General features: G+C 43.0%; 1 protein-coding gene across 1 annotated transcript; it reads right to left on the reverse strand.

The window, feature by feature from the left end:
* Window positions 1–12,071: 12,071 nt before the first annotated feature.
* Window positions 12,072–79,502, reverse strand: LOC120019949 (RNA-binding Raly-like protein). The gene is made up of 8 exons (XM_038963360.1): window positions 79,247–79,502; window positions 43,704–43,782; window positions 43,272–43,319; window positions 42,967–43,163; window positions 42,480–42,605; window positions 42,240–42,376; window positions 12,545–12,788; window positions 12,072–12,424 (listed from the first exon to the last, which is right to left on the reverse strand). Exons 1-8 carry the CDS (start codon window positions 79,500–79,502, stop codon window positions 12,072–12,074), a joined length of 1,440 nt encoding a protein of 479 aa, XP_038819288.1.
* Between the last annotated feature and the right edge of the window lie 64,677 nt (window positions 79,503–144,179).

The following is a 144,179-nucleotide window of genomic DNA, read 5'->3' on the forward strand; positions in this document are numbered from 1 at the left end:
ACATAGGTGAAATCACTGGGCATCTCTCAATCACCATACTCTATGGAACAACACTCTGGGACATATACACCAAACTCATCCATGGGCTGAGGCTTGCAGAGGGATGTGAGGAAGAAGACATTGACAGTCTTTCTACTGTCACACAGTTAAGCACCGAGGTGTTGATCAGGAGAACCCAGTTGAAGTTTATGTTGAATAACCATATGTCTTTAAGGGATTGGTATAACTTTTACTATGGGGCAACATGTATGGGTTAACAACAATTGCGTGATATGTGCAGGAGGACTATGTTATACAGTAATGTTTCACAAATATATTGAATAAAGGCAAAAGACACCATTGATTTGGTTTATTCATTTCAAGAAAAAGTACACTCTAGCTGTAACATTGTATAATATCTTACAGAGTATGTTATGAAAAGAGTTCACTATTCATATCCATAGCCTTGTGCTGAGAATATCGAACCCTCTTGTGTCCTTCGATCCTACTCCATCCTTGTCATTGTCTCCCCTCACATTAGGGGGAAGGTCGTGGCACAAAAGTTACATTCCTAGCCCCTCTCATGTAGTCAATCAACTCTCCTATGGTGTAGAAGTGTAGATTGGTGTTACGCACGCCTCTGAGAAGAGGGAACGCAACTCCCTGCTACAACTCAACTCTCTGAAGTGCAAGAGGTATGGACTGTAGGTGCGAGTAAGGATGACACAAAAGCAGAATTTACCGTTTACTAGAATTTATTTTCTTACACGGTAATATGGGGAAAAGGGGCTGGACGGAACCAAAGCAAAGAAAGTAAATATCAAAGTTCCCCCTCTCCTATCTAACCTGCCTACCCACTTAACTTACCTAACTTAGCACCACCTGGTGCCCTAACCAAAATACAGGGGGTGGTCCGCCCAGGTCTTACCTAGTGTGCCTAGACAGTAAATATACTACGGGTATATGTATGCCCTCGGGCCTCTTGCCTAAGCACTCCCAAAGTGCCTTCTCCTTCCCCCCTGGGAACAAATGAAACAGAGTAATTATTAATGATTTCACAAACACTCACAAACACAGGACATAGAAAAACTGCTACCAACAACAACAGTACATACCACACTTTCTGATACACAACCCACACTATATCACAATCTAATTTTTCTCTCTCTCAATCTCCAAATCTCTACTCCTTATCTCATCTCTCTCCTCTCCTCTCCTCTCTCTCCAATCTCCTTCCCCCCTGGGAACAAATGAAACAGAACAATCCAAACAATTTCAATAATCAAAACACTGCGTCCTATTGACACACAAAAGACATAACCAATCAACCAATACAGGTCACACTAATCATCTCCCTCTGAGAACAACCAATACAGTATATCACCCTCAGCCTCCTCTCTCAGCAATGATCTCCCAGTTATGATCTCCTCTCCCCCTCCTCCTGAACAGAACTGGCTTTTTTATAGCTTCAGGAGTCTAATTGGATACAGCTGCATCTTGACGAGGGGGCGGGGTCAGCTCTCTAATCATCCATTAGCCATTGAGTCGACCAATCAGCTGGTTGGGGAGTTCAGGAATTTCTCCTGAAACACACACTCAAATACAAATCACAACACAGAAACTGGGGAACGTAACACGCCCACCACAAAAATTGCAAACATAGTTTGTAATAACAAAACCCAACGCTTCCCCAGTTAGTAAACCCGTGATAGAGCGTCAGCAACCACATTCGCCGAGCCCTTCACATAGGCTATCTGTACATTATATCTAGTAAAACTTGTTACCTGACCTGGTTTTCAGCAATGGACCTACACAATCAACTATCACTCTTTCAAATGGTTCCCCCACCACAGGAATCGGGCAGAGCGGTGCTCTAGGAACTGTTTGATTCACTTTCCCAGTGAGTTGACATACGTGACATGTTTTACAAAATTGGACCACATCAGACTTCAAACCTGGCCAAAAAAAATGACGAAGGACCCGGTTATAAGTCTTTGTGATCCCCAAATGTCCAGACCACGCCTGGTCATGGGCGAGTGACAGCACCTGCTGTCGGAACGGTGTAGGAACAACCACTTGACACACTTCACTCCAGTCATTAACGGTGTCATGAGCTGCCCATTTACGCATCAAAACTCCTGCTTCCATAAAGTAGGCAGTCTCTTTAGTTTTAGCTTCCTCAATGGAAATTACCGAAGCAAAACACTTACGAAGACTGGCGTCTCCTTTTTGACATTCAATCACCTTCTCAGGGGTGACAGACAAAAGAATGTCATGTAATTGGGGCGCGATTTCGCAGTCCCCTGCCTTAGTTTTTTCAGGAGTAAAAACTGTCGGCCTTGCAGAAGGAATACTCGGTGCATTGTCTTCTACGTCAACATTCTCAAAAATGGAACTAGCCAAATCCATCACATCTCCAATCTTGCGAGATTGTGCCCTCGTTAACACACAAGCAGGAAAAACATGTGGAAATGCTTGAACCAATTTCTCATCTGTAGTTCTGATTTCTGGGTTGTCTACTACCTCTAACACAGGAGTAACGTTACCACCAGCAATATCATTCCCTAGTAGCAATGTGACTCCTTTTACTGGCAGTGTAGACACTACACCAACACGGAAACATCCTGATACCAAGTCTGACACTAAGTGGACCCAGTGTAGTGGTACAGGTACTGTTTTTGTCTCTATGCCCTGTAATATAACATGTGAGCCACAATATGTTTCAGGAGACCAGGGTAAAGCATCAGTAATGATTACTGACTGTGCCGCCCCAGTGTCTCGTAAGATTTTAATTGGCTTTTGATCAGCTTGTTCTCCAGTTAAGGAAACACAACCGGTAGAGATAAACGGAGCATAAACAGGATCCGGTTTCTCAAATGCTGAACCAATACCTCGGACCAACGGACGAGCCAAAGACTTGACTAAACCCAAACTTTTCCTTTTTGGGGACAGTGACTGGGACTGTTTCGGTTTATTTTTCAAAACTGGGCAGTCCGCAATCACGTGACCCTTTTGGTGACAGTAAAAACATTCACGGATCTCATGAAAAGGCTTGTCAGAGGAAAAGCGACCTGAATGAGGCACTGATGACGTAATCAGTCTACCTTCAAAACGAGGTGCACCAAAGACAGTCTTGTGTGTCAAAGCGTACTCATCTGCCAACACTGCTGCCTGGGCCAATGTCACCACTTTCTGTTCATTTAAATGAACTACAATTCTATCAGGGAGGTTGCTTTTAAAATCCTCCAACAGCATCAACTCCCGAATATCAGCAAAGGTGTTAGCTTTGCTGGCTGAACACCATCGATTAAACAGAGACTCTTTGTCCCTAGCAAACTCAACAAAAGTACGGTGAGAGGGTTTCTTGTGGTTCCTGAAGCGCTGTCTATAAGCTTCAGGCACCAACTCATACGCCCGCAACACGGTAGTTTTAACTGTTTCGTAATGTAAACTGTCTTCCAGCGAGAGAGCAGCTACTACTTCCTGGGCTTTCCCAGACAATTTACATTGTAACAGGAGCGGCCAAACCTCAAGTGGCCAATGCAGCGCAGCGGCCACACGCTCAAACGCAGAGAAATAGGAATCAACTTCCGACTCTCGGAATGGTGGGACTAAAGCGATATTTTTACTTACATCAAAGTGGGCTTGATGATGAGCAGCTTTTGGAGTCGTACCGGAGCCAGCTTCTAGCTCCAGTTGTCGGATCCTCACCTCCTTGTCGGCTTCTATTTTCCTAATTTCAAGATCAAAATGCATTTGTCTCTCTTTATCTTTTTGCTCCATTTCTAACCGGGCCAGCCTCACCTTTAGCCTAGCGGTCCCGTCTGAACGACCTGAAGCAGAAGATAAAGGATCGAATCGAGGCAATGTAAAGGGGGTACGAGCAACCCCTTCCTCTGCCCTGTCCTCCGACTTGGCATCGGAAAGTCTACCCGTCTCCTCTCCTTTCAATGAGAGAATTCTTTCTCTTACTAATCCCTCCCTGACTAGCACCAAAAGCTCAGCCTTTAGGACTTTCTCAGGGATAACAAATCCATAATGGTCAGCTATAGCTAAAAGGTCTACTTTTCGAAACCTCAACAAACAATCAATAGAGGGCGCTTCAATGAACTTGGAGATGGCTGAGGCAGCCATCTTGTACACAACAATATACTGAACACACAAACTTCACAAGTCATCCAAACTCACAACCTACCATCACACCTCAATCACTAACCACAGAGAGCTCAGTGCAGCAGGGTCCGGTGGGTTTAATGGAATCCCGGATGAGCCCCCATTATGTTACGCACGCCTCTGAGAAGAGGGAACGCAACTCCCTGCTACAACTCAACTCTCTGAAGTGCAAGAGGTATGGACTGTAGGTGCGAGTAAGGATGACACAAAAGCAGAATTTACCGTTTACTAGAATTTATTTTCTTACACGGTAATATGGGGAAAAGGGGCTGGACGGAACCAAAGCAAAGAAAGTAAATATCAAAGTTCCCCCTCTCCTATCTAACCTGCCTACCCACTTAACTTACCTAACTTAGCACCACCTGGTGCCCTAACCAAAATACAGGGGGTGGTCCGCCCAGGTCTTACCTAGTGTGCCTAGACAGTAAATATACTACGGGTATATGTATGCCCTCGGGCCTCTTGCCTAAGCACTCCCAAAGTGCCTTCTCCTTCCCCCCTGGGAACAAATGAAACAGAGTAATTATTAATGATTTCACAAACACTCACAAACACAGGACATAGAAAAACTGCTACCAACAACAACAGTACATACCACACTTTCTGATACACAACCCACACTATATCACAATCTAATTTTTCTCTCTCTCAATCTCCAAATCTCTACTCCTTATCTCATCTCTCTCCTCTCCTCTCCTCTCTCTCCAATCTCCTTCCCCCCTGGGAACAAATGAAACAGAACAATCCAAACAATTTCAATAATCAAAACACTGCGTCCTATTGACACACAAAAGACATAACCAATCAACCAATACAGGTCACACTAATCATCTCCCTCTGAGAACAACCAATACAGTATATCACCCTCAGCCTCCTCTCTCAGCAATGATCTCCCAGTTATGATCTCCTCTCCCCCTCCTCCTGAACAGAACTGGCTTTTTTATAGCTTCAGGAGTCTAATTGGATACAGCTGCATCTTGACGAGGGGGCGGGGTCAGCTCTCTAATCATCCATTAGCCATTGAGTCGACCAATCAGCTGGTTGGGGAGTTCAGGAATTTCTCCTGAAACACACACTCAAATACAAATCACAACACAGAAACTGGGGAACGTAACAATTGGTCCCACATCGAAAGCCAGACCCATGGAACATGATTTTGTATACCTTTCCTTTCCCTGTTACAATGTCAAAGAGGTATCCAGAGCGGTGTTCATCCATGTAACATACTGCAGCAGCAGGGTTGAAGTTTTCACTTTGCATACTCTTTAGACTGTTTAACAAGGCAGTGTGCTCACTTGACCCTGGGGACCTACCATTTGGCGACTGCCCAAGAGACAGTCCCCACCATGCACTCTTTAGTAACTGTATCATAGTATGCATCTCTTCCACTACACGTATGCAAGTCCCCTTGCTTTGACCACCAGGTATGGCTCTAGGTCTAGCCATCAGGTACCCTCCTGGGTAATTTGCAATCATGTCTTCTATAATTTTTGCTGGTTGACTGTATTCCCACTCTAGGAAGTCGGTGCATTTGTAACGGCCTCCAGTGACATATATGGCGAATGAGATAATGTCACAATCCCCTGTCTTCATCATACATGAACACACTCCTCCGGGCTCCGCTGCACGGTAGTCCGCTATGGCAAAAGCTCCCACCTTCACCTCGGGTCTATTGAGGAAAGATATCATTTGTTCCTCAGATACGGAACCCCACCAGTGGTCACCCAGTGACTCTACAAATGAAAGCCATGATCTGTCCAATAGAGGCCAGTTTCCATAGGTCACTTCCATCCCAGTCATTTCGAATACACACTTGATATTTCTTCCCCAGTGCTGAGAGAGGCAAACTGTTAACAGATCCTAAGAACAGACCTTGCTATTTAACTGCCTCCCTGTAATGCTCGGTTGGGTAAACACAGAGAGTTGGACAGCACAGAAACAGTTGGACGAGTGCCCAGAGCTGGATAAACAAATAGAGCCGTTGCCTAGGTGAAGGGAAGATAAACAGACAGGGCTGGAGAAAGTAAGCCTGTGTGTACAGCACAGACAAGGTTGGATGAGCCTGTGTGGACAGCATAGACAAGGTTGGATGAGTGCCCAGGTGACGGGAAGATAAACAGACAGGGATGGAGAAAGTAAGCCTGTGTGGACAGCACAGACAAGGTTGGATGAGCCTGTGTGTACAGCACAGACAAGGTTGGATGAGCCTGTGTGGACAGCATAGACAAGGTTGGATGAGTGCCCAGGTGACGGGAAGATAAACAGACAGGGATGGAGAAAGTAAGCCTGTGTGGACAGCACAGACAAGGTTGGATGAGCATGTGTGGACAGCACAGACAAGGTTGGATGAGTGCCCAGGGCTGGATAAACAAGTAGAGCTGTTGCCTAGGTGACGGGAAGATAAACAGACAGGGTTGGAGAAAGTAAGCCTGTGTGGACAGCACAGAAACAGTTGGACGAGTGCCCAAGGTCTGGATAAACAAGTAGAGACTTGCCCAGGTGGTGGGGAGATACACAAGACAGGGCTGGAGAAAGTAAGCCTGTGTGGACACAACAGCCACCTAAAGATGAGTGGTAGACGAGTAGCTAAACACCCTAGCTTGGATGAATGGATAATGTGTGGATTTAGAGACAAGGTTGGATGAGTGCCCAGGGCTGGATAAACAAGTAGAGACTTGCCCAGGTGGTGGGAAGATACACAAGACAGGGCTGGAGAAAGTAAGCCTGTGTGGACACAACAGCCACTGTATGATGAGTGGTAGATGAGTAGCTAAACACCTTAGCTTGGATGAATGGATAATGTGTGGATTTAGAGACAAGGTTGGATGCACGCAAGTGGTTGAGTAACAGGCCAAGGATGAATAACCAAGGCATTGTGGCATGAATGGAGCCCTTTTGGATAGCACAGACACGGTTGGATGAAGCAGTACCGGGTGGATAGCCCAGCTATAATGACTTTGTGAAACATGTGTAGTTGCAACGGTACTGCTCTTTGTAATGTATGTGAATAAAAAGAACAAGGCTCTGACATGACTGGTGATACACTTTATTGATTGCATGTCAAAACAATGATATGTAATGTATATTACATTGACACATATACTGTCACAAATATTAATTGAGATGTACAGTAATACAATGGTCATGGCCTATACCTCTGGTCATACGGGCTAGTCTGTATGGAACGTTTGAGACTGGGTAGGCCTCCACTTGTCTCCACTGGTCCCCTCCTTCTCCCTCCTGTTACATCCATCTTGCTCATGCACAGGTCCTGTGTTGTAGAAAGGGGTCTTGGTACAAAGGAAACCTTTACAACCGTTGTCATATGGTCCAGCAAACTTGTCATTGAGTTAAAGTGTATATCTGTATCAAGCACAAACCCAGACTTATCAAACGTGACCTTGTATGGTTGTCCTTTTGCTGTTACAATTTCGAAGAGGTATCCATATTCCTCTTCATCCATGTAACAGATCGCTGCAGCTGGCTTGGGGTATTCATCTTCCATCTTTTTTAGGTCCTGTATAACTTCAATGTGATTTGATGACATTGGGGAACTGCCCGTCGAATGTCCCCACCATGCACCCTCTAGTAGCTGTATCATTTCACGCATCCCTTCCACTACACATTTGCCAGACCAATTGTTCTGTTCATCAGGTATGTCTCTTGGTCTAGCCATCAAGTAACCGCTTGGGACTGCTTTAAGCACATCGGTTATTAGCTGAACAGGGTCACCTCTGTCCCAGTCTAGGAACTCAGTGCATTTGTAATAGCCTTGGGTGACGTGTATATCAAATGGGATGAGAGTATTGTCAGTGCTCTTCACCATACAGGAACACACTCCTCCCTGCATGTCACCAAAGTAGGCCGTGATGGCAATAGCTCCTACAGTAACTTCGGGTCTATTTAGGGATGACATTAGCTGCTCTTTAGAGACGGAGCCCCACCACCTCTCACCCAGCCATTCTACCAGTGGAAGCCAGGATCTGTTCAATAGAGGCCAGTTGCCATATTTCCTTTGCTTAGCGACACGGAGTGAGTCGAATTGTCTTCTCCCCATATAGGCCATCTTCCAACCACTTACCTATTTTGCTATATATATGTAATTGGTATCATAGTTCTTGTGATTCAGCCATTGTAAGTAGTAGGAAAAGTGGAACCATACCCCAAAGCCGCACACTCTCACCAACCCCAGGAAAGGGCCTTATGTTTTCTAACTGTTGTTGCTAGAGACGTGGCTAGTTGCTCATCGTGATTATGATCACATGCAGCCTTACGAACAGCTTTCACCTCTGTACAACCACACCTAACCCGTAACTTAACCCACTCATGAAAAGGTGTTTAACTGTGACACCTACTGCAACTGTCGCATTTAACAGCTAATCATGGACCTATATCTCCTTACCTCAGGCAATTGTGCATTTCCGACCTCTAATCATGTCAGAGGAGAGTGGTATAGAAACTGACAATAGCGAGCTGAGCCTGGTAGGATAGACGCATGTTATATCATACTCTATAGACACCTCTTTCATAGACCATACTCATCACAGGCATTTAACTTGTACTGATTCTAACACTCGTCTCTATTCCACAGGTATCTACCATAATCCTGACCCGTTCTGTAGGTACTCGGTTTGATGTCCTTTCATTCACTGTTGTAAAGTATACCATGTATAAGTGATACATTTCCCATGTCTTTAATACACATTCAGGAGAGTGATTACATACTATCGTCTGACGATGAGGGACCTAGGAACCTTGTCTTGGAACAAGCTCCTCCACTGTTGCCCCCAGAAGTCGTCAACCGGCCTCAACCTCACCTAGCATTACCTCCTCTTCCCCAGTTGAACAATGCAGAAGATGAAATGGTAGATATGGTAGTGTATACTGTGATGACACTTTTGCTTGTGTGTATGACTTGTTGGTAATGTGGTTATGTCTCTTTCGCTCAAGTATATGGCCGATGATGAGGATGGAGCTGATGCGGATGGAGATGATGAGGATGGAGATGACTAGGTTGCAATGTGTTGAGATCTAACTACACTGAACCCATTTTATTCATTTTTGAGCTGCCACTATGTCCTACTTTTGGTATGGATGTATGTAAATGTTATGTACTCTGTAAATAAATGTGACCTGGTATTCTTGCTCAGGATATTATTGTCTTTATTCACAGAAGGATATGGACATTGAATAATACACCACAAGCACTTTGTAATGGCACATTTACCAAGCGATATGACAGTGATTACATATGCTCTCCACCTATATCTTTCCTACTCTAGACATTGTGTCTGGCATCTGTGACACCTGGGTGACGTTCCAGGCCTTCATCCCCAAAGATGTGGTTCTTTGGTCGGGCTACAAAGGTTGCATCTTCAAGGCAGCAGATGCGGGAAAGAATAGATGTGATATATGGAAAGTGTACACCTGTCCCAATCGTAAACCCCAAGTTATCAAACGTCACCTTGAATCTCTTTCCCTTGGCAGTTACAATATCAAACAGGTATCCCAAACTGTCCTCATTCATATAATGGATTGCGGCAGCTGGGTTGGTGTGCTTGTTTGTCCTCATTCGTAGAAGCTCTATCACTTTACCATGTGGTGGGGACATTTCCAAACTGAGGAATGCAGCTCCCCACCATGAGCCTTTTATCAGCTTTACAATATAACGCAGCTCGTCCACAATTTGTGTCATAGCAAAGTATTTGGGGTTATGAGCCATCCACCTGGGTCTACGTAGCAAGTGTCCTTCTCCCAGTTTACGCACCAGAACTTTCATAATGTCAATAGGAGTTGAAAATAGACCTTGTACCATATCGGTACAGATGTACCTGCCTCGACTAATAACAACAGTAAAGGTCATGACTGAATCCTGTGTCTTCACCATAATCGAACACACTCCTCCTTGCATGCCACCGAAGTGTGCTGCGACGACAATGTCCCCTTTGCGACTGTTAGATGTATCCATGAATGTGATAATCTGCTCTTTAGAGACTGATCCCCACCAGCGCTCCCCCAGCCATTCTAGGAAGGAATGCCATGATGTGTTCAGTATAGACCAACTAAGCATGCTTTCCATCGAATGTTGCTTTCTCGAATCTTCCACAGCTGGAATCGAGTCGTGACCATCTTCACAGTAAACCTGTACCTCGCCACCCTCTTCGCTGTAGCCTTCGTTGCTGTCCACCACCTCGCCATCGTCAACCTCTTCATCGTACACGTCTTCACAGTCCACCACCTCGTCGTCGTAAACCTCTTCATCGTACACGTCGTCACAGTCCACCACCTCGTCATCATCGACTTCTTCACATTCCACGACAGCGCCGGTGTCAACCTCTTCACCATAGACCTCTTCACAGTAGACCACCTCTTCGTCGTCAACCTGTTCACTGTAGAGCTGTTCACTGTCGACGTCTTGGGTGTGGACCTCGTAGTCTGACTCCTCGGAATCGTAAATGTCGTAGTCCACAAGACTATCGGTTGAACGGGGACTGGTTTCAGCCTCTTGGTCTCTGGTATCCTCCATGTCAGCACCGGGAGTATCTCGGTTATGGGTATAGTCCTCTTGACAATTGTCCTGATAATCATCACACATCCAATCCTCGTAGTCACCTGCCATGTCCGCTCCCGAACTGCTTTCGGAATCAGATGATTTGGAGCCTGAGGACCTAACTGCTTGTGGTATATGGCTGTTCCCAATCTCATAACCCTGGCAGTAACCGTAACAAGACTGAGTCTGAGGCCTCTTGACACAAACGACTGTCTCGTAATGGTTCCGACTATTCTCCAAATATATGCCCTGCTTAGACACCTCTAAACCATTAGATCTGTATTCAATCCAACGGTTGGTATAGTATGTATATATGCTTACCCCCAACATGTCTGCAGCTGCTTGAATCTCCACTTCGGTCGCCCAACTACCTAAACAATTCATGTTGGACTCCGTAATGTACTCTGACACTGAACGGTAACACACTCTCAGGATGGTCCTATACATATGTTGTTTGCTCTGTAGCTGCTGCACCACCGCATTTCGAATTGGCTCATGGTACTCCTCTGTACCACATAGTGCTTCACTGACCGCTCTGAAGAAACAATTTCCGTCACCTTTTATTTTCACATTCTTACACGGAGCACCTAACACACCAGACGCAGTATGACTGAGAGACCTCTTCTTGCACTGCACCTTCAGCCTAGTGCACAGCAACTGGGCATCTTCAACTGTAACAGGGTTGAACTGCAGCTCTCTGCATGTGCTGCCACTAACAAAGTCAATGTCTGAGTCGTCGCTACTGTCATTCTCCTTTGCTGTATTACAATATCTGAGTGTATAGAAAGACTCTGATTTCCCATGTGCCATTATACACTCTGTTCTGCTTCTTGAGAGACGTCAGTATAGTCATTAATATATCGCTTTGGCCCCTATTGTCAAAGACCCACAGTTCTGCAGACTGAGTCATGATAGGGCGGGCCTAAGGAAAGCGTCATCAATCACACAGAGCTTAACAGAAGCCACAGGAGCCTATAAGGCTTCCATGCTTGCTGACTGAGTAATGATAGGGCGGACCTAAGGAAAGCGTCATCAAACACACAGAGCTTGACAGAAGCCACAGGAGCCTATAATGGCTGCCATGCTTGCTGACTGAGTCATGATAGGGCGGACCTAAGGAAAGCGTCATCAAACACACAGAGCTTGACAGAAGCCACAGGAGCCTACAAGGCTTCCAGGCTTGCTCACTGTGAGGGCTTGGGCTTGGGTAGCCATGTTATAGTTTATAATGCTGTTGAATGCAAGTAAAAAATAAAGTATGCTCAGACAAGCAACTGTCAAGTGTTACCACTGTACTTTATTGATAAAAGAGGTCCACATCACCATAGTACCAAATGAATACAATATAACATTTCAACTGTTAGGATAATTACATCTCCCCCATACTTTCTCGGAGCAGTGTCAGATTCAGTGACACCGATGACAAGTCCATCATCCTCACACCTTCAGTCTTCAGTACACTGAGACCCAGGGAATGTAGTCTGGCACCAGTGTTCACGTTGTATCCGGTACAGTCCACAGGACAGGCTGCGTAGTAAGGCCGATCTACCACGGCTGTTCCGGGACCATCCATGTCTCTTCCAGATGCACAGTTCACCAAGATCTGTGCACCTGCCTTGTATTGTGATCCACTGGGTATTAGAGACTGAGTAGACGTTGTCTTCCAGTTAAACACCACAGAGAACACTGAGACGTCAGGCTTTCCTTTTCCGTAGTAGCTCACTAGAGTGATAGGCAGACATTTACCATCAAGTTTATACACTTGGTATGGTTTCATCAATGTCACCCGGTAAGTAACGTTCCAGGTGTCAAATTGCCTACAAATGTTCCTGTAGCAATAACCTTTCTCTACCTCAATGAGGTCAGGCATAGAGTTGTCATCCGAACCACCTTGGATAGAGCGGGCCACTCTAGATCTCCCTTGTAATCCGGGTCTGTCAAACTCAGGGACTCCGTTCACAACCCCATTTTCTCCGTCAAACTCAGGTCCCCCATCCATACCACGATATTCTCCGTCAAGGTCAAGTCCCCCATCCACACCCAGGTAGTCTTCTTCAAGCACATGTCCATCACTGATTACACTGTGCTTTTCGTACAGATGCATACATAGAGACAAGTGGATTGTTGCAACGAAGATGAACAGGTTACCCATAATAGTCCTACTTGTTATAGCTGATACCTCTTCCCCAGTGTTGATAAATGTAAACTCTTGTAACAACCCAAACTGACTTATAAGTACTTCCCTGTATTAGTACGTTGGCTAGAACATCAAGTGTTGGATAACTGATACGTGGTTTGCTACACTACTGAAAGCTGGATCTATTGTCACAGCCTCCACATTCCACAGACAGGATACAACGTAAAGTTTTGGATAACTGAGAGGTTGTGGTGGACACTCACAGATTCAACATTCCGGGCAAGGGCCCTGTGTGGGAAGTGACAGGCTGTCCCCCCGTACTGCCCTTGGGCCCCGTGTGAGTTTGGGTATTGATTCTAAAAACGCCCCCCCCTCCTGCACTACCTTCCCTTGGTTGTGGATATTGTGCCTTTTGGGTATGGTTGTTGTTACATAACCCTCCCGTTGTCCTCCTATTATGCCTAGCACACAGTGTCCCCCCCGGGTCACCCTGTCCCGTCTTGGCTAAAGGCCCAGTGGGCACAAGTGTGACAGTATGGGTGTGAACAGCCTTTGCAGATGTATTTCTTACACCTGCAGCACGCGGTGTGTGTCTTGGCGTCCTTCTTGGGTGGGCAGAGCTGACACCTCTTCCTCTTACTCGCCTCCAGCCGGGCGGCCGGGGCTGGGTCGGAGGAGGCGGCCGGGCCGACGGCTTGCTCAAGGGCTTGCGGACGAGCCTCGGCGGATACACGCTCGCCCCGTATGACTTTGACAAGTGCTGAGGCGGCTTCGGTGCGGGGGAGACGCTGCCTTCTTTGGATCAAGGGCTTCACGAGCGCCTTTCCGAGCTGCTCCAGGAACACCCTCCTCTTGTTCCGCTTCCCGGGCATCCAGTCGGGGTTGATCTCTCGCCATATGACAAAGGCGTTGTAGGAGGACACGTCGAGGATGTTGTGGAAGATGACCAGGGGCCAGCGGGCGGTCATCCGTCTGCAGCTGTAGGTGCCGACCACCTTGTCTAGGTTGTCCACGCCGCCCTTGTTGCAGTTGTAGTCTAGGATGAGGGCCGGCTTCCGGTCTCGGCGATCGCTAACGTCGGGCTCCGCGTGCCGCGTGCTCAGAAGCAGCACGTTCTTATTTCTCTTTGCCAGGTAGGACACTAGAGTGGCGGTGGGCGTGAAGGCGAACCTGGAGGACGAGACCTGTCTGTCCTTGGACTGGAGCAGCGCGGGAGGGAGCTCGGGCTTGTTCTTTCGCACCGTGCCCACCATGGTGAGGTTCCTCTCGAGGAGCCGCTGCCCGAGTTCGTAGGAGGTGAAGAAATTGTCACACGTGACGTTGTGACCGCCCGGCAGTCCCTCGGTCAGATCGAGGACGACGCGCGCGCCCTGGTTCTTCTCGGGGCCTCCGCCGGCCGCCTTGCCGGTGTACACTTGCATCTTCCAAGCGTAGCTGGACTTGGCGTCGCAGGCCACCCACGACTTGATGCCGTATTTGGCCGGCTTGCTGGGAATGTACTGTCGGAAAGGACAGCGTCCTTTCGGCGAGGGAGAGGGGAGGGAGAGGGGAGGGAGAGGAGAGGGAGAGGAGATTAGCAGCGTCATACACAGATACATAGACTGCCCGTGCTCTCTACGCTACACGTACAAACACAGATACCAGCGTCATCGTTACCAGCTCACCATCGGGGCGCACTGCGTTTACGTTACACGCAGCCGCCTCCGCCGCCCGTGCTACTGCCGATTGCTACTACTGCCGATTGCTACTACTGCCCGTGCTACTACTGCCCGTGCTCCACGTTGCTACTCTTGCCGATTGCTACTACTGCCCGTGCTACTACTGCCCGTGCTCTCTATGCTACACGTACATAGACAGATACATTGACTGCCCGTGCTCTACGCTACACGTACAAACACAGATACATAGACTGCCCGTGCTCTCTACGCCACACGTACATACACAGATACATTGACTGCTACCGCTCTCTATGCACAGATACATAGACTGCCCGTGCTCTCTACGCTACACGTACAAACACAGATACATAGACTGCCCGTGCTCTCTACGCTACGCGTACGTACACAGATGCATAGACGGTACCTCTGAACGGGACCAGTTGTTCGTCCACCGTCACTTCGGGCCCCGGGTTGTAGAGGGCCTGCAGCCGCTCCTCCCACAGGTCCCACACCTCTCTCACGGCCGCCAGTCTGTCGGTGGCGAGTCTCGCGGGTCTCGACTGGCGGTCGTCGAATCGCAGCAGCCTCGAGTACTTGTGAAACGCCTTGAGCGGCATGGTGGCGCGGAACACGGTCCTGCCGCTCTCGGCGTCCCACAGGCTGGCCGCGGCCTCGCCTCGGGACCTGTAGACGCCGGCTAGGATCAGCAGCCCTACGTAGGCGCGCAGGTCGGTGGAGTCCATGGGTCGCCAGCCGTCGCCGTATTTTCTCACCCCCTGCAGATTCGTCATGTCCACGATGATCCTTTCTATCGCCGGTGTGACAAACAGACGGAAGGCGGACGCGATGTCGAGCGCTCGCGACGCGGCGTAGGCCGTGGGGCCCGGCGTCACGGCGGGGCAGGGCGGGCGGATGGCGCGGGGCCGGTCCGGGCCGCGATAGGCCACGGAGGACCATTTGATTTTGCCGTTTTTTGACAGCAACGTCTCCCTTTCTGGCTCTGGCTCTCTGGCTCTGTCTCGCTCTCGCTCTCTGTCTCTGGCTCGCTCTCTGTCTGGCTCTCTGTCTCGCTCTCGGCCAGCGGCCGCGTCTCCCTCTCGCTCTCCCTCCGGCTCTTCCTCCGAAGAGGAGCACGACCGCGAGGCCGAGTCGTCTTCGTAGTCGTCTGCGTCGCGCTCGGGGTTGTATTCCTCACCGTCTTCATCTTCCGAAACGTCCTCCTCTTCGGAATCGCAGTAGTCTTCTTCGTCTTCTTGGTCGACGCTGGAGGATATCTGTTCCAGGACCTGAGCCGCGCTGAAACCGGGACTGCGAGGCGTCGTAGGCGGAGGCAACACGCTCGGCGGGGTCGTATTCCTCGTCGTCGTCCTCGTCGTCGTCCTCATCATCGTCCTCATCTTCTTCTTCTTCTTCTTGTTCTTCTTGTTCTTCTTCTTGTTCTTGTTCTTCTTCTTCCTGACAATATTAGTAGGCTCTCTACGCCCTGCTTACAGTCGTAGGCGGAGGGCTCACGCTCGGCGGGGTCGTATTCCTCCTCGTCGTCGTCCTCGTCCTCGTCCTCTTCTTCTTCTTCTTCTTCTTCTTCTTCTTCTTCTTCTTCTTCTTCTTCTTCTTCTTCTTCTTCCTGACGATATTAGTAGCCTCTCTACGCCCTGCTTACGGTGGCCACGTGAATGGGACGAGGCACGCGAATGGACGAGGCGCGTGGTCGGCCCTGCCTGCTCCTTCGGGCCCTTCGGCCCCTTCGGTCCCATCCGGGACGCTCGGCTGGCCTCCCCGTGTGATAGCACCGAGGTCGTGCACTGAGTTGTTGGGGACAACTGGTCCCTGCCGGGGTCACTCAGACCCGGCCCAGACAGAGGGGAACAACTCCTAACACAGGCCCCGGGTCACTCCGACCCAGCTCAGACAGGGGTAGGAGGGGAGGGTTTACAACATACACCTTGCTAACGCCGCCGGGGTCACTCTGACCCCAGGCCCCCGGGACAGAGGGGAACAACTCATAACGCAGGGCCTACAACAGGGCCCGGGTCACTGTGACCCGGCCCAGACAGGGGTAGGAGGGTTACAACATACACCTTGCTAACGCTGCCAGAGTCTCTCTAACCCACACAGACACTGGGAATCGACTCGTAACGCTGGCCGGGGGTAACTCTGACCCGCCGAGGCAAGGGGAAGGTTGTGTAACAACAGCCATACCCGAAAGGCACAATTTCCACAACCAAGGGAAAGTAGTTTGTAGGGGGGCGTTTTTAGATTCGATATCCAAACTCACACGGGGCCCAAGGGCCCGATGGCGGGGACAGAGGGCCGTATTCGACACAGGCCCTTGCCCGGAATGTTGAGCGTGTCAATTTTGGGGCAGGACCTTTTACTAGTATCCAGCAGGTGGTGGTGTTGGGTCACTGTGACCCCGGCCTGCCAGGGTCTCTCTGACCCACACAGACACGGGGGAAGCGACTGGTAACGCTGCCGAGGGTCACTCTGACCCCTCTGACGTCACTATGACCCCGCCCACACAGGGGCAGGGGCAGGAGGGTTACAACATACACCTTGCTAACGCCGCCGGGGTCACTCTGACCCCTCTGACGTCACTATGACCCCGCCCACACAGGGGCAGGAGGGTTACAACATACACCTTGCTAACGCTGCCGGGGTCACTCCGACCCACACACAGACACGGGCAATCAACTCGGAACTGCCCGGGGTCGCTCTGACCCGCCGAGACAACGGGAGGGTTAAGAACAAGTGTATCTCTAATTCTGTGTAAAACATCCATCTTTCAAAGTTTATGATGAGTATTTCTGTTATTTGACGTGGCTCTCTGCAATGTCTCCGGATATTTTGGAGGCATTTCTGAACATGGCGCCAATGTAAACCGAGGTGTGGATATAAATTTGCACATTATCGAACAAAACATAAATGTATTGTTTTACATGATGTCCTATGAGTGTCAATCGGATGAAGATCAAAGGTTAGTGATTCATTTTCTCTCTATTTCTGCTTTTTGTGACTACTATCTTTTGCTGGGAAAAGGGCTGTTTTTTTCTGTGGCTATGTAATGAGTTGAGTTAGTTTGGTGTGCTTTCCCCGTAAATCCTTTTTGAAATCAGACACTTTGGCTGGATTCACTACACATGTAGCTTTAATTTGGTGTCTTTCATTTGTGATTTCATGAAATAATGATTTTTATAGTAATATGTTTGAATTTGGCGCGCTACATTTTTCTGGCTTTTGGCCAAGTGGGACGCTACCGTCCCACATATCCCAGAGAAGTTATCTTGTTGGGAAAGTGGTCATGTTAAATTTGTAAAAGTACAATTATTGATGCGGTTACTAAAAAAAGCTGTATCGTTGATGATCTTTAAGTTATTGTCTAAGATGTTGGGAAAGGGGTCAAAATGGATAATGTATGAAAAGTTGAATCATGTACAGTGCATAGAGCTTTAGAATGTTGAATAAATCCCATTAGTGGATGAAGATTAACAAAAAAGGACAAAGTGCAATAGTTTTAACACGTATAAAAGTACAAGCCACCTATTCCAGACCGCTCTGTACGTTTTAAAGTTGATGTTGTTTCCAGCTTAAACAGTACCAAAAAAATTGCATGCAAAAAAATATAGGTTTAGAATGGGACTTTTGCTGTGGTAAGCCCCACTAACTACTCCCGGTACTGTAATCGAGTAGCTTTACCAATTAAACATGTTTATTTCCAGTCTGAAGCTAATTTAAGTCTGGTAACTTTGTTGTTAATGCAATTTAAATGTATTGCTTTTCATATTTATTTTTAGAAAGTTTGTTTGACAAATCCTGGGAGGCACAGATGTGCCTTTCTTGCAACAGCAAATAAATAAAAACTTAGTTCCTACAGTACATTTGTTACCTCAACCTTAAAAAGTAATGTAAGCAGCCTTACTATGTCTTAATTTGAACAGTTTAGAGAAATATGGTCGTTTAATTTGTAATTAAAAAGATGACCAATGTATTCTCATACAGTCAGTGGCATCCCACAGGTGGTCTTAGTTGCAAAAACTTCTACAGACAACGTTAACCATTATATTGATGACAAAGGAATTTGGACAAAGTTGCCATTTATCATCAGTGGCATTAAGACAAAGCTTTACTCTGCAACTTTCCCTGATGGGTAATGGCAGTTCCAATTACCCTAATGGTGTAAAGCTGGTGACTCTTGATTAATCGAATGTATTAAAGACTGTGCTAAATGTCTTAGGTATGTTAGAATAACAGCTATACTGACTGTATTAGTCAGTTATCTTACCATTTCAACCAAGGTTAAAACATGTTTAGTCTGTCAACCTTACACCGACAGCTCTGCAAACATTCACTGTTTACATTTTTCCAAACCTAACAAACTTGTGACTTTCAGTGTTGCCAACTCCTCAGTAAGGAAAGTAGCTATTGCCTGTCCTTAAAGTCGCTAAATGAAGTCATCACCTAATTTCCATAATTGGCCATGTGCATGTAATTGTGATGGACGCTGTAGGAGAGAGGAATAACGTTGTGGGACTGACAAAAAGTGAGTAAAAACACCCTAAATATGTTTAGAACTACAAATGAGCAAGCTGCAGAGAGTGGCACACACAGCGAATAAGAACCAGATATTTGAAGCCATACTCCTCCTTGAGCACTTTATGGACCCCATTGCTAATCCCCGTCATAACAGAGGCATTGTCAGTCCCTATCCCCAGGAGTTTCTCTTTTTTAAGACAACACTTTGAGGAAAGTCACAACAACACGGGCTATAGATTTGGTATCTCCTCCCTCCAACTCAAGCCCCAGAAATGTTGATACAATTATCTGCTTGGTGTCACTAAAGTACCTTATCACAACCCCCAGGTACTTACACCCTTGGACTCGTCGAGGAGGAGGCCGAAAAGCTGGTCACCCACATCTTCAACATTTTTTTTTATTGTAAGTATGGTTCTAGAACACCATTAATCATTTTTGCGCACTTTGTCCTGTGCATTTAAGTGGGTAGCAGCAGTGGAGTCTGAGAAAGCAGCTCTACATGCTTGTCCAATGTGATCACATGCCAGCATGGAACAGTGTTCAGCGATAGCTAATGCCATGGTGGCCTCAGCCTTTTTAACCATAAATGGCAGCTTGTTTTGGTTGGCACTGTTATAAGGCCTTGCCTTTGAGTATGTTTTTGAGTTGTCATGTGTTTTTTTACATCACTAAGTTTGGCGTAGAAATCAGCCTTACAATACAGGCAGTATAGTATGCCCGTGTATCATCTCCAATAAACGGCTTCAAACAGCCTTTGAATTCAGGGTTTCATTCCCACTCCTTTCTGTATTTTTGAGTGTACAGTTTAGACTGAGACTTGATGAGCTAGCCAGCTAGCTGTTTAGCTTGTCACAGAGAGGCGCACACACAGTGGACAAGGTGAGTAAGTGACTGAGGCTGTGTGAGTCAAATGCAGTGATTTATTTTAGACAAAAGAACATTTACATCCCGCCCTGAATGTAAGCCAGGGCAGGATCTGACTGCAGCTGGGAGGGACTGCTGCTTTAAGGACTGTGCCGCCTGTGAATGCTTTGGGACGGGGTGGGGCCCACGGCAACACCCGCTGCTCGTTGAGAAGAGTAACAATGATTCATGCTTTCACGTCAGTCTCAATAACAGCAGAAAAAGTCACTACATTTGTCCTTAGTCGATTTTTTTTGAAAATGTGTCTAGAGGAGTCTGGATACTCCCTAAATATAGTGACAGTCACTAAGTTGGCAACACTGGTGACTAGGCTTATAGTTATTGGCTTCTGTAAAATGTACTATGTAATTTGAGGTCTGTTCAGTTCAAGCACGAATGCCTTGACACAAACTCCATGTGCTTACACTTGTTTTTTAGTATTGAATAACATGCAAAACTTGTAAGGAAACTACAGGCCATCAATGATAAAGCTATTCTTCATGGTGCCAGTGAAGTTGACCATCGCCAAATGCATCAGTTTACTATTTCCTTGCACATTTAGGGCTAATTATTGTGCCCTAATTTAATAAAAACCCTGGCTGGTTGTTGATGTCCTAGGTCAGGGCTCTCCAACCCTGTTCTTAGAGTTACCTTCCTGTAGGTTTTTACTCCAACCACAGCTGTCCCTAAACTGGTTCACCTTATCAACCAGCTATTTATTAAATAAAAATGCACTAGATTAGGGTTGGCGTGAACCTACAGGATCTAGGCAATAGATGGCAAAGCACCATACCCGGTAAACCTTTTGGAAATGGCAAGTTCACCTTCATCAATAAACAGTTCACATACAGTTCTGTAAAAGGTTGCGTCAATCGAATCTGGTATCAGGATAAAATGTGATTCAGAGTCACCTAATATACTTTAAGTATATTTATTTAACATAAGCTCAGAATGGTAAATGCAATTTTCGTATATACGGGTCACCATGCAGGGTAAAGCAGGGAACTGACTGAAATAGTACAGACATTTTCTTTTATACTGTGACAGAGGTAAGTTCCCGCTTCTGAGCTGGCCTGTCACAGTAGAGGCTGAGCGTGGTTTAAACTTGCTAGCCTATCATTGGCTCACAGACTGGTCCCAGCCCCCAGGCACTCCCATTGACAGGTGTAGTTGTTGCTGGGCAGATTACCTTCTGGGCCCACACCCTGGATACAGTTATCACACATCTGGCTCCTGTTATTGTCTAACAAAAGACGGTTTGTTCTCGCAACACTATGCTCTGTATGTGTCTCCCACAACTCATGATAACTGCCTATACCCAAGGTTAGCCACAGCCTTCCCGCTAGTCACACCATATGTTGCAAAATGTTACTTCCAGCACACACACACACCCCCATGATAGGCCAAGCATATTTTCAATCCTCAGTTCCAGCAGCTCAAATCTGGGGGGTGGGGGGGCATTGTTATTAGGAAGGACGTCTACCATGGACCGCTAAAATAATGATTATGATCACACTTCAATTGAAATATTACGGGGCAACCTATACATTTGGCAGCCAAGCATGAGTTAGTGTAGCCTATTATCTAGAAATGACGTTGATATATCTTCACGCCTACAATAAAAACCTTCAGGCTTATGTCATGAGTCATTTAAATTTGAAAAAAATGTGGCAGTTCAGAAAAACTAAGCCTGAGTGAATCATCCTCTAATAATGCACATGCTTGGATAATAATTACATCAGTAATGTCTCCAGTAATACCCATTCAAATTGGGCTAGATTGTGCTGCATCATCCAATGGGATCCTTTTAAGGCTGTACACAGAAATATTCTAGTTCCTACACATCTAGGATTAAATTGATGAGTAAATGGGCAGCATCATGCTCATCTCAGTCTTCTAGAACACAAACGTATTCTTTCTAGTAGGTCTCTGCAATAACGAGGTGGTGTGTGCGCACATCTGTTTCAGCGTGTTTTGGGAGTCGAGCAAAAGTCGACTGCTTTCAAATCCAACCACGAGTTGATGCCAGGCACCACTGCCACAAGTGTCTTTTGAGCGCTCATATTTGGGCACATCAGAGCTTCATAGTAGGTAATTAGTGACTACCACACTCAAGTCACCATTTTTGTTACGTTCCCCAACAAGAAACCAAAAAGAGGGAACAAAGTGGTTCTAGGAAGGATTCTGAAGGGTTCTGAAAGACTCATGGGGGTGTCCACTGATAGTTGACTAGCAAAAACTAGGACCCGAAAAACACCCACCATGAGCACTCACTAAACTTGCCCAAGAGGCAAATACGTAAAATAAAAACCCACATGAACATAAAAACGGGAAACAAACCAAAAAGTGAAGAAAAAATAAATAAAGAGCATAAAGGACTGTTTAACATAAGGAGAGCCAACTAAAGGTGTTAACCCTCCACATTTCTCAAATCAACTGGAGCAGTGGCCCAGCCCCTCTTAAATATCCCCAGTGCCAGCACAGGTGAAACAGCTTCTGACTAACGAGATGACAAGCCAGCACAGGTGTAACACATACTAACGAGGTGACACCAATCGGTGCACCTAACACACTAAAGTCCAACCTCGAAATATAAATGGAAAAACCAAAGTCTGTAACACCTCCCATAGAATTTCTAAACCCTGCCTGGTCTGTCAGCCTCTACTTTGACAGGCCAGCTCAGAAGCGGGAACTAACTCTGTCTTAGTATATAAGAAGAACTCTGTATGAATAAGTTAGTTCTCTGTTCTGCCCTGCGAGGTGTTACAGTGAACCCATATATACGAAAATTGCATTTACCATTTCTAGCGATACATTTTCAAAAAATTGACTAATGACAAATCTAGCGACTTTTTCTGGTGTTATTGGAGACTCTGACGTGAAAGCACGTATAGTTCTTACTCTTCTCAACGAGCAGCAGGTGCTGCCGTAGACACCACCCCGTCCCAAAGCACTCACAGGCGGCCCAGTCCTCGCGCAGCAGACCCTCCCAGCTGCAGTCAGCGCAGGAGATGTTCACCCCTCCACGTCCAGACTGCAAATGAATCGCGCATGCGGAAGCCGCCACTGGCTAATCTCGCCCTGGCTTACTTACATTCAGGGTGGGATGTAAATGTAAAAGGTTCTTTTGTCTAAAATAAATCACTGCATTTGACTCACACAGCCTCCAGTCACTTACTCACCTTGTCCACTGTGTGTGCGCCTCTCTGTGACAAGCTAAACATCTAGCTGGCTAGCTCATCATGTCTCAGTCTAAACTGTACACTCAAAAATACAGAAAGGAGTGGGAATCAAACCCTGAATTCAAAGGCTGTTTGAAGCCGTTTATTGGAGATGATACACGGGCATACTATACTGCCTGTATTGATTGTAAGGCTGATTTCTACACCAAACTTAGTGATGTAAAAAAACACACGACAACTCAAAAACATACCTCAAAAGGCAAGGCCTTATAACAGTTCCACCCAAAACAAGCTGCCATTTATGGTCCAAAAAAATTACTCTGCAAAAAAGGCTGGGGCCACCATGGCATTAGCTATCGCAGAACACTGTTCCATGCTGGCATGTGATCACATTGGAGACGCATGTAGAGCTGCTTTCTCCACAGTGCTGCTACCCACTTCAAAATGCACAACCTTATACCCTAGAAACCCACCTGTACGACCCAGATACTAAGGAGAAGTCCCTATCTGTTTTATGGGCCTGCTGTAAGTGGCCTGTATGAAGCCAAAATGCGGTCAGAGGACAAAGTGCACAGCAATGATTAATAGTGTTTGTTCTAGCACAATACTTTCTGGAAGAGTTGATCGCGGATGTGGGTGACCAGCGTTTCAGCCTCCTCCTCGATGAGTCCACGGATTTAAGTGTTTCTAAGTACCTGGGGGTTGTGATAAAGTACTTTAGTGACACCAAGCAGACAATTGTATCAACATTTCTGGGGCTTGTTGAGTTGGAGTGAGGAGATGCCAAATCTATAGCCCGTGCTGTTGTGGCTTTCCTCGAAGTGTTGTCTTAAAAAAGAGAAACTCCTGGGGATAGAGACTGACAATGCCTCTGTTATGACAGGGATTAACAATGGGGTCCATAAAGTGCTGGAGGAGGAGTATGGCCTCAACTATCTGGTTCTTATTCCCTGTGTGTGCCACTCTCTGCAGCTTGCTCATTTACATGGCCAATTATGCAAATTAGGTGATGACGTCGTTTAGCGACTTCTAGCGACTTTTAGGACAGCCAATAGCTACTTTTCTTACTGAGGAGTTGACAACAATGGAACTTCTGCCTGTCCAGGCACCAGTGACGTAGAGGTGACGTAGAGGGGGACATTTGCATGACTTTGGAGGAGCTAAATCTAAAATAAATGAATATATATGCATGTAAATGTAAAAATAAATTAATGTACACGGAAATCAATCAATACATAAACACAATTTGATATAAATGAGTACTTTTGCACCATTTATTCCTGTATTTATTTATTTCCCAATTTATTTACTAATGTCAACTTTTATTTATGTATTCATTTATTTATTTATGTATTTCTTTGTCCCTATGCAAATGACGAGGCTGTCAATCAAACTATGTCACTGTGACCTTACTCCCATTGGTTGATTGGTATCAGAGTACGAAGATCGACTTCACATGCCAGGTTGCTATGACACAGACACTACGCAATATGGCTACACACATGCAAGAGATAACACTTTGAGAGTGTTGGCTAACCTAGCTGAAAATGCTAGTGCTGAATCTGATTATTTACTTTTTTGTGTGGAGTCTCTTGCTGACAATTAGTTCCAGTTAGCTGCATCTACTGACACAGAGGTTGACCCTGTAGTGTTCAGCAATTTGGATGAAGTGTGCCATCGCCTGAATCTTTCAATCCAACATTCAGATGACACCAGAGCAGTTGGACGTCCTGCTCACACACTTAGCCTGTGGATGCTGCAGAAGGTTATTTGTTAGCAGGTTTGTCTGTTCGTGACATTGCAACTCTTTTTGGGGGTTAGTGAAAGAACAGTTTGCCGTCGAATAGCAGAGCATGGGATAAGGTGAGTGCACCTGATATCTTGCGACAACCATCCCCAAAACGAATTGGTGTGTGAATGCGTCTTGAGGTTAAGGGTGACATTAGCTGTTTTGTCTGTACATTTTGTCTGTACGTTTTGTCTGTTTTCCCGAAATCGTGTTTGATATGGAGTTATGGACCCATATGTGTGTTTCAACTTTTCATAACAGGTGTTACAATATTCAGTTTCATCAATTAATACCTTTTTGTAAGGAAGCAACTCCATTTGGTAGTTGTCAGTTAATCTCAGCTTTTAACTATGGCAGGTAACTAAACAGGTCTCCAAGCCATTGTTAAAACCTGCGCCAAAGTCACTGGTGTGCCCCTCCGTATCCAGGCCTCGTTCTACAAGCAAACCCTCATCATCTTGGGGGACATCACCCAATCCTCTCCATTCACAGTTGAACTCATGCCACTGGGGTGGTGCCTGCACTTCATTAAGTGCAGGCTCTACTAACCGCCACAGAGCAACGTTTACGCCAGAGGCCTATTCAACAAGCTGGGACAATGATCAGGATGTATTTGTTACATATTTATTACTAATTCACTCATCATGTCCATTTGCATTACTGTCTTGAAGACTTGGCACTTGTGCAATGTGTAAAGCCACTGTAAAATGTCAGTCTAAGAAAAAAGAACACATCGGATCCATTGATTGAAGAGTGCAGATTATTTTAACTATGTTAGACGGGACCTTTACTATTCCAGTAAACGAAACAATGCAATTTCTTTATTACAGATGGCGATTTGTAGTTCATGGTGGCATTGACGGTTTTAGCCGTCTAATCGTGTACCTCAGCGCCGCCTCAACGGTGCTGAAGAGCTTCCTTGAAGCAGTCAACACCTATGGAGTGACATCACGCGTTAGGTCATGACGAAGGATGAGGAAATGCTCAAGTGGCACTCTTCATGGTGTCCACCAGAGGCCGAAACAGGGAATTCCCATGTCACTGGTAGAAGTACACACAACCAGAGGTATATTATAAGTTTTGTAATAACTGTATATTTTCATACTTCTTCAAATCAACCTTTATTAGCTTAAATGGCCAATTATGTTTGGTTAATTTGCAGGAAAACATGTTTAAGAAGCAAATTAGTTATCAGATTGACATTGTGGGGTTGTGTTATGTTTGAGTTCACATGCTAAATTGAGCTGATTAGTAAACATTCCTATAACTTTTTTTGCATAGAAAGAGTTGTGACTGTTGACAACTGTGGTGGTTTTATGAATAACAATAATGACATTTCTCTTTCCCCCAACTCTTTCTCTCACAATCTTCTGCTTTGTCTCTTTATCCGGGATAGAACAACTGTGGAGGGATATCTTTGGAGGAGTGTTGGACCTCTTCTATACTTCTTTCTGCGACCTGGAGAGGGAGGGTCTACTCAACCTATATGAAGAGATCCACATCTATGCCCTGCACTGGAGCTTTCTTCCACAAATCCAAAAGCACCATGGGTTGCGCACTGAGGGGAATCAGTCACCACTGCCGCTATGGACTCAGAATCAACGTGAGGGATATCATGACCCCCTCCAGGTTTGTACTTCCAACAATGTTAGCAAGTACACTTCTAATGCATAACACAAAATATGTACGTATGAATAAGTATGAATGTAAGCAGCAATCAATGATGAAAATAACAATATAATTAAATTGGTAATCATTATTTTACCACCATTTATTTAACATGATTAGAGATAAATTCCAACTTTTTTTTTACACTGCAAGCAAACACTGTATATTGCCAAATGACCTTGTTGAGTTTTATTGTGCTTGGCATTCCTTTATTATTTGCATAGAAAAGACATGCTCATATTTTACTGTTGAATCTCACATTAGGTTGATATGGAATACGGCTATTGACTGGGGAGGTCCTTATGGTCACCATCATGAAGGAGTCACAGTCCCTGAGGTTCAGCTTCCACGGCCATTGACTGGGGAGGTCCTTATGGTCACCATCATGAAGGAGTCACAGTCCCTGAGGTTCATAGCATGGAAGTGCACACATTGCCAGAGGTTCTTTTTCCAGCGTCTTAAATGTCTATAGTGAGATAGTTGCCATATTATCAGATATAATTGGAGATATTTAAAAGCCCGGGTTTGAGAATTTAATTGATTTTAGTATTCGGATTGGTCAAACTATCTCCAAGAGAATTTCAAGTGCTGATAGATTCCATGTAACAGCAAATGCTGTTTGAGCTGTTTTGGCAGTTCTCACTGAGTCATTCACACTGAGGGCAGGTCGGAGTCTGGGAGTCCCCTATCCGAGGTGCAATTGACTGCAAATAACATGCAATTGACTGATAAGACAAGTGCCATCTATTATGATACAAACAAACTGTGATTTCTGACAAAAAAAGTAAGTTGGCTTTAGCTAAAGAAGGTTATTTACAAAAACAATGGTAATTTGAACAATTGAGTGCCACTCATTCAAACTCATCATTCAACAAGCAAATCACTGTAATAAGAAACTACAGGCTGAACTGTGAGTCACATGGTCCTCTGTAAAATGTGTTGTATATGGCTCATTTAGTTCCAAAGCATTTTACCTCCCAAAAGAATGAGTGAATGTGACGTAAAATCAATCATTGATTGTCTGACAACTTGTCTAGGTTGTATTCATTTGCCGAAGTGCTTTACTTAAGATGCTGTTCTGTGAAAACTGTCATCACCATTTTTGAGTTTGTCTTTGAAAATCGGGATTTTAACGTCCAAAGGACAAAAAGGAAGAAGCATGGTAAACAAACATTACTGATGTTTACTTGTGGAGCCTTTAGAAAAGGGTGTTCAATAACCGCTCAATTCTGTTCTTTAATTCGAAATGGTACAGTTTGCCCTGTCCCCATTGACTGTCTCAGTAAAACTGAGGTGAGAAATGGTCAATAATAAGACATGGCTGCAGTCTTTTACACTAGTAAGCAGACAGACCGTCTGAACAGTTCAACTAAAGAGTATAACGAAAAGTGTCACTTCAACTTCAACTGAATGTATTCTTCATGACTGTTTAAAAAATATATATTTCTGGTGAAGTACGTCTAACTACCAATCATGAGACAAGCAAACTCAAAATACGACCCTCACCACGACCATCATGCACCGTAATGACCATGGTACCGGCACCCCCCTGTATATATATATATATATATATTTTTTTTTTACTGCTGCTCTTTAATTACTTGTTACTTTTATCTCTTATTCTTATCTGTATTTTTTTTTAAACTGCATTGTTGGTTAGGGGCTCATAAGTAAGCATTTCACTAAGGTCTACACCTGTTGTATTTGGCGCATGTGACTAATAAGATTTGATTTGATTGTGGTCCTTTTATTCCTCAGTGTTATCTATGCTATAATATTCTGGGGTCGAACCCTGCAACAGTGTGGATAGGCTTGCCGAAACAGCCAGCTCTCCACAGACCCCCAGAACACAGAGGCAATGGCCATTGAAGCAACTTGTGATTTCAATTTGAGCCAGGCCACGGAACGAGGACATCACATCACAGCGTAGGGAGACAGGGATGGAACGTGACCGGGGGCCTCAAACAGGATCAGGTGCTCCAAACCCCTACAAGACCAACTGAAGCCAGTCACCTTGGTAGGGCACACTAATACATGTAAATGGGCCTCTCCCTTTTCACTCTCTGACTCCTTCACACTAAACTATCCATTTTCTTCATTAAATGTTTGGACTCTGAGGGAAGTTTGTTATAAGGTGTTAGTGGAATGTGCAAGTGGTGTGACCCCACATCTGGCTTCTGTTACAATACATCACGTTTATTCAGTGTCAGGATTCCCTGGGCTAAAGCCCTTATCATTGCCTTGAAACACCACCCTCTCATCAGGAGAGTTCAGGGGTCAAACGGCTGCACTGCCCGTCTACTGTCAGATTTATAACACTGGGGAGGCCTTGAGACATTGCTCACATGTTCATCCCTCAGCGTGTGACAGGAAACACTGACTCCTGGGTGCTGAATTAACCCCTGTTGGCCTTAAATATCCTCCTGGCTCCAAGTTGATAGTCTAAATCTAATCAAATTATGTTAATGCAACAGTATACACAGTTCATTGTAATTACCCGCCATCACATATTCTCAAAGTCCCCAAATAATGTATTCATGATATACTGTATCTTTGTGTATTAATGAACTGTGCCAAAGGCCTTGCTGCATATTTCAATATAAGAAAAGGGAGAGGGCTGAAAAATAAGAGTAATGTCTTATCACTGTCCCACACTGTTTGAACATTTATACAGCGTTAGAGCTATAATTTCCATGTCTTGCAGTACAAGGCAGAGAAGACTTCCTAACTGCGGAGTGCACACAGTCATAATTTGTTGTTTACTCAGAAGGGCTTGTCCTTCCTAAAACTTCATGTTAAATTCAACAGACAGGCTGTTTGAGGTAACTTGGTAATTAAGCAGAAAGTGAGACATAACAAGTCAGAAACATAATGCCTCTTTGAATTTCTAACATTGCTTTGGCTTGGATCTGGCCCCTTACCCATGGGCATGCTACATTTAAATCTCTGTCTGGTTTTTGACTTTTAGTCCACCCAGATTTCCCCTGGCCTCTGTGTTAATTCCTCCAAACAGTTTTGTAGCGTGACCTGTTCAGTTGAATTATACAAGCCCAGAGTACACACAGGCAGTTTGGATGCCCCTGTACTGAACCCTGTACACTATTTAATTTTTTTCCTAATTAATTTCAGCTTTCAGAATCCATCTGTTTTCACTTCATTGCTGCCTCTGGTGTCCTGCTCCTCTCAGACCCAGTTAAAGAAACACCTCCACTTTTTCACCAGATGATGGATCTGTCTATCAGACCTTATGAACACCAATGTCGGTTAATATACATCAGGCGCTTTATTGCAGAAAACGAGAGCACAAAGTGGATCCAGCAGAGCCGCAGGCAGGTGAAGGACGAGTTAAGCTGGAGGAGCGATGGGCCTTTTTTTGTTGTTATCAAGGGCACCTCTAACATTGATTGGCCATTTGAGACACCTTCTCCCTCGGTGTGGTGGAAAACATATTTCAGGGTAAATGCAGTTATATCGAGAGGATATGTTGTAGATATATACAAAATGTTCAAGCATCCGATGAAGCTTCAGTTTTTTTATTTCAGTTTCTTGTATTTCAGTTTTAGAGGGTAACTTGCCTTGCAGTTCACTTTGTAGTGCAGGCATAGAAAAAGTACATAGGAATTGGTCCCGTGTGGCTCAGTTGGTAGAGCATGGCGCTTGCAATGCCAGGGTTGTGGGTTCATTTCCCACGGGGGGACCAGGATGAATATCTATGAACTTTCCGATTTGTAAGTCGCTCTGGATAAGAGCGTCTGCTAAATGACTTAAATGTAAATGTAAATATTGTCACACCCTGCTCTGTTTCACTTGTCTTTGTGGTTGTCTCCACCCCCCTCCAGGTGTCGCACATCTTACCCATTATCCCCTGTGTATTTATACCTGTGTTCTCCGTTTGCCAGTTCGTCTTGTTTGTCAAGTCAACCAGTGTTTTTGTGTCTCAGATCCTGCTGTGCCCAGTCTCACTTTTTCTCGCCCTCCTGGTTTTGACCCTTGCCTTTCCGGACTCTGAGCCCGCCTGCCTGACCACTCTTCCTGCCGACCTGTACCTTTGCCTCACCTCTGGATTATTGACCTCTGCCTACCCTGAGCCTGCCTGCTGTCCAGTACCGTTGCTCCACCTCTGGTTTACTGACCCCTGCCTGCCTTGACCTGTCTATTGCCTGCCCCTGTTGGATTATTAAACCATTGTTAATTCGATGTTGTCTGCATCTGGGTCTTACCTTCATACCTGATAGACATACCACACAATATTCCCTAATACAGTATGTTTCCCACAGTTGGAAAATCCCACCTGGCTTCAAAGGTAAATTGTTTGCCATCTATAAAGAGGATTTGTCAGTCACAATTAGCATTTGTTTCTTTGAGAGGGACCCAGAACACATACTAACTCAATATTTGTCCTCACGTCCTTAATTCATTTATCCAATATAGAAATGAGGCAGTGCATTAATATCACAATTTCCTGGAAACTCCTTTTCAATTTTTAATTTACAACCAGCAATTATTTTCCTCTGCTAGTTTGTGGCCATCAATTTGGATTAGCCAATTACACTGAGCTTCTAAAGGCACATTTTTCTTCTGCTGCTTGACTGCATAGGCACTTCCTTGAGGAAACTTTTCAAGACAGGACTTTTAAATAGGGATAATGGGAGTGGATATGGAGGGTAGGCCTTTGAACTGGCCCCTCAGCTTCAGGTTCCTCCTCCAATAGGATCTAGAATGCAACTGCCTGCAATGCCATTGGGAATTGATGAGGTAGTGAGCACTACCTTTAATCTAGCTCTATCTTTAATCTTTCAAATTGTACAGATTTGATTTTTTTACCGTTAGAATGTAGGATGTAAAATGTAAGCCACTTTATCAATGTGTCTGCATCACTGTATCAATGTTTACTATTCTCTGTGTAAAGTATAACAAACAACAGTAAAAAGCTCTATAAAACATTTATTGAGCTGATATGAACATTGTGTCTTCCTGCAGGGCTTTGAATCAAAACGGACCAAACCCAGAGTAGGATGAGGAGATGCTTGGCATCAGGTCTTTTTCAAAATCCTCATAAGTCACAGTATTTTTCGACAGCTTCAGGGTTAAAAAAGCATGTTGATGACTGTGGAAGGGCACAGTCAGACAGCTTCAGGGTTAAAAAAGCATGTTGATGACTGTGGAAGGGCACAGTCAACAACTGCCACCTCCAGAGATGAAGAAAGGACCTCCCAACCTGCCCAAAATGTCAGCAAACTCTTCAGGACCTCTGATGAACCTACAAAAGATGGGGATGAGGTAGTTGGATGGGCTGTGTACAGGTGCAGTGATCTGTGAGCTGCTCTGACAGCTGGTGCTTAAAGTTAGTGAGGGAGATATGAGTCTCCAACTTTAGTGATTTTTGCAGTTTGTTCCAGTCATTGGCAGCAGAGAACTGGAAGGAAAGGCGGCCAAAGAAGGAATTGGCTTTGGGGGTGACCAGGGAAGTATACCTGCTGGAGCATGTACTACGGGTGGGTGCTGCTATGGTGACCAGTGAGCTGAGATAAGGCGGAGCCAGTGGGTTTGGCGACGAGTATGAAGCGAGAGCCAGCCAACGAGAGCGTACAGATCGCAGTGGTGGGTAGTATATGGGGCTTTGGTGACAAAACGTATGGCACTGTGATAGACTGCATCCATTTTGTTGAGTAGAGTGTTGGAAGCTATTTTGTAAATGACATCGCCGAAGTCAAGGATCGGTAGGATAGTCAGTTTTAATAGGGTATGTTTGGCAGCATGAGTGAAGGATGCGTTGTTGCGAAATAGGAAGCTGATATTAGATTTAATTTTGGATTGGAGATGCTTAATGTGAGTCTGGAAAGAGAGTTTACAGTCTAACCAGACACCTAGGTATTTGTAGTTGTCCACATATTCTCAGATTCTCATATTCTAAGTCAGAACTGTCCAGAGTAGTGATGCTGGACGGGCGGGCAGTTGCGGGCAGTGATCGGTTGAAGAGCATGCATTTAGTTTTACTTGCATTTAAGAGCAGTTGGAGGCCACGGAAGGAGAGTTGTATGGCATTGAACCTCGTATGGAGGTTAGTTAACACAGTGTCCAAAGAAGGGCCGGAAGTATACAGAATGGTGTCGTCTGCGTAGAGGTGGATCAGAGAATCACCAGCAGCAAGAGCGACATCATTGATCTATACAGAGAAGAGAGTCGGCCCTGTGATGACCCTCACACTCTGTCTGCCGTATTCTTTCTTTGCTCTTGTTTTCCTTATTAGGATGTCATTGGGCGGAACCGGGAAGGTCTTCAGCAAAATGGGACACACCTGGGCCCGGATGTGTCCCGGGATAAATACACCTCTTCCCCATTCATTGAGGAGACTCTCCATGCAGACACACTGTTGGATTTTGGTTGTGGCATTTCTGTGGCTGTTTTGTTTGTTTGCTTTGGCACTCTTCAGTATCACATCTATGCACGCAACCAACCACTCACTTACATTACTAACTACACACAGCATTGTTTATTTGTATATAGGTTACCTCAGTTAATAAATATATTTTGTTATTCCTTATCTCCACGTTGTCTCCCGTTTTTGTTACGGGCTTCGAGCCGGTTCGTGACATTCCTTCCAACTGATCAAAGACATTGCACAATTAAAACGGACAATTATTTACAATGTAGTTGAGCAAACAGATTCAAATGCTAAACAAGTTTGTCACAAGGTCAACACACAAAAAGTTAATTTTATAGAAGTTGAATTGCTTGAAGGTTTAGAGGCCATGATTATTTTCATCATTGTGTCAAGATATATAGTACTAAAACACTTGAGTGTCTCTCTTGATCCTAGGTCCTGGCCGAGTTGTGCAGACTCAGGACAGCTAAGCTTTGGAGGAATACGCAGATTTAAAGAGGAGTCCGTAATTTGCTTTCTAATGATCATGATCTTTTCCTCAAAGAAGTTCATGAATTTATTACTGCTGAAGTGAAAGCCATCCTCACTTGGGGAATGCTGCTTTTTAGTTAGCTTTGCAACAGTATCAAAAATACATTTTGGATTGTTCTTATTTTCCTCAATTAAGTTGGAAAAGTAGGATGATCGAGCAGCAGTGAGGGCTCTTCGATACTGCACGATACTGTCTTTCCAAGCTAGTCGGAAGGCTTCCAGTTTGGTGTGGAGCCATTTCCGTTCCAATTTTCTGGAAGCTTGCTTCAGAGCTCGGGTATTTTCTGTATACCAGGGAGCTAGTTTCTTATGACAAATGTTTTTAGTTTTTAGGGGTGCAACTGCATCTAGGGTATTGCGCAAGATTAAATTGAGTTCCTCAGTTAGGTGGTTAACTGATTTTTGTCCTCTGACGTCCTTGGGTAGGCAGAAGGAGTCTGGAAGGGCATCAAGGAATCTTTGTGTTGTCTGAGAATTTATAGCACGACTTTTGATGCTCCTTGGTTGGGGTCTGAGCAGATTATTTGTTGCGATTGCAAACGTAATAAAATGGTGGTCCGATAGTCCAGGATTATGAGGAAAAACATTAGGATCCACAACATTTATGCATGTATACATTATCCATGGGACAAAACTAGGTCCAGAGTATGACTGTAGCAGTGAGTAGGTCCAGAGACATGTTGGACAAAACCCACTGAGTCGATGATGGCTCCAAAAGCCTTTTGGAGTGGGTCTGTGGACTTTTCCATATGAATATTAAAATCACCAAAAATTTGAATATTATCTGCTATGACTACAAGGTCCAATAGGAATTCAAGGAACTCAGTGAGGAACGCTGTATATGGCCCAGGAGGCCTGTAAAGAGTAGCTATAAAAAGTGATTGAGTAGGCTGCATAGATTTCATGACTAGAAGCTCAAAAGACGAAAACGTCATTTTTTTTTTTGTAAATTGAAATTTGCTATCGTAAATGTTAGCAACACCTCCGCCTTTGCGGGATGCACGGGGGATATGGTCACTAGTGTAACCAGGAGGGGAGGCCTCATTTAACACAGTAAATTCATCAGGCTTAAGCCATGTTTCAGTCAGGCCAATTACATCAAGATTATGATCAGTGATTAGTTCATTGACTATAACTGCCTTTGAAGTGAAGGATCTAACATTAAGTAGCCCTATTTTGAGATGTGAGGTATCACGATCTCTTTCAATAATGGCAGGAATGGAGGAGGTCTTTATCCTAGTGGGATTGCTAAGCCCTATTTTGAGATGTGAGGTATCACGATCTCTTTCAATAATGGCAGGAATGGAGGAGGTCTTTATCCTAGTGGGATTGCTAAGGCGAACACTGCCATGTTTAGTTTTGCCCAACCTAGGTCGAGGCAGAGACACAGTCTCAATGGGGATAGCTGAGCTGACTACACTGACTATGCTAGTGGCAGACTCCACTGACTATACTAGTGGCAGACTCCACTAAGCTGGCAGGTTGGCTAACAGCCTGCTGCCTGGCCTGCACCCTATTTCATTGTGGAGCTAGAGGAGTTAGAGCCCTGTCTATGTTGGTAGATAAGATGAGCGCACCCCTCCAGCTAGGATGGAGTCCGTCACTCCTCAGCAGGTCAGGCTTGGTCCTGTTTATGGGTGAGTCCCAGAAAGAGTGCCAATTATCTACAAATTCTATCTTTTGGGAGGGGCAGAAAACAGTTTTCAACCAGCGATTGAGTTGTGAGACTCTGCTGTAGAGCTCATCACTCCCCCTAACTGGGAGGGGGCCAGAGACAATTACTCGATGCCGACACATCTTTCTAGCTGATTTACACGCTGAAGCTATGTTGCGCTTGGTGACCTCTGACTGTTTCATCCTAACATCGTTGGTGCCGACGTGGATAACAATATCTCTATACTCTCTACACTCGCCAGTTTTAGCTTTAGCCAGCACCATCTTCAGATTAGCCTTAACGTCGGTAGCCCTGCCCCCTGGTAAACAGTGTATGATCGCTGGGTGATTCGTTTTAAGTCTAATACTGCGGGTAATGGAGTCGCCAATGACTAGGGTTTTCAATTTGTCAGAGCTAATGGTGGGAAGCTTCGGCGTCTCTGACCCCGTAACGGGAGGAGTAGAGACAAAGAAGACTCAGACTCCGACTCGCTACTTAATGGGGAAAACCGGTTGAAAGTTTCTGTCGGCTGAATGAGCGACACCGGTTGAGCATTCCTACAGCATTTCCCTCCAGAAGCCATGAGAAAGTTGTCCGGCTGCGGTGACTGTGCGGGGGGATTTGTATTACTATCTGTACTTACTGGTGGCACAGATGCTGTTTCATCCTTTCGTACACTGAAATTACCCTTGCCTAACGATTGCGTCTGAAGCTGGGCTTGCAGCACAGCTATCCTCGCCATAAGGCGATCGTTCTCCTGTATATTATGAGTACAGCGACTGCAATTAGAAGGCATCATGTTAATGTTACTACTTAGCTTCGGCTGTTGAAGGTGCTGACGAACCATGTCCAGATAAAGCGTCCAGAGTGAAAAAGTTGAATGAGGGAAAAAAGTTGTGAGGGAAAAACTAAAAAGATAAACGGTAATTAAAAAGTAAAAAGTAAAAACCGTAAAGTTGTCAGCTAGCAAAGTAAGGTTGGCAACAAAACGCACAGCAACACGTCTGCAAGTTCAAGAGGAAGTGGCTCTAATGAGCCAGGTTCACAGCCATTTCAAAAGAATGTGTGCTCTACAAGGCGGCAGAATGGTGACAATACCCAAATCTGTGTACGCAAGACGATTGGTCAAAATAATGACGAGCATTCAAACACGCCTCTTGATCTTGTGTCACACACAGAGACGCAGCAGGAGGGGTACAGAAGGCAGATGTACATTTTAACATGAGATCATGTTGCGCTGCTGCGCCCCTTCACCACGCTGTCTGTGTGGGTGGACCATTTCAGTTTGTCCGTGATGTGTACGCAGAGGATTTTAAAACTCTCCACCCTCTCCACTACTGTCCCGTCAATGTAGATAGGGTGCTGCACCCTCTTCCATCAAATGGAAGTCTCTGCGATAAGGTAACGCAACGAGCCGCTTGTGGATTTGACAGCTGTAAACAGTAGCAACCCGTCATCCAGGGCAACTGTTTTGAGCCCCACATTGTGAGAATGCCGCCGAAGGAGATGGCTGACGTTTTACAATCCCGTAACAAATTGTGCTAAAGTGTACGTTTTTTCACGTTGTTTTGTACATAATGTTTCTGCCACTGTGTCTTATGACCGAAAAGAGCTTCTAGATATCAGGACAGTGATTACTCACCCCATACTGGAGGAATAGTTTTTCTTCAACGAGTCGGACTGGAAGGATTTACTTCAGATGCCCAGGAAGGCCCTCATCCCCAGGAGAAAGAGACGGAGGTATCGTGGACAAAGATCCGGGTGCCTTGTTAGGATCCGTCGCCGAGAGGGTAATCTACCTTTACCATCGGTCCTATTAGCCAATGTACAATCAATCTATAATAAAATAGACGAGCTACGATGACATATATCCTACCAATGGAGATGACTGTGGACTACAGGAAAAGGAAAAGGGCTGCAGTGGAGCAGGTTGAGAACTTCAAGTTCCTTGGTGTCCACATCACCAACAAACTATCATGGTCCAAACACACTAAGACAGTTGTGAAGAGAGCACCACAAAGCCTATTCCCCCTCAGTAGACTGAAAAGATTTGGCATGGATCCTCAGATCCTCAAAAGGTTCTACAGCTGCACCATCGAGAGCATCCTGACTGGTTGCATCACTGCGTGGTACGGAATCTGCTCGGCCTCCGACCGCAAGGCACTACAGAGGGTAGTGCGTACGGCCCAGTATATGACTGGGGCCAAGCTTCCTGCCATCCAGGACCTCTATACCAGGCGGTGTCAGAGGAAGGCCCAAAAATTGTCAAAGACCCCAGCCACCCTAGTCATAGACTGTTCTCTCTGCTACTGCACGGCAAGCGGTACCGAAGCGCCAAGTCTAGGTATAAAAGGCTTCTTAACAGATTCTACCCCCAAGCCATAAGACTCCTGACTAGCCAATCAAAGGGCAACCCAGACCCCGCTTTACGCTGCTGCTACTCTCTGTTTATTATCTATGCATGGTCACTTTAACTCTATCTACATGTACATATCACCTCAATTACCTCGACTAACCGGTACCCCCCGTATATAGTCTCGCTATTGTTATTTTACTGCTGCTGTTTAATTATCTGTTACTCTTATTTTCAATTTTTGTTACTTAACATGTTTTTCTTCTTAACTTCTCAAAGCATTGTTGGTTAAGGGCTTGTAAGGTCTACACCTGCTATATTCGATGCATGTGACAAATAAAATTGGATTCGATTTTTTGCTCTTAAAAAATGAGGGGGTTGCCTGTATTGCATGTTATTTTGGCATTGATACGTGTCACATATTAGTTTGCAAACAATGTAAAAATGGGATTTAAAAAAACATTGAGTTAATAAAGCCTCCATACAAACATGGTATCTTTTTTGCTTTCTTGATTAAGGCAGCTCCAAAATGCAGGTGTTTCAGCCTAGCTCAGTGCTTTCTGTGGTGGTGGGGCAGCCAGCGGAAAATACGGAGAGTACGGGTTGGTAATGTTCTCTAGTTGCGCTGTAATTGGACTCAGTTTTCTGTCACTCATGGGGACACTACGTCTCGGCCAAATCTAAAGGTAGAGCTTGAAAATTCAAGCCCCTTGGGTGCTGACATTTGATTTACATTAGAAGTGCCCATCCAAGAAGGCTCATGGTCATTGGCCACAGATAAAAATGACGTCAAATCACGTTCTATCTACCGTAGCTTTGTATGGACTGATCATGTCAACATCATACTTTCAAAATCTTAGCTAGCAGTCGTCATCATGAGTAAAGTTGACAATCTACTGGCTAATCCTTGCTAATCCTTGTCATTTGAAGAGAAATTCTAGATGAAACATATCGGTGCTCATCGGCCATTGGACATGAACATGGGTTGAGGGAAGCTGGGTGAGAGAATGCCAAGAGTGTGGAAAGATGTCATCAAGACATAGGGTGGCTACTTTGAAGAATGTAACATATATTTTGATTAGTTTAACACTTTTTTTGGTTACTACATGACTCCATTTTTGTTATTTCATAGTTTTGATGTCTTCACTATTATTCGACATTGTAGAAAATAGTAAAAATAAAGAAAAACCCTGGAATGAGTAGGTGTGTCAACTTTTGACTAGTACTGTAGTTTATTAAATAACACACATTTTAGTGCCAATATTAAGCAAATGGCAGAATTTTGAGGTGGTCCACCATTTTCAAACAACATCTGAAAACTGCTCCCTGTGAGACTGTAATTTCTAAAACCTTTTTGTCTTGTCCCCTAACCCATTTCATAGGTGGCCATACAACAGTTGCAACAAATAAATTAAAATTCAAAGTCACAATTCCAACACAAACCATTTCTTCTGAATTTTGCCATTCACGTTTTAGACGATAATACCTTGAAACCAGAACTATTAGTCTGAGAACAATGAGTATGTTTACATGCACACTAATAATTCGATATCAAACTGATCTATGACAGTAGACAGATTATACAATAGTCATGTAACCACCTTACTCTGCTTATCTTAATCGGTGTAAGGTCAAAATAAAAGTAAGCATATGCCGAGAAAAAAAAGAAGGTTTTCTGAGCAATCTTTTCATTTATTAGGACAGGTAACCACCTTAAACGGTGTTCCAGCGGTGTGTTTGATATGCGCATTTTCTAACACCAGCCAAGCGAGCCTCCCTCTTCAGCACAAGTGAAGTGAGTTCGGAGCTACTGAATGTATGCGTAGTAGAAGTAGTTTTCAAATACACACTTTAAATGTCCAAACTCAGAATCAAATATTCTTACTAGAACATTTATTTTGATTGCCGATTTTCGGCATTGATCAGAGTGCCATCAGGTAGCCTGATTTCATATGTGTCCATGTAAACAGGATTATTAGAGAAATCGTTCCTCTTGCAAAGCATGTAAATGTTTTAATTGAACTATTATATTAATCTGACTATCCACAATAATCGCATTATTGTGTGCATGTAAAGCCACACTCAATGAGAGCAACTCTTTTTCACACCCTGCATTAACTCATTTCTTAGATGACTAGAATAAAATACAGTAGTCTGGTAAATGTATTGTATGAAATTAAAGTACAACATTGTAGTACCGCATCAATACGCACACAGTGTTGTGTCTTGATGGGCAAACAAGCACACTGGTCCACGAGTCTTTCTCTCAGAGTCTTTTCCTTTTTTCCATTGATTGGTCATTCAGGTCCTGATGTTCTCTATTGGTTCTTCAAACGACCAATGAGGCTTTATTTTTACCTCCCTGTGAACAAGAAGCATAACAACACACAATAAGATGATTTATATTAATTGTGAACCTTATTGTCATCATTGTCATGATCAGTAATAGCCAAAACAATATGAATTATTATTGTCATTGTCAACATCCTCATCCTAATCAACTGTACGAAAAGCAATGATTGAAACTAGGTTCTTCATAATAGGGAGAACCTTAGAATGGGAGTTTCCCCCAAATATCATATAAAAAAAATCTCTGCTTTCTGCCCCCCAAAAATATTAGACAAATCAGGGGACATTTCAATGTGAACCAGCAGAGGGAAAAAGGGAAGGAGAGATTTTGTCTTTTTGACATGCTCAACAGACATCAGAGATAACTGCTGAAAAACAGCCATTTTACTGCTATAGACACCAAAAATGACAGGCAATTTAGAAAAACTGTGAATTAAACTAGAAGATAATGATTGCCTATTTGGGTTCTTCTCAACTTGAAATAAAGACAAGTAAAACACAGCAATTTCTTATGGAGCCAAATTCCTAGCCTGGTACCAGATCTGTTTGTGCTCTTGCAAGACAGACCATAGGAGTCGGCAAGGCAACACAAACATATCTGGGACCAGGCTAATCCCTGCATTCTATAGACTAATTATATTAAGTCAAACGGGTTGTGGATCTACAGCATAGGTGGCCATTCTTATCCGCAGTGAGCCTGTGTCGGTGCAGGCTTTTGTGCCAACCAAGCCATAACAAACCCGATTTTTAAAAGTCTTGACAGAAGACTATGATTTGCTGATCATTGCTATCAGGTGTCTTACTGCTTGGGTAGGGATGGGTTGTTGGTGAAAGAACAGATCTTTTTAGTGAACCTCAGGAACCGAATTGCATCTGTAAAAAGAGCCGCTCATTTGGCTCTCCTGAGTAAAGACTTGCTGATGTGCCACATTTTAAGTATTTTTACATGTCCCTCCATGCACCCGCTGTGACTTCTAGGAAGATTTTAACCCACTTAACCCCAAAATGTCAAGTTTTCACCATCATTGTGAAGCCCTAGTTGTTTTGTTGCTTTTACAAAGTCATTTCTGTAGATTATTATTTATTTCATGTGATTTCATTTACGTCTGTTCCTCATTTTAAAGTCAACCCTGTTATGTGAACTGAACTCTCATTTTAATATAGTGAAACTATTCCTTTTTCAATATTTTTTTTCTAAAGAAATAGACATAGTGTAAAAGCAGGTGAGCTGCTTCTATTCTTTTTGGACATTTTTCTGGTGTTTTGTGGTGGAAAACTGAGCGGGTCGAGTATAACACGTTAACCATAGATACCGTAGACAGGCTAAATTTTTTTTTAACAATGTGTGTTTTTTTTATAGCTTGCATTCAATTGCCCCTCCCTGTTTCACACAGTAAGCTTCCATTCCCCCTTCAGACAGGGATATATGGCTGATTTTAAAATGAAATCGTCAACCCTGTAGTAAACGTTTTTATTTCACCCCTTGAGATGGAAACATTTTATATTAAGTTGAACATGTGCTCTTTATGACAGAATGTCCAAAATTTTGTGAAATGTACATGTATTTAAATTTGCACCAAGTTTACTCTTCTCAAAAGGTACTGAATTGGTGGAAGGATCCTACTATTGCTTTATGAGCTCCAGACAATGATTATCTGGAGGTAAGTTGTAAAAACATTCCCTGAAGATGCTGATTCCTGAGTCACTGCAGGAACAATAGGTCGTCGGGGAAAAAGCCTCATTCTGGTCCACGCTCAATTTTTGCAATGTTACATTTTTTTGCTATGAAATGTGCTATTTTTAATTTTTTTCATCCAAATAGACATCTCGTTTAGGTGAGCGGAGCCAAAAGATCTGGAATCCCGTCGCTACCGCTTGGCTGGAACAAAAGCCTACACCCACTGGCCCTTACACTGACACTTATAATAAACACTTCTAATTAACTCGTTTAAATTGAACCAAACATGTCACCTGAGTGATAAACTGACCTCTCTCAATTGTCAATGTCTGATAAGTGGTTTTCTATCTGAAAAGAAGAAAAGAACACAGTAAGCAGTGATACTGTTTTAACCATTCAGGATTAGACTCAGCCATTGTATAACAACACACAGTGGTTTACTCATAATGCGGCTTAGGTATCATCCACATAAGGCTCTGGGCAAAAAAAAATTAAGCCTTCAGATGTACGATGACAGACTAACCTCTAACTTGACTTTTTATTTTTTTATTATGTAGTTCTGTCCTTGAGTTGTTCTTGTCTAATGATGTTCTGTATTCTGTCGTTCTGTATTATGTTTCATGTTTTGTGTGGAACCCCAGGAAGAGTAGCTGCTGCTTTTGCAACAGCTAATGGGGGGGATCCTAATAAAATAACAAAAATACCCCTTGGCCTCCTCACCATATCGTTAGTGCCTTCATCGTCAAAGACATCCTCGTTTGCTTCGTCTGTCATCTCTCCCGCCTCCACGTCTCCGGAGAGGTCAGCGGTCTTGGCACGGAGACACTTATACACTCCTCCCTGTTTCCTCTGGGCTGCTGGGGGAAGGGGGGGATGAGAGAGAGAGAGAGAAGATGAGGTCAGGTTAGAGGTTAGTCTGACACTCACAGGACAGGACACACACAGTCTGAACACTCTTACCTGCCTCTGTGCGATGCTGTCTCTCAATCCTCTCCAGACGCCCCAGTAGAGAGTCGATCTTGGTCTTAATCTGGGACAGCTCCTGTTTGATGGTTACCAACTGGTCGGTCTTTACTGGGAATATACAAAAACAGAGACAAATGATGTTTCTTGAAAAGAATATGCTTCTTAACTATGACTTCACCAAAACAGTTCTGTCAAAGAGTAGGAGACAGAGCAGTGCAGAAGGGGGAGAGAGATAGGGGTGAGAGCGGAGGGAGAGGGGAGGACAGAGATAGGGGTGAGAACGGAGGGAGAGGGGAGGACAGAGATAGGGGTGAGAACGGAGGGAGAGGAGGACAGAGAAAGGAGAGGGGGAGGACGGAGCGAGGGGAGGACAGAGGAGCCGAAGACAGAGATAGGACAGAGAGAGGGGAGGATAGAGGGAGAAAGAGTAGGACAGAGGCAGGCAGAGTGACTAGAGTATTAGACATACACATAGGTCCTGCAGCTGAAGACCCAGAAGTGAGAGGTAGAGGCGAGGACGGAGGAAGAGGTCTGGAAGAAGAAAAGGAGTCAGAGCAGGTCCTGACCGGCAAGGAAGATTTGATTCGCCGCAGGGACGGGACCACGACACGAGATCGTTTGGCAGGTATCGGCGATCGGATGGGGGGCTCCACCACGCGTCCATGATACTCAAATAACCTGGGGAGACGAGGCAAAAGTTTTAAGAAGTAGTTAAATAGGTAAAGCGGAGTACATTGTTTTCCAAAGAAAATACTAGAATAGAACAGAGCAGAATAATTTGCATACCTGCTGTAGAAATCCTCTCTGTAATAGTCGTAGTCAAACTCATAGCCACTGTAAAGACAGAAATAGAGATGTACATACAATAAGCCACTGACAAAACAAAAGGGATGTTGATCAGTCCCTGGTATGGTTGGGTGACACTGATTTTGTCCCTACTCAAGGGCTAGTATTAATGAAAGTGGGTTTTAGTGAAAGTGGTTTTATAAATGTAAGTGGGTTTTTAGTGTAAGTGGTTTATTAATGTAAGTGGTTTTAATGAAAGTGGTTCTTCCAAGAAGGAAGTGGCCATAGCTTGTCACTCTCTGGCACAAAAAAAAGGTTTGAGAAACGCTCCTTTAGCCAACTCTATTTATAGAGTAGTACAAAGTGTTTCTATGGTTGTGTCCTGCTCACAGAATGACAATCTATTTCTATGGTCATGCTTATGACCCTGACCTGTAGAGAGAGGAGAGGGGCCTCTTGGAGCCCACCACCTTTGGCCTGTAGGGTCTCGGTTCTCCTGCCATGTTGATGTCTGGAACATAAACACAGCAGCTTCAGGATCACTGTCTGAACACTTCACACAGACCACACACACTTTAAGAATCCATGGCCAACTGTCAGCTAATAACTTTAACTTCTCGCTCTATTCTTAATGTGCACCAGTCTGGCTGTAGACCTTCGACATAACACCGTTTCAGCAGCTGCGCTTGTTTTAGATGATGTGTTAAATTGCTTAGATGATTAAAAATCATTGTGCTGCCCTATTTATAGACCTTTCCAAGGTCTTTCACACTGTTACACACTCTCATTCAAAGGTTGACTGAAATCAGGCTTATTGCAAGTGGTCAGACAGGACAGACACAATGTGTGATTTTTTTGATGGTGTCAAGTCTAAGACCTGTAGCTAGCTAGCTAAACAATAAACCATAATCCCAACTCATGACGTTACTACCCTGCATGAATCTGCAGGTAGCTAACCAACCAGGTTCAATGTTAGTTATTTAACATTAGGCTATATCTAGCAAAGCAAATGGTTCTGAGATACGAATAATATTACTATACTACACAGATCATACAGCTAGCTGACCTAACAGCAGTCAAGCACCCAAACTAAATGGCTAACGTTGGCTAGCTTGCTAGCTACTTCCAGACAAATGAGAGAACAGCTCACTGACCATTTTACTCGCCCTATTGAAATGGATACTTGCATAGTGGATTATTTTGTTACGACGTGTAGCTAGCTAGCTAAACAATGAACCATTATCACAATTTATGACGTTTCTACCCTGCATGAATCTGCAGGTAGCTAACCAACTAGATTCAATGTTAGCTAACCAACCAGCTATAACTAGCAAAGCAAATGGCTCTGAGATATGAATAATGAGCTAGCTAACTTGAAATGAAAAAGTCAAAATTAGAAACGTGTAATATCTGAAAATGTAGCAAGCTAGACTATCTTTTCTGTATACGTGGAATGGACGCTTCTCCCTGTCATGGATGCCATGGTTGACCTTAGTTTGAAGATGTAATCCAGGGACAGGTGTTTTCTCCATCTCCTTAGCTATCATACTCTAATTCCACTGATTTCAAAACTCGGTCCTCCAGAAAGTGGAGAGCAGCACTTATGCAGTGGCAATATACAGTGGCAAGAAAAAGTATGTGAACCCATTGGAATTACTTGGATTTCTGCATAAATTGGTAATACAATTGTATCTGATCTTCATCTAAGTCACAACAATAGACAAACACAGTCTGCTTAAACTAATAACACACAAACAATTTATATGTTTCCATGTCTTTATTGAACACACTGTGTAAACATTCACAGTGCAGGGTGGGAAAAGTATGTGAACTCTTGGATTTAATAACTGGTAGACCCTCCTTTGGCAGAACTTTTTCTGTAGTTGTGGATCAGACCTGCACAACGGTCAGGAGGAATATTGAACCATTCATCTTTACAAAACTGTTTCAGTTCAGCAATATTCTTGGGATGTCTGGTGTGAACCGCTCTTTTGAAGTCATGCCAGAGCATCTCAATCGGGTTGAGGCCAGGACTATGACTGGGCCACTCCAGAAGGCGTATTTTTTTTCTGTTTAAGCAATTCTGTTGATTTACTTCTGTGTTTTGGGTCGTTGTCCTGTTGCATCACCTAACTTCTGTTGAGCTTCATTTGGTGCACAGATAGCCTTACATTCTCCAGCAAAATGTCTTGATAAACTTGGGAATTCATTTTTCCATCGATGATACAAGCAAAGCAGCCCCAAACCATGATCTTTCTCTTTCGCTCTCTCCACCATACTTTACAGTTGGGATTTGACCTGTGATCATCGATTTCCATCCCCAAGCTGCAAAATGAGAGTTGGGCATCTATGGTTTCCTATATGACAGGGAAGCATACTGCAGATTTAGGCTCCAGAGTGGTTGAATGAGGACAGAGGAGTTAAGCTTTTACACAGGGGCATTGTCATGCATAGTAACACATTGGCCAGTGTTGAGGTGGTAATGGAGATGAGGTTTTGATGTTGTTGTGCTTGTGCCTTTATGTTCCTTCCAAACAACTCGACTTTATTTTAATCTGTTCACCGAATATTTAGCCAGTAGCGCTGTGGAACATCCAAGTGCTCTTTTGCAAACTTCAGGCGTGCTGTAATGTTTTTTTTGGACAGCAGTGGCTTCTTCCATGGTGTCCTCCCCATGAACACCATTTTGGTTTAGTGTTTTACGTATCGTAGCCTCGTCAACATAGTTGTTAGCATGTTCCAGAGATTTAGCTGACACTCTGGGATTCTTCTTCACCCGATTGAGCATTCTGTGCTGTGCTCTTGCAGTCATCTTTGCAGGACGGCCACTCCCAGGGAGAGTAGCAACAGTGCTGAACTTTCTCCATTTATATACAATTTGTCTTACCATGGACTGATGAACATCAAGGCTTTTAGAGATACATTTGTAACCCTTTCCAGCTTTATGCAAGTCAACAATTAATCTTAGGTCTTCTGAGATCTCTTTTGTTTCGAGCCATGGTTCACATCAGGTAATGCTTCTTGTGAATAGCAAATTGTGAGTTTTGTAGCAAATTGGAGATGTTGTTTAGAGCTGAGCTGCCCTGCCCTATAAAAAAAACTCACAATCTCATCTCATTGATTGGACTCCAAGTTAGCTGACTCCTGACTCCAGTTATCTTTTGGAGAAGTCATTAGCCGAGGACAGGTATTCCCAAACTGGGGTACGGAAAATAAAAATGTGATTCACATTTTCAAACAGTCCATTTATATTTTCCAACGGGGCTATTCATTTGGGTGAGTTTTTTTTCTTTCTATAAATATCTGGGTTTTTTGATTAACAAGGATTTAATGTTTAAAAAACACTGATGAACTAGTTAAAAAGCTAAGATTTAAAGCGGGCTTCTTTTTTAGAAATAGATCTTGCCTCTCCCGAAACAGCAGAAAGCAGATTGTACAGTCAACTTCCCTGCCAGTTCTTGACTATGGTGACTCAATTTACTAGAATGCAGCAGCCATTTCTCCTAAACCTTTGGATGCCGTCTACCGTAGCGCCCTTCGCTTTATCACTAGGTGACAGTTTTAATACTCATCACTGCGTCCTGTATCAAAAGGTTGGCTGGTCCTCATTAAAGTCCCATAGATCTCTTGATTTCTCCCTTTTTGTTTGCAAAGCCCGACTACACACTCTTCACAACTTACCTAACTTCCTTATTGAAGTATAAAGACATGAGTTACCAAACCAGTTCACAGGGTTAGGGGTTCACTTCCTCGCGTCTCCACTGAATTAGGTAAATCCGCAATTAAGTTTTAATGCGCCTCACTGCTGGAACAATTTGCAGAACTCATTACAATTGGATGATCTGGTGCCTCTGGCAGTTTAGGGTGTTGATTGAAGACCTAGCAGCTAAGGAATGTAACTGTTTTGTATCGATTGCCGTTTTGTTGTACATTGTATTGGTTGTCGTATTGTTGTGATCAGGGCACCCTTGGGAATGACACCCTGGTCTCAATGGGGTTTTCCCTGAATAAATACAGAGTAGTACAACAGATAAGGAAACATCTGCACACACACACTGACAGCACTGACTCACAGCTCATCACCTGTCCCATTCAGAGTGGCAGAACACTGGTCGGGGAGTGAGATGATATCAGTGTTGAAGCGTCTGTCTGTCTGCTCAATCCTATGAGCCCTGAGGGTCTCTCAAGGTAATAGGACAGACAGGCACAAGCACGCACACACACACACACACACACACACACACACACACACACACACACACACACACACACACACACAGCTACATCACAGAGACAGCTACAGTAGATCACACAGTGCCTTTCTTACATTCATACTCTGTGAGGGTCTTGATGAACAACTCATCCATAACATAAAAGACACTCTCCGCTGGACTCCTGCTGAGGTCACTAATGATAGAGTGGCACTCAACAGAGTACGTTCTCCCCTGGACTCCTGTTGAGGTCACTAATGATAGTGGCACTCAACAGAGTACGCTCTCCCCTGGAATCCTGCTGAGGTCACTAATGATAAGAGTGGGACTCTAAGTGAACACTGTGCCGTTCATCCAGGGAACACACAGTACTGTGATTGATGTCAGTCATTATACTAATCATATAACTGTGTGCTTTGGGGTTGTGTAAGAGAGTGTGTGCATATGGTGAGAGACAGAGTGTGTGTGTGAGAGAGTACATGTGGGTGTGTTGTGTGTGTGTGTGCGCAAGACAAGGTACACACACATGAATAATGTGTTGCTAAGCAATGGCCACGACTTAAGAACATGCATATAAATACAATTTGAATTCTGACCTTTTACAATGTTCTATTTTGGCTAAAAGGATATCAAAGGACATCTGAAGTGCCAAACCATCCCCATTTAGCAGAATGTACAGCATTAGCATTGCTACATCAGCTTGTACTCTCTTCAAACCATCCTTATCCCTGTCCACAGGCCTTAATGGAGGGAACAGCCTGTGTTTTAGAGACCATCAAAGCTGCTGCTGAGAGCTCTCACAGTCACTTGGTCTATGCCTCCCTTTTAGGAAACTACAGTATGGTAACTCTGTTGGACTAACTACGTGCTCTTGCCTACGTACAATAAAGTATAGTTGAGTGAGTGAACAGCAGATTGTGTTCATGATAGAGTTTTTTTTTAGAGTTTCGATGTGCCTTGAATTTGAATGAGTGTAAGAGACCTCTCATGTCGTTGGTAACAGATCCCATCAGATAACTGCTTTTAAAGTCTGGATGTCTGGGAGAGCCAGGTATGAGTTATCTTTGTTTAAGGGCATGGCTGATATCTATGCTTCAGTATATGGCTTTATCATGCAGGAGACTGGCAAAACGGAGCTTCTTTTTTTTGTGATCAAATGTTTTTATTGTTTTACTATTTGATATTCTACAAGTGTATCTATCGGCGCTCCCTACCAGTCTATTCTCCATATAGCTAATAGGGATGAGCAAACTTGTTTTTCCACAGACAAACTTGGCACAGGGGTTCGGCACCTCATACCTGCCAGAAAGAGCCTCTCCTACACTCTTAGAAAAAAAGGGTTCCGAAAGGGTTCTTCAACACTCCCCGTAGAAGAACACTTTTTGGTTCCAGGTACAAACCTTTTTTAGTTCCAGGTAGAACCATTTGGGGTTCCATGTAGAACCATGTGTGGAAAGGGTTCTACTTAGAACCGAATGGGTTCTACCTGGAACCAACAAGGTTCTCCAATGAAGACCGCGAAGATCCATTTTAGTTTCTAAAAAGCACTTTTTTTTCCTAAGAGTGTATAGCCCCCCCTGATGCTGAGCCAAGGCAGGCCGTGATTTAATCCAAGGCGCGTTGTAGAGCATTGCACTAGATAGCCAACGATGCGCATTTTACACGATGTTTGCGGAGATCGCATTCCCAATAAACGCTGTGCATGTCGGCTGAAGTGTAAATCACCTTTTTAAAGGTCAAATGCTATGTGTTTGTCGATAACATGCCTTGGATTGAATAGATAAAATAATTTTGACTTCAAGCTAAGGCTTCTTTTCCTAGTATCCATACTAAATTAATGCTTGTCTATGGATTTAGTGACCTATAGATACCAGGTCAAAAGGCCGCTGGCTTTGCACAATATAACTATAGAGTCAACACTGTAACTGCAATCCGATCGCCCTTTTTCGACAATGCACCATTAAAAGTTAATCTCCGATTGAGCTGACATATGCATCGTTTACCATGAATGCGGTCTTCGCGAACGCAGGAATATTGCCTTTTAAAGCCGCATTGTCGACAGCGCTATACAGATTGAATCCCTGCCTTAGGCTGCCCACTACCTTGGCATTCTAAAGCATATTATGGCATTTCAACTACAAAAAACACTCAACTTCAAAAATAATCCACTCAATAGAACTCTCTATATACTATAACTGCAATTAGGCTTCCAAGGCATTATCAAAGGCATATGATGACATTCCAAAACACTCCTTACATCAGTGTTTCACAAACTAGGGGTCGCGACTCCACATGGGAAATTCAGATAAAATAAATATGTCGGTAACCTCCGGTAGCCGCTAGATGTGGTTGTAATAAACAGAGTGGTTTCTGTTTTCTTCCTACAAATGTGGCTCTGTTTAAAGTTACAAAATATTATGACCTGATCACTGACAGATAACTCTCAGGAACTCATGCATGTCTTCTGTTTCCCTCTACAATGCCCACAAGGACTCATTAGAACAGAGTGGACAAGACCAGGCACTAAATCAGACTGGGGTGAAAATATCATCGATGTTATTCTTTTCTACACAGAAGCTCATACAACATTATTGCCTGATGATCTTCTGAACTTCCCAATACCTTTCTGATGCATAATTCCTTCAGATGGAAATACTGTCAGACTGATTTGTAACAGACTGTCATAGCCCCAATTTAAAAAAAAAAAGTAAACATTGGCCGTTGATTACATCATTTTCTTTTACATGGATATCAAAATGGGATTGTGGGTCAGAAAGGTTTGGGAACCCCTGCCTTACGTACATACACAATTCCTGTTATCATCTCATTTGCTATTACTGTTGACTTGCCTGTTGTCTCCACTTCAGTTCTCTTTGGAATCAACTGTCTGAGGTACTCACTTTAATGATGTAACCGAGTGACTGGGGCATGATGTAACTGAGTGACGATGTAACTGAGTGACTGGGTCATGATGTAACTGAGTGACTGGGGCAATACTCTGTCTGTCCACTTAGAGGAGGTCCATCCCTTTCATACTAGCCTTTAATGTGTTTTTCTGAGGTGTTTTTCTGAGGACTTTCTCATGGAGGAAGCAGGGAGCTAATCAATAAGTAATACGGTGAAGGTTTATGAGAGAGAGAGAGATGGAAGTCTGGGTTTTATTGTATTCTACTCCTCTTCTTCCACCTGTTGCATCTGTCTCACCCTCATACACAACACACACATCTGTCTCACCCTCATACACAACACACACATCTTCATAGTGATTTGCTGTAGGGTTGGTTTGTAAAAAAATATATATATATACTGTATATATATATATAGAAGCCGAATGTGAGAAGCACAATGTGCAAATAATACTGTACATAATGTAATACTGTAAATACAATAATGATGTAATTAATACATCTTTACATAGAAACATGAATAACTACTCACATCTTTACATAGAAATATGAATAACTGCTCACATCTTTACATAGAAACATGAATAACTGCTCACATCTTTACATAGAAACATGAATAACTACTCACATCTTTACATAGAAACATGAATAACTACTCGCATCTTTACATAGAAACATGAATAACTGCTCACATCTTTACATAGAAACATGAATAACTACTCACATCTTTGATTGCGGCGTCTGCCCTTATTATACATTGCCATCACGAACTGGAAACGGTTTCATGCAAGTAGAGATGCTCTATTCTAGTCGGAGTCCCAAAAATGAACTGCAGATAGTACTAGGCAGGACTCACAGTGCCTCCCTGGACTGTACCATGGCACAGCCGATCCGGGGGGGGACGGGGGACTACAGCATCACACACACACACACACAGTCTGAGTGGATTAATCAATGGACACATGACAATCAATATACACAATGTAATATGGGGAAAAATGCACCAAATTATTTTGTAATCTTCAACATACGGTAGAAATGCTACCAAAAATAATTTACTGAAACTTGTTACGGATGACGGAGTCAACCAAGTTATATTTTGAAAGAGGAAGCAAAGTACTTTAATGAAAATGTTTTCATTTCAGTCTCCGTCTCCACTAATCAAAGTTAATTGTAAGGATTTTTTTTATATTAATAATGTAAAATTAACAGCTGTACAGAAAGACTCATGTGAAGGCCAAATTACAGAGGAGTAACTTCCTGATGCAAGTAAAGCCTAAAGTCTGGGAAAACTCCAGGGCTGGATGGCCTACCAGTTGAGGTATACCAATCATTTTGTGATGTACTCAGAGGACCGTTATTAGCATGTTTTAACCACTCCTGTACAAATGGTAGATAATCAGATACTCGACAAGAAGTTCGGATTTTAGTATTACTGAAACAGAACCCAAGTGGTAAATATAAAGATCCAGTCCATTAAAAAAATTGGAGGCCCCTTACACTTCAGTGTTGTAATGCAAAAATTCTAGCAAATTGCATAGCACACAGAATTAAAAAGGTATTGTCGTATATTATTCATCCTAATAAGACTGCTGTTTTACATGGACGATACATTGAGGATTATATAAGACAAGAACTGTAAACAATAGAACACTATGACAAATCTGGGAAACCAGGCCTTAAATTCATAGCTGACTTTGAAAAGGCTTTTGATAAAGTATGACTTGAATTGACATGTAAATATTATATTTTGGAGAATCTCTTATACAATGGGTTAAAGTTATGTATAGTAACCCTAGGTGTAAAATAGTAAATAATGGCTACTTCTCAGCCCAACTAACCGGTGCCTGTATATAGCCTCGCTACTGTTATTTTTCACTGTCTTTTTACTGTTGTTTTTATTTCTTTAGTTACCTATTGCACTGTTGTTTAGAGCCTGTAAGTAAGCATTTCACTGTAAGGTCTACACCTGTTGTATTCGGCTCACGTGACAAATAAACATTGATTTGATTTGAAAGTATTAAACAAGGTTGTTCACTATCGGCATATCTATTAATTATGGCCAATAAAATCAGATATAACAATAATATCAAGGGGCTGGAAATCCAGGGCATAAAAACAAAGGTGATGATTTAATGTTTTCTTTTAAATCCATAATTTGGATCCCTCCACAGCCTCATAGAGGATCTAGATACTTTTTCTAAAATCTATCGGCATATCTATTAATTATGGCTATTAAAATCAGATCTAGATACTTTTTCTAACCTCTCTGGATTTCAACCAAATTATGATAAATGTACTGTATTACGTATTTGATCACAAGAAAATACAACCTTTACATTACCGTATAGTTTACCATTAAAATGGTCTGACGATGAAGTGGACGTACTCTGTGTTAATATCCCAAAACAAAGAAATGATCTCACTACAATACAATTTAATAGCAAGATAGCAAAAATAGATACGATCTTGCATGGAAAGGAAAATACCTGTCTATTTGTGGAAAAATCACCCTGATTTAACTCTTTAGTCATATCCCAGTTTACCTATTTGCTTATGGCCTTGCCTACACCTAGCAACTTGTTTTTGAAATGATATGAGCATTTTTCCATTTTATTTGGGATGGCAAGCCAGACAAAATTAAACGGGCCTATTTATATAATGAATATGAATGTGGAAGGCAGCAATGATTAAATATTAAAGCATTAAACATCTCACTTTAAGGCTTCAGTCCTACAAAAGTTATTCTTAAATCCGAACCGGTTCTCTAGCAGATTAGTAAGAATGTCTCACCCCATGTTCAAGAATGGCCTTTTCCCCTTTATTCAGATTACAACCTCTCACTTTCGGTTATTTGAAAATGAAATAATCTCCAAAATAACGCTTTAAAAAAAAAAAAAACAAGCCATAGAAAGTTGGTTGCAATTTCTGTTTAATCCACCAGAAGAGACGGAACAAATATTATGGTTAGACTCAAATATACGAATTGTTAAAAAACACATTTTTGAAGATTATTTTTTTAACCAGTATAATCTTTGTAAATAATATCATAAATAGGACTGGTGGAGATATGTCATACATGCAGCTAACAAAAATATAAACAAAAGATTAAACAGCAAAGCTGTCATCGAGGCAAAGGGTATTCTCTGCATCAGAGGTAATTCCAGGTGACTACCTCATGAAGCTGGTTGAGAGAATGCCAAGAGTGTGCAAAGCTGTTGTCAAGGCAAAGGGTGGCTACTTTGAAGAATCTCAAATATAAAATATATTTTGATATGTTTAACACTTTTGTGGTTACCACATGATTCCATATGTGTTATTTCATAGTTGTGACATCTTCACTATTATTCTACAATGTAGAAAATAGTAAAAATAAAGAAAAACCATAGAATGAGTAGGTGTATCCAAACTTTTGACTGGTACTGTGTGTGTGTATATATGTGGACATCCCTTGAAATTAGTAGATGGATTCTGGTATTTCAGCCAGACCCGTTGCTGATAGTGTATGAAATATCCAAAAATAAACATTGGCAGTAGAATGGCCTTACTGAAGAGCTCAGTGACTTTCAACGTGGCACCGTCATAGGTCAGTTTCTCAAATTTCTTCCCTGCTAGAGCTGCCCCGGTCAGCTGTAAGTGCTGTTATTGTGAAGTGGAAACATCTAGGAGCAACAACGGCTCAGTCGCGAAGTGGTAGGCCACACAAGCTCATAGCTCATAGAGTGTTGAAGCGCGTACCGCGTAAAAATCGTCTGTCCTCAGATACAACAATCACTACCGAGTTACAAACTGCCTCTGTAAGCAATGTCACCACAAGAAACGTTTGTCGGGAGCTTCATGAAATGGGTTTCCATGGCCGCACACAATTCTAAGATCACCATGCGCAATGCCAAACATCGCCTGGAGTGGTGTAAAGCTTGCCACCATTAGACTCTGGAGCAGTGGAAACGCGTTCTCTGGAGTGATTCATCACGCGTCACCATCTAGCAGTCCGACGGACGAATCTGGGTTTGGCAGATGCCAGGAGAATGCTACCTGCCCGAATGCATAGTGCCAACTGTAAAGTTTGGTGGAGGAAGAAAAATTGTCTGGGGTTGTTTTTCATTGTCCGGGCTTGTCCCCTTAGTTCCAGTGAAGGGAAATCTTAACGCTACAGCACACAATGGCATTCTAGACGATTCTGTGTTTCCAACTTTATGGCAACAGTTTGGGGAAGGCCCTTTCCTGTTTCAGGATCACAATGCCCTTGTGCACACAGCAAGGTCCATACAGAAATGGTTTGTTGAGATCGGTGTGGAAGAACTTGACTGGCTTTCACAGAGCCCCTGACCTCAACCCCATCGAACACCTTTGGGATGAATTCAAACGCCAACTTTGAGCCAGGCCTGATCGCCCAAAATCAGTGCCCGACCTCACTAAATCCCTGCAGCAATGTTCCATCATCTAGTGGAAAGCCTTCCTAGATGAGTGGAGGCTGTTATAGCAGCAAAGGGGGGACCAACTCCATGTTTAATGCCTTTGATTTTGGAATGAGATGTTCGACAAGCAGGTGTCCACATACTTTTGGTAATGTAATGTATATATTTACAAAGAATATATATGGTTGATTGCAAATTATGCAGACAATTACATTGATGGAAGCCACAATCTATCTGCAATATCAAAGCTGATCTATCTATCCTCCCAAAAAACAAACAAAACAAAAATAAAAATATCAGTAGTCCTCTAAAACACACATGAATAGGGTCAGTCTGTACCTAATCACTACTACTACATCTTACTGAGAAAGCTGATAGCAGCATGCACGAAGGAGAGTTGTGACCTATGCTCTGTAGAGAAGCAAAATAAATGAATCAAACAAGGGATGCTGGGAGTCCCTCAGAATGGATTGTGCCTTGCGAATGACTCATCTGATACAAGTGAAAGGTTAGGTTTTGTATCAATGATCCTGCTACCTAGTTTCACAATGTTACCCAGCCTGTTCTTACTCTTTAGGTTTAGATTACTGAACCAGCAGATCATGTTGAACGTTAAAATGGACTCAATGAATGATCTGTAGAAAATTGTCTTATTCACTCTGAGACTGCAGAGATTCCTCAGGAAGAACAAGCACCAATTTCCCTTTGCACACATTGCATCCACATTGGCCTCAAATTAGTTTGCTGTCAAGGAAAGTGCCAAAATATTTGTACTGATCAATGGTCTCCACTGGCTCCCCATTGATCAGAGTCCTCATTGGTGTCAGTGAGCTCCAATAGCCATATGCTCGGTAGAAGTCAATAGCCATATGCTTGGTTTTCTTAACATTCAGTTCCAAGTAGGAGTGGCCACACCATCCAACAAAGGTCTTCAAATAGAAGGTCACATGTCTGTAGTTGTCTAGAGCTCTCAAGGCCCAGTTTCAGACCAAGATTAGACCTCTTGAAACCGGCTATACCCAAACCACACCTTCGGAGACTCATTGTACCCAGTGTATTGAGACCATCTTTTGAATGACTGTCAAATGTTGCAAACGATTCAAATCCATGCTCATTTCACCATCACACAGGAAGAACAATGAAGCCTGTTGAAAATAGAGGTCTCTGTCTCTCATGGATGACATCTTTATCGTCTGACCTTTTCTTCCACACAAGAAAAGAGGCTCATCATTACTAACTTGTCTCTTTCAATAGCCCACTGACTTTACACCAGTCAATTTGTATTATCTTGAAGTAGTATAACTTTTCAGTTAGACTGTCCTGGCATTCATGTAGCATTGAACAAAAAATAAATTCCCGCTAGACCGAGATATTTCTAAACTTTCTCTATACAATTTAAAGCTGCAATATGTCACTTTTTTGGCCGACCCAACCAAATTCCCATAGCAATGTGACTTATAGAGTTGTAATTATCATGGAAAGCAAGTCTAAGAAGCAGAAGATCTGTTCTATATGTGTGATTTCTATGCTTCACGTTTTTAAGTTTTGTTTTTGCATCTTTTACTTTTGGTTTTGTACAACTGCTGAAAATACAATATTTTTTGTTATGGAAAATATGTTTCACCATGGTTTAGATGCTAGAATGATTCTTATACACTATACTTGCTTGTTTTGTCACATAAACTGAAATTAGGCAAACTATCAGAATTTTTGCAACCAGGAAATGGTGGAGTGATTTCTGCATAGTGCATCTTTTAAGAGAGGATAACTATAAATATTATCAGATGAATTATAATACTAATACAGAAGACTGGCGAAACAACTATATTCACAACATGAGATTCTGTTTAGTTACAGTTAAAGATGGTCCGCAATGGGGGAAATAGCGGTCTGCCCCATCCATGGCCGTTGCTATTGTTTTGTTGAAGAGTTGGAGGTGAGGCGCGTCGAACAACGTGATAAAATAATTTGCAGTATATATTCTGCTGTTCTATCGTGAGGGCAGTGATGTCCGAGGGGAAAAAAACTGTTAGTTGTTTGCGATATTACAACAACAAATACTTTTCTGCAAACGGGCGTGGTAGTTCAACCAATTTAAGGATTCCCGCTTTAAAGTACAAATATCTGATATCACGATGTGTTCTCAGGAAAGATAACGTGAAGCTGTTGAATCTTAATAAGATGTGCTTCACAACTGAGACAAGTGCTGTAGTAGCCTCCATAACTACTCCGCTACCACCACCTAGTGTTCACATTAGGAAAGTGCAGTACACGCACGTAAATAGTAACTGTAGCCTGGTTTCAGACCTGTTTGTGCTGTATAACTTCTATGGCAACATCAGCACAAACATATCTGGGACCAGGCTAGTATAACTATTACTACTGCTAAAATCAGGGTTGAAAGGGTTGAAAGAATATGTATACAATTATGATATTTTCTCTAGTCTGGTTCAAGATAACAAAATGCTATAAATTACTGCCAAACCTGCATAAGTCTCTGGAAATATACAAACCTCAATCAGGACAATACACTTGAAATGCATACTAACCTACACCCAAACAATACACAATAATCAATGCACAATCCTGTACTGTAGTTATAATAACAGAAACAACAAGGCGCTCGAGCACCATTAGAGAGCTCTCCTCTCCTGTCAGAATGGCGCACGGTAAGCAGAAAACCTCTGGGTTTCAGAAATAAATGACTAAAACCAAAGACCATCTTACCTCATACTCCAATCAGACCAGGGTTCAAATAGTAGGTTTTCTTTTAACACTGGAAGTGAGTTGTTTTGACTAAATATGAATTTAGAATTCAAATATCTCTGCCATTTTAAAAGTCATGCCGCCCTCTGTCCTTGACTTTTCCTAAATAAGTATATTTAACATATTTAATTACGTATATTTAACAAACATATGTTGTAAGAATTTTGATATCACAAACCGAATGTGTCATAAGCAGTTTTAAGAGGACATCATTTTTGCCAGAAAGTCATTGTTTGAACTCCTCCTACACCTACAGAGTCACATGCAGGTAAGATGTTGTTCTTTCTATATACACTGCTCAAAAAAATAAAGGGAACACTTAAACAACACAATGTAACTCCAAGTCAATCACACTTCTGTGAAATCAAACTGTCCACTTAGGAAGCAACACTGATTGACAATAAATTTCACATGCTGTTGTGCAAATGGAATAGACAAAAGGTGGAAATTATAGGCAATTAGCAAGACACCCCCAATAAAGGAGTGGTTCTGCAGGTGGTGACCACAGACCACTTCTCAGTTCCTATGCTTCCTGGCTGATGTTTTGGTCACTTTTGAATGCTGGCGGTGCTTTCACTCTAGTGGTAGCATGAGACGGAGTCTACAACAGTCTACAACCTACAGCCTGACTGCCATTAGGTACCGAGGTGAGATCCTCAGACCCCTTGTGAGACCATATGCTGACACATGCACATTTGTGGCCTGCTGGAGGTCATTTTGCAGGGCTCTGGCAGTGCTCCTCCTTGCACAAAGGCGGAGGTAGCGGTCCTGCTGCTGGGTTGTTGCCCTCCTACGGCCTCCTCCACGTCTCCTGATGTACTGGCCTGTCTCCTGGTAGCGCCTCCATGCTCTGGACACTACGCTGACAGACACAGCAAACCTTCTTGCCACAGCTCGCATTGATGTGCCATCCTGGATGAGCTGCACTACCTGAGCCACTTGTGTGGGTTGTAGACTCCGACTCGAATTAGACTCGAATTTTAGACTCGACTAGAATGTTTGAGTCAAAATGACTGCTCATTGGCTCAAAGGGGATTCCCTCGAGGCCCAGGTGTTAAAAAAACTTTACTTCCACTTTATTGAGCATGTCTTATGCAATGGAACGAATGGAATAGTCCAAAAAGTATACTGAACGAAAATATAAAGGCAACATGCAACAATTTTAAAGATTTTACTGAGTTACAGTTCATAGAAGGAAATTATTTAACTGAAATAAATAAATTAGGCCCTAATCTATGGATTTCACATGACTGGGCAGGGGCGTAGCCATGGGTGGGCCTGGGAGGGCATAGACCCACCCACTTGGGCGCCAGGCCCAGCCAATCAGAATGAGTTTTTCTCCACAAAAGGGCTTTATTACAGACAGAAATGTGCAGACCAGTTGGCTGGAGTGTTTACGGACATATTCAATCTATCTCTATCCTAGTCTACTGTCCCCACTTACTTCAAGATATCCACCATTGTTCCTGTACCCAAGAAAGCAAAGGTAGCTGAACTAAATGACTATCGCCCCGTAACACTTCTGTCATCATGAAGTGCTTTGAGAGACGAGTCAAGAATCATATCACCTTTACCTTACCTGAAACCCTAGACCCACTTCACTTTGCTTACCGCCCCAATAGATCCACATACGATGCACTCGCCATCGCACTGCGCACTGCCCTATCCCATCTGGACAAGAGGAATACCTACGTAAGAATGCTGTTCATTGACTATAGCTCAGCCTTCAACACCATAGTACTCTCTAAGCTCATCATTAAGCTCAGGCCCTGGGTCTGTACCCAACAAAATGAAGGAGCTGATCATGGACTTCAGGAAACAGCAGAGGGAGCACACCCTTATCCACATCGACGGGGACCGCAGTAGAGAAGGTGGAAAGCGTCAAGTTCCTTGACGTACACATCACTGACGATCTGAAATGGTCCACACAGACAGTGTGGTCCACACAAGAAGGCACAACAGTGCCTCTTCAACCTCAGGAGGCTGAAGAAATTCGGTTTGGCCCCTAAGACCCTCAGGAACTTTTACAGATGCACAATTGAGAGCATCCTGTCGGGCTGTATCACCGCCTGGTACGGCAACTGCACCTTCCCGCAACGGCAGAGCTCTCCAGAGGGTGGTACAGTCTGCCCAACGCATCACAGGGGGCACACTATCTGGGGTCGGTAGATATCTTTATCTGGACCAAAATACTCTCAGTTCCTGTTAGCTCCCCCAGTATGATTGAATGTGTATATTATTTGCATATACCACTTAAAGTCATTGTGATGGAAATGGAGCCCTGGCTGGTGAAATTAACCTGAGTGAATGAATAGAAAGCCTGAGCTCCGTCTCTCATATGGCTATTAAATTCACTCAAGCATTCAAGCCTCTCCTCACCTGCTGGCCAAACCCACAGCAGTATCATGATCACGAACATAAGCACACAGACACACAAACACGCACACACACCTTTTGTAATCTGGGAAAATGTCATTCTCTGCATCTGCTATTTATTCTGCAGCTTTGCTCTTTTTTAACCCTTTCCTACTTCTATACAAGTGTGTGTGTGTGTGTGTGTGTGTGTGTGTGTGTGTGTGTGTGTGTGTGTGTGTGTGTGTGTGTGTGTGTGTGTGTGTGTGTGTGTGTGTTGTAGATGAGGAGACAGATGTGAGAGGTGGAAGAAAATAGGATAGTGTAGAAAACCCCTCTCTCTGGTCCTGGGAGTTAGAGACAGACCCTCTCTCTGGGAGTTAGAGGTGGACCCTCTCTCTGGGAGTTAGAGGCGGACCCTCTCTCTGGGAGTTAGAGGCGGGCCCTCTCTCTGGGAGTTAGAGACGGACCCTCTCTCTGGGAGTTAGAGACGGACCCTCTCTCTGGGAGTTAGAGACGGACCCTCTCTCTGCGAGTTAGAGGCGGACCCTCTCTCTGGGAGTTAGAGGCGGACCCTCTCTCTGGGAGTTAGAGGCGGACCCTCTCTCTGGGAGTTAGAGGCGGACCCTCTCTCTGGGAGTTAGTGTTTGATTTGTGAACTTAAACTTGGTGGGCAGGCTTTTGTTAAACATGGTACAAAGTAGGCCCCTATAGACTAATGAATACGCAATTTGACTTCATCAAAACAATGTTTTTGTTGCATATTTCAGTCTGGAACCTGCCTAGGTTTAGGGAAGGGGGGGTGTAACCTAATCTACATGGCACACTACAGCTGCGCACTAAGCAAAAAAAGACTAAAATAGACGAGCCGCATTTATTATTCCTAACTGCAGCTCGTGATTGGAACTCATATTTCCCTACTGTAATCAACCAGTCCATTTAGAATTTGTTTTAAAGCTGTCGTGATTTGGCAAAGAATGTATCTTGTCTACAGTTTTGTTTAGTGCATACCGTCAGTTAGACACGTCTTTACAGGCAGTCATTTCTGTAGGTCTAATGGGAGGTGGGCTCCACACGTGGAGGGAAAAGAGAACTCCCTGTACTCCCTGTTCACCCCGCTATCATCCAGAAGGCGAGGTCAGTACTGTACTGTCTGTAGGTCTAATGGGAGGTGGGCTCCACACGTGGAGGGAAAAGAGAATGTAGGAAGAAGAAAGGTGATCACCTGGCTGCCTTTTATTTTTTTGTTGTGAGTCGCTAATACACATAACGAAGGGACACGAGTTAACGTAAATTAACGGTTGTCTGAGGGACTTAATTTCACCTGCCCAAAGCAGATTCCAGATGCCGCCCTACTGTATGACTGCCACACCACGCAATAGGATTTGAAGTGGAATTTTATGAAATGTTATTTTCTTTTTAACAGAAAACCGCAAATAAATGTCTGTTTAATTTGTAAAGATTTGTTTTTACACTGCTCAAAAAAATAAAGGGAACACTTAAACAACACAATGTAACTCCAAGTCTGCCAAGTCTGCCACCTACTGCCATTAGGTACCGAGATGAGATCCTCAGACCCCTTGTGAGACCATATGCTGACACATGCACATTTGTGGCCTGCTGGAGGTCATTTTGCAGGGCTCTGGCAGTGCTCCTCCTTGCACAAAGGCGGAGGTAGCGGTCCTGCTGCTGGGTTGTTGCCCTCCTACGGCCTCCTCCACGTCTCCTGATGTACTGGCCTGTCTCCTGGTAGCGCCTCCATGCTCTGGACTCTACGCTGACAGATGGCAGGATGGCATTGATGTGCCATCCTGGATGAGCTGCACTACCTGAGCCACTTGTGTGGGTTGTAGACTCCGTCTCATGCTACCACTAGAGTGAAAGCACCACCAGCATTCAAAAGTGACCAAAACATCAGCCAGGAAGCATAGGAACTGAGAAGTGGTCTGTAGTCACCACCTGCAGAACCACTCCTTTATTGGGGGTGTCTTGCTAATTGCCTATAATTTCCACCTTTTGTCTATTCCATTTGCACAACAGGATGTGAAATTTATTGTCAATCATTGTTGCTTCCTAAGTGGACAGTTTGATTTCACAGAAGTGTGATTGACTTGGAGTTACATTGTGTTGTTTAAGTGTTCCCTTTATTTTTTTGAGCAGTGTATTTGTCACATCCCTGCATTAAACCACATACTTCTTCTATGCTCTTTCTCTCTCTCTACAATACATCTTCACCATATTACTTATTGATTAGCTCCCTGCTTCCTCCATGAGAAATGAGAAAGCCTGTCTAGTCCTCTTCTCTTATTAAATATGAACTAGAGTCCAGAAGGTCGCAGCTGATATTCTATCCTGCTTACCATCTATCTGAAGCCATAGTGTTATGTTAGTGGGAGGGTGCAGTGTGACTGCAAGGTTAAAGATGGAATCCGCAGTAGGGGGAAACAGCGCCACCGGCCGCTCCACCACCGTTGTTATTGTTTTAGTTGTAGAGCTGAGGAGCATCATGCAGCATGGTAAAACAACAATCTGTACATATTGGTTAATGTTTTAGTTGCAGAGCTGAGGAGCATCATGCAGCATGGTAAAACAACAATCTGTACATATTGGTTAATGTTTTAGTTGCAGAGCTGAGGAGCATCATGCAGCATGGTTTAACAACAATCTGTACATATTGGTTATTGTTTTAGTTGCAGAGCTGAGGAGCATCATGCAGCATGGTAAAACAACAATCTGTACATATTGGTTAATGTTTTAGTTGCAGAGCTGAGGAGCATCATGCAGCACGGTAAAACAACAATCTGTACATATTGGTTAATGTTTTAGTTGTAGAGCTGAGGAGCATCATGCAGCATGGTAAAACAACAATCTGTACATATTGGTTAATGTTTTAGTTGTAGAGCTGAGGAGCATCATGCAGCCAGGTAAAACAACAATCTGTACATATTGGTTAATGTTTTAGTTGCAGAGCTGAGGAGCATCATGCAGCCAGGTAAAACAACAATCTGTACATATTGGTTAATGTTTTAGTTGCAGAGCTGAGGAGCATCATGCAGCATGGTAAAACAACAATCTGTACATATTGGTTAATGTTTTAGTTGTAGAGCTGAGGAGCATCATGCAGCATGGTAAAACAACAATCTGTACATATTGGTTATTGTTTTAGTTGTAGAGCTGAGGAGCATCATGCAGCATGGTAAAACAACAATCTGTACATATTGGTTAATGTTTTAGTTGTAGAGCTGAGGAGCATCATGCAGCATGGTTTAACAACAATCTGTACATATTGGTTAATGTTTTAGTTGTAGAGCTGAGGAACATCGTGCAGCATGGTTTAACAACAATCTGTACATATTGGTTAATGTTTTAGTTGTAGAGCTGAGGAGCATCGTGCAGCACGGTAAAACAACAATCTGTACATATTGGTTAATGTTTTAGTTGTAGAGCTGAGGAGCATCGTGCAGCACGGTAAAACAACAATCTGTACATATTGGTTAATGTTTTAGTTGCAGAGCTGAGGAGCATCGTGCAGCATGGTAAAACAACAATCTGTACATATTGGTTAATGTTTTAGTTGCAGAGCTGAGGAGCATCATGCAGCCAGGTAAAACAACAATCTGTACATATTGGTTAATGTTTTAGTTGTAGAGCTGAGGAGCATCATGCAGCATGGTAAAACAACAATCTGTACATATTGGTTATTGTTTTAGTTGTAGAGCTGAGGAGCATCGTGCAGCATGGTAAAACAACAATCTGTACATATTGGTTATTGTTTTAGTTGTAGAGCTGAGGAGCATCATGCAGCCAGGTAAAACAACAATCTGTACATATTGGTTATTGTTTTAGTTGTAGAGCTGAGGAGCATCGTGCAGCACGGTAAAACAACAATCTGTACATATTGGTTATTGTTTTAGTTGCAGAGCTGAGGAGCATCATGCAGCATGGTAAAACAACAATCTGTACATATTGGTTAATGTTTTAGTTGCAGAGCTGAGGAGCATCGTGCAGCATGGTAAAACAACAATCTGTACATATTGGTTATTGTTTTAGTTGCAGAGCTGAGGAGCATCATGCAGCATGGTAAAACAACAATCTGTACATATTGGTTAATGTTTTAGTTGCAGAGCTGAGGAGCATCGTGCAGCATGGTAAAACAACAATCTGTACATATTGGTTAATGTTTTAGTTGCAGAGCTGAGGAGCATCGTGCAGCATGGTAAAACAACAATCTGTACATATTGGTTATTGTTTTAGTTGCAGAGCTGAGGAGCATCATGCAGCATGGTAAAACAACAATCTGTACATATTGGTTAATGTTTTAGTTGCAGAGCTGAGGAGCATCATGCAGCATGGTAAAACAACAATCTGTACATATTGGTTAATGTTTTATCATGCAGCACGGTAAAACAACAATCTGTACATATTGGTTAATGTTTTATCATGCAGCACGGTAAAACAACAATCTGTACATATTGGTTAATGTTTTATCATGCAGCACGGTAAAACAACAATCTGTACATATTGGTTAATGTTTTAGTTGCTGAGCTGAGGAGCATCATGCAGCATGGTTTAACAACAATCTGTACATATTGGTTAATGTTTTAGTTGCTGAGCTGAGGAGCATCATGCAGCATGGTTTAACAACAATCTGTACATATTGGTTATTGTTTTAGTTGCAGAGCTGAGGAGCATCATGCAGCCAGGTAAAACAACAATCTGTACATATTGGTTAATGTTTTAGTTGTAGAGCTGAGGAGCATCTTGCAGCATGGTAAAACAACAATCTGTACATATTGGTTATTGTTTTAGTTGCTGAGCTGAGGAGCATCATGCAGCATGGTAAAACAACAATCTGTACATATTGGTTAATGTTTTAGTTGCAGAGCTGAGGAGCATCGTGCAGCACGGTAAAACAACAATCTGTACATATTGGTTATTGTTTTAGTTGCAGAGCTGAGGAGCATCATGCAGCACGGTAAAACAACAATCTGTACATATTGGTTAATGTTTTAGTTGCAGAGCTGAGGAGCATCATGCAGCATGGTAAAACAACAATCTGTACATATTGGTTATTGTTTTAGTTGCAGAGCTGAGGAGCATCATGCAGCATGGTAAAACAACAATCTGTACATATTGGTTAATGTTTTAGTTGCAGAACTGAGGAGCATCGTGCAGCACGGTAAAACAACAATCTGTACATATTGGTTATTGTTTTAGTTGCAGAGCTGAGGAGCATCATGCAGCATGGTAAAACAACAATCTGTACATATTGGTTAATGTTTTAGTTGTAGAGCTGAGGAACATCGTGCAGCATGGTTTAACAACAATCTGTACATATTGGTTAATGTTTTAGTTGTAGAGCTGAGGAGCATCGTGCAGCACGGTAAAACAACAATCTGTACATATTGGTTAATGTTTTAGTTGTAGAGCTGAGGAGCATCGTGCAGCACGGTAAAACAACAATCTGTACATATTGGTTAATGTTTTAGTTGCAGAGCTGAGGAGCATCGTGCAGCATGGTAAAACAACAATCTGTACATATTGGTTAATGTTTTAGTTGCAGAGCTGAGGAGCATCATGCAGCCAGGTAAAACAACAATCTGTACATATTGGTTAATGTTTTAGTTGCAGAGCTGAGGAGCATCATGCAGCATGGTAAAACAACAATCTGTACATATTGGTTAATGTTTTAGTTGCAGAGCTGAGGAGCATCATGCAGCCAGGTAAAACAACAATCTGTACATATTGGTTATTGTTTTAGTTGTAGAGCTGAGGAGCATCGTGCAGCACGGTAAAACAACAATCTGTACATATTGGTTATTGTTTTAGTTGCAGAGCTGAGGAGCATCATGCAGCATGGTAAAACAACAATCTGTACATATTGGTTATTGTTTTAGTTGCAGAGCTGAGGAGCATCATGCAGCATGGTAAAACAACAATCTGTACATATTGGTTAATGTTTTAGTTGCAGAGCTGAGGAGCATCGTGCAGCATGGTAAAACAACAATCTGTACATATTGGTTAATGTTTTAGTTGCAGAGCTGAGGAGCATCATGCAGCATGGTAAAACAACAATCTGTACATATTGGTTAATGTTTTAGTTGCAGAGCTGAGGAGCATCATGCAGCATGGTAAAACAACAATCTGTACATATTGGTTAATGTTTTAGTTGCAGAGCTGAGGAGCATCGTGCAGCATGGTAAAACAACAATCTGTACATATTGGTTATTGTTTTAGTTGCAGAGCTGAGGAGCATCATGCAGCATGGTAAAACAACAATCTGTACATATTGGTTAATGTTTTAGTTGCAGAGCTGAGGAGCATCATGCAGCATGGTAAAACAACAATCTGTACATATTGGTTAATGTTTTATCATGCAGCACGGTAAAACAACAATCTGTACATATTGGTTAATGTTTTATCATGCAGCACGGTAAAACAACAATCTGTACATATTGGTTAATGTTTTATCATGCAGCATGGTAAAACAACAATCTGTACATATTGGTTAATGTTTTAGTTGCTGAGCTGAGGAGCATCATGCAGCATGGTTTAACAACAATCTGTACATATTGGTTAATGTTTTAGTTGCTGAGCTGAGGAGCATCATGCAGCATGGTAAAACAACAATCTGTACATATTGGTTAATGTTTTAGTTGCAGAGCTGAGGAGCATCATGCAGCATGGTAAAACAACAATCTGTACATATTGGTTATTGTTTTAGTTGTAGAGCTGAGGAGCATCTTGCAGCATGGTAAAACAACAATCTGTACATATTGGTTATTGTTTTAGTTGCTGAGCTGAGGAGCATCATGCAGCATGGTAAAACAACAATCTGTACATATTGGTTAATGTTTTAGTTGCAGAGCTGAGGAGCATCGTGCAGCACGGTAAAACAACAATCTGTACATATTGGTTATTGTTTTAGTTGCAGAGCTGAGGAGCATCATGCAGCACGGTAAAACAACAATCTGTACATATTGGTTATTGTTTTAGTTGCAGAGCTGAGGAGCATCATGCAGCCAGGTAAAACAACAATCTGTACATATTGGTTATTGTTTTAGTTGTAGAGCTGAGGAGCATCATGCAGCATGGTAAAACAACAATCTGTACATATTGGTTATTGTTTTAGTTGTAGAGCTGAGGAGCATCATGCAGCATGGTAAAACAACAATCTGTACATATTGGGCTCTTCTATCGCACGTGCGATGATGTCAGAGGGGAAACACTGTTGTTTGCAGTAGCTTTGTTGTTTTAATCTCACAAACGGACGAGGCCGTTTCACCATGAAGGATTCCAGTTTTAAAGTTCAGTGATGGGCCATAGTGCTCTCCTCATTCAGAGATGTATTAAATACACAATCTGGGATATTTCCTGCTGTTATTTTCAAATGATATACTGTACCATATGTAAAAGAGTGGTTGCATACATTTCCCCAGCTCGATCCCTCAGCTAACCAAACAATGGAGCAGGGGTCAGGCTGTTGAAATGACATGTTGTGCTTTTAAATGATTCCAGGGCTAATACAGCTGTAGATCAAGTGGCCCTTTATGATAAACGTGTGTTCATTTGTACCAGATTTTCATTCGTATCACATTCATAATTAGCTGTGGTGGGACGTCGACATTCTAGAAATGCAAATGTTTCACGTGACAGTATTCAGATCCGTATGATTCAGTGGCAACCTGTCATTCAGGGCAGGTGGGGCAGAGCTTGTTTTGAGCACCACCTGTTTAAAAAAAAAATATATATATATACTGTATATACACAGTACCAGTAAAAAGTTTGGACACACCTACTCATTCAAAGTTTTTCTTTCATTTCACTATTTTCTACATTGTAGAATAATAGTGAAGACATCAACACTATGAAATAACACACATGGAATCATGTAGTAACCATAAAAGTTTTAAACAAAAGATTCTTCAAAGTAGCCAACCTTTGCCTAGATGACAGCTTTGCACACTCTTGGCATTCTCTCAACCAGTTTCACCTGGAATGCTTTTCCAACAGTCTTGAAGGAGTTCCCACATATGCTGAGGACTTGCTTTTCCTTCACTCTGGTTGAGGTCGGGAGATTGTGGCCAGGTCATCTGATGCAGCACTCCATCACTCTCCTTCTTGGTCAAATTGCCCTTACACAGCCTGGAGGTGTGTTGGGTCATTGTCCTGTTAAAAAACAAATGATAGTCCCACTAAGCGCAAACCAGATGGGATGGCGTATTTCTGCAGAATGCTGTGGTAGCCATGCTGGTGAAGTGTGCCTTGAATTCTAAATAAATCACAGACAGTGTCAACAGCAAAACACCCCACACCATCACACCTCCTCCTCCATGCTTCACGGTGGGAACCACACACGCAGAGATCATCCGTTCACCTACTCTGCGTCTCACAAAGACACGGCGGTTGGAACCAAAAATCTCAAACTTGGACTCATCAGACCAAAGAACAGATTTCCACCGGTCTAATGTCCATTGCTCGTGTTTCTTGGCCCAAGCAAGTCTCATCTTATTATTGGTGTCCTTTAGTAGTGGTTTCTATGCAGGAATTCGACCATGAAGGCCTGATTCACGCAGTCTCCTCTGAACAGTTGATGTTGAGATGTCTGTTACTTGAACTCTGTGAAGCATTTATTTGGGCTGCAATTTATGAGACTAGTAACTAATGAACGTATCCTCAGCAGCAGAGGTAACTCTGGGTCCTCCTTTCCTGTGGCGGTCCTCATGAGAGCCAGTTTCATCATAGCACATGATGGTTTTTGTGACTGCTCTTGAAGAAACTTTCAAAGTTATTGACATTTTCCAGATTGACATTTTCCAGATTGACCTTCATGTCTTAAAGTAATAACAGCCTGTCGTTTCTCTTTGCTTATTTGAGCTGTTTTTGCCATAATATGGACTTGGTCTTTTACCAAATGGGCTAACTTCTGTATACCACCCCTACCTTGTCACAACACAACTGATTGGCTCAAACGCATTAAGAAGGAAATAAATTCCACAAATGAACTTTTAACAAGGCTCACCTGTTAATTGAAATGCATTCCATGTGACTACCTCATGAAGCTGGTTTAGAGAATGCCAAGAGTGTGCAAAGCTGTCAAGGCAAAGGGTGGCTACTTTGAAGAATCTCATAAATAAAATATATTTTGATTTGTTTAACACTTTTTTAGTTTACATGATTCCGTATGTGTTATTTCATGGTTTTGATGTCTTCACTATTATTCTACAATGTAGAAAATAGTAAAAATAAACAAAAACCCTTGTTGAAGCACCTTTGGCAGTGATCACAGCCTTGAGTCTTCTTGGGTATGACGCTCAAAGCTTGGTACTGTCACGTTCTGACCATAGTTCTTTTGTATTTTCTTTGTTTTAGTGTGGTCAGGGCGTGACTTGGGTGGGTAATCTATGTTTTCTATTTCTGTGTTGGTTTTCAGTGTTTGGCCTGATATGGTTCTCAATCAGAGGCAGCTGTCATTCGTTGTCCCTGATTGGGAACCATATTTCGGTAGCCTGTTTTCTGTTGGGTTTTGTGGGTGGTTGTTTTCAGTCTTTGTGTGTCTGCACCAGATAGAACTGTTTCGGTTTTCACTTTGTTGTTTTTGTATTTTGAGTTGTTCACTTTCATTAAATGAGATGAACAATTACCACGCTGCGCATTGGTCCTCCGATCCTTCAAACTTCTCCCCCTCAGACGAGGAGGAAGACAACAGCCGTTACAGGTACACCTGTATTTGGGGAGTTACTCCCATTCTTCTCTGCAGATCCTTTGAAGCTCTGTCAGGTTGGATGGGGAGCGTTGCTGCACAGTTATTTTCAGGTCTCTCCAGAGATGTTCGATCGGGTTCAAATCAGGGTTCTGAATGGGCCACACAAAGACAATCAGAGATTTGTCTAGAAGCCACTCCTGCGTTGTCTTGGCTGTATGCTTAGGGTCGTTGTCCTGTTGGAAGGTGAACCTTCGCCCCAGTCTGAGGTCCTGAGCGCTCTGGAGCAGGTTTTCATCAAGGATCTCTCTGTACTTTGCTCCGTTCATCTTTCCCTCGATCCTGACTAGTCTCCCAGTCCCTGCAACTGAAAAACATCCCCACAGCATGATGCTGCCACCACCATGCTTCACCGTAGGGATGGTGCAAGGTTTCCTCCAGACATGATGCTTGGCATTCAAGCCAAAGAGTTCAATCTTGGTTTCATCAGACCAGATAATCTTGTTTCTCATGGTCTGTGAGTCCTTTAGGTGCATTTTGACAAACTCCAAGCGGGCTGTTGTGCCTTTTACTGAGGAGTGGCTTCCGTCTGGTAACTCTACCATAAAGGCCTGATTGGTAGAGTACTGCAGAGATGGTTGTCCTTCTGGAAAGTTCTCAAATCTCCACAGAGGAACTCTAGAGCTCTTTCAGAGTGACCATCTGTCTCACATCCCTGATCAAGGCCCTTCTTCCCTGAATGCTCAGTTTGGCCGGGCGGCCAGCTCTAGGAAGTCTTGGTGGTTCCAAACTTCTTCCATTTAAGAATAATGGAGGCCACTGTGTTCTTGGGGACCTTCAATGCTGCAGACATTTTTTTGGTACCCTTCACCAGATCTGTACCTCGACACAATCCTGTCTCGGAGCTCTGCGGACAATTCCTTCGACCTCATGGCTTGGTTTTTGCTCTGACATGCACTGTCAACTGTGGGACCTTATATAGACAGGTGTGTGCCTTTCCAAATCATGTCCAATCAATTTACCACAGGTGGACTCCAATCAAGTTGTAGAAACATCTCAAGGATGATCAATGGAAACAAGATGCACCTGAGCTCAATTTTAAGTCTCATGGCAAAGGGTCTGAATACTTATGTAAATAAGGTATTTCTGTTTTTTACTTCTATAAACCTGTTTTCGCTTTGTCACTATGGGGTTTTGTGTGTAGATTGAGGAGGGAAAAAATGTATTTAATCAATTGTAGAATAAGACTGTAAAGTAGCAAAATGTGGAAAAGGGGAAGGGGTCTGAATACTTTCCGAATGCATCGTATGTGTGTGTATATATCATATTTGTTTTGCCTGTTTTGTTTGTTATTTTGGCATTAATAGGTGTCACATCAGTTTGCAAACAATGTCAAAAATAAAATCATTGAGTTAATAAAGCTGCATACAAACATGGTCTTTTTTGAGTAAGGCAGCTTCAAAATGCAGGTGCTTTCTGTGGTTGTGGGGCAGCCAGCCGAAAACGGAGTGTAGGGGTTGGTAATGTTCTCTAGTTGCGCCGTGATTGGCTCAGTGTTCTGTCACTCGTGGGGACACTACGTCATCGCAAAATTTATGGGGAGAGAAAATTCAAGCCCCTTGGGTGCTGCCATAGATTTACATTAGAAGTGCCCATCCAAGAAGGTTCAAGGTCATTGACCACAGCTAAAATGACGTCAAATCAAGTTCTATCTACCGTAGCTTTGATTGGACTGATCATGTCAACATCAAACTTTCAACATTTTTGCTAGCAAGTTAGACAAGCAGTCATCATTATGAATCTGGTCGACAGTCTACTGGCAAATCCTTTCCTTGTCATATGAAAATATATTATAGATAAAAAGTATTGGTGCTCATCGGCCATTGGACATAAACATTACACAACAAGTTGGAAATTGCAAATTCAACAATGAGTGGAATCAGTGGCTAACTGCAAGCATTGCAAAGCAATCACTAGCCTGCTATTCAGTGGAGTGGGTGTGTGGTCCATGTGTAGGTTTAAGGGTCTTATTTCCAAGCTGAAAAGGATAAACATTCACATGTCATGGGCCAGAAAAGGTTGAATACATTGACCATGCTGTCAATCCAGCATGACTTCTGCCGCGTTCAAAACAACTGGAAACTGGAAAATCTCAGACTTCAGTGAGTTTAAGGTAACTGGGAACTCTGAAAAAACGAGCTCTGACTGGGGAAATACGTTTTGAACGGTCATCCAACTTGGAATTCAAAGTCGGAAACTGGGGCCTCTTTCTAGAGTTCTGACCTGAAGAAAACTGACGTCATGATTCAACCTTGTTTTTTCAGCGTTCCCAGTTGTCTTGAAAGCAACATAAATCCAGAAAATGCCAGACTTTGATGACAAAGTTTCATGACAAAATTTGCCCACAAGAAGAACGCTGCTCCACCTTCCTGTTCAAGTGAGCACAGCACAGCAAGGTGAGTCCAAAAATGTCTTGTATGCTGCTGCATAAATGATGTAATATGCCAGGGAGATATGTATATTATAGCTAAGAAAATAATACTAAGTGTATGTTGATGAGTAAGATGTTAGTAGCCCATGTGCCTCACCCTAATAATTTGGTAACTTAGCCTACTGTTCTGACTTGGTGGTGCACATGTAGCCTGTTTTAGAGAAATGTAATCATTGAATATTGTAAGAGCTTTCATTGTCTGCTTATATGCCCCCTTTATTTATCCTACGGTTCTGACTTGGTGTACAGGGAGAATACTGTAATAATGGACCATGTTCTGAATCCTGTCGCTGAACAATTCAAAAGTGCTGAACAAATGTGACTCGTTTCAGGAAACTAGGCTTATGTCGCGGGTTACTACTTCACAGGAGAGCTGTTTGAATGTAAACTTTTTTGTTTTAATCAAAATGCGTTTTTTGTCAGAAAGGTCTTCTGGAACATGTGAACTTTCATGCGCCTTAATAACAAACCTGTAAATACGAATACAATTGCTAAATTACGAGCCTAGTTGGTTTAGCAACAGAAAAAGCCAGCAACCTTCCCGCTAGCCATTATTGGCTGAGATAATGAGTGGGCTGGACATTCCGAGAGATGAGTTCGGATTGGTCTGCTATATAGCATGCTTCTGTCTATTTGAGCTGGTCAGTATGTGTAGGTAATCCTGTGTTAACGCGGCTGTTTTTTAAATGCATTGCGTAGTAAAACTGCATAATTGTTGCTCTCCACTTTCTGGAGGACCGAGTTTTGAAATCAGTGGAATTAGAGTATGATACCTAAGGAGATGGAGAAAACACCTGTCCCTGGATTACATCTTCAAACTAAGGTCAACCATGGCATCTGTGACAGGGAGATGCATCCATCTATGATGTATAACGGGTAAGATAGTCTAGCTAGCTACATTTTCAGATATTACACATTTCTAATTTTGACAGAAAGTGGATTCATTTCAAGTTAAAGTATACTGTTTATCTAGCTAATGTTACGTGTATGATCTTATTATTTGTATCTCAGAGCCATTTGCATTGCTAGTTATAGCCTAATTTTAGCTAGCTAACATTGAACCTGGTTGGTTAGCTACCTATCTGGCAATCTACTCCAATTTCAGAGCACTGTGTGCCAGAGTGCTGATGGGATGAACGCTCAACACACCTTGAATATGGCTGGTGTCAGTAAACGTCGGCAAAAAAACATAATTAAATTGTTGCAGCAGCACAGTTAGTCACCAACGCTCTGGATAATATGAAAACAGCCTAACCAGCTCCGCTGGGTGACTAAAATGGTCAGAGTGGGGTGTTCATTTGTGTCTGGAAGTAGCTATCAAACTAGCCAATGTTAGCCAGTTAGTAGCTAACAAGCTAGCCAACGTTAGCTTGGGTGCTTGACTGCTGTTGTGAGGTCAGAACGCTCAGATCAACCCTACTCCTCAGTCAGAGTCATCCAGTGTACACTCTGAATTTACGATTGGACAATCTGCCAGAAAAGTTCAAATGAAATAAAATCTAATTTTATTTGTCACATACACATGGTTAGCAGATGTTAATGCAAGTGTAGCAAAATGCTTGTGCTTCTAGTTCCGACAATGCAGTAATAACCAACGAGTAATCTAACCTAACAATTCCACAACTACTACCTTATACACACAAGTGTAAAGGGATAAAGAATATGTACATAAAGATATATGAATGAGTGATGGTACAGAACGGCATAGGCAAGATGCAGTAGATGGTATCGAGTACAGTATATACATATGAGATAAGTAATGTAGGGTATGTAAACATAAAAGTGCATAGTTTAAAGTGGCTAGTGATACATGTATTACATAAAGATGGCAAGATTCAGTAGATATAGAGTACAGTATATACATATACATTATATTAAGTGGCATTGTTTAAAGTGGCTAGTGATACATTTTTGATCAATTTCCATAAATTTCCATTATTAAAGTGAGCTGGAGTTGAGTCAGTATGTTGGCAGCAGCCACTCAATGTTAGTGGTGGCTGTTTAACAGTCTGATGGCCTTGAGATAGAAGCTGTTTTTCAGTCTCTCGGTCCCTGCTTTGATGCACCTGTACTGACCTCGCCTTCTGGATGATAGCGGGGTGAACAGGCAGTGGCTCGGGTAGTTGTTGTCCTTGATGATCTTTATGGCCTTCCTGTGACATCGGGTGGTGTAGATGTCCTGGAGGGCAGGTAGTTTGCCCCCAGTGATGTGTTGTGCAGACCTCACTACCCTCTGGAGAGCCTTATGGTTGTGGGCGGAGCAGTTGCCATACCAGGCGGTGATACAGCCCGACAGGATGCTCTCGATTGTGCATCTGTAGAAGTTTGTGAGTGCTTTTGGTGACAAGCCGGATTTCTTCAGCCTCCTGAGGTTGAAGAGGCGCTGCTGCGCCTTCTTCACAACACTGTCTGTGTGGGTGGACCAATTCAGTTTGTCTGTGATGTGTACGCCGAGGACCTTAAAACTTACTAACCTCTCCACTACTGTCCCGTCGATGTGGATAGGGGGGTGCTCCCTCTGCTGTTTCCTGAAGTCCACAATCATCTCCTTTGTTTTGTTGACGTTGAGTGTGAGGTTATTTTCCTGACACCACACTCCGAGGGCCCTCACCTCCTCCCTGTAGGCCGTCTCGTCATTGTTGGTAATCAAGCCTACCACTGTAGTGTCGTCCGCAAACTTGATGATTGAGTTGGAGGCGTGCATGGCCACGCAGTCGTGGGTGAACAGGGAGTACAGGAGAGGGCTTAGAACGCACCCTTGTGGGGCCCCAGTGTTGAGGATCAGCGGGGTGGAGCTGTTGTTACCTACCCTCACCACCTGGGGGCGGCCCGTCAGGAAGTCCAGTACCCAGTTGCACAGGGCGGGGTCGAGACCCAGGGTCTCGAGCTTGATGACGAGTTTGGAGGGTACTATGGTGTTAAATGCTGAGCTGTAGTCGATGAACAGCATTCTTACATAGGTATTCCTCTTGTCCAGATGGGTTAGGGCAGTGTGCAGTGTGGTTGCAATTGCGTCGTCTGTGGACCTATTTGGGCGGTAAGCAAATTGGAGTGGGTCTAGGGTGTCAGGTAGGGTGGAGGTGATATGGTCCTCGACTAGTCTCTCAAAGCACTTCATGATGACGTAAGTGAGTGCTACGGGGCGGTAGTCGTTTAGCTCAGTTACCTTAGCTTTCTTGGGAACAGGAACAATGGTGGCCCTCTTGAAGCATGTGGGAACAGCAGACTGCGATAAGGATTGATTGAATATGTCCGTAAACACACCAGCCAGCTGGTCTGCACATGCTCTGAGGACGCGGCTGGGGATGCCGTCTGGGCCTGCAGCCTTGCGAGGGTTAACACATTTAAATGTTTTACTCACGTCGGCTGCAGTGAAGGAGAGTCCGCAGGTTTTGGTAGCGGGCCGTGTCAGTGGCACTGTATTGTCCTCAAAGCGAGCAAAGAAGTTATTTAGTCTGTCTGGGAGCAAGACATCCTGGTCCGCAACGGGGCTGGTTTTCTTTTTCTAATCCGTGATTGACTGTAGACCCTGCCACATACCTCTTGTATCTGAGCCGTTGAATTGCAACTCTACTTTGTCTCTATACTGACGCTTAGCTTGTTTGATTGCCTTGCGGAGGGAATAGCTACACTGTTTGTATTCGGTCATGTTTCCGGTCACCTTGCCCTGGTTAAAAGCAGTGGTTCGCGCGAATGCTGCCAACAATCCACGGTTTCTGGTTTGGGAATGTTTTAATAGTTGTTGTGGGTACGACATCACGGATGCACTTTCTAATGAACTCGCTCACCGAATCAGCGTATTCGCCAATGTTGTTGTTGGACGCAATGCGGAACATATCCCAATCCACGTGATCGAAGCAGTCTTGAAGCGTGGAATCAGATTGGTCGGACCAGCGTTGAACAGACCTGAGCGCAGGAGCTTTTTGTTTTAGTTTCTGTCTGTAGGCTGGAAGCAACAAAATGGAGTCGTGGTCAGCTTTTCCGAAAGGAGGGCGGGGGAGGGCCTTATATGCGTCGCGGAAGTTAGAATAACAATGATCCAGGGTTTTACCAGCCCTGGTTGCGCAATCGATATGCTGATAGAATTTAGGGAGTCTTGTTTTCAGATTAGCCTTGTTAAAATCCCCAGCTATAATGAATGCAGCCTCAGGATATGTGGTTTCCAGTATATATAGAGTCAAATAAAGTATGTTCAGGGCCATCGATGTGTCTGCTTGGGGGGGGATATATACGGCTGTGATTATAATCGAAGAGAATTCTCTTGGTAGATAATGCGGTCGACATTTGATTGTGAGGAATTCTAAGTCAGGTGAGCAGAAGGACTTGAGTTCCTGTATGTTGTTATGATCACACCACGTCTCGTTAATCATAAGGCATACCCCCCCGCCCCTCTTCTTACCAGAAAGATGCTTGTTTCTGTCGGCGCGATGCGTGACGAAACCAGCTGGCTGCACCGACTCCGATAGCGTCTCTCGAGTGAGCCATGTTTCCGTGAAGCAAAGAACGTTACAGTCTCTGATGTCTCTCTGGAAGGCAACCCTTGCTCGGATTTCATCAACCTTGTTGTCAAGAGACTGGACATTGGCGAGTAGTATGCTAGGGAGTGGTGCGCGATGTGCCCGTCTCCGGAGCCTGACCAGAAGACCGCTCGGTTTGCCCCTTTTACGGCGACGTTGTTTAGGTTCGCCGGCTGGGATCAGATCCATTGTCCTGGGTGGAAGGCAAAACACAGGATCCGCTTCGGGAAAGTCATATTCCTGTTGGTAATGATGGTGAGTTGACGTTGCTCTTATATTCAGTAGTTCCTCCCGACTGTATGTAATAAATCCTAAGATTACCTGGGGTACCAATGTAAGAAATAACACGTAAAAAAACTAAATACTGCATAGTTTCCTAAGAACGCGAAGCGAGGCGGCCATCTCTGTCGGCGCCGGAAGACAGTCACCAACGCTCTGGATAACATAAAACAACCTAACCAGCACTGCTAGGGCGAGTAATGTTCAGTGAGCTGTTCTCCCATTTGTGTCTGGAAGTAGCTAGCATGTTGGCCAATTAGCTTGGTTGCTTGCTTGACTGCTGCTGTTCGGACAGAACGCTCGGATCAACCCTTAAAACCTCTTTGGGCTAGGGGGCAGTATTTTCACGTCCGGATGAAAATAACTAATTTGGCAGGCGAAACCCCGAGCACAATCCATCCAGGGAAAACATTTTTTGAGGTCAATGTGTTTTCCATTCGTTTTCTATGGGAAGCTCTTTTAATAGGAATCTGGTTGCAGTTCCTATGGCTTCCACTAGATATCAACAGTCTTTAGAAATTGGTTGATGTTTTTCTTTTGAGAAATGAAGAGGTAGTCCTATTCTTTCCATGTGTCACTCAGATGGACTCAAGTCTTTTGGACCTGGAACGCGTTTTACGTTGTTTTTATCCGATATTATAAACAGTTCATTCCGTCTTAAAATGTATTGATTATTTACGTTTTAGGGTACCTAAGGTTGGATTAGGAACGGTGTTTGAAATGTTTGGACCAAGTTTACAGGTAACTTATTAGATACTTTGTAGGCATGTTGGGCGAGTTGAAACCGGTGTATTTCTGAATCAAACGCGCCAAATAAATGGTCATTTTTGGACATAAAGAAGGACATTATCGAACAAAAGGACCATTTGTGATGTTTCTGGAACATTTTGGAGTGCCAACAGAAGAAGATCTTCAAAGGTAAGGCATTAATTATATCACTATTTCTGTCTTTTGTCGCGCACCTGCCTGGGTGCTGGGTGCTGTCCTCAGATAATCGCATGGTCTGCTTTCGCCGTAAAGCCTTTTTGAAATCTGACACAGCGGCTGGATTAACAAGAAGTTAAGCTTTATTTTGATGTATAACACTTTGGTGTTTTATGAATTTTTATTATTATCAAGTTTCAATCAAGTTTATTTTATATAGCCCTTCGTACATCAGCTAATATCTCGAAGTGCTGTTCAGAAACCCAGCCTAAAACCCCAAACAGCTAGCAATGCAGGTGTAGAAGCATTATTTCTGTATAGTATTTCTGTTTTTTAATTTGGCGCGCTGCAATTTCACTGGATGTTGTCAAATCAATCCCGTTACCGGGATTCGAGCGGGAGTGGGGCTTAAGGGATCCATAATTAAAGAGATGGGTCAGTCTAAAGCTTAAGAGGGTGTGAACGATGCTGAATGTGTGTAAACAAAGAAGAGCTCTCCAGTTGGTACCAAAGCATTCAAAGGTTATTTTCTCAAAATTGAGGTTACAAGTTTATCAACTTTCAAAGCAGAATTACTTTCCCATTGTTCCTCAAATGCAGTGTATGATATACCATTTTGTAGCTCTGTATCTCTGCTTTTATCCAATGTAAAAAACAAATGTTTTGATACATAGTCACAAATAGTTATATTGACTACGTCGGTCCTAGCCCGCTCATTAATGTCTTAATCAAAATTACGGATTGCCTTTTATCCGCTTCTCGTTCCCTTATGCCATAGTTTGTACATCTCAATTGTCAGTAGAAATCACAATTGTTTAAGCAAGTCAGCCATATCAGCTATGTTTTTAAAAAAGGCAGTAAATGAGGCTGAATGAACTGTTTGGCTGCCAGACAAGGTTCCGCTGTTAGCCAGGTGTAGCGGTGGTAAGGATTCCTTCCATGGTGCTGAAAAGAAAACTCTGCTGTTGGGGCCTACATAAAGATGCCCCAACAGTTTGTGGGCACCGTTTGTCACCGTTATAGTGCAATTCATGTATTGTTTAGTGTTGTGTTGAGTAGGGGCTTTTCTGGCATGCATCTAAAAAAAAAGTGGTGATTTTGCCCCACCAAGATTTACATACTAAAATCGCCACTCATACTGAATGCAATGTACTATATGCCTCTCTTGTACTCTGCATCAGTGGATCCACTCTGAAATAGCTTGTCCTTTGGAACTAATGATTCATTCAACAATTCAAGAGGCCTCAACAGTGAGTCCAATTGAGAGGCACTAGAACAGTAGAACAGCTGAAGAGAAGCACAGTACAATCACTGATGTGATATCAACAACTCAATAGTTATCTTCTTACCACAATATAGACCTAACATATTCCTTGCCTGCAATCCACAAGCAAAGAAAATAAGTTACCCAGGGGCTGTCCAGCGATGACCCTGGCGTTCTCTCTTGCTACAGCCACTCGCGCGTTCCTCTCGCTGCCGTACTGGACGAAGGCAAAGCCCTTGTGGATGGAGCAACCCACGATCCTGCCGTACTTGGCGAAGAGGGTCTCGATGTCGGCCTTGGTTACCGCCGCCGTGTTGAGGTTGCCGATGAAGACTCTGGAGTTGAGGGAGCGTGGGTCATTCTTGTTGGTCACGTTGCTGGTGGGAGTCTTACCAGTCATCCTACTGTACCCTGACCGACTGACCGAGGAGGAGAGAAGAGACGTCAGAGTGTGTAGGGTGGGTGGTTGTGTAGGGGGGGAGTGTGTGTGTGAGAGAGAGAGAGAGAGTCTTTCCAGTCATCCTACCACACCGTGCTGAAATGAGAGAAAAAAGATGTCAGGGTCAGATATTGTCACGGTCAGATACGGTCAGGGCCAGATACAGTCAAGTTAAAGTATTTCAAGTTTATTTGCCATTATGAATACATTGGAAATCTGAGATCACCCAATCAAGCTCTCACAAAACACAATGCTTTCAAGTATTTGAGGATGTTTTCACACTTGGTCCCTTTCAGACAATGTTTGCAAACGCAGTGTGGTTCTCTTAAGTTTGCAGTGAACACTACAAAGGAAGTCAGACCCCTCAAAAGAGGCCCCTGAAGTGAACCGAACCAAGACCATCTCGAGAGGTGGTCTGAGTTCGGTTCGCTTGAATTACGTGGTGCGGTTCCCTTTTTTGGGGCAATGTGAACACAAAGCTCCCGAGGTTCGCTTGTCATTATTCCTGCACCACACACTAGACTACTGTAATACTGTTTCCCTTGACATAACCCCTCAGACAGAAGATAATGATGTGCAGGTCCGTGGGAAAAAAACGTGTGCTGCTTTTGGATATTGATTAGCGATTGTCAAGGATGCACAGAAATTCCAAAATATGTGTGGAGTTTTGTACTGACACGATGTTCAGATTATTTGTTTGCCATACGTGATCTATGGGCTGACAGCTTTATAAACTGTTGAGTACAAAATCAAGGTCTTTGCTATCCGGGATCTTTGGGACCTCCCACCTCTGATGTTACCCCATTGAAGTTGATATTTAAAATGGTTAATGTACGGGTTAAGGTTAAAGTTAGGGTCAGGGTAGGGGTTAGGGTTAGGATTTAGGGTAGGGACGTCCTAAGGATCCCGGATAGCATTTCCCACAAAATCAAGCATAGATCTTAAAGGGGCAGTATCCTACATTCAGTGTACAATTTTCAATTACAGCATTATTTAATCTGCAGTATTCTTTTGCTATTTATTCTCTTACCAATAATATTTACATGTAAATATTATCTTCTGATTATAATTATGTCTAATTAAAAATTAAATTAAATTTAAAAAAATCTTCCTTTTCTCCCCAATTTCGGTCTTGTCTCATCGCTACAACTCCCCAACGTGCTCGGGAGGGGAAAGTCGAGTCATGCATCCATAACACCCGCCAGCTTAACCCAGAAGCCAGCCGCACCAATTTGTCATTCAACTGACAACCGAGGTCAGCCTGAAGGCGCCCGGCCTCCACAAAGAGTTTGCTAGAGTGCGATGAGCCAAGTTCTCTCAAGCTTCAGGAAGAACATTACATCGTTCAGCCATTGAGAAGTAGAGGGGACTGAGCAGACTTCCACTGGAGAAGAATTCTACATCGAGCTAATAAGGATGTAAAAGCAACAGTATCGGCATATTTGGGGTCCAAGGAAAACAACTCTTCTGGAATACCAAAGACGGCTATCAGGGACAAGGCTGCAGGTTCATTTCAATCTGGATTTGGAAAAACGCACCCTATGTAAAACCTTAAATTGTATGAGACCAAGATGAGCACAAGATGTAGTGGATCGTACTCTATCAATCGCCTCATCCCACCATTCCGGTGTAAATTCAACACCCATTTCCCGTTCCCAAACAGATTTCATTTTGTTGGTGGAGTGTTTGTCCAATGACGAAATACACAGATAGATCTGAGAAATGACTGCTTTCAGTCGAGGTAATAGAGCCAATATGCCAAGAGTATTTAGAGGCCAGGTTTGGAAAACTAGAAAAAATTATATTTACATATAAGTCTTGGAAGGACTTAATACCTTTCCTTGTCCAGTAAGAGAAAGCATGATCTATTAGAGAAGTGGGGAATAAGTGATTCTTATCAATAGGACCCATAGTAGATGCAGAATTTAAAATGTCGTCGAAACTGGTACCAAATCTTAAGTGTGGAAAGCACTACAGGATTGCGAGTATAGCGAGAGGGGGATGTTGGGAGAGAAGAGCAGAGTAAAGCAGGAAGAGAAGAAGAAATACAAGAATGTGCCTCTAGGTGGCACCATGGGGTATATGGAGCATGTAACCAGAATGGCAATTTCTGAAAGTTGGCTGCCCAGTAATAGTATAAAAAGTTGGGTAGTGCCAGCCCTCTACTTCGGAGATGCAAGTTTAGTTAAGATCTACTGACTCTGGGTACCTTTCCTCTCCAGATAAATGTGGTAACAGCCTGATTGACTGACTTAAAAAACACTTTGGTAAAAACAATGGGATAGATTAAAATAGATAAAAGAATTTGGGTAAACTGTTCATTTTTATAGCATTAACCCTTTCTATACGTGATAGTGGTAAGCTACCCCATTTCGGAAAATCAGTTTTCATTTGCGCAAGAAGGGGAGTAGAGTTTGCAGAAAAAAGAGCATGTAATGAACGAGTTAGTTCACTCCAAGGTATATGAAACCAGAGTGGCTAAGCTGAAAGGGCAAGTTTGTGTGCTGGAACTGTAGCGCTGCTGGATTGATTGGGAAGCACTCACTTTTCTGGAGATTCAGCTTGTAACCGGAGAAGGAGCCAAAGTTCTCCAGAATAGAAAGGATAGAAGGTAAACATGTTACAGGGTTATTTACATAAAGTAACAAATCATCTGCATATAATGATAACCTATGTTCAACTCCTTCCTGTGTTACACCTTGGAAAGAGGAGGATGGCCGCAAAGCTACTGAAAGGGGCTCAATGGCGAGGGCGAATAATAAAGGGGACAGTGGGCAGCCTTGGCGTGTCCCACGTTCCAGGGCAAAATAATCAGAACGGGTGTCATTGGTACAGACACTGGCCTGGGGAGATGTATACAAGAGACAGATCCATGATCTAAATTTGTCCCCAAATTTAAGAACAGCAAAGGTACTCCCACTCAATTCTGTCGAATGCCTTCTCTGCGTCTAGGGAGATTACCACCTCAGGGGAGTTGGAGAATTGTTTAGAATAAAAAATGTTAAACAGAGTACGAATGTTAAAAATATGAATCTGTCCTTTATAAAGCCGGTTTGTTCCTGTGATATGAGTCCTGGTAAGACTACTTCCAGACGCATCGCTATCACCTTTGCCAGCACCTGCCAGCATCCACATTAAGGAGTCTTAGGGGCCTAAATGAAGAACAGGAAGTGGGGTCTTTCCCCTTCTCAAGGAGAAGCGCTATTGAAGCCTGTGTTAGGGTAGATGGCAACGAGCCACGTTCAACTGATTCATTATACATAGATAAAAGTAAAGGGGCCAACTTGGTATAGCATTTCTTAAAGAACTCAGTTGGAAACCCACCAGGCCCTGGAGCCTTTCTGCTCTGCATTGACTTGATAGACTGAATAACTTCTTCAAGGCTGAGAGGAGAATCAAGGTCATCTGCAGTATCAGCCTCAACTGTGGGAGTCTCCAGTTCACCCAAAAATGTAGTCATATTGGCAGTATCTGATGGAAATTCAGACGTACAGTTGAAGTCGGACGTTTACATACACTTAGGTTGGAGTCATTAAAACTCGTTTTTCATGGTAACAAACTATAGTTTTGGCAAGTTGGTTAGGACATCTACTTTGTGCATGACACAAGTAATTTTTCCAACAATTGTTTACAGACAGATTATTTCACTTATAACTCACTGTATCACAATTCCAGTGGGTCAGAAGTTTACATACACTAAGTTGACTGTGCCTTTAAACAGCTTGCAAAATTCCAGAAAATTATGTCATGGCTTTAGAAGCTTCTGATAGGCTAATTGACATCATTTGAGTCAATTGGAGGTGTACCTGTGGATGTATTTCAAGGCCTACCTTCAAACTCAGTGCCTCTTTGCTTGGCATCATGGGAAAATAAAAAGAAATCAGCCAAGACCTCAGAAAACAAATTGTAGACCTCCACAAGTCTGGTTCATCCTTGGGAGCAATTTCCAAATGCCTGAAGGAACCACGTTCATCTGTACAAACAATAGTACGCAAGTATAAACACCATGGGACCACGCAGCCATCATACCGCTCAGGAAGGAGACGCGTTCTGTATCCTAGAGATGAACGTACTTTTGTGCGAAAAGTGAAAATCAATCCCAGAACAACAGCAAAGGCCCTTGTGAAGATGCTGGAGGAAACAGGTACAAAAGTATCTATATCCACAGCAAAAAAACTCCTATATCAACATAACCTGAAAGGCCGCTCAGCAAGGAAGAAGGCACTGCTCCAAAACCACCATAAAAAAGACAGACTACGGTTTGCAACTGCACATGGGGACAAAGATCATACTTTTTGGAGAAATGTCCTCTGGTCTGATGAAACAAAACTATAACTGTTTGGCCATAATGACCATCGTTATGTTTGGAGGAAAAAGGGGGAGGCTTGCAAGCCGAAGAATACCATCCCAACCGTGAAGCACGGGGGTGGCAGCATCATGTTGTGGGGGTGCTTTGCTGCAAGAGGGACTGGTGCAAATAGATGTCAACATGAGGGAGGAAAATTATGTGGATATATTGATGCAACATCCCAAGACATCAGTCAGCAAGTTAAAGCTTGGTCACAAATGGGTCTTCGAAATGGACAATGACCCCAAGCATACTTCCAAAGTTGTGGCAAAATGGCTTAAGGACAACAAAGTCAAGGTAATGGAGTGGCCATCACAAAGCCCTGACCTCAATCCCATAGAAAATTTGTGGGCATAACTGAAAAAGTGTGTGCGAGCAAGGAGGCCTTACAAACCTGACTCAGTTACACCAGCTCTGTCAGGAGGAATGGGACAAAATTCACCCAACTTATTGTGGAAGGCTACCTGAAATGTTTGACCCAAGTTAAACAATTTAAAGGCAACGCTATCACATACTAATTGAGTGTATGTAAACTTCTGACCCAGTGGGAATGTGATGAAAGACATAAAAGCTGAAATAAATCATTCTCTCTACTATTATTCTGACATTTCGCATTCTTAAAATGTGAAAATGTGTAAAATGAAATTTTTACTAGGATTAAATGTCAGGAATTGTGAAAAACTGAGTTTAAATGTATTTGGTTAAGGTGTATGTAAACTTCCGACTTCAACTGTTTACAGGGAGCAATAGAAAGATTTGAAGGTGTCATTGATCCCCGTAGGGTCAGAAATCAAGCTATGAGTGGAATCTTTAATTAGGGAATCAGACGGGTAGCAGCACTGTGTTCTAATTGGTTTGCGAGCAGACGACTTGCCCTGTCGCCATGATCATAGTAGGTACCACGTGAACGCAATAGTAGCCGTTCTGCATCTGTAGTGGACAAGAGATTGAATTCATATTGTAAGTTCAAGCGTTGCTTATATAGCTCTGGAGATGGCGTCAGGGCATATTGATGGTCTACGTCAAGGATGACTTTAGTGAGTTCTTCTGGTTTAACTTTCCAAGTTTTGTTTAAATGAAAAGAATAAGAAATTATGTATCCTCTAAGATAGGCCTTAAGTTATTCCCATAAGAGTGAATGAGAGGATGAGCTTGTCTGATTTGAAAAAATTCAATGATCAATAGAAGTGCAGATAACCTTACAGTAGTTTGCATCAGACAGGAGAAGAGAATTTAATCTCCTGAGAGGAGTACGAGTTTGTCCTAATAGGACTATGTCGAGGGATAAAGGTCCATGATCAGAAATTACAATGGGTAAATATTCAGAAGAGGTGACATTTGGAAGTAACTTATGATCAATAAAGAAATAGTCAATACGAGAAAAAGAATGGTGTACATGTGAAAAGAAAGAATACTCTCTTGTCTGGGGATTCGGAAATCTCCAGGGATCTGTACACCCATTCTGAACCATAAAGTCTGAGAAGGACTTTGACATAGCAGAGGGAGACATAGTTCTGGCGTTGGAGCGGTCTGAAGCCGGGCTAATAACACAATTCAGATCCCAGCCAAATATCAAAAGATTGGTGTTCAGAGAAGGGATTTTACCCAGCAACCCATTGGCAAATTCAACATCATCAAAATTGGGAGCATATACATTGACCAATACTACAGGTGTGTGCCAAATGGTGACAGTTAAGATTAAATATCTCCCATTACTGTCTGAAATAACATTAGTAGTAGAGAGGTGTATTCTTTTACTAACCAAAATTGCAACCCCTTTGGCTTTGGAGTTAAAGTCTGAATGGAAAACCTGACTAAACCTGGAGTTTTGTAGCCTTGAGTGATCTTTAATGCGTAAATGGGTCTCTTGTAAAAATACCATATCTGCTTTTAGCTTTTTCAAATGAGAGAAGACCCTAGACCTCTTGACAGGATTGTTCATTGCCAAGATAAAAAGCTTTATAGGATTAGCCATACCTATAGTACTACTTTTAGCGTTGTTAGCCATCTAAAATATTGAAATGAAAAAGCTGTGAAAACTGACCAAGCATTTGCAAAGATAACAGAAAACTGATGAAAAAAGCAAAGAAAAAAATATTATAATACAAAAATAGGACCGAAAAAGGTCACTCCCCCCCCCCCCCCCCCCTCCCACCCAAACCCAAAGTCTCCTTCCCCAGCGAATGGAGACAGCAGGTTGATGTTTGCACAGCTTCGGTGCATATAAACAGAAAACCTTCCTATCCTAACTCGGAGAGGCTCCATAGCACCAGTCGTGAAATACATTTGAAAAGGCATTGACAAAACGGTAAAGTAGGTCAACAACAAAACAAACACCACATTACAGTGTAACGGAGTCTTCAATCAGTGCAATACGTATACAATGTGTCTTAAGGATGGCCAAATAAGTGTCCCACTGTATGTTACAAAAAAGAAAAGGGGCTGTGAGTGTCTGTACATGTACGAATGATCAATATGGAGTAAAGTGGTGGAAAGTCCTTCAGTAAGTATCTAGACGAAAAGAAAGAAAGAAAAAAACAGAGGAAAGTTCTGCAAAAGCCTGGAATTGTAGCTATGCATTACTACATTAGCCATCTAGCCAAATAAAAAGGACCTCCCAAATGTGTAGCTTAAATGACAACCACACAAGACAGTATTAGTCATTTTTATCAGAGTCCAATAACATTAGTGTTTCTGCCGAGTAGAAAAGGAATAGCAACAGGAGAGAACATTTTTTTTATGCCCTGCCGTAAAGGTCAAACATACCTTCGACTTAAAGGCTAGGCTATGCATGCTACCTGGCAAAAAAGTAGGTCATAGATCCAAGATACAGCTCAGAAGTGACTGTCGATCCAACGCTGGGCGTCCTCGTGGGAGTCGAATTGTGGTTTCCCCCCGGCATGTTCAATGTGCAGACGAGCAGGGAAGCGGAGTGAGAATTTCCCTTCATGAAGTTTGCGTTTCGCATCGAGGAATTTAGCTCTTTTTTTGGCGACATTCGAGCTGAGGTCAGGAAAGATGAACACTGTGCAGAAGTGTAGCTGGTCTCTGCCCTGCCTCTGGAGGATGTGCTCCTTGTCACCGTAGACGATAAACACTCTAGGCTTGGAGTTGTCGGCTCCGCCCACCAGTGCGGTGGGCTCTGTCCAGCTTCGGGGGTGATGGAAAGATGGCCGGACCCAGCACATCCGCAAAGAATTCTGACATGAGTGTGACCGCACGAGGCTCTGTAACAGTTGGACTGGAGTCGGCTCCATTATTACCATTCACGTTTGCCATCGCGGTTGAAACGTTAGTTACAGGTCTTCTGCCCCTCAGGTCGTGTGACATTTGAATCAAAAAGGTAACTTACGAACTCATCAATCAATCAATCAAATAAATATATGATATGTAAGAAAGTGGAATGCAAAGTACAAATTTGGCAAAATTAACTCATGCGTAGGAGCCTCGTCCACGAGCTTTAAACTGGGTTTATTCTCCATTCACATGCTAAACCGGAACTCTCCCGTGTCTCATCTTTCAACTAAATGAAATCTATTTGCTTCCAAAATTACATCTAGCTGTCCGATAACACGATCTGATGGTATGGTTTGTCCTGCACTTTGTAAAAACCCACATTGCATCGAGTGAATGTTAGGAAAAAGATCTTGGTTCCATTCTAAACATAGCAATGTGAACGCAAAGAGGACTCGGACCACAAAATAGGTGAGTCCTCATTCAAAGGCAAGGGCAGTGTAAACACAAAGAGAACTTAGTTCACTTTAAAGACGACTGAGATCGGTTCTTTTTAAGAGGATTATATGTGAAAACACCCTGAGGTCTGTCTGATTTTGCATGGAGCTTGCGTCTTAGGGACAACTCCACAGGACAGTGGAAGCCAAATCAAGCGCATCTCAACTATTTGTTGGAATGTAGTCTTTCAGCAGACACATGACAACCTCTCACAGCACTGTAGTGATAACTGTTGGTATCAACAGCTGATTCCACTGGAGTGGCAGGCAGAACATGAGCTGTGAGTCTGGTGCTAGTCCAGCTCACACACACAAACACACACACACACACTCAAAGAAGAGTCTGCCTGAGAACCCTATCAACAATTAATCTCCTCTCTCTAAGACATTCTCTCCACACAATTCTCACCATCCCATCCTCCCTTTTCACTCCATTCCTCCATTTCTCTCACCAGCCACGTCTCTCCTCAGCTGTCACACACGGCAACGTTATCCTGCTTTTCACAGCCACAGAATATAAAGAATAGCAAGACAGAAAAACAGACAAACTGATCTGTGACCAGGGTAATGAACCTAACCTTGATTGTTAAGGTTGGCGACCCCTGCTCTATAGAACGTTGCAGATGATGAGTAGGTGTGAACTGTAGAGTGCATTAGATGTGCTCTGCTCTCTAATCTAAACCTACTCACTCTGTTGGCCATGTCACAGTTCCAGTCTGAGGTTTACAGTGGTGAGTCCATTAGCTGACTAATCAACCATCCAGGGGTCCTGTCATAAGTGGTTTTAATGGGAGGAGACGAGAGCTGTCTGTCTGTTCACTGAACTGGGCTAGCTATTGTAGGAGAGAGCTAATCTCTCCAGTGACACTTCATTACAGTCATTAGGGGCCCTGAGGTCAGTAACCATTATTAAAGCGGCAATCAGTAGTTGAAACAATAACTCCCTGTCCCTGTTTCACTAAAAAGCTATGGGATGGGTCTGGAGAAATGTAACCACTCTAATAATATCGCAATTGTAGTTTTAACCATGTTTTAAGGCTATACGGTGTTTGTTTTCATTTACAAACATTGGAGTAAAACAACCTGGACTGACCACCTGCTCTGATTCTCCACACCTTAGCACACATACACTCAGTCATGAATACACGCACGCACGCACCCAGACACACATACAGTACCAGTCAAAAGTTTATTTTTACTATCTACTACTATGTGTTTCTACATTGTACAATAATAGTGAAGACATCAAAACTATGAAATAACACATGTGGAATCATGTAGTAACCAAAAAGTGTGAAACAAATCAAAATAGATTTTAGATTTTAGATTCTCCAAAGTAGCCACCCTTTGCCTTGATGACAGCTTTGCACACTTTTGGCATTCTCTCAACCAGCTTCACCTGGAATGCTTTTCTAACCGTCTTGGAGTTCCCACATATGCTGAGCACTTGTTGGATGCTTTTCCTACACTCTGCGGTCCAACTCATCCCAAACCATCTCAATTGGGTTGAGGTTGGGTGATAGTGGAGGCCAGGTCATCTGATGCAGCACTCCATCACTCTCCTTCTTGGTCAAATAAAGCAAGTCTCTTCTTCTTATTGGTGTCCTTTAGTAGTGGTTTCTTTGCAGCAATTCGACCATGAAGGCCTGATTCACAAAGTCTCAGTTGATGTTGAGATGTGTCTGTTACTTGAACTCTGTGAAGCATTTATTTGGGCTGCAATTTCTGAGACTGGTAACTCTAATGAACGTATCCTCTGCAGCAGAGGTAACTCTGGGTCTTCCTTTCCTGTGGCGGTCCTCATGAAAGCCAGTTTCATCATAGCGCTTGATAGTTTTTGCAACTGCACTTGAAGAAACTTCCAAAGTTCTTGACATTTTCCGTATTGACTGACGTTCATGTCTTAAAGTAATGATGGACTGTAATTTCTCTTTGCTTATTTGAGTTGTTCTGGCCATAATATGACACTTGGTCTTTTACCAAATAGGGCTATCTTCTGTATACCACCCCTACCTTGTCACAACACAACTGATTGGCTCAAACGCATTAAGAAGGATAGAAAATCAACAAATGAACTTTTATCAAGGCAAACCTATTAATTGAAATGCATTCCAGGTGACTAGAAGCTGGTTGAGAGTATGCCAAGAGTGTGCAAAGCTGTCATCAAGGCAAGCGGTAGCTACTTTGAAAAATCTAAAATATATTTTAATTTGTTTTACACTTTTTTGGTTACTACATGATTCCATATGTGTTATTTCATAGTTTTGATGTCTTCACTATTATTCTACAATGTAGAAAATAGTAAAAATAAAGAAAAACCCTGGAATGAGTAGGTGTGTCCAAACTTTTGACAGGTACTGTACCAGTTTATACACTGCCCCCCCCCCCCCCCCCCCTTCTCCAATACAGTAAATGTTGGACTATAAATTGTGCCTTCCTGTATTATACTTATGCTAAAATGTTTATTCTATTTTACTGAGACTTTTATTTTGTTTATATTTTATTATTTCTTGTTGTTGTATTGTCGAGCAGGAACCTGCAAGTAAGCATTTCCTTGGACGATGTATACCATGCGTATCCCATACGTACAACTAATAAAACTTTCAACTTGAGCTTATATTTTGGGCTCTGATGGGGTACGGCAGTTGAACTAATCTCATAAAGCATTTATAAGTTATATTCTTCAAGAATCAACGGGTACATATGAATTTATAAGTCCAAAAATGGATCTATCAACTGCTGATTGCCCCTTTCACGGTCAGTAGCTGTCATTAGTTGATGTGTTAGCAGTGATGGGCAGGTGGTTAGGAATACTCAGTGCCCTAGTCAGGAGAAGTTGCCTGATATATCACAGGATAACCTTTTCTACTCATATTGTCCTTCCAGTGAATGTACTCAGCTTGTTTGTGACTGAGAGAGACATGGAGAGAGAGAGAGTGTCAGTGTTTTTGTGTAATGCAGTGATGACTGTACAACTGTAAAAGAGAAGCCTTTGTTCACACAGCTTTCTGTATAAAACTGGATCTCAGCTGAGCTCAGACATAGTTACTCAGCATTATTTCCCACCATAATTACTCACCATTAACGGAACATATCCGAGTGAAAGGGCATTATGTTATTGCTAAAACTCAGTAGGGGTAAAGGAGATTATGTTATTGTTTATACTCAGTAGGGGTAAAGGAGATTATGTTATTGTTTATACTCAGTAGGGGTAAAGGGGATTATGTTATTGTTTATACTCAGTTGGGGTAAAGGAGATTATGTTATTGCTAAAGCTCAGTATGGGAAAGAAGTATAATTGAAAGAACACTTCAAAGGGGTTCATTCTTTACAATATTCATGAGTCTGCAGATCCTTAGAGCTTATTTCAGTAAGAGGCATGATATGACTACAGGCAACGCTGGGAGAGGACATTGAAGCACACTCAGTCTGTGCCCATAACAAACCATATAGTATACCAGTCCAGGGGACTCTTGAAATGTTAGATGGACATGGTCAGACCACTTTTGGTTAAGTAAATAATTATGAAGTATTAAAATCCCACCATATTAAAACTGCAATATGTAACTTTTTGGGTGACCTGAACAAATTCACATAGAAATGTGTGTTATAGATCTGTCATTCTAATTCAACGGAAGTCGAAGATGCGGTAGATATGTTCTATGTGTGCTACTTCTATGCTTCCCGTTAAGTTTCGTTTTTGTGTCTTTTACTTTCAGTTCTGTACACCATCTTCCAACAGCAAAAAAATACTATATTTTTGGTTATGTAAAATATATTTCACAGCGATTTAGATGGTTCTCTACGCTATACTTGCTAGTTTTGTCAAATAAACTGAAATTAGGCAAATTATTAGAATTTAACAACCAGGAAAATGTATTTAAGTCAGTTATAGTCAGTATAAAAAGTAACAGAGTAACTGCAACCAGGAGAGTAAATAATCCAAGGCCCGTATTCACAATGAGTCACAGAGTTGGAGTGCTGGTTTAGGATCAGGTTTGCCCTCTTATTCATTAGGATTTAAAAGGCAAAACTGATCCTAGATCAGCACTCCTACTCCGAGATGTATACAGACCCAGTAGTATTCCATCATATCCAATGTGTGAGAGAAGTGAGTCATCGTGTAGGTCTGAGAGGAGCTGCTGAAATGATTACTTTCTACCAGCTTCAAACCTTTTTACCTCTGGAGAATTCATACATGATGGAAGCTTTTTTTTCGGGGAACTGAGATTGTGTGAAAAGAGTGTAACGGAGGTGGTCTGATGAAGCAAGAGTGTAACGGAGGTCATCTGATGAACCACTCTAACCTGATGTGGTACTCATTGCCCACCTCTCATAGCCTGGTTCCTATCTAGGTTTCTTCCTAGGTTCTGGCCTTTTCTAGGGAGTTTTTCCTAGCCACAGGTGCACGTACACCTGCATTGCTTGCTGTTTGGGGTATTAGGCTGCGTTTCTGTACAGCTCTTTGTGACATCAGCTGATGTAAGAAGGGTTTTATAAATACATTTGATTGAAATTTGACTGTAGAATAGGATAGAAAATAATAGAATAACTAAATTTTTTCCCAGAATGAACTTCGGCATCATTCTGTGTGACTGCCCAAATGCTTTCTGGGTGATTTATCATGGCTATTATACTAGATAATTCAGTTGAAAACCAGCCCAAATACTTTATGGGTGATTTATCATGGCTATTATACTAGATAATTCAGTTGAAAACCAGCCCAAATGCTTTCTGGGTGATTTATCATGGCTATTATACTAGATAATTCAGTTGAAAACCAGCCCAAATGCTTTCTGGGTGATTTATCATGGCTATTATACTAGATAATTCAGTTGAAAACCAGCCCAAATGCTTTCTGGGTGATTAATCATGGCTATTATACTAGATAATTCAGTTGAAAACCAGCCAAAATGCTTTCTGGGTGATTTATCATGGCTATTATACTAGATCATTCAGTTGAAAACCAGCCCAAATGCTTTCTGGGTGATTTATCATGGCTATTATACTAGATAATTCAGTTGAAAACCAGCCCAAATGCTTTCTGGGTGATTTATCATGGGTATTATACTAGATAATTCAGTTGAAAACCAGCCCAAATGCTTTCTGGGTGATTTATCATGGGTATTATACTAGATAATTCAGTTTTTATTGAGTTGAATGTTTCATGAGTATTCTGCAATGCAGCTAAATTCGTTGTTTCTCTTTTTAGCCCGCTTTTCCCACAAGTCCTTGTAAACAATGTCCTTTTCATAACTTCCTCCCTCTCTTCTTTCGTTCTGTTCCCTTATTGTAGCTATACATTTATAAATGACTCAGCTAATATCCCAACAGCAGCAGGCGTTGCTGAATCATTAAAATGCCCCAATTAGCCAATGGCTAATTTGTTGCAAATAGGATTTAAAGAATAGGAGCATCAGCTCCATTCTACACCCAGTCCAATGGAACCCAGTGGAACCCATAGAAATATAATTACTAGTTCATTTATTAACTGAACTATTTATATGGTGGAACCTCTCCTTCTGCACATATGGATTGCCTTGGAGTAATATTCCTTAACTGGTACACTGAAGTACCTTCAAGGGAACACTTTTTTTTGTAGCCAATCACAATCATACCTGACTCAACTAATCAAGGATAATGAGATATACTGTAGGGGCAACACATTGCCCTTACAATGTATTAACCTCCAGCGGTTCCAAAGCCTTTGAGGCACACCATGTTTCTTTTGACCTCATCAAAGAATTGTTCTACCTATCCCAGCCTGTGTATGCTTGCAAGAGGATGATGTAGAGGATGCTGTAGTAGAGAGAAAGAGAGAGAAAAAGAGCAAGAGAAAGAGGGAGTGTGTGACAGAGAGAGAGACATTTTAAAAAAGAGAGCAAAAGGCCTTTGCGATGCCAATCATCTTCAAGGGATTGAGAACTGGGTTTATGGCCTGAATATCAACATTTTACATTTCGACACAACAGAACACACTATTTATTTATTTAACCTTTATTTAACTAGGCAAGTCAGTTAAGAACAAATTCTTATTTACAATGACGGCCAAACGCTGACCCGGACGCTGGGCCAATTGTGGGCTGCCCTATGGGACTCCCAATCACGGCCGGTTGTGAAACATCCTGGACTCGAACCAGGGTGTGACACCTCTAGCACTGAGATACAGTGCCTTAGACCGCTGCGCCATTCAGGAGCCCATAGTAAAGGACACACTGAGCAGTTAGACCGCTGCGCCATTCAGGAGCCCATAGTAAAGGACACACTGAGCAGTTAGACCGCTGCGCCATTCAGGAGCCCATAGTAAAGGACACACTGAGCAGTTAGACCGCTGCGCCATTCAGGAGCCCATAGTAAAGGACACACTGAGCAGTTAGACCGCTGCGCCATTCAGGAGCCCATAGTAAAGGACACACTGAGCAGTTAGACCGCTGCGCCATTCAGGAGCCCATAGTAAAGGACACACTGAGCAGATGTCAACCTACTGCTGTGCACTACTGTCAACTGGCTGGGAGGGTCTACTTGAGGGCATGGAAGCATATACCACATGCACTCACACGCACGCACACACACACACACACACACACACACACACACACACACACACACACACACACACACACACACACACACACACACACACACACACACACACACACACACACACACACACAATTGATTCTCATTCAAAATCCTATTTTACCTAACCCCTAAACATAACCTTTCCCCCTAAACCTTTTTCCTTGTGGGGACTGGCAGAATCTCCACAAATGTTCCTTGTTTTACTATCATTGTGAGGACTCCACAAGGATATTAAAACCAAACACACACACACACACACACACACACACAGCAGCCAGCCAGGAAGGCTCTCACATACAGTGCCTTCAGAAAGTATTCAGACCCCATGACTTTTACCACATGTTGTTACGTTACAGCCTTATTCTAAAATTGATTTTGTTTCTATTATCCTCAGCAATCTACACACAATACCCCATAATGACATCACAATACCCCATAATGATAAAGCGAAAACAGGTTGTTAGAAATGTTTGCTAATTTATAATAAATGTAAAACATAAATACCTGATTTCCATAAGTATTCAGACCCTTTGCTATGAGACTCGAAGTTGAGCTCAGGTGCATCCTGTTTCCATTGATCATCCTTGATGATCTACAACTTGATTGGAGTCCACCTGTGGTAAATTCAATTGATTGGACATGATTTGGAAAGGCACACACCTGTCTATATAAGTTCCCACAGTTGACAGTGCATAAAAGAGCAAAAACCAAGCCATGAGGTCGAAGGGCCATGAATTGTCCTTAGAGCTCAGAGACAGGATTGTGTCGAGGCACAGATCTGGGGAAGCGTACAAAAAAACACAGTGGCCTCCATCATTCTTAAATGGAAGAAGTTTGGAACCAAGTTTGGTTCTCCCCCGCTCAGTTTGGCCGGGCAGCCAGCTCTAGGAAGAGTGGTCGGGGAGGTGACCAAGAGCCTGATGGTCACCAACAGAGCTCTAGAATTCCTCTGTGGAGATGGGAGAACCTTCTAAAAGGACAACCACCTCTGCAGCCCTCCACCAATCAGGCCTTTATGTTAAGAGTGGCCAGATGGAAGCCACTCTTTAGTAAAAGGCACATGACAGCCCACTTGGAGTTTGACAAAAGGCACCTAAATACTCTCAGACCATGAGAAACAAGATTCTCTGGTCTGAAGAAATCAAGATTGAACTCTTTGGCCTGAATGCCAAGCGTCACGTCTGGAGGAAACCTGGCACCATCACTACAGTGAAGCATGGTGGTGGCAGCATCATGCTGTGGGGATGTTTTTCAGCAGCAAGGACTGGGAGACTAGTCAGGATCGAAGCAAAGTACAGAGAGATCCTTAATGAAAACCTGCTCCAGAGCTCTCAGAACCTCAGACTGGGGAGAAGGTGCACCTTCCAACAGGACAACGACCCTAAGCACACAGCCAAGACAATGCAGGAGTGGCTTCGGGACAAGTCTCTGAATGTCCTTGAGTGGCCAAGCCAAAGCCCAGACTTGAACCCGATCGAACATCTCTGTAGAGACCTGAAAATAGCTGTGCAGCAACGCTCCACATCCAACCAGACAGAGCTTGAGAGCATCTGCAGAGAAGAATGAGAGAAACTCCCCAAATACAGATGTGCCAAGCTTGTAGTGTCATACCCAAGACGATTCAATGCTGTAATTGCTGCAAAAGGTGCTTCAACAAAGTAAAGGGTCTGAATTCTTATGCGAATGTGAAATTTCAGTTTTTATTTTTAATAAAAAAGAATCTAAAACCCTATTTTTGCTTTGTCATTATGGGATATTTTTTGTAGATTGATGGGGGGGGGGGGGGGGAGCAATTCAATTAATTTTAGAATAAGGCTGTAATGCAACAAATGTGGAAAAAGTCAGGCACCAAGATATTTCTCTTTCTTTTCATTCCCCTTGTGTTGATGCCAAATACAGCTTAGTTCGTTCCACCACCCGGCTAAAGTAAATGGGTCATTGAAGTTGTAAGTAATATGCTGATAGTAAAATATGTACACTTCCCGGTTTGTATGGTCCAAGTGTCATTCTGGGCCCAATCGCAAATCTTCGGCTGTCCCCTTTTTGGTTCCCTTTTTTTCTAAGAGTGTATACACTTGTGGAGAACTGAGAATATTTGATTGGTATAAGCATTATGGCAATACCTTCACCTAGCCAATCAGAAGACAAGGGGGGTGTATTATCATATTTGCTTATACCTGTCAAATCCTCTCAGATGTCCACAAGTACATAGGGAGTAGGAAGGATAGGAAGTAAGGGTAGATTTAGGATTGGGACATTGTTCCACTGGGAAACTCTGTGGAGGTTGGAGTTAAGGTCAAAGGTCAGGCAATGGTGCAAGTGGCCACAGTTGTGCAGTGGAAGTGGTATGGGGAATGAGTAACTCATTGGGTGAGTAACCATGCCTGAGACTAGTTCCCAGAACTATCTAGTCTTTAACTCAGTGGGCTAACTCAATCTTGAGTTTAATACAAGTTGGTCATAGTTGCAGTCAGTGGAAGAGCCCATGCATGCTAAAACAAACTAAAATGGTCTGATTACGTTATCTGCTTCCAGGATAATGGTCTAATTACTTTATCTGCTTCCAGGATAATGGTCTGATTACTGTATCTGCTTCCAGGATAATGGTCTAATTACTGTATCTGCTTCCAGGATAATGGTTTGATTACTGTATCTGCTTCCAGGATAATGGTCTAATTACTGTATCTGCTTCCAGGATAATGGTCTGATTACTGTATCTGCTTCCAGGATAATGGTCTGATTACTGTATCTGCTTCCAGGATAATGGTCTAATTACTTTATCTGCTTCCAGGATAATGGTCTAATTACTGTATATGCTTCCAGGATAATGGTCTAATTACTTTAACTGCTTCCAGGATAATGGTCTAATTACGTTATCTGCTTCCAGGATAATGGTTAAATTTGCTTTATCGGCTTCCAGGGAAATGGTCTGATTACTTTATCTGAAACAGGATAATGGTCTAATTACTTTATTGTTCAGTACTACTGTTCTACTGTTCAGTACTACTGTCCTACTGTTCAGTACTACTGTCCTACTGTTCAGTACTACTGTCCTACTGTTCAGGACTACTGTTCAGTTCCACTGTCCTACTGTTCAGTACTACTGTCCTACTGTTCAGGGGCAAGCTGCTATCAAGATCTGGTTTCTCACAGTAGCCATATCAGATGTAGACTCAGTCAATCAATCTCACTACTCCCAGACAGTCTCCCTATAGTGAGAGATGTAGAACCAGTCAGTCAGTCTCACTACTCCCAGACAGTCTCCCTCCAGTGAGAGATGTAGAACCAGTCAGTCAGTCTCACTACTCCCAGACAGTCTCCCTACAGTGAGAGATGTAGAACCAGTCAGTCAGTCTCACTACTCCCAGACAGTCTCCCTACAGTGAGAGATGTAGAACCAGTCAGTCAGTCTCCCTACTCCCAGACAGTCTCCCTCCAGTGAGAGATGTAGAACCAGTCAGTCAGTCAGTCTCACTACTCCCAGACAGTCTTCCTCCAGTGAGAGATGTAGAACCAGTCAGTCAGTCTCACTACTCCCAGACAGTCTCCAGTGAGAGATGGCTAAGTATTGTTAGCATATAAAGCATATTTCATGCTTCGTTTCCTCCATCTATTATCTGACCTTCCCAGTCTGAATGGTGAAATGGTTTTCAAAAGGCATCCCATCTGTCCAATATCAGCCTGTCTTAAGTTGGGCTCAGTCAAGCCTGAAAAAAAGGAGGGGAACCAACTCCTAGCTGGTTTCAGCACCAAGGATAGTGGCTGATGCTGTCGGCCGCCCAACAACCTGCCCGCTTGACCCTATCCCCTCCTCTCTTCTCCAGACCATTTCCGGAGACCTTCTCCCTTACCTCACCTCGCTCATCAACTCATCCCTGACCGCTGGCTACGTCCCTTCCGTCTTCAAGAGAGCGAGAGTTGCACCCCTTCTGAAAAAACCTACACTCGATCCCTCCGATGTCAACAACTACAGACCAGTATCCCTTCTTTCTTTTCTCTCCAAAACTCTTGAACGTGCCGTCCTTGGCCAGCTCTCCTGCTATCTCTCTCAGAATGACCTTCTTGATCCAAATCAGTCAGGTTTCAAGACTAGTCATTCAACTGAGACTGCTCTTCTCTGTATCACGGAGGCGCTCCGCACTGCTAAAGCTAACTCTCTCTCCTCTGCTCTCATCCTTCTAGACCTATCGGCTGCCTTCGATACTGTGAACCATCAGATCCTCCTCTCCACCCTCTCCGAGTTGGGCATCTCCGGCGCGGCCCACGCCTGGATTGCGTCCTACCTGACAGGTCGCTCCTACCAGGTGGCGTGGCGAGAATCTGTCTCCTCACCACGTGCTCTCACCACTGGTGTCCCCCAGGGCTCTGTTCTAGGCCCTCTCCTATTCTCGCTATACACCAAGTCACTTGGCTCTGTCATAACCTCACATGGTCTCTCCTATCATTGCTATGCAGACGACACACAATTAATCTTCTCCTTTCCCCCTTCTGATGACCAGGTGGCGAATCGCATCTCTGCATGTCTGGCAGACATATCAGTGTGGATGACGGATCACCACCTCAAGCTGAACCTCGGCAAGACGGAGCTGCTCTTCCTCCCGGGGAAGGACTGCCCGTTCCATGATCTCGCCATCACGGTTGACAACTCCATTGTGTCCTCCTCCCAGAGCGCTAAGAACCTTGGCATGATCCTGGACAACACCCTGTCGTTCTCAAATAACATCAAGGCGGTGGCCCGTTCCTGTAGGTTCATGCTCTACAACATCCGCAGAGTACGACCCTGCCTCACACAGGAAGCGGCGCAGGTCCTAATCCAGGCACTTGTCATCTCCCGTCTGGATTACTGCAACTCGCTGTTGGCTGGGCTCCCTGCCTGTGCCATTAAACCCCTACAACTCATCCAGAACGCCGCAGCCCGTCTGGTGTTCAACCTTCCCAAGTTCTCTCACGTCACCCCGCTCCTCCGCTCTCTCCACTGGCTTCCAATTGAAGCTCGCATCCGCTACAAGACCATGGTGCTTGCCTACGGAGCTGTGAGGGGAACGGCACCTCAGTACCTTCAGGCTCTGATCAGGCCCTACACCCAAACAAGGGCACTGCGTTCATCCACCTCTGGCCTGCTCGCCTCCCTACCACTGAGGAAGTACAGTTCCCGCTCAGCCCAGTCAAAACTGTTCGCCGCTCTGGCACCCCAATGGTGGAACAAACTCCCTCACGACGCCAGGACAGCGGAGTCAATCACCACCTTCCGGGAGACACCTGAAACCCCACCTCTTTAAGGAATACCTAGGATAGGATAAAGTATTCCTTCTGACCCCCCCCCCCCCCCTTAAAAGATTTAGATGCACTATTGTAAAGTGGCTGTTCCACTGGATGTCATAAGGTGAATGCACCAATTTGTAAGTCGCTCTGGATAAGAGCGTCTGCTAAATGACTTAAATGTAAATGTAAATGTTATGGATGAAGCCGGAGTGATCAGACCCCGATCATAACCTGTTTTCTGAACTGAATGACTATGAGTTACAGCCTGAATAAAGTTTGAGGTGCATTCATGAACATAATCCAATGGTCATTGGTTATTTCACCTCAACATCAGCAAAAGGGAGAGACGTTTTCAGCTCCTAGAATACAAAAAGGAAGCGAAACTGGGTGTCAAGCCTGTGGCCAACTAGCTAACATTAACTAGCTTAGCTCACGTTGCTTTCTTCAGCTGGCTAGTTATTCGCTAGTTGTTCCCAATGTGCGTAGCTCTCTAACACTAGATTTCTTAGCATAGTTAGCTAGCTTTCTTGAGTTGTTGTAGGTCGTCTGTGCCTTGGATGTTTTTGGACTATTGCCAAACTTGAACTCCCAGCTTTCCACCGGCCTGTACTAGAAACTACATCCCCTCCAAGGTGCTTCTCTCCTGGCTATCATACTGGTACATTGCTGTTTTGATGGCCCCCAGCATTTAATCTTATTGAGTAAGTCACCACTCTCTCCTTGCTGTTGTTATGCTGGTGAGTTTTGTGCCTTGGTTGTGTTTATTGTGGGTCCTAGTGCTGGCTGGATTCTAGTCTCTAACCACCTTCAGAGACTACGGTGAACGTTTCATCCCATGTAGGACCTGCACCTATTTTGCACAGTTCCAGGATAATATTGTACGGCCAAAATTCAAATGTGGAAACTGTCAGCTTATTGAGGAATATATGTCTGAGCTGGACGAGTAAGTAAATTGAGACATTGCAGTGTATCCCGGATAGGTCCCACTCTAAGAGCTTTTCCTTCTCTACTCCTCAGCCTAGATGTCATGCCACTGCCTCAACACCGTGTTGCCACTCTCTGACTGACTGGCCAGGGCTGCCCTGAAAAGACCCCCTCCCTAGTGAAGTCCCCTCTCCCTTCCCATCTCACCCACCCCTCCCGTCCTACCCCAACCTCCTACCCCCCCTACCCCCCCCCCCCCCCCCCCCCCCCCCCCCCCCCCCCCCCCCCCCCTTGGCGAATAAGGCAGCAAGGGCACTTTATGAGGAGCTGGAGGATGCCACGGTTATCGATCCTGCATCCCAGTGGAGGCACGTTACACACCGTAAGCCCAGCGCAAGGCAGAGGCCTTTGGAGAATGGGGCTGTAATGGCTTTGGCGGGGGGGATCTCATCCTGCTGACCAACAGTTATCCCCACCTGCTTTCAGAGATTCCTGCAACCTTCTTCCTCTACCCTGTCTCTTGAGGGTCCAGCTCAGGGGATCTCTACCACAAGCCCATACCTCTCGGGCTCCCTCGCACATCAAGCCTAAGCCTTGCTCAGATAATCCCTACCATTATGTCGCTGAGTTGTCGTAGTGCTGCAGCAAATGTGCATTGTCCCAGGAGCGTTGGAAGTCACAATGTAAGTAACTTTATTTATGTCCCTCTAAGTCCCCTGAATGCCTCTGTCGATCCTATAGCTATTGTATGCAGTAATTGTCATGTTTTGTCATTGATCATCATGTCTTGTCCCTGTGCTTCCCTCTGCTGGTCTTATTAGGTTCTTTCCCTCTTTCTATCCCTCTCTCTCCCCCTCCCTCTCTCCCTCTCTCGCTCTCTCTCTATCGTTCCGTTCCTGCTCCCAGCTGTTTCCCATTCTCCTAACTACCTCATTTACTCTTTCACACCTGTCCCCTATTTTACCCTCTGATTAGAGTCCCTATTTCTCCCTCTGTCTTCCGCTTCTGTCCTTGTCGGATTCTTGTTTGATGTTTGCTGTTCTGTGTCCTTGTTCCGCCCTGTCGTGTTTTTTGCCTTCTTCAGATGCTGCGTGTGAGCAGGTGTCTATGTCAGCTACGGCCTGTGCCTTCCTGAAGCGACCTGCAGTCTGTGGTCGCGTCTCCAGTCGTTCCTCTCTTCTGACGAGAGGATTTCAGTTTCCTGTTTTGGATTTACCTTTGATAATATCCAGGAGAATCATTGTTTGTTTAAGACTGGAATAAAGACTCTGTTTCTATTACGTCGCTTTTGGGTCCTCATTCACCAGCATAACAGAAGAATCCGACCAAGAATGGACCCAGCGACTACGGATTTTCGCAACACTGCCGTCGAGTTCCAGGGAGCAATGCTCGGCAGACACGAGCAGGAATTGTCTGCTGCTCGTCATGCCGTTGAGACCCTGGCCGCTCAGGTCTCCGACCTCTCAGGACAGTTTCAGAGTCTTCGTCTCGTGCCACCAGCTACTTCCTGGTCTTCCGAGTCTCCGGAACCTAGGGTTAATAACCCACCATGTTACTCTGGGCAACCCACTGAGTGTCGCTCCTTTCTCACCCAGTGTGATATTGTGTTCTCTCTCCAGCCCAACACATACTCAAGAGAGAGAGCTCGGATCGCTTACGTCATATCACTCCTTACTGGTCGGGCTCGGGAGTGGGGCACAGCTATCTGGGAGGCAAGGGCTGAGTGTTCTAACGATTATCAGAACTTTAAAGAGGAGATGATACGGGTTTTTGATCGTTCAGTTTTTGGGAGGGAGGCTTCCAGGGCCCTGGCTTCCCTATGTCAAGGTGATCGATCCATAACGGATTACTCTATAGAGTTTCGCACTCTTGCTGCCTCCAGTGACTGGAACGAGCCGGCGTTGCTCGCTCGTTTTCTGGAGGGACTCCACGCTGAGGTTAAGGATGAGATTCTCTCCCGGGAGGTTCCTTCCAGCGTGGACTCTTTGATTGCACTCGCCATCCGCATAGAACGACGGGTAGATCTTCGTCACCGAGCTCGTGGAAGAGAGCTCGCGTTAACGGTGTTCCCCCTCTCCGCATCTCAACCATCTCCTCCCACCGGCTCAGAGACTGAGCCCATGCAGCTGGGAGGTATTCGCATCTCGACTAAGGAGAGGGAACGGAGAATCACCAACCGCCTTTGCCTCTATTGCGGTTCTGCTGGACATTTTGTCATGTCATGTCCAGTAAAAGGCCAGAGCTCATCAGTAAGCGGAGGGCTACTGGTGAGCGCTACTACTCAGGTCTCTCCATCAAGATCCTGTACTACCTTGTCGGTCCATCTACGCTGGACCGGTTCGGCTGCTTCCTGCAGTGCCTTGATAGACTCTGGGGCTGAGGGTTGTTTTATGGACGAAGCATGGGCTCGGAAACATGACATTCCTCTCAGACAGTTAGGGAAGCCCACGCCCATGTTCGCCTTAGATGGTAGTCTTCTCCCCAGTATCAGATGTGAGACACTACCTTTAACCCTCACAGTATCTGGTAACCACAGTGAGACCATTTCCTTTTTGATTTTTCGTTCACCTTTTACACCTGTTGTTTTGGGTCATCCCTGGCTAGTATGTCATAATCCTTCTATTAATTGGTCTAGTAATTCTATCCTATCCTGGAACGTTTCTTGTCATGTGAAGTGTTTAATGTCTGCTATCCCTCCTGTTTCTTCTGTCTCCTCTTCTCAGGAGGAACCTGGTGATTTGACAGGAGTGCCGGAGGAATATCATGATCTGCGCACGGTCTTCAGTCGGTCCAGAGCCAACTCTCTTCCTCCTCACCGGTCGTATGATTGTTGTATTGATCTCCTTCCGGGGACCACTCCTCCTCGGGGTAGACTATACTCTCTGTCGGCTCCCGAACGTAAGGCTCTCGAGGATTATCTGTCTGTTTCTCTCGACGCCGGTACCGTGGTGCCTTCTTCCTCTCCCGCCGGAGCGGGGTTTTTTTTGTTAAGAAGAAGGACGGTACTCTGCGCCCCTGCGTGGATTATCGAGGGTTGAATGACATAACGGTTAAGAATCGTTATCCGCTTCCCCTTATGTCGTCAGCCTTCGAGATTCTGCAGGGAGCCAGGTTCTTTACTAAGTTGGACCTTCGTAACGCTTACCATCTCGTGCGCATCAGAGAGGGGGACGAGTGGAAAACGGCGTTTAACACTCCGTTAGGGCATTTTGAATACCGGGTTCTGCCGTTCGGTCTCGCTAATGCTCCAGCTGTCTTTCAGGCATTAGTTAATGATGTACTGAGAGACATGCTGAACATCTTTGTTTTCGTTTACCTTGACGATATCCTGATTTTTTCACCGTCACTCGAGATTCATGTTCAGCACGTTCGACGTGTACTCCAGCGCCTTTTAGAGAATTGTCTCTACGTGAAGGCTGAGAAGTGCGCCTTTCATGTCTCCTCTGTCACATTTCTCGGTTCTGTTATTTCCGCTGAAGGCATTCAGATGGATCCCGCTAAGGTCCAGGCTGTCAGCGATTGGCCCGTTCCTAAGTCACGTGTCGAGTTGCAGCGCTTTCTCGGTTTCGCTAATTTCTATCGGCGTTTCATTCGTAATTTCGGTCAAGTGGCTGCTCCTCTCACAGCTCTGACTTCTGTCAAGACGTGCTTTAAGTGGTCCGGTTCCGCCCAGGGAGCTTTTGATCTCCTCAAGAAGCGTTTTACATCCGCTCCTATCCTTGTTACTCCTGACGTCACTAAACAATTTATTGTCGAGGTTGACGCTTCAGAGGTGGGCGTGGGAGCCATTCTGTCCCAGCGCTTCCAGTCTGACGATAAGGTCCATCCTTGCGCTTATTTTTCTCATCGCCTATCGCCATCGGAACGCAACTATGATGTGGGTAACCGCGAACTGCTCGCCATCCGCTTAGCCCTAGGCGAATGGCGACAGTGGTTGGAGGGGGCGACCGTCCCTTTTGTCGTTTGGACTGACCATAAGAACCTTGAGTACATCCGTTCTGCCAAACGACTTAATGCACGTCAAGCTCGTTGGGCGTTGTTTTTCGCTCGTTTCGAGTTCGTGATTTCTTATCGCCCGGGAAATAAGAACACCAAGCCTGATGCCTTATCCCGTCTCTTTAGTTCTTCTGTGGCTTCTACCGACCCCGAGGGGATTCTCCCTGAGGGGCGTGTTGTCGGGTTGACTGTCTGGGGAATTGAGAGACAGGTAAAGCAAGCACTCACTCACACTGCGTCGCCGCGCGCTTGTCCTAGTAACCTTCTGTTCGTTCCTGTCTCTACTCGTCTGGCTGTTCTTCAGTGGGCTCACTCTGCCAAGTTAGCTGGCCACCCCGGCGTTCGGGGTACGCTTGCTTCTATTCGCCAGCGGTTTTGGTGGCCTACTCAGGAGCGTGACACGCGCCGTTTCGTGGCTGCTTGTTCGGACTGCGCGCAGACTAAGTCAGGTAACTCTCCTCCTGCCGGTCGTCTCAGACCGCTTCCCATTCCTTCTCGACCATGGTCTCACATCGCCTTAGACTTTATTACCGGTCTGCCTTCGTCTGCGGGGAAGACTGTGATTCTTACGGTTGTCGATAGGTTCTCTAAGGCGGCACATTTCATTCCCCTCGCTAAGCTTCCTTCCGCTAAGGAGACGGCACAAATCATCATTGAGAATGTGTTCAGAATTCATGGCCTCCCGTTAGACGCCGTTTCAGACAGAGGCCCGCAATTCACGTCACAGTTTTGGAGGGAGTTCTGTCGTTTGATTGGTGCTTCCGTCAGTCTCTCTTCCGGGTTTCATCCCCAGTCTAACGGTCAAGCAGAAAGGGCCAATCAGTCGATTGGTCGCATTTTACGCAGCCTTTCTTTTCGAAACCCTGCGTCTTGGGCAGAACAGCTCCCCTGGGCAGAATACGCTCACAACTCGCTTCCTTCGTCTGCTACCGGGCTATCTCCGTTTCAGAGTAGTCTTGGGTACCAGCCTCCTCTGTTCTCGTCCCAGCTCGCCGAGTCCAGCGTTCCCTCCGCTCAGGCTTTTGTCCAACGTTGTGAGCGCACCTGGAGGAGGGTCAGGTCTGCACTTTGCCGTTACAGGGCGCAGACTGTGAGAGCCGCCAACAAACGTAGGATTAAGAGCCCTAGGTATTGTCGCGGTCAGAGAGTGTGGCTTTCCACTCGTAACCTTCCCCTTACGACAGCTTCTCGCAAGTTGACTCCGCGGTTCATTGGTCCGTTCCGTGTCTCTCAGGTCGTCAATCCTGTCGCTGTGCGACTGCTTCTTCCGCGACATCTTCGTCGCGTCCACCCTGTCTTCCATGTCTCCTGTGTCAAGCCTTTTCTTCGCGCCCCCGTTCGTCTTCCCTCCCCCCCCCCCGTCCTTGTCGAGGGCGCACCTATTTACAAGGTACGGAAGATCATGGACATGCGTTCTCGGGGACGTGGTCACCAGTACTTAGTGGATTGGGAGGGTTACGGTCCTGAGGAGAGGAGTTGGGTTCCATCTCGGGACGTGCTGGACCGTTCGTTGATTGATGATTTCCTCCGTTGCCGCCAGGGTTCCTCCTCGAGTGCGCCAGGAGGCGCTCGGTGAGTGGGGGGGTACTGTCATGTTTTGTCATTGATCATCATGTCTTGTCCCTGTGCTTCCCTCTGCTGGTCTTATTAGGTTCTTTCCCTCTTTCTATCCCTCTCTCTCCCCCTCCCTCTCTCCCTCTCTCGCTCTCTCTCTATCGTTCCGTTCCTGCTCCCAGCTGTTTCCCATTCTCCTAACTACCTCATTTACTCTTTCACACCTGTCCCCTATTTTACCCTCTGATTAGAGTCCCTATTTCTCCCTCTGTCTTCCGCTTCTGTCCTTGTCGGATTCTTGTTTGATGTTTGCTGTTCTGTGTCCTTGTTCCGCCCTGTCGTGTTTTTTGCCTTCTTCAGATGCTGCGTGTGAGCAGGTGTCTATGTCAGCTACGGCCTGTGCCTTCCTGAAGCGACCTGCAGTCTGTGGTCGCGTCTCCAGTCGTTCCTCTCTTCTGACGAGAGGATTTCAGTTTCCTGTTTTGGATTTACCTTTGATAATATCCAGGAGAATCATTGTTTGTTTAAGACTGGAATAAAGACTCTGTTTCTATTACGTCGCTTTTGGGTCCTCATTCACCAGCATAACAGTAATCATGTGTCTATGAACCAGAGCCATACTGTTAGCATTGAGACGGTGTGCCCTAATAGGAAGTTCACTGTGTTTAGCTACACGTTCATCTGCCTCACCTAAAGCCCGTTCTTGTAGGAAATTTCTATAGACCACCAAGTGCTAACAGTCAGTATCTGGGTAATATGTGTGAAATGCTTGATAATGTATGTAATTTCAACAGAGGTATATTTCCTGGATGATCTAAATATTGACTGGCTTTTATCAAGCTGCCCACTCAAGAAAAAGGTTCAAACTGTAATCAGTGCCATCAACCTGGTTCAGGTTATCAGTCAACCTACCAGGGTATTTACAAACAGCACAGGAATGAAATCATCCACATGTATTGATCACATATTTAAAAGAAAATCTGCTGTAAAGCAGTGTCCAATTACATTGGATGTAGTGATCACAATATGGTAGCCTTATCTACGAAAACCAAAGTTCCAAAAGCTGGACCTAATATTGTGTATAAGAGGTCCTGCAAGAGGTTTTGTAGTGATTTCTATGTTGATGATATTTGCTGGTCTGTGGTTTTTAATGAGGAGCAACCAGATGCTGCAGTTGACACATTTAGGAAATTGCTTTCTCCAGTTACTAATAAGCACGCACCCATTAAGAAAATGACTGTAAAAACTATTAAATCCCTATGGATTGATGAGGAATTTAAATATGTTATGGTTGAGAGGGATGATGCAAATAAGTCTGGCTGGATAACCGATAGCCAAACTGCAAATTGAGAAATCATGTGACTAAACACAGTGAGTGTGGAAGAGGTGAAAAAATATATATATTGTTGTCTATCAACAATGACAAGCCACCTGGGTCTGACAACTTGGATGGAAAATGACTGAGGATGATAGTGGAAGATATTGCCACTACTATTTGCCATCTCTTCAATGTAAGGTTCAAAAAAGTGTGTGCTCTCAGGCCTGGAGGGAAGCAAAAGTCATTATGTTACCCAAGAATAGTAAAGCACCCTTTTCTGGCTCAAATATCTGAACGATCAGCCTGTTACCAACCCTTAGTAAACTTTTGGAAAAAGTTGTGTTTGACCAAATACAATGTTATTTTACAGTAAATAAATGGACAACAGACTTTCAGCACGCTTATAGGGACTCAACATGCACAGCACCTACATACATTACTGATGATTGGCTGAGAGAAATTGATAATAAAAAGATTGTGGAAGCTCTTTTGTTTGACTTCAGTGCAGCTTTTGACATTATCGATCATAGTATGCTGCTGGAAAAACATATAGGTTATGGCTTTACACCCCCTGCTATACTGTGAATTGAGAGTTACCTGTCTAACAGATCACAGAGGGTGTTCTTTTGGCTCCCGAGTGGCGCAGCGGTCTAAGGCACTGCATCTCAGTGCAAGCGGTCCCTGGTTCAAATCCAGGCTGTATCACATCTGGCCGTGATTGGGAGTCCCATAGGGCGGGCGGCGCACAATTGGCCCAGCGTTGTCTGGGTTTGGCTGGGGTATGCCGTCATTGTAAATAAGAATTTGTTCTTAATTGGCTTGCCTGGTTAAATAAAAAAAATTATGATTTAATGGTAGCCTCTCCAAAAGAACACAGGTAGAATCAGGCATTCCCCAGGGCAGCTGTCTAGGCCCCTTACTTTTTTCAATATTTACTAATGACCTGCCACTGGCTCTGAGTAAAGCCTGTGTGTCTATGTATGCTGATGACTCAACACTATACACATCAGCTACTACAGCGAGTGAAATCAAAACAGATAAAAATACACCTTATGAAATAGCGAGGACAGTGAAGAGTCATACACATAGGGACAATCACACACAACACACACACTATACACACACATACACATGGATCACACACTAACATACACATAACATACACTCTACACACACATACACCTGGATAGTGTTGTAGTACAGTAGTGGCCGGAGGTTACACACTTAATGTATTGTGAAATATGTTGTAAAATGTATTTTAATGTTTAAAAGTTGTATTATAATGTATATTACTGCCTTAATTTTTGCTGCACCCCAGGAAGAGTAGCTACTGCCTTGACAGCAGCTAATGGGGATCCATAATAAACCCCAGGAAGAGTAGCTACTGCCTTGACAGCAGCTAATGGGGATCCATAATAAACCCCAGGAAGAGTAGCTACTGCCTTGGCAGCAGCTAATGGGGATCCATAATAAACCCCAGGAAGAGTAGCTATTAGCTGCCTTGGCAGCAGCTAATGGGGATCCATAATAAATACCAATTGAACAATTCACCCACCTATTAAACCCAGAGATGGAGGCTGGTTTCTGGACCAATGACAGCGTCCAATGTTGTCAGTATGGAGGAGTCTGAGTAGATTAGGCCCTTGTTTAGTTATTTTGGAACTGAGTGGATATTCAGCCTAGGTTGCCCATATGCCTCTAAACCCCGTTAGCCCACTGAGCTAAAGGCCTTTGTAAATTAGCTGAGGAATTTGTAAAGCGATCCTTTGGATCATGCTTGAATGAGTCATGGTTTGACACCTGTAAATGTATTTAACTTGTAAGTATCAATACAGGTAGACAGATATAAATTATGTTTTTGAATGGTTATTGTCCATAGTTGGGATATATCAGCCTGCATATAGGTTGTGTGTTAAAGCTTCCAGTCTGTATGTCAAGGTCACATCATTAATCAAATGTATCATTAGGGGACCTGCAGAGACCTTCAGCATACATTTGCATATTGAATGACTGCAGAAAGCCCTCACACTCAAACACACACAGACACGATTTTAACTGAGCCTCTGCGTTAACTCCCTGAGATATCATGATTGGATTCCACAAAATACCAGTGCAGTGAGTGACTTCTTTCAGGAATTCCAAACAGTGAATAACAACCAACAGTGTGAAAGTATGCCTGCTTCCACTCAGTAGAAATTAGCTGGAACAATAAATGAGTAGAAATATTACTTGGATTCATTCAATATCTGTCCAGCATCCTGTTATAGCCTATCGTAAACAGGTGAAAAAAAGTGACAGGAATTGTAAACAAAAATAACATGAAGTACACGAAAAAAATAACTCCAAGCAAAGTTAAATTCTCACCTAGTTGAAAAGCAAAATCCCATCTCAAAGACCTGAAGACCACAGCAAGATCAAAGACAAGAAGCAAATAAAACCACACCGAAATAAGACAAGAGAAAAGGAAAGAAAGAAAGAACGGGGGATAAGAGTGTCGGAGTACAACTGCTTCAGCGATGAAAAATATCAAGAGCTCCGCAAGCACGTATATTCCAGAGGCTGAATTCTGTGTATCCAACATTCCAATCATTGCATTCAGAAAATTAGAACACACCAGTAAAACCAAAATTTCTCATGTCTGAACACCAAGACAAGGAGGAAAAGAGGACAAAAATATGCTTAGGAAAATGCCATGAAGAAGGTACTCACCGAGTGGGAGAAAAATGTTTCAATTAAAAAATAAATTGGGCGTAAAGCGGAGGGAGGATGACGTTGTGTAGGTTTGTGTACCGGATAACTCTGCCTCCCTCGCGCGCGCTCTCGTTCACTCTGCCGCTAGGTGGTCATGTGATAAGCATCGGCACGTTTTTTTATTAATCCACTGCCACTGGTAGCCTGTAGTTCTCAACTTTTATTGTGTTGTTCATTGCAATTATATATTCCTGAATTTGGAGCTGAACTAGACTCAAGCCAAATGTATTCGTATCTGTGCCAAATAGTGTGGTTTGTGTTAGCCAAATCCATTGTTTGGAGGCTAAACAAACAGTGTATAACTTCTAAATATGGTTAAAACTATCACACTGACCTCGGACTGTCCTTGTCTCCATGGCTCCATCTATGAATTAGAGAGTGGTTACATTCCTCTTGCCCAATTCCTTAACTTTATAACAAACCAAGAGATGGAGGCTGATTTCAGCACCAGGGACAGCAGCCAACACTGTCATTATGAAGGGAGCGTGATAGAAATGGGCTCTATCATTGATAGTCACTCTCTGTTCAGTGCACATGGTCATTCTATGGTACTGCCTGGCAGGGCTCCTGAGAAATAAACTGATAAATGAACAGTAGCATGTCTGCCAAGCAGGGCTCATACTCTGTCTGACACCACATCAATGGACATGTATCTAAGAAAGAGGGAGGCAAATCTGGTCTTATAGGGAGCCACAATGTCTGCCGGTTTCTTTAAAAAAAAGTTATTATTATTATTTACTACTGATTGATAGATGGGAAATAATTCCCTCGTTTCCTCCTTTCACCAGCCTCCTGTGTGCTGTGTTGTCCACAGAACCAGACACCACTAAGACAAAATCATAGTAATTTAGATTCAAAGGATCCACTGTTGCCATATAAAGTCATTTTCTAGTAAATTCCAGGCAATAACCAGTGGAAACAGGACAAATAAAGTGTTGCCGAAATGTCTTTGCTTTTTATTGATAAAATACCAAGAGCCTTACATTCTATGCATTATATACAGCAATGGGACACTTGGGCACTACTCTATCCTCCTTGTTCAGTCGGTATGGGCCCGATTCAGACTTGAGAAAAGTTGATTTAACATGAACTTAAGTAAAACATTTAAAAAGATTTGACTTAAGTCAAATCTTTTTAAATGTTCTACTTAAGTTCATGTTAAGTAGATTTAAAATGGACTTAAGTCCATTTGAAATCTACGTATCTCAAGTATGAATCAGGCCCTATGTGAGGTGAATGGTTGATTCAGAGAGAGTTCAGATGGGTGTCTGGACTCCTCCTGACTGGTGGAGTGTGCATCCATCTGTTTCATTACTCTGTCGATATGGTTGCCCATCTGGTCAGAGCTTTTAGTCTGCTCTCACATTAACCTGTTTCGAAACCTGGGTCTGTCACGGATCCAGCACTTATCAACGACTTCCGCCGCCGACACCCCGGTCAACCAGGCATGGGCCCAGGTAGGACGCCAGGTGGCGTTCTTGGGGGGGGGGGGGGGGGGGGGGGGTACTGTCACGCCCTGATCTGTTTCACCTGTCCTTGTGCTTGTCTCCACCCCCCTCCAGGTGTCGCTTATTATCCCCGGTGTATTTATCCCTGTGTTTCCTGTCTCTCTGTGCCAGTTCGTCTTGTTTTGCGAACTTTACCAGCATTTTTCCTAGCTCCTATTTTTCCCAGTCTCTGTTCTTCCTAGCCCTCCTGGTTTTGGCCCTTGCCTGTCCTGACGCCGAACCCGCCTGCCTGACCACTCTGCTCATTCTGACCTCGAGCCTGCCTATCCCCTTGTACTGTTTGGACTCGGACCTGATCACTGAACCCTTGCCTGTCCTGACCTCGAGCCTGCCTATCGCTTGGTACTGTTTGGACTCTGACCTGGTTTATGAACTCTCGCCTGTCCCCGACCTGCCTTTTGCCTACCCCTTTTTGTTATAATAAATATCAAAGCTCAACCATCTGCCTCCTGTGTCTGCATTTGGGTCTCACCTTTTGCACTTATAGGGTCTCCTGTGCCGCTCCACAAGACTGTGTTAGTCCTCTGAGATAAAGCCTAGGTTGTTCATGAGGATGTCTCTGAGAGAAACAAATTTGACCTTGTGTTTGTGCTGTGATTAGAGTGCCAGTGTGTCAGCAGCATGTTGACGTTGCAGCAATCAAAAATAATACTGAACTAAGTAAACAATTTAAGTTGCCAACATTCTGAAATAACACTTACACAAAGTCATGAATTTGTATGAGTGTACAAAATAAAACATATCTCAATGTTCTTTCCTCTATTGTTGAGCAGTGTCCCCTGGTTTTTCATTTGGAAAAGAGAGAGATTGTTGTTTTCAATGTAAATCAGGTAGGAGTAGACAGTCTGTGAATCAATACAGTAGCCGAGCGAAGTGGAATTAGCTGTCATGCCTTAGGGACTCTTAAATTACACTAGTTTATTACAAGAGGGAAGGACAGAGGTGTGGGTTTCCTAGTGTCAAACTATTGGCTTGGTAAATTAGTATGCAAAGGCCTTGCCTTAAGAGATCATTTGGCCAACTGGCCTTATTTTGCTCCTAGAAATAGTATTTATAGAATGGATATCTCCATTTTATTTATTTTCATCAATACCTTTTTAAATGTGTACAAAACAAGATCTTTCTGTACAAACATGCATGCATATTTATGTTGCGATTCTTTCACCATTATGCAGAAGTTTAATGGGGAAAGAGTGTTTAAAGTTCTATATGAAACCCGTTGTGCCCCAGGACACATTAGTAGAGATGCACAGAGCTCTGCTCAACCCTGAAGAGTACTTAAGAGTTCTTAAGCTCTTGATTAATTTAAGTTCTGTAGAAGTTGGAAAAGGAATTTTCTTTGCTTTGGCCTAGATATGAGGGGAATTTAACAAAGTACACACATTGTAAAGAGAGAATGTTTTTAATGTTGTTCTTCACTGTGTTAAAGTAGTAACTGCGAGCTGAGTAGTGAGTACAACTATAATTATTATTTTAATATTAAAATGTTGCAAATGTACTAAAACACTAACAGACACAACGTATAGAATGAATTAAAATATATATGATCAGAGAGAGGTGGAATATAATGACGAAAACCAGTAGCTTTGAAAATCTGCTACATTCAGTAATGCAGTAATTCAGTAATGCAGTAATTCAGTAATGCAGTAATTCAGTAATGCAGTAATTCAGTAATGCAGTAATTCAGTAATGCAGTAATTTAGTAATGCAGTAATTTAGTAATGCAGTAATTTGGTAATTCAGTAATGCAGTAATGCGGTAATTCAGTAATTTAGTAATTTAGTAATGCAGTAATTTAGTAATGCAGTAATTCAATAATGCAGTAATGCGGTAATTCAGTAATGTAGTAATTTAGCAATTTAGTAATTCAGTAATTTAGTAATTCAGTAATGCAGTATTTAGTAATGCAGTAATTTAGTAATTTAGTAATGCTGTAATTCAGTAATTCAGTAATGCAGTAATTTAGTAATTCAGTAATGCAGTATTTAGTAATGCAGTAATTTAGTAATTCTCTTCACAACAAGCCTATAAAGTGTCATGTGTCATGTGACCAGAGTTCTGTATAAAAGGTGACAAAGGTGTTAGTTATCCTGCATCCACTTGTCTGCACTTTGTATCTGTATCGAGAATACCATACCACCATTAGCATACTCTTTCAAAGAGTTTGGGTGAGCATACAGCAAACCATGGTTTCAAATAGTATTTCATTTTTGTTTTTAATATTTTGAGCATTTGATTGAGCATGCCTGGAGTGGCAGATGGGTTTGCAGTTGTTGGGAACTATTCCATTGGATTCCATTAATCCAGGCAAGCTCAATCAAACGCTTATAAAGTATTTTCTTAAAATCACATATCACACATGAACCCAGGTACTTTAAAGTTACCTTACATGTCATTCTGTACGGGTTAGTATCGGAATTTCAGAACCAGAATCTATTATTATTTTCTACGCCTCTTCTTTCCCTCTTGTCTCTCACTCCTCCTCTCCCACATGTCAGAGATGAAAAGAACTGAGTTCATCTTTTATAGATTTCAAAAAGCAGCGAGCTGGAGCTCCATCTTAAATCGAATCTTGAAAATAATCATCTTCTTGGCAGCTGGCTCAATGGAAGTTGAGATGTTGATCGTTTCAGAGTGTTCCTCCATTCAGGGCAGGCTGATTCATGTTCTGTCACCATTCTCTTGAGACCTGTCACACACTGTTTTATCAGACCTCAAACCCCACGCTAAGTTCAGAACTGCTATACAGTATAACATTGAATATCATTTTCTTTCCCATTGTTGAATGGAAATGTATTTTTTTGCTGCCACGTTGCAGGATATATGCAAATTACACACACACACACACACACACACACACAGAGGTTTGAGTACCTGTTTGAGTGTGTGTACGCAGTAGTGGTGGCGGGGGGGGGGGGGCGCGTCTCCCAAACAAAACGCTAGGGGCAGGGGTCACAATTGCATGAACGTTTTAAACGTGTTAAAAAGAAGGAGAATTCCTCCGACAGTTGGTCAAAGTCAAGAATGTTGTTAGCAGGACATCTGGCAACCATCTGGTAGTCGATCAGGACATCTGGTGCTGAGCCTTTGCGCTGGGTAATATGTTTCTGAACAGACTATAAAAACACAGAAACAAGCAAAATAACTGTTCTGAATACTTTTGAATACGTGCACAGTAGGGAGCAGTTTGCCTCCCTCCATCGGTGTATTCCTGTTTCACAGTTTACAACTCGGATTGCTCAAATTGCTCTGCATTTCTTCTTATTATTTTGTGAGTAGCTAAATGCACATGAACAAATGAAACATGAGTCAACACAAATGAATGGTAGTCTTCAGAGCAGATTTCACCTACCCCCGACACTTTTGTTATTATTATAATTTTTGTTGTTGTAATTTTACCCCCTTTTTCATGATTACAATCTTGTCCCATCACTGCAACTCCCCAATGGGAGTTAATCCAGAAGCCAGCTGCACCAATGTGTCAGAGGAAACACTGTTCAACTGATGACAGATGTCAGCCTGCAGATAAACAGTTCACCACAAGGAGTCAGTAGTGCGTGATGAGCCAAGTAAAGCACCCCCGGCCAAACCCTCCCCTAACCCGGACGATGCTGGGCCAATTGTGCGCCGCCCTATGAGACTCCCGGTCACAGCCGGTTGTGACACAGCCTGGGATCGAACCCCAGGCTGTAGTGATGCCGCAACACTGCGATGCAGTGCCTTAGACCGCTGTGCCACTCGGGAGGCCCACTTATGTTACTTTAGATGGAGCTTTAGGAGACAGATAGTTCAGCAGTCTAATGTCTGCTGTCAGACTGTAGCTGTGTTGTTGACAGGCTGAGACAGACAGCTACTGTGAAGCACCGAGAAAACTCTCATCTCTGTCCACATTGACATTCCTGTTCTGTATCTGTTGGGATCCTTCGCCCCAAAAATGTAAACATTTGAGATTGAATCAGCATCTTGACAAGTGAACCAAGAAACTTTGTTCACATTCTCTTGTTGAGGCTATGGGATTTTATCTTGTATTAAACTTTGATGAACAGATTTCTCGCCGTCCGCTACTCTCTACTCATTCGTGTGCTGAATGTAAATGTACAGTACTGCATCTCAAACTGCAGAAACATTCAGACAGACACTGTTCCGCTCAAGTTAATATTGCCTTTTGATGAACGTATACAAAAGCTAATTTCAATTGGTTAATGTGACTGACCAGGGTTTGAAACCCAGGTATCCTGTGGTTTAAAACACTGTGTTATCTCTCTGAGCTGAAGCCTTTTAACTGCCTGTGTTTAGCCTCATTACCAAACCTAGCTAGCCCTGTTTGAGCTAATTATATTCCTATAAGGTCTCATGGGGTGCTGAGGACTTGCAGAGGTAAAGTCAGCACAAACGAAGCCCCAATGCTGACTCAAGCTAACGCTAGGTCTTCTCTGGCCTCCAAGGCCATGACTTAGGGAGGAACGACCAATGCAAGTCAGCTAGAATCTGCACCACAATACTTGAGTGGAGTTGGCAAGTGAATAACAAGCTAAATTCTTGGTTACACATGCACGCAAGTGCACCAACACATGCTCGTCCTAATATTTATTTATATATTTCTTAATTCCATTCTTTTACTTTTAGATTTGTGTGTATTGTTGTGAAATTGTTAGATATTACTGCACTGTTGGAGCTAGAAACACAAGCATTTCACGACACCTGAAAATAACATCTGCTGAACATGTGTATGTGACCAATAACATCTGCTGAACATGTGTATGTGACCAATAACATCTGCTGAACATGTGTATGTGACCAATAACATCTGCTGAACATGTGTATGTGACCAATAACATCTGCTGAACATGTGTATGTGACCAATACCATTTGATTTGACTTGACACACACACACACTTTCTTTCCCTCGTTCTCATCTGCTCTCTACACTATCTGATAGTGTTACTGTTACCCCTAAGTTGCCCATCGTTGGCAGACAGGCGTACCGAAGTGGGATAGGATCGATGACGAGGGCTGTCAGAGCGCCTCAATGTTCCTCAAAGCTTGATTGTGTTTGAAAGACTCTGTGCCACGCAGCTAATGATTGAAAGAAGTGCACAGTCAAGTCTGATCAGTTCTCCTGACAGCCATCATCAATACTGTCTGTTAGAACAGGAGCGCTCCATTGGACAATGTGACGGGTGAGTCATGAAAAATAGGTAGATACACACCCCCGTCTTCAGAACTGGTCGGATCCTCCGCCAATCAGCACAGTGGACATGGTTGATGTTACTAGAGGTTATTGGCATTATTCGTTTTACCTTGATACATAAAGAAAGAAAATAGCTGAAAGGTGGCCATTTTAGACCAGAGGTGGGCAACTCCAGTCCTTGAGGGCCTGACTGGTGTCACAGTTTTGCCCCAGCTAACACACCTGACTCCAATTAATTGATTAATCAGCTGTGTTTTCTAGGGATGGAGAACAAGTGGGACACCAATCAGGCCCCCGAGGACTGGAGTTGCCCACCCCTGTTTAAGATGGCGCATATCTTTCTCATTCATTTGGAGTTGGACCTACACAACATATTGTGTGGGGACACGAGACTCATCTCACCATTAGGTTACTATTTTGATCTGAAAACATTGGATAAACTTTGATTTTGGAGAACACTATCCCTTTAATGGCCTCAAAACACTGAAGCAAAGTGCACTGAAAAAAAACACCAGCAAAACCAATTAGGCTGCTTTCCCCCTCTTCACTGCTGCAGCGAATGTTTATGAGTGGAAATAGATTTGAAAAGCACTAGCAATAATATGGGAAAATCTCCACAGGACCTTCCGACACTTATGTGTTTGCTAGCCTGCTGTGAGGCACCACAATGTTTAGTATCGAACACTAGAGAAAACTCAGAGGAAAACATTTCACATGAATATGGATGTGACTTTATAACTTAATTGCTGACTTGTCTCCCTTCTCACACGGCCTAAAGCACAACCCTTCTTCAACCCACATCCTAAAGCACAACCCTTCTTCAACCCACGTCCTAAAGCACAACCCTTCTTCAACCCACGTCCTAAAGTACAACCCTTCTTCAACCCACGTCCTAAAGCACAACCCTTCTTCAACCCACGTCCTAAAGCACAACCCTTCTTCAACCCACGTCCTAAAGCACAACCCTTCTTCAACCCACGTCCTAAAGCACAACCCTTCTTCAACCCACGTTCTAAAGCACAACCCTTCTTCAACCCACGTCCTAAAGCACAACCCTTCTTCAACCCACGTTCTAAAGCACAACCCTTCTTCAACCCACGGCCTAAAGCACAACCCTTCTTCAACCCACGTCCTAAAGCACAACCCTTCTTCAACCCATGTCCTAAAGCACAACCCTTCTTCAACCCACGTCCTAAAGCACAACCCTTCTTCAACACACGGCCTAAAGCACAACCCTTCTTCAACCCACATCCTAAAGCACAACCCTTCTTCAACCCACATCCTAAAGCACAACCCGTCTTCAACCCACATCCTAAAGCACAACCCTTCAACCCACGTCCTAAAGCACAACCCTTCTTCAACCCACGTCCTAAAGGACAACCCTTCTTCAACCCACGTCCTAAAGCACAACCCTTCTTCAACCCACGTCCTAAAGCACAACCCTTCTTCAACCCACGTCCTAAAGCACAACCCTTCTTCAACCCACGGCCTAACACAAAACCCTTCTACAACCCACGGCCTAACTCACAACTCTTCTTCAACCCACGGCCTAATGCACAACCCTTCTTCAACACACGTCCTAAAGCACAACCCTTCTTCAACCCACATCCTAAAGCACAACCCTTCTTCAACCCACGTCCTAAAGCACAACCCTTCTTCAACCCACATCCTAAAGCACAACCCTTCTACAACCCACATCCTAAAGCACAACCCTTCTTCAACCCACGTTCTAAAGCACAACCCTTCTTCAACCCACCTCCTAAAGCACAACCCTTCTTCAACCCACGTTCTAAAGCACAACCCTTCTTCAACACACCTCCTAAAGCACAACCCTTCATCAACCCACGTTCTAAAGCACAACCCTTCTTCAACCCACCTCCTAAAGCACAACCCTTCTTCAACCCACGTCCTAAAGCACAACCCTTCTTCAACCCACATCCTAAAGCACAACCCGTCTTCAACCCACATCCTAAAGCACAACCCTTCAACCCACGTCCTAAAGCACAACCCTTCTTCAACCCACGTCCTAAAGGACAACCCTTCTTCAACCCACGTCCTAAAGCACAACCCTTCTTCAACCCACGTCCTAAAGCACAACCCTTCTTCAACCCACGTCCTAAAGCACAACCCTTCTTCAACCCACGGCCTAACACAAAACCCTTCTACAACCCACAGCCTAACTCACAACTCTTCCTCAACCCACGGCCTAACGCACAACCCTTCTTCAACACACGTCCTAAAGCACAACCCTTCTTCAACCCACGTTCTAAAGCACAACCCTTCTTCAACCCACGTCCTAAAGCACAACCCTTCTTCAACCCACATCCTAAAGCACAACCCTTCTACAACCCACATCCTAAAGTACAACCCTTCTTCAACCCACGTTCTAAAGCACAACCCTTCTTCAACCCACCTCCTAAAGCACAACCCTTCTTCAACCCACGTTCTAAAGCACAACCCTTCTTCAACACACCTCCTAAAGCACAACCCTTCATCAACCCACGTTCTAAAGCACAACCCTTCTTCAACCCACCTCCTAAAGCACAACCCTTCTTCAACCCACGTCCTAAAGCACAACCCTTCTTCAACCCACGTCCTAAAGCACAACCCTTCTTCAACACACGTCCTAAAGCACAACCCTTCTTCAACCCACGTCCTAAAGCACAACCCTTCTTCAACCCACCTCCTAAAGCACAACCCTTCTTCAACCCACGTCCTAAAGCACAACCCTTCTTCAACACACGTCCTAAAGCACAACCCTTCTTCAACCCACGTCCTAAAGCACAACCCTTCTTCAACCCACCTCCTAAAGCACAACCCTTCTTCAACCCACGTCCTAACGCACAACTGTTCTTCAACCCACGGCCTAACTCACAACCCTTCTTCAACCCACGGCCTAATGAAAAATCTTCATCAACCCACGGTCTAACGCACAACACTTCATCAACCCACGGCCTAATGCAAAACCCTTCTACAACCCATGGCCTAACTCACAACCCTTCTTCAACCCACGGCCTAATGAAAAATCTTCAACCCACGGTCTAACGCACAACACTTCATCAACCCACGGCCTAATGCAAAACCCTTCTACAACCCACGGCCTAACCCACAACCCTTCAACCCACGGCCTAACGCAAAACCCTTCTACAACCCACGGCCTAACTCACAACACTTCTTCAATCACATGACTTCTTCTCTACTTCCTCCTCTCTCTCCTATTCTCATTAACAGAGCCCCTGTGTGTAACAAACTCCCCTGACTCTTTCATATGTAACTATGGTTACTATCTCCATATCATTCTCAATGTATAATGTCTATCCATAACATTCAACTTTTATAATTGAAATACTGTAGTAGATGGTTTGGTTAGAATCAGTACTGCCTTCCTGTATTCTGTAGGCTACTGTCAGTCCTGACCTAGAAATGCCTTGTGTTTTCTGGATCAGTGGTATTGACATTGTTCCTGGAGTAGGTGGCGTTGTGGCCTGGGTTCTCGGGTCCGCCATGGTAGCGATGGACCATTTTATAATAACACTACATAGAGGTATATCCAACATGCAGTATTTACTAATGTTCTACAAGATACCTAGAATATATATATATTTTTTAAGGCACATATTGTGTTTGGCTGGTGTAGGGCTAATCAGAAGTATTGTCTGCCAACTGTGTGTCACTGTGGTCATATCTCCTCTTTATATGGTGTACATGGACACACACCTGCACGAATACACACACACACACACACTTTTACGCATTCTTTGGGAGCCAAGTCACAACCTTTTACTCCAAGGATGTATAGACAATTTAAAAAATATATATTTTAAAACATACCGTTTTCCACAGAAAGGTATTGTTTATTATACAAGAGGTATCCCCTTTCATGCAAGAAACAGTTATTTTGGCACTCAGAACTTTCAGCACACCACCCAGGTTTCTCTGGTTACTGGTGCCACCGTGTGGAGGAAACTTTTCATTGCGAAGGTGAGTTTACTGTCTTGATATACTGTACCTGGAGACATTTTGGTATTCTGTCCTTACAGTTTTGTTTTGCCAAGCCTGGTCTACCTAGCCATCTCAAATCACTTTAGAGTAACATCAAAACAAGTAATTTAGCTAATTACTTTGATGTGGGATTGGAGATGTGTACAGTATTTGCAATATACATCATAGCAATTTGAGATTTACAATAAAAAAGGTTTCTGTTGGCCAATTTTTTTTTGAATTTGGCGCTCTGCAATTCAGCGGTTGTTTAGGAAAATGATCCCGTTAAAGGGATTCGTGCGCCAAGAGGTTTTAAAGCAATTCGACCACGAAGGCCTGATTCACACAGTCTCCTCTGAACAGTTGATGTTTAGATGTCTTTTACTTGAACTCTGTGAAGCATTTATTTGTCTGCAATTTCTGAGGCTGGTAACTCTAATGTCCTCTTCAGCAAAGGTAACTCTGGGTCTTCCTTTCCTGTGGCGGTCCTCATGAGAGCCAGTTTCTTCATAGCGCTTGATGGTTTTTGCGACTGCACTTGAATAAACTTTAAAAGTTCTTGACATTTTCAGAATTGACTGACCTTCATGTCTTAAAGTAATGAAGGACGGTCAGTTATTTCTCTGCTTATTTGAGCTGTTCTGGCCATAATATGAACTTGGTCTTTTACCAAATAGGGCTATCTTCTATATAACACCCCTTGTTACGAATCCCTTTGGCCCGACAGTCTAGGGGGGGTAATGGGACCCGTAACACAACTCATGCAAATTATAATAGTGAAAACGTAAGTGAGAACAAATAACCACGACAACTTAAATCTACCGTCAAACTCCGGGTTTATTAGTAAACACACGGAAAAGGGGAGGGGGGGGGGGGGGGCAGGAAAAGGGGCTGAGCTGGACCCAAGGAAAGAAATAAGCATCCAAAAACACCCCTAAGCTAGACTAGCCTATTTCAACAACAGCTAACTAACTAACCAAAAATACAGTGGGTGGTCTACCCAGTTCTAACTAGTGTATTTAACAAAGTTTACCTGCGGGTAGTGTATGCCCATGGGCGAACTGTCTAGTTACCCCCTTTTCCCACTATCAAACAAACACTCAAACACCATAACAAACACAATACTCACAGGTGGGGACAAAGTGACATGTAGGTGCTAAACCACACACGAGCTCTACAGACATATGGCATTTACAGAGAGATTGCTACACAAAGAGATCGAGCTCCAGAGAAAACAACTGACAGGGTTTTTAACCCAAGGGAAAGGAACTGTGATTGGGTAGGAGAAAAGGTGCAGGTGTCTTCTGATTAGCGACTGATTGATGACTGATTGGGGAATGATGATTGTTACCTGTGAGTAGGGGAGAAGGAGAGAAAATAAATACACACAGGATAAACAGAATACTTGTATCCGTAACACCCCTACCTTGTCAAAAGACAACTGATTGGCTCAAACGCAATTTGGGAAGAAATTCCACAAATTAACTTTGAACAAGGCACACCTGTTAATTGAAATGCATTCCAGGTGACTACCTCATGAAGCTGGTTTAGAGAATTCCAAGAGTGTGCAAAGCTGTCATCAAGGCAAAGGGTGGCTACTTTGAAGAATCTCAAATATAAAATATATTTTGATTTGTTTAACACTTTTTTGGTTACTACATGATTCCATATGTGTTATTTTGTAGTTTTGATGTCTTCACTATTATTCTACAATGTAGGAAATAGTAAAAACAAAGAAAACCCTGGAAGGAGAAGGTGTGTCCAAACTTTTGACTGGTACTGTATATAGTAATTGGTTTTGAGCTACAGACTTCCTGGATGTGTCATTTGCCTTGTCTATTTGGGGTAAGTGAACCTTGGTTTCTCGCGTGGAAGGCCAACACACTATGCATTGCGCCAATAGGGTTAATCCACTTGGTGGGAATTGTACAGTGTAAAAAAAGGATTCAGGTGGTTAGTAAATTATACTTGAAAATGTTTTGACATAAAAAAATGTAGTTGTCATTTTTACTTGAATATAATTAGTACTTTACTTCAATTCACCAAACAAATAAATACAAATAATAATTCAACATAAGATGAATGCATAATTTAAACAACTACAAGGTAAATAGTGTTTAACTTACTCAATTTTCCTAATGTTTCCTTTAAACTTAAGAATTTTAAGTTATTTCAACAACTTGCCATGTGGCTCTGTTTTCAGAGGATTGTGGAGATTTTTATTTTAACTATACGATACTTTTACACAATGTTGTATGCATGTTTGAAGAACCAAAAGCACATTTATATATTAGTATCAAACAGTTTGTTGTGCTATGATGTATAATGGATCATGATGAACGGATATCAAAACTGTCAAACAAATTGACATTCAGTGATGAGACCACCCATTCTCACTACTATTCTCACTATTTCCCGGGTGGCGCAGTGGTCTAGGGCACTGCATCGCAGTGCTAGCTGCGCCACCAGAGTCTCTGGGTTCGCGCCCAGGCTCTGTCGCAGCCGGCCGCGACCGGGAGGTCCGTGGGGCGACGCACAATTGGCATAGCGTCGTCCGGGTTAGGGAGGTTTTGGCCGGTAGGGATATCCTTGTCTCAGTATGTAAATGTAATAAAATGTATGTACTCTACTGTAAGTCGCTCTGGATAAGAGCGTCTGCTAAATGACTAAAATGTAAATGTATTAGTAAGGTCATGTGCTCCACTCTTGACAGAGGCAAATAGGTCAAGCTACACTGCTTTACCTCCTGTTAGTGGAATGAGCACTGTGCTCAACAATTCCTGCTGAAGTGGATAAAAAAGTCAAGCGATGACATAGTGTACATAAAGTAATGTTAAACACTAAAACACTATCAATGAAAGTAACTAATCAGAAAGATTAAGTAGATCTAATGTACAATAACAGTTCTGGATTTGATACAATGAAGTTGGATCTGAGCCATTTTTTATGCTTGACTTAATTAAAATATTAGTGTTTGTCAAACACTAAAAGGTAAGTATATTATATTTTTAAAAATCATCTTGTTTGAAATCCTCAAAAAGCTGATGCAAATAGTTGCCTTTTTTTTTAGGTGGAACTAGCATAATATATTTTACAGTGTAATGTGGCTCATATAGCGAGGATCGCTAAACAGTTAGCATCCTTTCTCTTCAGAATCCTAGTACAAAGGCACTTTTCACCAGATCAATATCAGGTATGAAGTTTTATTGTTGACAACAGCTAAAGGTATGGGCTGACCAGTGAAAACTGCTCTTTTCATCTTGAACAGTAGCTAACGTTAGCAGCAGCTGTACAGGAAATGGGTTGTCAGTCAACCTGAATTATATTAATTAACACCCGTCAATCCTGTACCTTCAAAGCTTAGAAACCCTGACATATTCATCAAAGCTGTTTATAACAATACTTATTCGATTTTTTTTCTCACAATAACATTGATATGACATTAAATTAGCTTAAAAATAACATACATAGCTACTCAACAAAAAAATACTTCAGAAGAAAATAAGTAGACAATCAATTTTAAGAACTTTACAAAATACTGATGATTGTGTACGTTTGATGTTTTCAGTCTCGAATCCAGGGGCCCAGAGATGCAAAAGTGTGGAATTATTGCCCGGAAAGGGTGAGTGACCAATAAAATATCAGACTTTTTTCAACTGAGTTTGTATTTCTCTGTGTAGAGAATAGAATAGATGTTGTTTTGTTGTAATATGGTGTGTAATGTTCATGGTGTTATACTGAAAGAAAAGCAAACAAAATGTTAGTGTCAACATTTTCAACAATGTTTTCCAGCAGACATTTTAAATAAGGTTGAGGTGGTGTTTATGTTACAGTGTCTGAAAGTCCTACAGAGCGAAGGATTGTGCTGCTCGGCAAGAATGGCTCTGAGAAGAGTGCTGTTGGGAACTTGATCCTGGAAAGAGGGGCATTTGACCTTAACTGTGTACAAAGTCACTGTGAGAGAGCCAGGGGTCACGTGGAGGGAAGACACATAGCTGTGATCAACACTCCAGACCTGTTAGACCCTCACATCTCACATGACAAACTCTCAGAGGATCTACGTTGGTGTGTCACTCTGTCTAAACCGGGACCTCATGTGTTCCTGTTGGTGCTGCAGCCTGATGAGTTCACACAGGAAGAGGGAGACAGAATCAGGACAATCCTAGACACCCTCAGTGACCGGTCCTTTGACTACTCAATGGTACTGACAACTCATGAAGACAAGAGGGGACACTTGGATGAGGATCACCCTCTGAATCAGATGGTCAGAGCCTGTAGAGGGAGGCAGCACCTCAGTGACCACACTCAACTTATGGCAGATGTTGACAAGATTGTAAAGGAGAATGGAGGAGACCATCTCACCTGTGATGTATTTGAAGATACAAGTGGCATGGTACAAGGGAAAGAGGAAATCCACAGGAGTAAAACTGATGGAAGCCTCAAATCTCCCTCTGAGGAAGAACTTGGAAAAGAACAAGGTGAATCAGCAACATTTAATAATTGGGAGAAAATGAGAGAAATGTATCAGTATACAGCACACTGACATAATTTATAATGAGATGAGCATTGAATACAACTGACAATTAACTTTTGTTTCATTATGACTGGTTTAAATTGACTGCAAAGAGGAAGTCACTGAATTTGATTATGTCAACTTTTTTTTCAGGACTGGTATCACTTAAGGAAGAAAGACGGAAGCCATCAAGTAGACATGACAAATGTGGGTAAATTCAGTAGTTATACACCATAATGCAACTATTTGGTATTTAAGAGGGAGAGCTACAGCTCAGAAGGACTTATCATGGGGCACGTTTTCATTATTTTGTTTTCAAAATGTCTATCCTGATGGTACAAAACCTGTGTAAGTAGACGTGACCTATGAAAGAAAATATATAAAAGGTTTCTTATTCCATTATAATATTCTGCTGAGCTCCATTCCCAACGTGTTTGTATCTCTGAGGTCCTACTGTACTTTATAGTATCATGCTCATGTCATTGTTTTGTTTTATCACTTTTACCTATTATTTTAGAATGTGGTATGAGTTCACAGCTCATAAACCAACAGTATCTATCAATGTGAGGGATTCCACGGGAATCACTGAGCTAAATAACATTGTGGAACTGTACTGGCTCAATATTACTGACTACTACTGTCAAGCTTTTTGACAACAAGTATTGGGAGTCAAGCTTTGTTAATTCACAACAGGGACAATCCTCCAGTGTAAACATTTTGTAAAAAGGTCAACTACATTGTTTCATAAGCATATCCTTATATTAATCAATGTGTACATGTGTTTTACAGTGTCTTCACTCAGGATTGTGCTTCTGGGGAAGAGTGATGATAAGAGGACTACAGTGGGTAACATGATCCTACGGAGAAAGGCTTTTTTCAACTATAAACAGCAATGTGAGTCAGCCAGTGGGAAGGTGAATGGCAAGTCTGTTACTGTTGTAAAGACTCCAGACTTCTTTGCTCCACGTCTGACTGTGCAGTCCCTGATGGAGGAGATGGAGAAATGTAAGTCCCTCTCTGCTCCTGGGCCTCATGGGGTCCTGCTGGTGTTGAAACCTGATGAGTTCACAGAGGAGAACAGAAACACATTCAAGTTGATCCTGAACATATTTGGTAAAGAGGCCTTCAAGCACTCAATGGTGATCATTACTCACCACAAGGGAGTCGCAGGAAATCCTCATCTGAGACAAATTATCAAAGAATGTGGAGGAAGGCATCACAAAATGTACACACAAGGAAGTGACCACAAAGAGTTAACTATAAAGATAGAAGAGATGGTAGAGGAGAATGAATGGAGATACCTCTCCTCCAATGAAGAGACGACACATGATACCATGACACCAAAGGCTCAGAGACTGAACGTGGTGCTGTGTGGCAGAAGAGGAGCTGGGAAGACTTCTATAGCCAATGCCATACTGGGTCAGACAGAGTCCAGTCCAAAGTTCAGCTCCTCCTCAGTGTGTGTGAAGAGAGAAGGAGAGGTGTGTGGTCGGCCTATCACCCTCATCGAGCTGCCTGCTCTGTATGGAACACATCTCACTCAGGAGGAAGTGATGCGTGAGACTTTCCACTGTGTCTCTCTCTGTGACTCTGGAGTCCATGCTTTCCTCCTGGTTGTACCTTTGGGTCCAATCACTGATGAAGACAAAGGAGAGTTGGAGACCATCCAGAAGATTCTCAGCTCACGAGTCAATGACTTTATCATGGTCCTGTTTAGACAGGATAACATTCCAGTTGATAAAACTGCAGTTACCTTTGTGGAGCAAGATGCAGACACAAAGCAACTGATCAAGATATACGGAGGGCGGTATAAAATCTTTGATGCTTTGAAGATTGAGAACGCCAAGCAGACGGCAGAACTTGTAGCAGAAATAGTCAAAATGATGGATCAGAACAGAACCTGCTACACTCTGTACATGTACATGGAGGCTAAACACCAATCAGAACTGGAGGAAAAGAACAGAAGAATCAAGGATTTAGAGGAGAGAATCAGGAACATGTCACAAGGTGAGTTTGTTGAACACAGGGAGGAACAAATATTGGGGGGTGATTGGAAAGCAATGATTTAACACTATGAACCTTCTGTGTTGATTTGAGTATACATTTCTGCAGTAATTAACATTAATTTATTGTTTAATTTCTAGGTGCTGAAATGGAGTGCTCCAGCACAGAGTGCATAAGGGTGGTGCTGATTGGGAAAACTGGAAATGGGAAGAGCGCCTCTGCAAACACTATCCTGGGCAGAGATGAATTTGATTCTGAATCCAGCACTGATTCTGTGACAACAGTTTGCAAGAAGGCAGTCGGCAGAGTTGATGGAAGAACAGTTGCTGTGGTGGACACACCTGGCCTTTTTGACACAACACTGTCTAATAAAGATGTTCAGCAAGAGATAGTGAAATGTGTTTCTCTGTCAGCTCCTGGACCCCATGTGTTTATCATAGTGTTGAGTATCGGGAGAATCACACAAGAAGAGCTGGACACTTTGGACCTCATAGAGAAAACCTTTGGTCCACGGGCAGGAATGTTCTGCTTAGTTCTGTTTACTAGAGGAGATGACTTGGAAAATGAATCAATTCAAGATTACATTGAGAAAAGCACAAATGCCAAACTGAAAAAACTGATCAGAGATTGTGGAGACAGACTCCATGTCCTCAACAACAAAGGCAATAACCGCACACAGGTCACTGAGCTTCTTAAGAAGTTTAACAAAATGGTGTCCATGAACAAGGGCAGTTTCTACACCGATGAGATGTTCCAGGAGGCAGAGGCAGCCATTAAACAAAAACAGGAAGCAATACTGAAGGAGAGAGAGACGGAGATAAAGGCTGACATGGAGAAACTGAAGGTCAGACATGAAACAAACATGGAAAAGATGAAGTCAAAGTTGGAAGAGAGATTGAAAGTTCAGGAGGAAAGACAGCTGAGAGATAAACTGTTGAGAGAGAGAGAGGAAGCTATTAGAAAAGAGCACGAAGACAAGGAGAAAGCAGAGAAGGAAGAAAGAGAGTTGGAGGACAAAAAAAGGAAAGAAGATGAAAAGTTGAAAAAACAAATATGGGACACAGAAAAAGAGAAGATGGAAAAAGAGATAAAAACTCAGGAAATAAAGTTGAAAAACCTCCAAAGAGAAAAGGAAGAAGAATATAACATGAGGATGGAAAAACTGAGAAAAGAAGAGAAGGACAGAGAAGAACAGCTTCAAAATCAAGAAAGGAAGTTTGATAAACTAAAAAGGGAACAGGAGGAAGAAATTAAAAGGAGAGAGAAAGAAGAGGATGAGAGGAGAAAGAAGGACGAGAAAGAAAGACAAGAGTGGCAAAGAAAAATAAAGGAAGCAGAGAAAGGTCAAACAGAACTCCAAGAGGTCATGCGTAGAGAAAAAGAGGAATGGGAGGAACAATTGAAGAAAGAAAGAGACAGACAACAGGAAGAAGAAAGGCTGAGGAGACATAAGGAGGTAGAAACTCTTGTAGAACAAGGGGAAAAACAGAAGAGATTGAGAGAGCAGTTTGAAAGAGAGAGGGAACAAGATAGAATAAACATGAAGGAATCAAAAGAGCAGAGGAGAGAAATAGAGCAGAAAGAAAGAGACCGAATAGAACAAGACTTTGAGGAAAAGAGGAGAGAGTTGACAGACAAAATGACAATGCAACAAGAGCAGTGGGAGAGAGAACGTAGAGAGGAACAGGAAAAAAGATGTCAAGAGGATGTAAATCGAGGAGTGGAGGAGAGACTAAGACTAAGAAAACTGGAGGAAACATTTCAACAAGAACGTGAAGAAGAAAACATGAGGAAGGAGAAGGAAGATAAAGTCAGGAGAGAACAAGAAGAGAAGAAATGTAAAGAAATGCGGGAAGAGCATGAAAGGGAAACAAAAGAAATGATGGATAAATATGAACAAGAGGCCAGAAGACATGCAGAGGAAATGAATAACTTTAAAGAGAAATATAAAAATGACTTCCAAAAACTAATGGATCAACATGAAGAAGAGAAGGAGAAACTAATACAAACGCACAAAGAGGAGACTGATAAATTAAAGGGTGAATATAGTCATAATGAAAAAGCACTGACTGATAAAATGAAGGAATTGGAGGAGAAACAGAAAGTAGAGATAGAAAACATGACAATGGTAATGGGAATCACTAAACAAGTGGTAAACAAATGTACTACGCAGTGAGAGTCTTAACTACATGACAATGTGCATTAGTTATACTTGTCCCATTCAAATAAGGCTTAACCCTCTGAGATTGAAGGGTTTTCCCTATGATATTTACTGCACAAAAACATAGATTAGTTTGAAGATAGTAATAACATGCACCCCCTAACAACATTACTGACGGACATGAATATGTAAATACTGTATGTAAATACAACATAGTACATAAAATGTCATTACCTACTGGACAGTAATGATGATGAGGAGGAGGAGGATGAAGATGGTGTAAAAGCTGAAATAGTATAATATTAAGATCTTTGCTCCACATTCCTTTAACAACAGTGCTGTCAGGTTTTGGCCAAGACTGTTCGGGTTTTGGTCACTAGATGTCCCCATTGCACCTTTTTTGTACCTTTTGTTTTTCTTGCTCTAATTATTGTTTGCACCTGTAGGTCATTCCCTTGTTAGTATTTAAACCCTGTGTGTTCCTCAGTTCCTTGCTCAGTGTTTGTAAGTTAGCACCCAGCCCCAGCCCCAGCCCCAGCCCAAGCCTTGTTTTATACAGATATTTCTCTTGTTGGATTTTCCAGAGGTTCTCTGGTTTAGTTCTTGTGTATTATTTGAGTAGTCTTTTGAGGTTTGTTTTTCCCTGCTGTTTTTTACCACTTTGTGGAGTTTCTTTTGTATTTTGGAGGATTTCCATTTTGTGCCTCTTGGCTTTATTTTTGGACATTGTGGATTTAGTTTATTTGCCTGAAGATTTTGTTCTTTTATTAAACCACCATCTCTAGTACTGCTGTGTCTGCCTCATCTTCTGGGTTCTGACCATTATTAGTGACTGTTTCTCGCACCGGGTCCTGACATGTAAATCAGATGTTTAAACTGCTATAGATATAGAACGATAACTACAAATGTGCAGAATGTTCACCTGTACTTTCGCAGAGAAATTGTCAGTCCGGACACCTGTACCTGCTTCCTAAATAGTAGGCTGTTTAGGTATGAAAAATTCAAATTTAAATAGTAGTCTATGTGAAAGTACTAAAACAACATTCTGTGTACTAATCATACTACATACTGGATAGAACGTACTGTTTAGTAAAAACACATTCAGAAAGCAACAAATATCAACATACTTATACATACTGAGAAGGCTTCATCTAATGGACAATCGTGACTGTTCCCCTCCCTTGGTTTATTAGAGTGTGTCCCCTATTCTGATTATCAACTGTTGGCAAACACACTTGTGAGAAGCCGATTCTCTTCCTCAATAGGGTGCAGTGAATTCTACTAGATGAAAAGGCCAAATGAGTATGACATCCTGGCATTTAAGCACACTCGATGTTTGAAATCACAACATATTATAAAACTCTCTTTTTACATACTCAAAAAGCCTACTATGTAGAACGCAAGTGTGGGTATTTGGTCACGGCAAATGTTTTAAATGCTAGGATGTCATTCACATGTCGGCTAAGAATTCACTGCATGCTATTGAGGAAGACAATCATCTTTTCAGCCATTGGTGTGTTTGACAACAGATGCAATTAAGATTAGGGGACGTGTTGTACCAGAATGAACGTATGGCAGTAAACGCAATTGGGCATTCGATCAGTTTCCCAACCCCAGTCCTCCAGTACCCCCAACAGCACACGTTTTTGTTGTAGCCCCGGACAACAACACCTGATTAACACCTGTCAAGGGCTTGGTGATTTAGATGAGAAGTAGAATAAGGTGTACTTGTCTGTGGGCCACAGAAATATGGTCCTACTTCTGGTTGTACTTGAGGACCGGAATTGGGAAACACTGCATTAGATGACACATTCTCAGTATGTATGAGCCTAGAATGTATGATCCTAGAATGTATGAGCCTAGTATGTATGAGCCTAGTATGTATGAGCCTAGAATGTATGAGCCTAGTATGTATGAGCCTAGAATGTATGAGCCTAGTATGTATGATCCTAGTATGTATGATCCTAGAATGTATGATCCTAGAATGTATGATCCTAGAATGTATGAGCCTAGTATGTATGAGCCTAGAATGTATGAGCCTAGTATGTATCATCCTAGTATGTATGATCCTAGTATGTATGATCCTAGTATGTATGATCCTAGAATGTATGATCCTAGTATGTATGAGCCTAGAATGTATCATCCTAGTATGTATGATCCTAGAATGTATGATCCTAGTATGTTAATATGTGTTGCTTACTGCATTCATTTTTTACTTAACAGTACATTCTAAATAGTATTTAGTATTACATATTTCATACACACCCATTGCCTTCCTGGTCTGTACTAGCAGCCACTGCCTTGCTTTTATTTGTTGATTTCATATGTTTATCTTTTATATCCGTGATTGTGCTTTATATATCCTGATGCTATTTCTGTCTTTGTGCTGTTCAAACCAGAGAATAAAAGACACAAGAGACAAATATCAACACATCAGTTCCCAAATCTCCATTTCTTGTAGTCCAGGGGCATGTCTGAATACCCGTTCTTGCATTCTAAATAGTACTCTGATTGGGTGTGTGAAAATAGAATGTTTTATAGTAGACTATGTGAAATGTATAGTAGACTAAGTGAAATGATTATTAAAGGTCCAGTGCACTACAAAAAAAATAAAGAAATGGTTGTTTATAAAAAAAAAAAACATTTGTTTTCTGATTTTTTTTTGGAATAATTAATAGGCTGACCTTATAGAATATCTCACCACTTCCATCGCGTTCTCTCTCGCTCTGCTTTACAACTTTCTCCAGCGGGTAGAGACGTGCAGAGAGAGGGGCTCTCAACAGTTTAATGAAATCAGGTTAGTTGTGAAAACATGTCAATATCGATGTTCCCGAACAGATTTGGTTGGTTTTAGATATTGTGGCTTAAGTGGGCTAGGTCTACTGTCTGTTCAAAAAGCAGATGTGTTCCCGCCTGTGCTCTACCGCCTACAACGTGTCATATGCAACATTATTTGCTAAATATATCTAACATAACAGGGCAATTCTATAACAAGGAAAATAAATCAAACAAATGGGCATATTTAATTAATTTAAATAAATGATGAAGTGTGTGAAGGCTGCGTGTTACACATCCGGTATCAGGATAAATAAAAAGCAAGGTCTGCTAACTTTCTTTAATTATGTTTAATTACCGCAAACAATGAATGGCAAATGCAATTTTCGTATATACGGGTTCGCTGTATCACCGCGCAGGATGAACAGGGAACTGGCAAGAAGTACGTAAACAGCTGTTCTTATACTGTGATGACGTAGTTTCAACGCGTCTGTTAGCCTATCACAGTAGAGGCTGGGCTTGGTTTAGACTTTCCTCCCCTTTGCTGGCCCTTTGTCCCCCTTTGCTGGCCCTTTGTCCAAGCCCCTTGGCGCGTTCCTTTGTCCACATCTGGTTGCTGGGTAGATTAGCTCCGTCTTGGGTCTGTCGATTCTACACTAAAACAGTTCCTAATATGGTATTGTCCAGTATTCTAAACTCCTGGTTGGTCTAGAGAGATGCACCCCTCCCCTCTCCAGACTGTCCACAACTTTTATGGCCTGTGTTGGTCAGTCCTTACACCTACACACACCCCCCCTCTGTATAGTTTGTGTATGTGTGTAACAAAACAATATTCCTCTTCAACCAATATGCTAACAGGCTATTATGCATAAACATAAATCCTAACAAGTGCAATGCTAGAGAAAGAGTTTCAGGCTCATCTCTTTCGGAGCAGAGAGAGGGAGAGCGATCATAATCGAATCTAATTCTAGTTCTGTGAGAGAGATTGTCAAGTATACTCCCTCTCCGGCCTCTAGGTCACCAGGCTGCTGATTATCACCTGTCACCATCATCACGTGCACCAGCGCTTCATGACACTCACCTGGACTCCATCACCTCCTTGATTATCTTCCCTATATCTGTCCCTCCCCTTGGTTCTCTCCTCAGGTGTTATTGACTCTGTTTCATGTCAGTGCGTTGTTCGTGTTCCTTGTGTTGTGTTCTGTTAATTTATTAAAGACTCACTCCCTGTACTTGCTTCCTGACTCTCAGCGCATTCGTTACAGAGATGGCCTCTACATGTCACGTTTCTCTCTCTCACCATAACAATGGTCATACGTCGGTCAAACATGGGCTACCATGTTGCACAAACTTAAACCCAGGCCCTGCCCAACCTGAATTATCACAATATCAAGCGTTGGCTGAAAATCTACATTTTTAAAATATGTTTTTTAGTGGGCATGATAATTAACAAGGAGGCAACTTGATATAGCCCAACTCTGATCGCTTTCATTTGAATTTTTACATTGCAAACAGTGACAATTATTTGTCATGCCAGAGAGGTACCGGATCCAGACAAATAGGTGCCGGAATTCCAGAACTGAGAAGTTTCAGATCCTGTTCCGGCAGGATTCGGTTTAAATTAAGAACTGATCCCAGCAAATACCATAATCGACTGATAGCTCTCTTATCCCTAGATTCTTTAATGATACAGATCAGTGACCAAACCCTTTGAGTAACCATGTCTGTCTAATATTCTATGCAGTTTGTTGTGGTAGCGATGATCCACGATAGAGGCCATATGCCCACCCACATGCTGATCTTAAATGTAGATTAAATTGATTTTACATTTTAACATGTAATGAATTTTGGAAAAACCAAATAAATTGACTTTAAACGTAGATTAAGAACAATAGACGCACGATGTAATTGAAATGTAGCCCTTAGGTCATCGCAATACAATAAGAATACACACATAATCCAAAAAGTTTTAAAAAAACTAGAAATGACAAAATGTCAGAATGAGCAATATGAGAATGAGCAATGTATGCATTCTAAAAGTATTCAGACCCATTGACCTTTTCCACATTTGTTACATCACAGCCTTATTCTAAATTACAGCCTCATCAATCTACACATAATACCCCGTAATGAAAAAGTGAAAACTGGTCTTTAGACATTTTTGCAAATGTAATTTTTTTTTTTTAAATAAACTTATTTACATTTACAAGTATTCAGACTGTTGCTATGAGACTCGAAATTGAGCACAGGTGCCTCCTGTTTCCATTGATCATCCTTGAGATGTTTCTACAACTCTATAAGAGTCCACCTGTGGTAAATTCAATTGATTGGACATGATTTGGAAAGGAAAACACTTGTCTATATAAGGTCCCACAGTTGACAGTGCATGTCAGAGCAAAAATCAAGCCATGAGGTCAAAGGAATTGTCCATAGAGCTCCGAGATGGGATGGTGTTGAGGCACAGATCTGGGGAAGGGTACCAAAAAATGTCTGGAGCATTGAAGGTCCCCAAGAAATAACGGGGCCTCCATCATTCTTAAATGGAAGAAGTTTGGAACCACTAATACTCTTCCTAGAGCTGGCCAGCAATCGGGGAGAAGGGCCTTGGTCAGGGAGGTGACCAAGAACCTGATGGTCACTCTGACAGAGCTCCTGAGTTCCTCTGTGGAGATGGGAGAACCTTCCAGAAGGACAACTATCGCTGCAGCACTCCACCAATCAGGCCTTTATGGAGATGGGCCAGACGGAACCTAAGGACTCTCAGACCATGAGAAACAAGATTCTCTGTTCTGATGAAACCAAGATTTAACTTTTTGGCCTGAATGCCAAGCGTCGCGTCTGGAGGAAACCTGGCACCATCCTTACAGTGAAGCATGGTGGTGGCAGCATCATACTGGGGGGATGTTTTTCAGTGGCAGGATCGAGGGAAAGATGAACCAAGCAAAGTACAGAGAGATCCTTGATGAAAATCTGCTCCAGAGTGCTTAGGACCTCAGACTGGGGTGAAGGTTCGCCTTCCAACAGGACAACAACCCTAAGCATACAGCCAAGACAACGCAGGTGTGGCTTTGTGACAAGTCTCTGAATTTCTTTTAGTAGCCCAGCCAGAGCCCGGAAGAGAGAGACCTGAAAAGAGAACCTGTGCAGCAACCCTCCCCATCCAACCTGACAGAGCTTGAGAGGATCTGCAGAGAAGAACCTCCCCAAATACAGGTGTGCCAATCTTGTACCGTCATACCCAAGAAGACTGGAGGCTGTAATCTCTGCCACAGGTGCTTCAACAAAGTACTGAGTAAAGGGTCTGAATGCCTATGTACATGTGATATTTCTAAAAAACGGTTTTTGCTTTGTCATGATGGGGCATTGTGTGTAGATTGATTAGTAAAAAAAACAATTGAATCCATTTTAGAATAAGGTTGTAACGTAACAAAATGTGGAAAAAGTCAAGGGGTCTGAATACTTTCCAAATGCACTGTACTAGTGCAGGTTACAATTTAGTTAATGTTGTTATTGTTAATGTAAACAGTAAAAAGTACAGGACCCAGAATCAACTTTCGTAATATCCAGGACATACAAACAAATGAACATACTATAAAACGTTGTATTTTCACACACCCAGTCAGTCTACTATTTAGAATACAAGTAGGGGTAATCGGACATGGCCATGCTTTCAGTGAGCAGTACATTTATAGTAGCCTTAGAGTCATCTCCGTTAAGATTGGACTACTAGCTCTTTTAACCAGCAGAAACACACCAGAAAACAAACGTTTACAAGACGACACCTGCAATGTAGGGCATATTTCCACAGGTTTCCAGAAGCACACTTTGGGTTCAGGTAGTCATTACATTCTCCACTGCATACTACCTGTTTTTAAAACTGTCACCAGATGGAGCACAAACACTGGGTTCAGGTAGTCATTACATTCTCCACTGCTTGCTACCTGTTTTTAAAACTGTCAGCAGCAGTTGGCTCCACCTTGAGGCCAAAGTGTGTGTGCTCATCGTCTGGTGACAGTTGAAAAACAAGAGGCCCCCATCACCATTTCTTCTATGCTTCTCAGTCAGGAGTTCTGTAATATACTGTATGTCCTTTTACGAGGGCTGGATGGAGCACTAGCAATTCAATGTTCAGTCCAAGATATAAGAAAAGCCATGAAATAGGTGTAGAGTCCATGGTTCAGTTTAAATACATGTTATGTCTTCTACATCTCAGTCTTTATATAATGTTTCAGTCAGCTTTCAGTCATAAAGAAGCCCTGTCATGATACCTTTGTCTGTACATTATGCCTTGAATCTATTCTACCGCGCCCAGAAACCTGCTCTGTTCCGAATGTACTAGATGACCAGTTCTTATAGCCTTTAGCCGTACCCTTATCCTACTCCTCCTCTGTTCCTCTTGTGATGTAGAGGTTAATCAAGGCCCTGCAGCACCGACCGCCACCGCAGCGAGGCCCCAGTGTTCGCACCGGGTCTGGCTCTCGACCCAAAACCTGCCCCGGCTCTCGACCCGAAACCTGCCCCTCCGCCTGCCCTGCCGGACGCTGGGTCCACGGTTTCTGGGGCCCTTCAAAGTCCTGAGGAGAGGGAACGAGGTGTGTTACAGATTACAGCTTCCCTCTGATTATCGTATTAACCCCTCGTTCCATGTGTCACTCCTCAGGCCGGTGGTGGCTGGTCCGCTACAGGAAACTGAGGTGCGGGAGGTCCCCCTGCCCCCTCTGGACATCGAGGGGCCCCGGCATGTGCTTTTCGAGCCATCTTGGACTCGAGGGGTCTTCAGTACCTCGTGGACTGGGAGGGGTACGGTCTGGAGGAGAGATGCTGGGTGCCGGTGGAGGACGTGTTGGACCCTCGATGCTGAGGGAGTTCCCCCGTCTCCATCCTGATCGTCCTGCACCTCGTCCTCCGGGTCGTCCCTGAGGCCGGCGTTGGCGCACTGAGCGAGCGGCGCGTCAAGGGGGGTAGTGTCACGACTTCCACCGAAGTCGGTCCCTCTCCCTGTTCGGGTGGCGTTCGGCGTCTCCGGCCTTCTAGCCACCGCTGATCCCCTTTTCATTTTCCATTTGTTTTGTCTGTGTCTTAAACACCTGGCTTCACTCACCCAATTACTTGTTTATTATTTAACCCTCTGTTCCCCATGTATTGTTTGTGAGTGAATGTTTATTGTAATTTCGGTCCGTCATGGTGTGCTCGTGTGTGTTACTTTGCACATCTATCTATTTGAGTAAATACGTTGATTACTCATATTTGCTGTCCTACGCCTGACTCTCTACACCTGCTGCACACAGGACCCTTAAAGAGGGTCTGTTTGGGTGTTTGGAGTATATCCTTCCAGTCCGACTTATTAAAGAAAGAATATTCTCCCAATTCAAGGTGAGTAATCGCTGTTCTGATGTTCTGTAGCTCTTTCCGGTCATAAGAGACGGTAGCAGCAACATTATGTACAAAATAAGTTACAAACAATGCGAAAAAAGTAACAAAATAGCACGGTTGGTTAAAAGCCGAAAAGACGGCAGCGATCCTCGGCACCTTCACAAGACGGCACCATCACAGTGCAAATAAAACAGAAATACCTTATTTGCATAAGTATTCAGAGCCCCGCACAACTCTTCTACAACCCACGGCCTAATGCACAACTCTTCTACAACCCACGGCCTAACTCACAACTCTTCTACAACCCACGGCCTAACTCACAGCTCTTCTACAACCCACGGCCTAACTCACAACTCTTCTACAACCCACAACTCTTCTACAACCCACGGCCTAACTCATAACTCTTCTTCAACCCACAGCCTAACTCACAACTCTTCTACAACCCACGGCCTAACTCACAACTCTTCTACAACCCACAGCCTAACTCACAACTCTTCTACAACCCACAGCCTAACTCACAACTCTTCTACAACCCACAGCCTAACTCACAACTCTTCTACAACCCACAGCCTAACTCACAACTCTTCTACAACCCACGGCCTAACTCACAACTCTTCTACAACCCACGGCCTAACTCACAACTCTTCTACAACCCACAGCCTAACTCACAACTCTTCTACAACCCACGGCCTAACTCACAACTCTTCTACACCCCACGACCTAACTCACAACTCTTCTACACCCCACGACCTAACTCACAACTCTTCTACACCCCACGACCTAACTCACAACTCTTCTACAACCCACAGCCTAACTCACAACTCTTCTACAACCCACAGCCTAACTCACAACTCTTCTACAACCCACGACCTAACTCACAACTCTTCTACAACCCACGGCCTAACTCACAACTCTTCTACAACCACATGACTTCTTCTCTACTTCCTCCTCTCTCTCTCTCCTATTCTCATTAACAGAGCCCCTGTGTGTAACAACCTCCCCTGGCTCTTTCATATATAACTATGGCTATCATGGTGTAGGGCTAATCAGAAGTATTGACTGCCAACTGTGTGTCACTGTGGTCATATCTCCTCTTTATATGGTGTACATGGAAGCACACCTGCACAAATACACACACACACACACACACACTGGTTATAGTTACAACTCTAGCAAAACTAGGCCCCATCTTGTTTGGGGCATATAACTCAATTTCAGTCATCTCAAAAGAGGAAAAACACACTGAATGATCAATGGGACACATTCCAACTTGACATTACAGCAGAGAGGAAGCATCATTATCTCTATTGCTCTGTCTCTGGTGTGATGTCACAAAGGAATGATCTCTGTTCTACTTCTTCTCTGGCAGTGGAATTCCTATGTGGTAACACACCCTGACAAATAGCTGTATTTCCAGCTTCAAGCATTTCCCATTCGGCTGTATTTTAAGACGACAATTCAATACCAGCCAATAATTACTACAAAATACAACAACAAACATGAGGATTAATTACAAATGTTTTTCATTGTGAGATGCTGCTAGAAACGTATCATAAAAATATCGTAATAACATAATTCAGAGCATTTAGTCTTCACAGAAGCGTGAAATTGATACCAAATATTCTCTGCTCTATTCATAGTATTTTATCTCAGTTCCTCAAAAGGAAATATTGTTCATTCAACTTTTTCTCAGATTTGACAAAATGCAGGCACCAATATATTGAATTTGGTAGATGACTAAACTGGTTGGTGTCTGAGGCAATATAAGCATTCTTTAGGAGTCAATAGTCACAACATTTTACTCCAAAATGTAAATGACACCATTTTTAAAAAAGATTTAAAAACATACAGTTGTTTTCCAGATAAAGCCACAGAAAGGTATTGCTGATTATACAAGAGGTATCCCCTTTTATGCAAGAAACAGTTATTTTGGCACTCAGAACTTTCAGCACACCACCCAGGTTTCTCTGGTTACTGGTGCCACCTTGTGGAGGAAGCTTCTCATTGTGAAGGTGAGTTTACAGTCTTGATATACCTGGAGACATTTTGGTATTCTGTCTTTACAGTTTTGTTTTGTCAAGCCTGATCTACCTGACCAACTCAAATCACTTCAGAGTATCATCAAACCAAGTAATTTAGCTAATTACTTTGATGTGGGATTGGAGATGTGTACAGTATATGCCCAATATCAATTGAATATAACATTTATTTGAACTATAATTCAAAAACTATTTGAGTTTACAATTACATTTTTTGTTTGTTTAACAATGTCTGCCAAAAGCTGGGTTTAATTCAATGAGATGACTTGTTAATGGCTAAATGAGCTGGGTTTAATTCAATGAGATGACTTGTTAATGGCTAAATGAGCTGGGTTTAATTCAATGAGATGACTTGTTAATGGCTAAATGGGCTGGGTTTAATTCACTGAGATGACTTGTTAATGGCTAAATGGGCTGGGTTTAATTCACTGAAATGACTTGTTAATGGCTAAATGAGCTGGGTTTAATTCAATGAGATGACTTGTTAATGGCTAAATGAGCTGGGTTAAATTCACTGAAATGACTTGTTAATGGCTAAATGAGCTGGGTTTAATTCACTGAAATGACTTGTTAATGGCTAAATGAGCTGGGTTTAATTCACTGAAATGACTTGTTAATGGCTAAATGAGCTGGGTTTAATTCACTGAGATGACTTGTTAATGGCTAAATGAGTTGGGTTTAATTCAATGAAATGACTTGTTAATGGCTAAATGAGCTGGGTTTAATTCACTGAGATGACTTGTTAATGGCTAAATGAGCTGGGTTTAATTCACTGAGATGACTTGTTAATGGCTAAATGAGCTGGGTTTAATTCAATGAGATGACTTGTTAATGGCTAAATGAGCTGGGTTTAATTCAATGAGATGACTTGTTAATGGATAAATGAGCTGGGTTTAATTCACTGAAATGACTTGTTAATGGCTAAATGAGCTGGGTTTAATTCAATGAGATGACTTGTTAATGGCTAAATGAGCTGGGTTTAATTCAATGAGATGACTTGTTAATGGATAAATGAGCTGGGTTTAATTCACTGAGATGACTTGGGCATGCAAGTTAAAGTATGCCAGGAGAAGAACATTCAGTCTTATTGTTATTCTGATAAAAAATGCTCAAGTTAGTGGTTTGCAAACAAATTCAACATGTAGATTTCAGTCTCTCCACAACTCCCTTTAACAGGTAGGAACAGGTTTTACTGCAACTTTCACTTTCATTTATCTGGCCCACAACAGACATTTGAAGAATGAAATGGCGGACGCTGCATCATTCAGAGACAAAGGTAAGAGCAGTAAAACCTTAGAAATATATATTTTGGCCTGATGTTCATCATTGCTTGTAATGTATCATTCATAGTGTTGGCCTACATGTCTAACTCAATATGCCAAACAGGCAAATATATATATTTTGGGGGATCATCTTGGGTAACTGCTCTTCTTCCAGTATGGCCATCCTCAATCTCTATGCTTCAGTGCTCTATCTTTGGAAAATACATTTACAGGAAATATCTGAAACAAGGGGTTCTGGAGAAGGCCTTCACCAGGCAGGCACCATATTATTGTTTTCCACTTTATATTTATAAAAATGTAACATGTAAAAAATATATTTAGGTTTGAAAATTACTTTCAACATTCTATTAAGCAACAATGGAATTTGACGTCAGTCGATGAACCATAAAAACATAAAAACACAATCTATAGCCTATTACCTAATACCAGAATTATGATGCACCTGCCTATTTACTCATAGAAATATACATATTTTAATATCTCTGAGTATCCACATGCGATAATGATCAATAGGTATGACTTGCACTTTACATTTGCAACATAGTTAGGAGTTAAATTGGTGACTAAATTTACTTTGTTGGATAATCACTGTTTAAAGATCCATCATTATCTAATTTACTGGAGTCGTAATGTAGCTAGCTATTTATTTATAATTTGTTTACTAAAACGACTGTAGCATTTTTGTGTTTTCAACATTGCCAGGTTGTCACGCCCTGGCCGTAGAGAGGTTTTTATTCTCTATTTTGGTTAGGTCAGGGTGTGACTAGGGTGGGCATTCTAGGTTTTCTGTTTCTATGTTGGTGTGTTTGATTCCCAATCGGAGGCAGCTGTCTATCGTTGTCTCTGATTGGGAATCAGATATAAGTTGTCAGTTTCCTTTTGGGTTTTGTGGGCTCTTGTCTTTTGTTTGTTGTGTGTAGGCACGACTAGCTTTACGTTCGGTTTGTGTTCATTGGTTTTTCCTGGTGTTACATTTTTAAAAATAAAGAGAGAATGTATGCCATTTCATCAGCTTGGCAGAGATTCTGTAAGCAACATAGATATGCATCCAGTCATTACACTAGCTGTCTAACCAGTTTAGCAAGGGCTTTAACTGTTGCCTTGCTCAGACTATCAGTTTGAAGTGACCCAAATATTTTTTACCTTATTTCAAAACATCTATGAATGTGATACAAATTCAACCTTTTCCCCTAGGTCTTAAAAGCCAAAAAACATGTGCTCAAATAAGATTTGTATCACATTCAGAGATGTTTTGAAATCAGGTAAAAACGGTCTGAACGGTCTGAACGGATTTATTTTTGCTGAAGTGTTTTTTTTTGTGACTCTCCGTGGTACGGTGTTGTCTGACATCACAAGTATCTGAGATATATCAACACATATGTGACCGACTGGCTCGGTTTGGTCTTATATAGCAAAATGTAAAATGTTTTTTTTTTAGAGACTCAGAGCTAGAAAATGGTATATCATACACTACAGTTGAGGAACAATGGGAAAGTAATTCTGCTTTGAAAGTTGATAAACTTGTAACCCCACTTTTGAGAAAATGGCCCTTGAATGTTTTGGTACACCTACTGAAGAGCTCTTCTTTGTCTATACCTGCATCATTCACACCCTTGTAAGCCTTAGCCCCACCCATCTATTTAAGGATTCACATGTGAGGCCATGTGCTAAACAGAGTGAGTACGGTAGTGTACTAAATAACCAAAGATGTCAAGACTAAAGGCTGGTTTATCCTCTTTGGGCTAGGCGTGACGCTAGCGCCCGGCCTCGACAACATCCGGTGAAATTGCAGAGCGCGAATTTCAAAAATACAAAATTCGGAATATTAAACATTCATGAAAATACAAGTGTTATACATCAGTAAAAATATTAACTTCTTGTTAATCCAGCCCCTTTGTCAGATTTCAAAAAGGCTTTACGGCGAAAGCACACCATGCGATTATCTGAGGACAGCGCCCAGCACACAAAAGCATTAAAAACATTTTCCAACCAGGCAGATGCGTCACGAAAGTCAGAAATAGCGATAAAATAAATCACTTACCTTTGAAGATCTTTCTCTGTTGGCAATCCAAAAGGTCCCAGCTACATCACAAGTGGTCGTTTTGTTCGATAAAGTCCTTCTTTATATCCCCAAAAAGTATGTTTAGCTGGCGTGCTTCATTCAATAATCCACCGGTTTCCCTCGTTCAAAATGCATACAAATGAATCCCGTAAGTTACCAATAAACTTCTTCTAAACAAGTCAAACAATGTTTCTAATCAAACCTCAGGTACCCTAATGTAAATAAGTTATACAATTTAAGACAGAGAATAGTATTGTCATTACCGTAGATAAACAACGGAGTACGCACACTCACCGGAACGCGCTACAAACACTACAGCCAAAATGGAAACCACTTACAAAAACTACAAATTCTAGCTAATTTTTTCAAAAAACAAGCCTGAAACTCTTTCTAAAGACTGTTGACATCTAGTGGAAGCCCTAGGAACTGCAATCTGGGAGGTATTCCTTTTATATTCCCATTGACAGCCATAGTAATCACTGTTGAGCTGGGGAAAAAACATTCTGGATGGATTGTCCTCGAGTTTTTGCCTGCCATATCAGTTCTGTTATACTCACAGACATTATTTTAACAGTTTTGGAAACTTTATACTTTTTCATAAACACAAAAATTAGAAGGACATGACTAAAAACAAACAAAATATAACTATTGTAAAATAGATTGTGTCCATAAAATGTATATAGTATGTATAAGATGGAAATAGAAGCCTTAGTGTTGTTGTTTGTTCATTTACTCCAGTTAGGGGAGTTAGTGAAAAATAAAGGAAAATATATGTATATACTGTATACAGTGCCTTCGGAAAGTATTCAGACCCCTTGACTTTTTCCACATTTTGTTACGTTAGTCTTATTCTAAAATTGATTAAAAATAAATACAAATCCTCAGTAATCTACACACAATACCCTGTAATGACAAAGCGAAAACAGGTATTTAGACATTTTTGCAAAAAAATAAAACATTATAACGTAAACTCAACAAAAAAAGAAACGGCCCTTTTTCAGGACCCTGTCTTTCAAAGATAATTCATAAAAATCCAAATAACTTTCCCATGCTTGTTCAATGAACCATAAACATTTAATTGCACCTGTGGAATGGTCGTTAACACTTCTTAAGGCTAGGGGGCAGTATTCGGAAGGCGAGCAAAACCTTGAGACTTCCTAAGATATCGTGCACCAGCTGTTGTTTACAAATAAGCATAGACCACTGATAATCTCCCTCGATCTGGGGCTCCACGCAAGATCTCACCCCTTGGGGTCAAAATGATCACAAGAACGGTGAGCAA

This window comes from Salvelinus namaycush, chromosome 25 (assembly GCF_016432855.1).
Source record: "Salvelinus namaycush isolate Seneca chromosome 25, SaNama_1.0, whole genome shotgun sequence".
Lineage (NCBI taxonomy): Eukaryota > Metazoa > Chordata > Actinopteri > Salmoniformes > Salmonidae > Salvelinus > Salvelinus namaycush.

What these genes read in the sequence shown, in the direction of transcription:
- LOC120019949 (XM_038963360.1), bottom strand. Translation starts at nt 79,502, where the DNA reads ATGACTGGTAAGACTCCCACCAGCAACGTGACCAACAAGAATGACCCA. An exon ending in ACAGCATCGCACAGAGGCAG is followed by an intron (nt 42,377 to 42,479) that starts GTAAGAGTGTTC and finishes CCCTTCCCCCAG; the next exon opens with CAGCCCAGAGGAAACAGGGA. An exon ending in ATGAAGGCACTAACGATATG is followed by an intron (nt 12,789 to 42,239) that starts GTGAGGAGGCCA and finishes CTGTACGAAAAG; the next exon opens with CACAGTGTAATCAGTGATGG.